The 133,304-nt window shown below is 39.9% G+C and overlaps 1 protein-coding gene and 1 long non-coding RNA gene across 10 annotated transcripts; both read right to left on the reverse strand.

Annotated features, from left to right (window-relative positions):
- Positions 1 to 10,813: 10,813 nt before the first annotated feature.
- On the reverse strand, positions 10,814 to 95,837 carry EMSY (EMSY transcriptional repressor, BRCA2 interacting). Of its 9 annotated transcripts, none has more exons than XM_036324907.1 (22): positions 95,543 to 95,837; positions 93,704 to 93,812; positions 84,684 to 84,783; positions 82,738 to 82,812; positions 81,567 to 81,608; positions 77,733 to 77,908; positions 75,966 to 76,115; positions 73,339 to 73,598; positions 64,823 to 65,099; positions 58,211 to 58,465; positions 50,937 to 51,086; positions 47,902 to 48,072; positions 39,022 to 39,158; positions 35,454 to 35,627; positions 33,661 to 33,856; positions 26,356 to 26,520; positions 24,468 to 24,623; positions 23,427 to 23,468; positions 20,181 to 20,332; positions 17,663 to 18,226; positions 16,226 to 16,726; positions 10,814 to 12,790 (listed from the first exon to the last, which is right to left on the reverse strand). In XM_036324907.1, the coding sequence occupies exons 2-22, from the start codon at positions 93,771 to 93,773 to the stop codon at positions 12,596 to 12,598; spliced, it is 4,008 nt and encodes a 1,335-aa protein (XP_036180800.1). In that variant the 5' UTR covers positions 93,774 to 93,812; positions 95,543 to 95,837; the 3' UTR covers positions 10,814 to 12,595. The 9 variants fall into 9 exon arrangements, with proteins under 9 accessions (XP_036180800.1, XP_036180799.1, XP_036180803.1 ...); XM_036324906.1 differs by having other exon boundaries at positions 75,966 to 76,118; positions 95,543 to 95,836; XM_036324910.1 differs by lacking the exon at positions 81,567 to 81,608.
- LOC118664616 lies at positions 26,532 to 33,637 on the reverse strand. Its single transcript, XR_004970372.1, has 3 exons — positions 33,291 to 33,637; positions 28,223 to 28,292; positions 26,532 to 27,847 (listed from the first exon to the last, which is right to left on the reverse strand). It is a non-coding gene; the product is annotated as an uncharacterized LOC118664616 (long non-coding RNA).
- Positions 95,838 to 133,304: the final 37,467 nt, after the last annotated feature.

Genomic DNA, 133,304 nt, shown 5'->3' on the forward strand with positions numbered 1-133,304 from the left:
TCAGTTAGTTGGAGCATCGTCCTGTGCACCAAAAGGTTGTGGGTTAGATTCCAGATCAGGGCCCACACCTAGGTTGCTAGTTCGATCCCTGGTTGGGGTGGGTATGAGAGGCAACCAATCACAAGAAAGCCTCCAGGAGGTCAACGAAGACTTGATATTACAAATAGGGTCTGTGGTCCAGCAGCACCAGCATCTTCTGGGATCTTGTTAAAAATGCAAAACTCAAATCCCAGCTCAAAACTGAATCCAAATCTACTGAATTGGTGGTGTGAAGCACACTGAAGCTAGAGACCCACTGGTCCTGTCAGTGGGGACAGGGCCTGCCTCTTCTCCCTCACTTGCCCCTGGAGCAGCTCTGCTGCCTCCATTTTAGATTTTGGACTCTTACCAAGATCTATTCTGGGGAGAAACTGAGCATGAATTACCCTGTTCTTATTCCTTTAGCAAGGTATCTGTACTTTCATTCCTGAGCTGGGAAATTATCATAACTATGCCCATAATAATCCTAAAGAAATAAGAAATGGTAGAATCATGGTCAGAAAAGCATGATAATGAATTTCTGAAGTTTATCATCTAAAATGATTCAAATTAACAATAACAACAATATCCTATTGCTTAATTGATTTGCACTGTGTTAATCCGGAAAGTTGTTAGTGCAAAATGACTCATTCCCTAAAGGTCTTAAATAAGATTCTAATCATCTCCCATGGCTTTCCTGCACTTTGAAGTGACAGAATGACAGCAGAGATGGGCACTGCCCCCTAAGTCTAGAATGGCTGATACACAAACATCTCACAACAATAACATCCTCATCCAAAAATAACCTGCAATAAGGAGGCTATTTCTGGGATTTGCTTGTGCATTTTAGTTAACAAGCATCTGTGCACCTGTGGGCAGAGCCCCAGGACCAGGATGGTCTGCGGGGAGGGGGGAGGGGTTGTACAGTCGATCAGCAAACTTGTTAATGCTGCCTCCATAGGAAGTCCTGTTCTAAAAACATGGAGATGAATCCAGCTCTCAGGGCAAAACCCTCATGGAGAAAAAAATTGGGAGCCATAACGAAGATATAGAGATAAGGAGGATAAGGAAGAAAGCATCTCAGGAGGTGACTTTGGAGATGAAGGGAAAAGGGGGTTTGGTCAATAAACAGAGGTATGAGAACAACCTGTGCAAGGCTTGGAAACAGAAAGGGCTTGTGAGTGTTTTTCTTCCAGCAGGACAACAATCTAATGCTATGGAAGAACTCAAGATAAGTAGCCCTTTGGATCATGTTGAAAACTATGGGTGACTCATGGACCTGCCAGAATGCTTTGTTGGCTCTGGGTGTGTAACAGCCTTCAGGTGACTGCTCTGAGCTCATTGCTCCCTACGTCACCCCACACCCAAGCCCAGTTTCCCACCCCATCTCTGGGCACTCCAATTCATTCTTCTGCCCCCTTGCTCATGGAAGAGATCTACTGGTCTTCCAGTTTAAGCTCTGGGATTGCCTTTTTTTGAGGCCTCCACACCACTCAAAAACCTGACTCTTCCTCTCCTCACCATGAGCAGGTAGTAATAGAGCAGAAAGCATGAATTAGGAGAAAAGGAGTTGATCTTGGTTTGGGACAACTTGAAGCTGAAGTACTTGTAGGAAATCCAGTATTTGTAAGATGTCCCAGGCAGTGGGTTTTGGGTCAGGGAAGAGATAATGATTATACATATGGATTTGAGACGCATCATAAAATTGAAGCAAATGTTCTACCTCCTACCTGCTTCTGCCCCTGCATATCTTCTTTCTCTTCTGTTGTAGTGGATGAACCCAGCGCTTCCACAATCTTGTGCTCCCCGCCCCCCTCCACACACACATACCACTACTCAAAAACAGTGCACCAGCATTCTCCTGTCTTGTGTTGTAAAATTTATTCTCTCCTTTGGATCAATGCCTCTGGGCATCCCATTTCTTTAAATGATTTTTTAAAGAGCCAGAAACATCTTGATCTCACTTGCCTTTCCAGCAACTATTCCATATCTCTGCCCCTCTTTACAGCCACTCATTGGATTATCTGTATTCGGTCTCTAATTCCCGCCTCACATTCTCCTCTAGATTTGTCCCCAACTCCACCAAAACTGCTCTTCCCAAGGTCACTAATGACTTCACTTGACTAACTCCATAGTCTTCATCTTACTGACGTAGCAGCTTTCTTTATGTATTTCCAAGACACTACAATCTTAATCTCTAGCTTCACCTCCCATCCTTCTGGCCACTCCTTCTTGGTATCTTTTCTGGTTCTGCTTCATCTTCCTGACTCCTGCCCAGGAATGAGACCTGTCCTCTTTTCTTTTCTACCTACTTGACTTTTCCACCTGATGTCTAATAGGCATCTTGAATTTACCCCAAACTGAGCCCTTGATATCCTCCTTCAGAATTACATTTTTACCACAGTTTTCCCACCTCAGTTAATGGCCACTCTAATCTTCTAAGTTGCTCAGGACAAAACCTTGGTGTTGAGAGTGATGTCAACAAATTGCAGTGGAGGCAGCTCCAAGCTCCTATCCTCCCACAGAACTATTGAAAACAAGCAGAAATTGTCAGAATCCACTTTGTCAGAATTCTGGAACATTGTCAAATGTTTACAGTAACAACCAAATGTTGAATCAAGAAAATGGAAACTTCCAAAGTGTAAGGTGGTTAATAGGGGCTGGGGGAGATGGAAGTGGGAGACTATTTACAGCAGGTACAGAGTTTCAGTTTGGAATGACGAAAAGTTTTGGAGATGGATAGTGTTGATAGTTGCACAACAACATGAATGTACATAATGCCACTGAACTGTATACTTAAAATGATAAAAATGGTAAATCTTATGCTATGTATCGTTTATCACAATAAAAAATGAGACGGAAAAAACTAGGAAAGCTTTGTGGCAGTTTTTACTAGCCTTTGTCCTATCCTGCTTGTCAGCAGTCTTGAACATGTTAGCCCACGTCACCAGTGTGAGGTCTTAGTCCCTGGTTCTGGAAGACACATAGCAGACCTTATTTGCAAATTATTGTGTACATCTGCTCTAACCTGTCTCAGGGCCATTTGAAGAACTAATGCAAGGCACTTGTCTGTGCTTTACCTATATCAGAACTCACCCAGGTTGGAGAAGCAGCAGACATTGCTTGAAAACATACCCTCAGACACCTGAGGTAAAAGATTATGGTTAAGATATGAAAAAGGAGGAGGAGGGGGAGGAGGGGGAGGAGGAGGAGGAGGAGGGGAGGAGGAGGAGGAGGAGGAGGAGGAGGAGGAGGAGGAGGAGGAGGAGGAGGAGATATATAATAGATCACCTAAGGCCTAGGAGGCGAATCTGAGGAGAGAGTTTCTTTGGGAAGCTGGGGAATTCAAAAGGACCTACTATAAATATAAGGAGGAATTTTGAAAGCCACATACTAATACATGCTTAGAAAAGAACTAAGATAACCTCAAGCTTTCAGCTTAGGTTGGTCCCTAGGTTTAGTGGAAGTCTGGGTAAGTGTTGAAGAAGAGCCATAGCACAAAGCAAATCTGTAAAGATGAGAAGTGTGTTTGTTCATTTGTTTGGTTAACTTATGAGGTTCAAGAAAATCTCTGTCAAAACAATAGCTGAAAGCATGCTGAGGAACAGAGACTTCAGTGACCACACACGAAAAGTAATATAGTCTCTGGAAAAATATAAGAGAAGTCACTAGACAAATAAACCACTATACCCTTAAACAATATAAAAAAACAAAAGACACCAAGCCAAACAAACAAAACCTAACCCCAGAAAACACTGAGGGGAAGGGAAAATCTAATTTTCAGAGTTACCACATCATAATATTCAAATGTTTCACTTTTCAACAACAAAAAAATCATAAACAAACAGAAAAGTATGGCCCATTCAAAGGATCAAAATTAATTGACTGAAACAGTCCCCAAGAAAACCCAGACATTGGACTTACTACACAAAGATTTTAAAGTAACTCTTAAATATGCATAAAGAACTAAAGGATAACATGGGCAAAGAACTATAGGAATAAGGAAAGTGATGTATGAACTAAATGAGAATGTCATGAAAGATAAAATATAAGAAGGAACCAAATGGCAATTCTGGAGATGAAAAGTAAAATTATTGAAATAAAAACTTCTTGGTAAACCAGTATAGGATTGCCTCAAAAAATTAAAAATAGAATGCCATAGGATCCAGCAATCCCACTTCTGGGTATATCCAAAGAAAATTAGATCAATATCTCAAAGAAATATCTGCACTCCCATGTTCATTGCAGCAATATTCACAATAGCTAAGATATGGAGACAACCTAAGTGTCTGTCAAAAGATGAATGGATAAAGAAAATGTGAAACACACACACACACACACACACACACACACACACACACACACACATTCAGCCTTTTAAAAAAAGTAAATCCTGTCATTTGCAACAACGTGGATGAACCTGGAGGACATCATAAGAAGTAAAATAAGCTAGACACAGAAAGACAAATATTGCATGATGTCACATGTAGGTGAAAACTAAGAAAGTTGAACTCATAGAAGCAAAGAATAAAATGGTAGTTGCCAGAGGCTGGGAAATGAGAAATATTGATAAATAAAAATTTTAAAAACCTCATGAGGGGTTTAATTAAAATTTGAGCATGCAGAAGACAGAATCAGTGATCTTGAAGATAGGACAACTGAAATTATCCAGTCTAAGAAGCAGAAAAAAAAAAAAAGAATTAAGAAACATGAACAGAGCCTGTGGGACATCATCAAAGATATATTTTAATAATAACTGAAAATTTCCCAAGTTTGAGACATGACTCTTCACATTCAAGATGTCCAAAAAATTCCAACTAAGATAAACTCAAAGATCCACAGTAAGATACATTATAATTAAACTGTCAAGACAAGACAGAGAATCTTGAAAGAAGCAAGAGGGCAGCAACTTGTCATGTACAAGCACTCCTCAAAAAGATTAACAGCTGATCTCTCACCAGAATCCATAAAGCCCAAAAAGCAGTGGGGTGACATATTTAAAGTGTTGAAAGAAATAAAAATTGTCAATCAGTAATCCAATACCTGGGAAAACTGTCCTTTGAAAATGAGGGAGAAATTAAGACATTCCCAGATAAACAAAAACTCAGGAAGTTCTCTACCAGTAGATAGTGCCTAAAATAAGAGCTAAAGTGAGCCCTCGAAGAAAAGTATAAAGCTACATGAAGAAATAAAGATCTCCAGGTAAAGGCTGCTACATGGACAAATATGAAAGTCCGTATCATTGGTTTGTAACTCCACTTTTTATTTCCTATGTCATTAAAAGACAACTGCATAAAATAATTATAAATCTATATAACTGGACACATAATCTTTAAATATGCAATTTGTGATGACAACAACATAAAGACAGGACAAAGAAGTATAAAAGCAGAGTTCTGTATGTTATTGAAGTTAAGTTGGTATCATTCAACTAGATTGATATAAATTTAAGATGTTCAATGTAATCTCTATGGTAACCACAAAGAAAATATCTAAATATCTAAAAAATGTACACTAAGAAAATGTGAAGGGGATCAAAACATTTCACTACAAAAAATAAAAAATAAACTAAACACACAAAAATGTTGTAATGGGGATTAAAAAAATTTATAAGCCGTATGGAAAACAAATACCAAATGGCAGAAGTAATCCTTTCTTATTAGTAATTACATTCAATGTAAACAAATTAAACTCTTTCATAAAAAAGCAGAGATTAGCAGGCTGAATTCTAAAAATATAATGCAAAATACAATATCTATTCATGAGATTTTAGATGTAAAGACATAAACAGGTTGCAAGTAAAAATATGAAAAAATACATTCGATGCAAATGGTAACCAAAAGAGAGCTGAGGTAACTGTATTGATATCTGGCAAAATATACTTAAAGTCAAAAATTATTACTGTAGATAAAGAAGGACAATAAAAAAAAGGAATTGAATCATCAAGAAATGTAACAATTATAAACATATATGCACCAAAATAGACTCCCAAAACATCTGGGGCAAATATTAACAGAATTGAAGGGAGAAATATAGTGGAGACTTATGAAGATTTTAGTTTACCACTTTCAATTATAGATAGAATATCCACAATGGAATAAAGATAGAAATTACTAATAGAAGTACAACTGGAAATTCACAAATATGTGGAAATTAAGTAATACACTCTTAACCAAAGATTAAAGAAATCACAAGACAAACTAGAAAATACCTTAGAAGAAAAAAAACACACAACATACTTAAATTTATAGAATGCAGGAAAAGCAGTGCTCAGAGGGAAATTTATAGTCATAAATGCCTACAGAGGGGAAGAAAGATCTCAAATTGAAAACTTAATTTTATACTTTGAGGAACTGTAGAAAAACTAAACCCAAAACTAGCAAAAGGAAGAAAATAAATAATAGAATGGAGATAGATTAAGTAGAGAAGAGAAAAACAATAGAACATCAATGAAACAAAAAAATCAGTTCTTGGAAAAGATCAATAAAATTGACAATCCTTTAGCTACTGATAAAGAAAACAGAGAAAAGATGCAAATAACTAAAATCAGAAATCATAGCAGAGATATGACTGTTTCCTTAAGAAATAAAATTATAAGAACACTATACACAATTATACACCAAGAAATCAGATCATGGAGACTAAATGGACAAATTCCTAGAAATATACCTATTACCTAAACTGGCTTAAAAAGAAATAGAAAATCTCAACAGACTTATAGCAAGAAAAAAGATTGAACCACTAATCCAAAACCTCCCAACAAAGAAAATTACCAGGACCAGATAGTTTTACTGGTGAATCCCACCATTTAAAGAATTAATACCAATCCTTCACAAATGCTTTCAAAAAATAAAACACTTCTTAACTCATTTGATGAGACCAGAATAACCGATACAAAAAACATAACAAGAAAATTATAGACCAATATCCTTCATAAATATAGATACAAAAATGCTCAACGAAATACTAGCAAATTGAATCCAACGGCATATTAAGAGGATTATACACCAAAACCATATGGGATTTACCTGGTATAACAGGAATGCAAGAATAGTTCAACATAAGAAAATCAATCCATTTACTTACTGTTCTTTAAACATGCCAGATACACATCTCAGGGCCTTTGCACTTGCTGTTCCTCCACCTCGAACACTCTTCCTAGAGACATCAGCCTGGCTAACTTGCTCATTTCCTTCAGATATTTTTCAAGTCACCTTCATGTGAGTTCTTCCCTATTTATCCTATCTAAAACTTCACACACACCCATAGATAGACCCTGGAATTCCATATTCTCCTCTATTTTTTCTCATTATCACTAAGATACTATATATTTTTAAATATATATTTATAGCCATTTTGGAATGTAAACTACATAGAGCAGAAGTCTCTCCCCGCCACCACCCCAACCCCGATTTTGTTTGCTGCTGGCTATCCTAGTGGCTAGAACAGTCCCTCGAACAGAATAACTGCTGAACAAATATACAGTCAATGATTTAACCCATATACAGTTGGGTTAAATCATGATAGCTTCAGGAATACTGCAGAGAGTAAGAGGGATGTAGGTTGAGTACAAACCCTGGTGAACTGTACCATCAGGGGAAAGCAGCTGATCCATGAAGAGCCAAATATAATGTTATTGACTGAATGAGAGTGAATCCTACCTACCAAGATCATCAATGATCTCACTAAATTCTAACCACCTTGAATATTAAACCTTAAGATGCAAGGTCATAAAAAAATAGAGAAACTCAGCACCTCTCACTTTAGACTGATTTTTTAAAAATATATTTTATTGTTGTTTTTTTTACAGGAGGAAGGGAGAGGGATAGAGAGTCAGAAACTTCAATGAGAGAGAAACATCGATCAGCTGCCTCCCGCACACTCCCCACTGGGGATGTGCCCGCAACCAAGGTACATGTCCTTGACCGGAATCGAACCTGGGACCCTTCAGTCCACAGGCCGACGCTCCATCCACTGAGCCAAACTGGTTAGGGCCTGAAAGAATTTTTTAGAGTAACTCCCTAGCATGTTGAATTTCAGGACTCACTGACAGGCACATTATGGGGAATTGCAAAGGAACCCTCACATTGTGACAGTGTACATAAGGAATTCCTACCAGATATCTATAATAATAAAAGCATAATATGCTAACTAGACTGGACAGCCGAACTTCCTTCTGGACGACCTTCCGGACTAAGCTGGGACTGCGAGGGAAGCCGCCACGGCTGCGAGGGTCGAGGCAAGCTGCTGTAGCTGCGAGGGCTGAGCCCCTTGCATGAATTTTGTGCATCAGGCCTCTAGTTTATATATATAAAAGCCTAAGTGACTGAATGACGGGTCAACCAGTCGCTATGATGCACACTGACCACCAGGGGGCAGATGCTCAAAGCAGGATCTGTCCCCTGGTGGTCAGTGCGCTCCCACAACGGGAGCGCCACTCACCTGACTGACTCGTCCCGGTGGCCCACCAGCCTGGAGGCAGCCATTTGCTCCCTCAGTAGTCCTGCAGGTCCAATCTCTGGAGAATGGGCCAGGCACTGAAGGACCAGCACTGCTGGCACGATCCCAACAGTGCTGCCAGCCTCCTGGAAGGCAGCCTTGGGCACCGCGGCCACTTCCTCTCCCTAGATGCACCACAAGGAAGAAATGATATAAAAGTGGTAGCCAGATGGCTCCCGGCAACCAGCGCGAACATCAGTGGGACGGATCCAGATCCCAGATCAGCAAGGGCATCCCACTGCCTGCCCAGAGGACTGACTGCATCCCAGTCCCCCTGCCCTTCCTGCTTGAGATGGGCACCAGATGCAGGGCTCATGGCTGGTGAGCGCCGCTATGGGGGCATGAGCCTCTTCCTATCGGAATTGACTGGATGCAGGCCCGCGGCAGGCACAGCAGGTTCAGGATGAGTGGGAGCACAGGCAGGAGCGGCAAGAGCGGCAGGCGGCATTGAACTGAGGATTTTGGACCAATCCCTGCAGGCCACCCTGAGGGACCCCACCTGTGCATGAATTCATGCACCAGGCCTCTAGTCACATATATATATGTGACTGTTCGACCGGTAGCTATGATGCGCACTGACCATCAGGGGGCAGACACTTAACACACAAGCATGGAAACATGGAACAGTCTGACGAATCTCAGAGGAAAGTGGGGAGGGTGGGAAGAGATTAACCAAAGATCTTACATGCATATTAGAGGCCTGGTGCATGGATTCGTACACTGCTGGGGTCCTTTGGCCTGTCCTGTGGGGATCCGGTCAAAGCTGGCAGTCCAACATCCCCTGAGGAGTCCCAGACTGTGAGAGGGTGCAGGCCAGGCCAAGGGATCCCATCAGTGCACGAATCCGTGCACTGGGCCTCTAGTTATACAAGAAATTGGGTGACTTAAAAAGTGAATCCTTGCCTACACAGAGCACCGTTACGCAATGCAAATAATTTGCAGTAGGTTATTAATGGTGAGTGCTAAGTAAATACGTTTATCCCCAAATGCTAGAGGAACCCAGCAGTGGGTGGGATGTCCTCATTGAAGAGACCTGGGAAATCTTGGAGGAGGGGAAATTCAAGCTGGGCTTTGAGGAATGAGACTTTTAAATGCAGAGCAATAAAATGTGTGTGTGGTGAAGGAGACAGGCAATAGATCAGGGACGTGAAATGGTTTTGAATCTAGAAACAAAGGTTGAAGCTTTGGCTGAGGCCCTGGTATGTCTGATTCATCGTACAGTATTGGGGAAACCACTGAAGATGTTTGAGAAAAGGACAAAAGGAGTTGAGGCTGGCATCAACAAGATATGTCAAACAAACCAACGGAACTCCAAACAATTTGTAACTTTGGTAATTCATTTTGCAAACTCCACTGCCTGAAAACTTTTCAATGATGTCTCATTGTTCTTAGAATAAAGACCCAACCCTTTATCATAACCCACAGGATCCATATAATTCAGCCTGTACTTTCTGCTCCCACCACACTGGTTTACTCTCCATGCTGCTGCCACACTAGCTTATTCAAAGTTCTCCTCCCACCACAGGGCTTTTGTACCTGCTGTCCATATGCCTGGACAAGTGTCTCCCCCCGCCCCCACTTTGCCTAGTTAAAACCTCTTCCTTCAGATCACAGGTTAGGCATTCCATCCGGAGGGAAACTCTCCAATCTCCCATTTCTATCATGGCACTGCAAATTTCTCCATCACAGCACTTAGTTCCGGGCTCAGTCTCCAGCAGGGGGTGTGCAGGAGGCAGCCGATCAATGATTCTCATTGATATTTCTCTTTCCCTCTCCCTTCCTCTCTGAAATCAATAAAAATATATTTTAAAAAATAAAAATGAAAGAACGCCTGCAGATCCACATATAGTGTCACCATCCACTTAATCAAGAAACCTATTTCTTGTCTCCTCCTTCCTTTAGCACTCACATTCACTTCATCAGCAGGAAGTCCTGTTCGTAAACTCCATGAGGGTAGAATTTTCTGTTTATTCAGTATAGTATCCCTGGTGGCTTAGAATAGTACCTGGCACACATTAGATGCTTAATTGATATTTTTTTGAATAAAAGAATTCATGTTGCCCTTGAAATTAACACCTTTAAGATAAAACAATTTTAAAACTCTTATTTGAGAATTTGTTAATTGTGCACTAATTTTTAAAAAATGTAGACTATGGAAGTTTCATTTGCCATTCCAGTTGCTGAAACACATTAAGGTTAAATTCTCAAAGGGAGATAGGTATGCTATGCTGCCAGAATATATATAGAAGAACGCAATAATTTTATTCAAGTTTGCTCTTGTTACCTGATCCACAAATATTTAAAAGATATTTTATTTTATAAAAACTTACACCTGCAAGTAATGAAGTGACCATAAGAGAGGGCTTAACCTGGAATACAGGATATAATGAGGGGCCTATAAACCCCTAAAATTATATGCAAAATCTAACATGTATATTGGCATGTGTATCTTTTTGGTGAGAGAGTTCATAGTGTAATCAGATTTTCAAAGAAGTCTATAACCCGAGAGGTTAAAAAAATTACTTAACTATAAACAGTCACAAAGTCTTTTAAACATGAATTTGTACAATAAAATAACATCCAACAGCTCCATCTATCGGTAGGTCATCATCACTTAACAGAAATAATGACAACTACCAAAGATCAGTGCATCTTATGAATGCTTGTGTTTAAATCATGTCACTCTATTGGGAATTTATTAACTATAGTATCACAGTTTTTCTTTCCAGATATAGATGCAAAAATTAGGAGACTGTTGATGAATTCTACTTACAGTACTTCAGCACCAAAAATTGGGCAGTTATGCTGATATATGTATATACAGTTCAACATCTGTCAGTCTTAAAACACTTATAGTGAAATCTATATAAAACCGTTAAAAACATTTCTATTTACATTTTTTAAAAATGAAAAGTATAATTTCCTTTGCCACAACTTGTCAAAACTGCCTTATCCTCCCACCCTCTTACCCCTCACTCTACTTGTGACAGTGGTCACAGACCCAAACATATTGCTTAAACAAACTATGTCCTAAAAAGGTAGAATGCTTAAAAACATTACATTTAGAACTGTAAATGAACCTTTTATACATTTCAAAGGGGGTTAAACAAAAGTATGTAAAAGATTTTTCAAAGTCTCAGTCCAACATGAATGTGCAATTTCAATGTAAAGATAGCAACATACGAATAATTTGTTTTCCTGAACATAACTGAACATTTCCTTTGGGTCAGAAAATGTTTCTTTTTCCTCTGCTTCACAATGAAACATTTTCTTATAAGTTTTCTTAAAGTGGGGAGGGGGGGAGGTGGAAATGTAGGCAATCCTGGTTTACAGGAAATTTGTCAGAAGGAATATAGTCTGCTTTAAAATGTTTACATTTAAATAAATAGAAGGCAAGTGTGCTGGCCTGGAGCACAAAGGAACAACAACACAATAAATTAGCATACAATTGGTGAGAATGTACAAACCACCAAAAAAAGCACTTCCCACTGGTTAGGGATCTGATTTTTCATCATCCAACAAGGACTCTTTAATGCCAGTATTTTTCTAGTTATTTTAAAAACTATGATCTGAGCAAATGTAAAATGTTGAATTGGTTAATTCAACCCTTCCAGGGATTTGCAAAAATATACAAGATTAAAGGGGAAAAAACTGTTCCTGACACACTGTTTCAAAGTACAAACTATTCACATTCTCCTTTTTTGATGGTGTTTTGCTCAGTAAAAACCAGCTGAGGAACATTCACAGAAAAAGTCTCTTTCTACTGCAAGGCAAACTTTTCCATCAGCCACGGTCCAACAGAGGAAGAATATCAGGTCTCCTGCCCTGTAGATGTGCATCTTTTTTTCTTTTTCTTTTTTTTCCTTTTTTCTTTCTTTTCACTTTTTTAAAAGTACATTCCCTGTTTTATTTTGCTTTAAAATGCTTCTCCTGCAGCAATTCTTGTTGAAACACTGCTGCTGCAGGATGTACAGTCTAAGCATGGGCAAAGTGCTCTCTTTACACATCAAAATACAAGGGCTTCCCTGGACACTTGGTAACCAAGTAGGTTTTAAAGTGCACTCCTGCGTCCAAAACACTAGGATCGTTCAGCAGAACTCTGAGAGGGACTGGGCTCAGTTCCATCCTCTGTGCTACTGTCTATGTCCTGCTCCATTGCTGTTTCGTCGTCATCCAACTGCTGACTGGTGAAGTTGTTTAGCTCAAGGAGCCCGCTGGGCTCTACTACCACATTGGAGCTGGAGTGACAGGGAATAGCATACTGGGGAATGGCCTGGAAGAGAAGACACAGGAGAGAAGCTTTATGGTAAGAAAAGGTAACAGAAAGATTCTCCAACAACTCTAAAGAAGGAAAAAGGAATCTGACATTAGACAATTACTACACACTAGACACTGTGCTAGGTACTTTCACATGATTCTACTAAATCCCCATAATAACACTAAAGGAAAACACTATTCCCATTTTACAAATGAGGAAACTAAGAGGGTCAGTGACTTAATCAGAGTCACACAGTTGGTCAGGGTTAATGTCAGGATTCAAAGCCACATCCTATTAAACTCAAAGTAATCTTTCTACTCCTTGATGGTTCCTCTTCTAACAAGGGAGGTGAAAGTTGTGCCTATTCAAGAGACAGACTTTGAAGGACATTTTCATTTGATCATTAAGCACATTTTAAATGTGTATGTAGTCAGATTTTTTGTTTGTCTGCCCCGTCCTTCTCCCCATCCCCTCTCACATAGCTAATCCTTGTGAAAAAGTCTCAGAGTCAGGAAACCAGGATTTTTGTTCAGCTTTGGCTCTAACTATGGACCTCTGAAAAAGTCACTTCACTTCCTTGAGCTTTAGTTTGCTTTTGTGTAAAATAAGATAGTTGAAGAAGATATATTCTAAAAATCCTCACAGTTTTAAAATTCTACGAATTCCATATATATAGACTCTTTCAGGAGAGTAGATATAGTCTATCTTGTTTACTACTCTAATCTCAGCACCTAGCACAGTGCCTGGAACATAGAGTTAAATAATACATGTGGAATGAATGAACAAACGAATGAACGAATGAGTAAACGAACTATACATTACCTCTGTCTACAAAGAATCATGCTTTTTATTCAAAGCATTTACTATCAAAGCACTTCTGCAGACTTCCTTCACTCATCCCCATAGGTATTTTTCTGAATCAGCAAAATCAGTATGTACTTCAGGTCAAAGCTAAGTATAACTAATAAGATCTGAAAATGTTCTAGCAATGTATTAATGATAATTATAATAACATGAGCTATTTTTATTGAATCTCTCAGACACTTGACCAGTTGCTTTATATACATCTTCTGACCTAATCCCCAAAACAACACTGTGAGGCAAATGTCATTGTTTCCATTTTATAGATGATAAAACTGAGGTACAGAGATTAACTTTGTTGCTCAAAACCAAAATGCTGATAAGGAGTACAGGTGAGATTCAAATCTAGGTATTTCTGACTCCAAAAGCTTGATTCTTAATCACTATGCTGCTCGTCCCTTTAACATAGCAATCTAGCACATGGTACATGCTAAAAGTTAGCTGAGTATTCTTAAGAGAAACTATTAAACAGCTATTATCCTGATACACGCAATATATTGCATTTTCATCCCTGTTCAGAAAGTGCAGAAAATAATTTCCAATTAAGCTATCCAAAATTATTTTCAATTTAGTGAGTATACCAATTTAACCCCCCAGGAGCCAAAGTAAATTTTAGTAAAAATAGTATTAGCTACAATTTATTGGGCAATCACTTTGAGCCAGGTACTGTGCCAGGTGCTTCATCGCAATTTTATGTAATCCTTACATCAATCATGTAAAGTAGGCACACCTTATTCCTGCTTTACTGATGAATAGACTAAGGTACAGTGAGGTTAAGTAAGTAGCCTTGCCCAAAGTCACACAGTGAATGGCAAAGCCTGGAAACCATTCATTTTTTACGACACCTCTTCAGAGGAAAACAACAAATCCCTTTGTCAAAGATTATTTAATTCACTAACATTTGTTTTTAATAGGGGGAGAAACAAATTATTTAAATAATTCAATGGCCAGTTCTATTTGCCTTTAAGCATTTCCCCCATACTTAATTATATTGTACTAGAGGCCTGGTGCACGAAATTCATGCACTGGGGGGGGGGGGGCCTTTAGCCCGTCCTACACCCTCTCACAGTCTGGGAGCCCTCGGGGGATGTCCGACTGATGGCTTAGGCCTGCTCCCCGGGGGTGCGGGCCTAAGCCATCAGTTGGATATCCTTAGCGTTGCCGCGGAGGTGGGAGAGGCTCCCACCACTGCCGCTGTGCTCGTGAGCCATGAGCCTGGCTTCTGGCTGAGCAGTGCTCTGCCTGTGGGAGTGCACTGACCACTAGGGGGCAGCTTCTGTGTTGAGCGTCTGACCCCTGGTGGTCAGTGCGCATCATAGCGACTGGTAGTTTCACCATTTGGTCGATTTGCATATTAGCCTTTTATTATATAGGAGGATTTGGATTAATATTGGTTAATTTGCATTCTCTCAGAGCTTGGCATCATGGAAAAGGAACTTTACCACAGGAACTGCCAAGTGTGAATCTATGGTAAATCCTAGACTATTCACATTTCATAAATCTAAAAATTCTCAATTAACTAAAATTGTTGCTCTGACACCTTCTGAGACAAGTATCAGTTTATCAAAAAATGACAATTGTCAAACAGCCTGGTACTCTGCAAGGGGAAAGGGAATAAAACACAACTTCTAAGGACTAGTCTGAACTAAATCTTGATCTATTATGCATGATGAAAGATGAGTTTAGAATGAAGAGAATGTGAGATTTTTGTTCACTAGCTTGTACTTACCAAGACAGGACAGTAACCATAATAAGATTTTTCAATTATAATGATTGAAATAAAAAGCAAAGCTTTGAGGTTAATCCCAAGTTAGATATAAAGTTAAATTACTGAGAAAATTTTGTTTCTCCAGACATTTCAGTTAGTTAAATTTTTTAAAATATATCTTTATTGATTTTTTTACAGAGAGGAAGGGAGAGGGATAGAGAGGTAGAAACATCGATGAGAGAGAAACATCGATCAGCTACCTCCTGCACATTCCCTACTGGGGATGTGTCCGCAACCAAGGTACATGCCCTTGACCAGAATTGAACCTAGGACCCTTCAGTTTGCAGGCCGATGCTCTGTCCACTGAGCCAAACTGGCAAGGGCTAGTTAAATTTTTATTATCCTAAAAACCATAAATTTGGATCAAGTTCAAACACTGTGTTTTTCCAAGGAAAGGATCCCTAAAATGTACTTGAAATAGAAGTACAATCCAATTATATCCCAGGAGAGTTTGAGCAAAGATTAGGGAGCCCAAAATTGACCCTAGGAAGTTACCAATCTTCAAGGGTGACCTATTGAATTTAACACTGGGAAGTGTGACTTGCATAAACCAAGCTGACATATAGGCTCAGGACCCATGACTGTCTCTAAGGTGTGCTGTGTGACAATGTCCATCAATTTTCTGGGATTCACTTCCAAAAAATAAGTATAAAATTGTATATCTGAATAAGTATTAAACCAAATTTGTCAATCACCATCTCAAGGTAATCTGCCTTTTCTCCATATCAGTTTGACTTTTCCTATGACATCCCAAAAACCACCAAACCGCCGCCCCCCGCCCAAAGATGCCCAAGAGTTCTCATGTTCTTTCCAATTCTTACCTGGATGATAATTTCTGCTGGGCTCTCTTCAGCTTTCTGTTGGCCTACATTCTGAATATGCATGAACTGGCCTGTTGTAGGCATTCCTGCTGCATCGATTTTCCTTGTTGTTAGGGGAGGGCCAGCAGCAGATGGACTTGAACAGGACTCTCTACACTTCTGTTGCTGGGGAGTGCAATTTGCCATCCCTGTCACCACCACGTGGGTGGAGGATGATGATCCTGCTTCACCAGGGAGCATACTAGTGGCAAGAGCCTTCTTTGGGGGATCCACTACCATATGCTCTACATTTGTATCAATCTGAGCTTCCATCAAAGACATTTTCAAAATGTCTGACACTGCTGTCTTCTCAGAGGTCTGAATGGGAGATATGCTTGTAACTGGTGATGTCAGCTTAGGCACAGAACTGCCACCAGTTATCTTTGTAACTGTGGGTGGCTGGCGCCCCTCAAAAGTTATCTTTGTAACAGAGGATCCTTGGGTTATAATTGGCTGCTCCACCTGAAAACAAATTGGGGTTGTGTGTGTTACAGCTACATCTCTTTGAAAATCTACCAAACACCCCAGACAATATGGCAAAAGAAACATTTGTGCGGTATATACTAGGAAGACATTTTGAAGCGTGGTGTTTCAATAAGAGGGCTACTTGTAAGGAATCTAGGGAAAGAGGGGTCAAAAGTTCAGCCAGCCAAAGTTCATACAAATTAAGGGGGGAAAAAGTCACAGCAGTCTTGTTTTCCATGGGGATTCATATTCCCACACAGTATACCTTCAACCTGTCTCAAATTATTTTATATAATCTTCGGCTGTTTAAAATAATGTTTCAAAAAATCTTTTGCTTCAAAATACATTTACACAAACATATTCTATATATTTATGTATTTATAATTTACACATACACACATCATTCCATAGCCAATGACTTTCCCGAAAATAGCTTTTCTTTCAACTATCCACAAATAATTTCTCTGCAATCTAGAAGATAAATCTAGGAGATAATTTATTAACTAGATGGTGATCATGTAAACTACAAAGGAAGATGTTCAATGAAGCGCCTTAAAAGACTAGTTTACTTCGCATTACTGCCACAGAGATAAGAGTTTACAGGCATGGAAATAAATATTTTATACCTAAGAATATTGAAATAATTTAGGGATATCGCTTCTATGCACTGTTGATCAATGCTGAAGTGATTTCATTAAAAAATGCCTGGAAAATCAACTTCTGAGTGCTATGCTTTTCCCCCTTCCTATATTAATGATGTGCATTTCTTCCCTAATGCCAACCTTCTGATGGGTAAACTAACACCAGCATAATGAGGCTTTCGAGTTTCCTCTTGCCAGGAGAAAGCACTGCTAATCAGGATAGGGTCGTGATGGTTTCATTTTTTCCGTGAACAGAGAAGTTTAACTTTGCATGCTATCAATATTCCGTTACCTGGCTTGCCGGCTGTTTCTCTGACGAGGCTGGGAGCGCCATTTGGCTCTGGGGGGTTTGGGGTTGCACGTAGATTTTTGGTTGGTTCGGAGCCTGCTGCAGTTTAGGGAGCTGCTGTGTGGTTTTCACGGCAAGCACCTGTACTACAGTTTGCGGGGGCTGTGCCATTAAGGTAGGAAGCTGCCTGTCTTTGGCCACGATAGGATGCTGTGTGTGCTGTACATCTGGCTTGGGCTGTGCTTGTTCTTGCTGGAGAGGGGTGAGTTTTTGATGCCTGATGGAAAGCTGGGGCATTTGCGGGAGTTTGTGCTGGAGCTGGTCTGCCTGCAGGTGGATGGTCTGCTTCTGTTTAGTCTGGAAGCACTGCAGAGTTTTCACTTGCAGCTGAGTCTGTTCCAGCTGGGGCTGGCTAAGTTTCTGCTGTTTAGCGGACTGTGACTGAGTCAGGGCAGATCGATAAAACAGACCTGTCTGAGGGTCTAAAGTGTCCATCTCTTCAACCTCGCCCTCCTCAGTTCCAAGTTCCTCGCTGTGTTTGGTAAAAGCAGTGTGGCTGCTTAATGCCTAAGTAAAAAAGGCACAAAGTAAGAATGAAATAAGAAAAACACCTATAATGCTACATTTTCCTCAAACTGGAAAAGACTTGGTTATGAGATTCATGCAAAAATTATCAGAGGGAAGAGTCTAAAAAGACCAAAAACCTCAAGATTTCCAAATCTAAAGGGGGCTTTACATTGAGACTCCTGTAATTTCAACTCTCAGACATTAAGTACTGTCAAAACTAGTCTACTCACTTCTATAAGAAATGTGTGAGGGCCCGAACTTATAGGTAAGAAGAATAAGGTTGCTCTGCAAGCACACCCCAACACAGAAAAAGAAGAAAAGGCTGCCTGTCTAAAGAAACAGCTCTCAAGACCGGTGATCAGAGATGCTAACCATACAAAGACGTAGCAAACCAGCAATGAAGCGTCCAGAGAAAAGCCAAGGTTCAGAGAAGCCGACTTTGGCCGTGCGCATGCCCAACACTGTCCAGAACAGCGGTCACCAACCGGTGGTCCGCAGAACACTGGTGGTCCGTGAGGTCTGAAAAGTTGGCAACTGCTGGTCCAGAAGGTAAGAATTGTTGTCTGAGGGACATGCCCATCCCTGTCCCCACAGAGGGCCTCTCTGCTCAGAGTGGAGATGGTTTATCGGACTTCACAAAGGTCTGTGGAAACAACCCTCTGCACTAGCCCTCCTTCACCCCTTTGCTCAGATTCTAGGCCCACTAGGCAACAGCTTCCCAGACCCGGCTCCCTGGAGAGAAGGGGCGGTGGGGGGGGGGGGGGGCGGACAACGACAAGAGCACTTCTATCAGTGGAAAGGGAGACTGTCTGGTGTTGGTTCTAATAGTGTTGGGAGGAGCATCGATCTTGAGTGACATGATTTGGGCCAGCGTGTCTGACCTCTCTGGCTGTCTTGAGAAAGGTCAATGTCAGGACTGGCCAGAAGAGGGTCAGACTCCAGACACCTAACAAAACCTCTGGCCATCTGACTTCCCTCAGTGACACCAATCCATCCTGTCATATGCTGTACCTCTATAAGATTCAATTAAAACCCTCCCCCCATCTCTTAACAGACTTACACATACAGGTTTTTCAACATTTTCTTCATTGCCTTTCAGGTAGTTTGCCTACTATTAGGGTCAACTGCTACCGGTAGTGGAGAGATGGTGATTTATGTAAATATGTATATGTGATATCTATGATATCACTTTATAATAAAGTCAGGCTACTTTGAGTTTAAATCCTGGCTCTGCCACCTAGGATAAGTTACTTAACTTCTGTGAGCATGAGTTTCCTCATTTGTAAGAGGGATAATATACCCATCTTACAGGATCATATAATTAAACAAGTTAGTGCATTTAAAGCTCAAAGCACAGTATCTGACCAAAAAAAATCAACTTATCAACATGTTTTTCTTTCTCCCATTATCCTTGGTACCAGATTTTCTGTTTTAATGAATTCATTCTCCCTGTTGAGTTTTTTCCTTCTTCATTGGTCATATATAATAATTTTAAAAAGTCAAATATTTATTTACCTACTTATTCATAATGTTTCCATGAGGACTCATTATAAAAGCAAAAAGTAAAACAAGTAAGAAAAAAACAAAACAACCTTAGTAACAAAAACCGAAACAAGCCAACTTTGGTTTCATTTGAAACTTACCTCAGTGATAAATTCTTTCATAACAATAAAAATCACAGAAGCAGCGGCCAATTCTGATGTCATAGATTCATCTAGATAGCCCCACCCTTTCAAAATAGTAAGAGTTCACAGAAAATCCAAGAATATTATTTCTTAGTTACTTTCTGTTAAGACTTTCAATTCATTTCCTCTATTCACTCCTCACAGATGAAAGAAGTACACAAACACTCTCTGATTCAGTTATTTCTCCTCTTACAAGAGATGATGAAACTGAACCTCATTTCAGGCAAAATGCTGTTACAGAAGGTAGGAAGAAAAAGAAGAGGTACAACCTGCTGCATAATGTGGGTAATTGCTCCTGGGGAAGATGCTGGAATGGACTTCACCACCACTGAAGTCTGTGTTGCAGTCTGTGACTGAGCCACATGCTGGAGTAGTGTCCGCTGGGGCTGGGAGGGCTGTTGGGGCTGGGAGCGATGGCTGACTGAAAATAGAGGAGGTGATGATATTTCTCCAGAAATCACTACAGCATATGTAGCTAGTAGTCATTTTAAACAAATATATGTGACACTGCCTCACAGAGAAAGTGTGATACTGTGAACTAGGAGGTAGAAGACCAGAGTCTGCCCATTTATGAACTGTGTGACTCTGAGAAAGTCACACCCTCCTATGAGTTGTACTCACTTTCTCCAGTGATCTTTATCCCACTAAATAAAATAATAACCAGTTTCTGTAATGGAATCCCAGATTAATTTCTTTAGGGATCGAAAGACAATACAAGTTTATTTAATCTCTTGACCCCAAATCCAAATGGAACAAAAACCAGAAGCACCTACTCCTTTATGCTTATACTAAAGGCCCAGTGTACGAAAATCGTGCAGGGGGCGGGGGATCCCCTCAGCCTGTCCTGCACCCTCTCGCAGTCCGGGACCCTTCGCTCCTTACTGCCCACCACCGCTTGGCTTGCTGCTCCTTAGCATTGCGGAGGAGGAGGGAGAGGCTCCCGCCACTGCTGCTGCACTCGCCAGCCGTGAACCTGGCTTCTGATGAGTGACGCTCCCCCTGGGGGAGCACACTGATGACCAGGGGGCAGCTCCTGTGTTGAGTGTCTGCCCCCTGGTGGTCAATGCGCATCATAGCAGTCTTTCTGGTTGTTCTGCTGCAGTGGTCACTTAGGCTTTTATTATATAGACTAGAGGCCCGGTGCACAAAAATTTGTGCACTGGAGGGGGGGGTCCCTCAGCCCAGCCTGTGCCCTCTTGCAGTCTGGGACCCCTTGGGGGATGTCCACTCCCTGGGGGATCGGGCCTAAGCTGGCAATCAGACATCCCTCTAGCAGCCCAGGAGCCCTCAGAGGATGTCCACTTGCCAGCGGGGACCAGGCCTAAGCTGCAGTCGGACATCCTTATCGCTGCTGAGGAGGCAGGAGAGGCTCCCGCCATCACTGCTGTGCTGGCAGCCATCAGCCTGGCTTGTGGCTGAGCAGAGCTCCCCCTGTGGGAGCACACTGACCACCAGGGGGCAGCTCCTGCATTGAGCGTCTGCCCCCCGGTGGTCAGTGTGTGTCATAGTGACCAGTCATTCCCAGTTGTTCTGCTGTTAGGGTCTATTTGCATATTACCCTTTTATTATATGCCTGGTGCATGGGTGGGGGCTGGCTGGTTTGCCCTGAAGGGTGTCCCGGATCAGGGTGGGAGTCCCACTGGGGTGCCTGGCCAGCCTGGGTGAGGGGCTGAGGGCCGTTTTCAGACTGGCCACACCCCCTTCAGGGTGAGGGGTCCTGCTAGGGTGCCTGGCCAGTCTGGGTGAGTGGCTGATGGCTGTTTGCAGGCTGGCCACAGCCCCTTCAGGGTGGGGGTCCCCGCTGGGGTGCCTGGCCAGCCTGGGTGAGGGGCTGATGGCTGTTTGCAGGCTGGCCACGGCCCCCAGCTACCCAAGCTCCCAGTGGAGGCTGGCTGGAAGCAGGTGTCTGGGATTTATTTATCTTCTATAATTGAAACTTTGTTGCCTTTAGCGGAGGCCACAGCTGGCCAGGGCAGGCGGGAAGCTTGGCTTCCTCCATCGCCGGGGCAACCAAGCCTCCTGCTTGCTCCAGCTCCATGGCTGCGGCCACCATCTTGATTGGGTTAATTTGCTCTGATTGGCTGGTGGGTGTGGCTTGGGACATAGCAAAGGTACAGTCAATTTGCATGTTTCTCTTTTATTAGATTAGATAGCCTTACAGTTCCTAAAGCTGTAAGAGATCAAGATGATACTGCAGAGAGTGTCATCAGTAAGAGTCACATCTGGATTCTGCCCCACGCTGCCACCAACCAGCTATGGGAATTTGAAGAGGTCATGTAAACTTTATTTAACCTCTAAAACTTAAGAGATTTTGTTGGTTTGTTTGATTTTTGTTTTTTAATGGGATAATAATAATTTGTTTCTACCTAGAAGGGGACCAAATGAAGTAATGGATTGAAAACATTCCTTAAGTTGTTAAGTACTAAAATATAAAGTTAACAAAATAATACATCTTCTCTTAGCTCATCTGACCCAAATAAGAGTATACATTGAAATAACCCCACTTTTTTTTTTGCTACAAAGATCCCATGTAGTAAACTATCTATATTGATGCCAATCGATCATATTTTACCAGCCTGAATTTCAACATTTTAAACAGTACAAACATTCACTGCTTCTTATTCTACACAGCTTTAAAAATGCTTATATTTACTGAGAAACCAACTTTCTGAATCAGGAACAGAGTAAAGAATTCTAGAAAATAAGCTAAGAATTTGAGAATATGAAAACTCCATAATCCATGATTCTAATGCTCATATATGTATATTTTTATTTATTTCAGAGAGGAAAGGAGAGGGAGAGATAGAAACATCAATGATGAGAGGGACTCATTGATCAGCTGCCTCCTGAAAGCCCCCTACCCGGGATCAAGCCCGCAACCTGGGCGTGTGCCTTTGACTGGAATCAAACCTGGGACCCTTCAGTCCACAGGCTGACGCTCTATCCACTGAGCCAAACTGGCGAGGGCTAATGCTCATATATCTTGATCTGCAATTTCAAGTAGTAGTGGTTTCATACTTAGAAAAGTCATCAGTGGGGTATCCAAGTGTAAGATGATCACTACAGAAATCAATGTAAAAATGCCATTTATGTGTTATAAGTACAGAACTTTAAAACTATCCAGTGAAATATAAACAAGCTTTATTTCTATAATACTTTCTATCTATACTCAAAAATGCATTTTTCTATTGTTGCTGTATGTACATACTAGTATGCCTACATCTGGAAGGAGGCCACAGGGTGAACACTGGAAAACAGCTTAACTGGGCCAAATAAATACCATAAACTCACTTATTTCTTTAAAGAACTCTTTTCCCCCCCAATATCAAATTGTTTATTTCTGAGAAAAAATCCCACTATTCTGCAAAAAGAAAATCTCTCTTCCTTTCTTTCATTGATTGGAGCTTTCCTTTCCTCTACCAGATCAGAGTAGAGCGTATACATTGAAGTGGTTCTCCCCCAAACAATCATCTTTTTACCTTTGGTTATACAACAAATGGATGCACACCACTCACCTAGAAGGGGAAAAGCAACCTCTGTCCCCTCATCACTGCATTCTGAAAAGGATAAGTATGGGAAGAAATCATGGGTCTTTTCATCTATTTATGATAATCTAGTCTATACCGAGGTCAATACTGATTCCCTAACATATTGCCCTCTGCTTTATTTAGCTTTCTGCTAAATATCTCTGAAGTAAATGCTAGATGGCTTTCCATAATCTTTAAATGGATTTTCCATTTGGCAATTTTAACCCATTAGTCTTAATATCTTCTAAAATGAAGCCAAAGAATTCCCTTTCTGCTTCAGTATTTACATCCTTCAAATATTTTTAACTTTATGTTCTCTTTTAATCACTGCTAAGGAATACTTAAGACAGGTGTTCTTTACATAGTGCCTCATAAGTCCTCTCTCCTAACCCTGAATTATGCACATTACTACTCTCTGAACTATTTCAAATCTCAAGGTAATGAAGTGTCCAAAACAGAAAGCAGTATTCCAGGTGTGATTTCACCAGCATCTGAAAGAATCTATTATCCTTCCTGCTCCATTCTCTATATACAACATCCAAAAACCTCATTAGTATTTTGCTTCCAGGCTGTATTTTAAACAAATACCTAATTCACTTTCCACCAGAACTCATAAGTATTTATAATAACTTAAAAATTTCCACATTTTTTTCCTTTACATTAGAAAAGGATTGGATTTTTTACCTTCTTTCTCCCTTGATCCATCTCTCCCCCTCCTCCAAAATTAAAAAGTTCGGATGCATAAAAAATGTTTATCTCTAGATAAAAAAATATTTATCCTCTCTCTAAAAGTGTTACCCTATAGTCACAGATATTATTTATGGCCAACTTGCAGTTTTATATTACTTGCAAACTGTAGCAACCTATTACCCGCCTCTCCCCAACCCCTAGTCATAAAAGAGTAATCCCAAGGACAAAGTGAAAAAGATCTGGAAATGTAAAAAATATATTCTCCCCCAAACAACCACCCTATGAAATGCAGAAAGGTAGCTCTCCTACCTTAATACTACTTTTTAAAAGGATACCTACCTGTAGTGATGTATTCAGCAACGAGTTCTGACTCTACTACAGCAATTGATGGACTCTCCGGAGAATGTCTTTTTTCCTGGGTCATCTGAATAGGCACTGCCATTTGACTCAAGTCAATAGTATGTTGTCTTGGTTTAGATTCCAATTTTTCCTTTACTGCATAAAAAAGTCAGGGGAAAAGTTAACTTTTATTACAAACAAGTACCCAAACCAGAGTTGTCCATGGGAATAACGAACCAGACCTCTGGGGTGCCACACTGGCAGTGACTAAGGAGACAATGATGTGAAAAGGAAAAATCAGACTGCTATGCAAGGGTATAGAGTCCACAACTTGTGCAATCATACCCAAAAGCCTAGCAAAAAGGACTCAAATGCAATCAGAGTAAAATCCCCCCCCTAATATCATTAGGCCAGACAACTGGTTCTGTTTCCCTTATACACATTTCCCTTCCAACATTTTCTTTACCCTTCTTCAAGGGAGTCCCTGGTATCCTTGAGTTCACCAACCTGAAAACAAAGGGTGAATAAGCAGTACATAGCATGATTTCCACTCAGGCACATCTACCCTGAATTACACAACTCAGTGATCAGTTTAATTTGTTCTATTAAAATTTTAAGGTAATCTCTAAAGAAATATTATAGTATTTTTAATGACTTTTAAAAAATAAAAATTTTCAACATTAGAAAAAATGGCTTCTGTGTTCCTGCAAAAAAAAAAAAAAAAAAAAAAGTCTTCTGGAATAGTCTAGAATCAGGAATGGTTTCTGTGGACAGATTTATTTTTTTATCTTATCACTTTTTCCACAGAATCTACTCATTCAGTTTCTACCTTCTTATAAGGCATTAATGAAAATGGCTGAGTATGTAAAAAACAAGGAGCTGAGGAAATGACTAAGGCTAAAAATAATATCAATATTTTAAAATGTTAACCAAAGACTTACATTAAATACTAGTATTCTTGGGGTAGTGTAGAGTGGATGTCACAACAAAGAGTAGTAACCAAAAATCAAGTCCACTGAATGATCATTTAGATTTTTCGCACAAAGCATATAATGTGACAAAATCAAGATAATCATTTAAACAAAGAAAGCAAAACAAAGCCAAAAGAATACAGAAGTCGCTCTATAAGTAGAGAGGACATTGAACTAGGAATCAAGACATTGAATCTCACTCTGCCACTAACCTACTGGGTAACCTCTCTAGTTTCAGTTTACTTATCCATAAAATGAAAGGGTTGGATGAGATCATTGCTAAGGTCCCTTAAATACTCTGACAATCTTTGACCTATTATAATAGAGAGGTCAGTATTTATAACACAGGTTTTGCCTAGTTCGTTGAAGATATTTAGTAACTAGAAATACTGACAGAATCTTGTGAGGATAGTTTTGCATGGAAGTTCAAGTAAGTAAATTATATAAAGAAATATGAAGATAAAATTAAAACAAATCAGAATGCTAGAAAGGGCCATTAATGGTGTTTTATGAACATAAAACTGTCCCACCAATATCAAGGAGGATGACGGGCCCTTCAATCTGCCTCCTACTATTTTTGAATAGAGCTGGTGTCCTGTATCTATCTTTCCACTTAGAAGTAACAGACCTACTCCTTTCTGGTGACAAGAGCAACAGGATTGTCCACTTAAGTCAGTAGACAGAGAAGAAAGCTCTGCCATTTTTTTCTACCTTCCTACTGACTATATCTATCCTTCAGTGCTCCTGTGCACATCTTAATGAACTGATAAGTAAGAAGACTGCACCAATGATTATAGACAAGTCCAGAGGGGGGAAATGTGCTCAAATAACAAAGAAAATAGAACAGTGGTAGTAGTTTAGCACAACCCATCTCTAGAGAAAACATGCTTCATTCAATTGAGCATGTGAGTTCATACCTGTTGTCTGTTGGAGTTCTAACAGAGCTTTGATTGTTGAAGTAGCTGATTGTGATTCACTGGATACATCCTGATAAATTATGGTGGGGCTAGTCTCCATTGCAATCTCATGTTCTGACCAATCCTGACGCCGGGAAGCAATTACATGAACTACAGGCTGGGAATCTGTTTTATATTAGTTAAAAAAAAACAAACCCTATAAACAAAGTTTCTCTTAAAAAAAAAAAAACAATTTGCTTTTTAAAAATCTTTGTATTTATTGTAAACTTCATGCTTTATCTCCCCAAGAAGACTTGTAAGCCCCCAGAGGGCAAATGTCTTTCATGTCTGTATTCACAGAATTATTCATTCATTAACTGAACAAACTAGGCACCTATGTGCCAGAGTCTGTATTTGGCATTGAGGATACAAAGGAGCTCACAGAATAATCAGAGGATTCTCAAGAAGCACACAATCTGGTTGGGGAGACAGACATGTAAAAAAGACAAGTTACAATTCAATGTGATAACTGTTATAATAAATAGGTGAGTACTTGTGTAAGTGGGTATATATTTGTGTAAGAACAAATGCTATAGGAGTCTTATTTTCCCAAATGCAGCTGAAAATGTGCTCTGTATTACAACCCCAGCATTCAGTCAACACTTATTGAATGACTGATTTATTGAAAGGAAATCTTGTCCACTAACAACAGGACTGGATAGATAATCTAGAAGCAACCTGATATAATAGGACACATACAACACTTGGAATTCAAAGTCTTAGGTTACAGCCTCAGCTCTATCAATTATTAGCAAGTTGGTTCTTTGGGTCTTAGTATCATTATTTAATTATGGCAACAATAAAATCACCTCTCTACCTCAAAGAATTTCTGAGGATCTGAGGATATAACAAAATCATATATGTAAAAGAGCTCTGTAAACTATGAAGGGCAATAGAAATATTGTTGTGGTAGTGGTGGCCTGAAAGTCCTCCATTCTAAGACTTTTTGTTAGTTTCAAATGAAATTACACCCTAATTCAAGGTTTATTATATTCATGCTATACTGGTATGCATGTAAATACTAAATGTGCATCAAATCGAGCAACAAACTATGAGTTTTCTATCTACAGAATAAGCAGATTGGACTAGACTACTGTTAAGTTCCTAAACTCCTTTGTCCAAAACACCACACAGAAAATTATGCAAGATATATAAAGGCAAGATCCCTACTCCCAAGTTTGGATTATATAATGAAAGAGACATAAAATAAAGATATAAATATAGCTTTGTATTTTGGGGTAAAACCAAATGATTAGGGCAAATAAGATGAATACATAGAAAGAAAAAGTCTGCTTTGAATTGGAATGGTCAGTGAAAGCATCACAGAATAATAAAAAGAATTCATGTAGTTCCCCAAACAAGAATAAATGCAACATAAGTTTGACCTTCTATGAATATTATATTTTTGAAATCCACAAATTCGTCCCAAAAGGTTGGGGCAGGGGAAACAACTCTTAAAAAAAAGAGAGAGATAAAAATAAACTAATAGTCTTCTCAAAGAAAACAAAATCAGTTTACAATAAATCTGGAATTTTTAATTAACATTAATAAGTTGTTATACACACACACACACACACACACACCCAAATGGGTAGGACATAAGGTATATGAAGGATGTATAACTTCCATTAAACTTCCTCCAAAATCTACAAAATTAAAGGATACTATCCCGGAATACCAAATGCTATGTGAAGCATATAACCATTTTTCTTTACTCATTCTAAGTAGATATATAGAACTTAAACTTAAGAGAATTATATTAGGGAATTATTCTTTTTATATAACCTAAGTTCTCAAATTTAAAAAATTCCATTGATGATATAAGTACCCCTTGGTTGGATGAGAGGACTTATAGGCAAAGAATGACTTGGCAACTCCACTCCATATACATCGATTATCTAGAAGAAAACAAGGACTTCATTTGTAGAGGGATATGGTAGAGACTAGAAAAGGAATACAAATTTCCACATGGGAACACCTATCAGGGACATCATCACAAATAACATCATCCCATAGAGACTGGGGAGATTGCTCACTCTCTGTCCATACTCAAAAAGAGTAGCTGACCATCACAAAGTATTACCAAAACAATCCCAACATCTATGACAGAATGAGAGAGTGAACCTCGATATGAAAACCATTTCTTGAGTGATTTTCCTCTCTACCTTTGGCTTATGTTTAGTCTGATAAATCTACTGCCTATCAAGTCTGATGCTGGGGTCAGAAAGTAATGACTGAGGTACCAGGAATCTGATTTCATAGTACCATTTGATTATGTGATGTGCATCCATCTTGTAGAATTTTTTGAAGGTTTAATGGAAATTATGCATCCCTGGTGTTGTACATATTCTACCCAGTATTGTTGTTATTTTTTTTTTTGAAGGGGTGTAGGGTGTAGGGGAGGAATGCAGTTTTTAAATGGTAATTAAAAATTCCAGATCTATTATATGTTGATTTTGTTTTCTTTGGGAAGGCTATTTTTTTAAATGACCCTATATCTCTTGAAGATGGTGGCCTGCTAACCCTCAGATATCTTTCCCGACAAATTACTTAGCAAGTATTTATTAAATAACTACCACATGTTTTGTACTAGAGATACACACTGTATCCAAAGGCAGACTCAGACATCTCTATGAAAGAATGTCTCTATGTCTTTACTATAAAATGCCTATATCACATTTTCATAATATCATAAGACCTGTCAGCCAGAAAAGATTTAAAAGTTCATTTAATGCTCTCAGCAATTGTATGCTATAATCTTCACAAAGTACCACCGCCAGTCCAGGAACTCCACCACCAGAGAACTCACTACTTTCTAAAACAGTTTCCTTCTGAACTCTGTACAATATAACAATTAGAAAATTTTCTTTAATGGAATGGAAGCAGGTTTTTCTGTTACTTCTACCCAATGGTTCTAGTTTCCACCCATGTATCTACACAGACCTATTCTTTTTCCTCTTCCTCAAGATAACTGATGATATCTCCATGCTCCCCCAACCCAACTCAATCTTCATCATCTCTTCTCCATGATAAATGGTCTGTCTTCACTAACCATTCCTCATATAAAATGATTCCCAGATGCCTTACCCAACTAAACCATCTCTTCTAAACTAAACCCAAGATGTCTACATCCTTTTTATGATGTAACATGTACCTTCCCTCTGAAGTATTGTCATAAAGCCTAAGGCCTTCATAGTATTTAATTGTCTAGACAGCATCACCCAAAATGTTCCAGAGAACATTAATTTCTCAAGATGTTCTACAAAAAAAGGGTCCCATGGTCAAAAAAGTTGGGGAGCATTTTACATTATATACTACACTCCTCATATTAGCACATAACAGCTCTGAAAAGTTATGCAGTAAGTATGCTTTGCTTAACTTTGATTTATTCCTCACCTCCTTGGGGGTGGGTGGGAGATAATGGGAAAAGTTAGAAACTATAAGTAGAATAAAAAAATTCCCCTGGCATAAGAAATATCCTTATTTCCAGGACTTGTGTAAGACAAATCATCAGAAAAACATCTGAAATAAAAAGTAGGTTGATTTATTTTTACAGTAGAATGCCAACTATCAAATATACAAATAATGAACTTTAGAAAATCATCAATGGATGCTAAAACTAGAAGATAAATGTTTAACGAGGAACATAATATTTATATAGTTTCAAAGTATCTCCTCACAAATGGGGAAGATATCACCTCAGCCAATTGATCAACATTAAATTAACATCAATATAGGGACAAACTAACATCATGTGCCTACTAATGAGATAAAACTAAGCACACAATATCATATCTGTGGAATTCTTGCTGAATTTAATCAAGAGCAAACATCAGACAAAACAACAGAAGAATATTCTACAAAGTAACTGCTCTATACTCTTCAAAAATGTCAAGATCAAGAAACACAAAGAAAGGCTGAAGGATCGACTAAAGTTAAAGGAAAATGAAGAGCCATGATAATTAAATGCAACTAAATGCAATGCAGTCTTGAATTAGATTGTGGACTGAAGAAAAAAGTATAAAGAATATTATTAGACAATTGATGACATTTGAATGGATTATAGATTATAAAATCATAGCTTTAAATTTCTTGATTTTGGTAACTGCATTTTAGTTATGAATAGACTAACCCTTAAGAAATATGAACCTACAAATGTAAGTATTTAGGGGTAAAGGACATGATATCTATAACTTGTTCTCAAATGGGGGGGGGGGGGCGGGGTGGAGGGGTTTAGTTAGAGAAGCAACAACAAAGCTAACAGGGCAAAATGTAAACTAGTGGTGAATCTAGATAAAGAGTATACACAGGAGTTCTTTTTACTCTTCCTGCTACTTTCTCCTATCTTAAATTACATTAAAAAATGTTGCTACTTGCGGGGTGGGGAGGAGGTGGCGCTAAAAACCACAAAAGCAATATAAAAGAAAAATGGACATCTAACTAGTGCTTAGATTCCTAGCAGTTATAACACTCAAATACTCAAAACAGCACAATTTTAGACTGCTCAATCGTTTATCCCTTTCTCTTTATTTTTTATTTTTATTTTTTTAAAAATATATTTAATTCATTTTTTACAGAGAGGAAGGAGAGGGAGAGAGTTAGAAACATTGATGAGAGAGAAACATTGATCAGCTGCCTCCTGCACACCTCCCACTGGGGATGTGCCCGCAACCAAGGTACATGCCCTTGACCAGAATCGAACCCGGGACCTTTCAGTCTGCAGGCCAACGCTCTATCCACTGCGCCAAACCAGTTAGGGCTATCCCTTTCTCTTTAAATCACAGCATATATATTCCCAACACCTTGTCTTTGTGACTATGTACTAAAGAGCTATACAAGGATATGGGAAGAAGGGTAAATGCAGATTATAAAAACTGGCTTCATATTCAATTACATTAGATATGCTTAGTCTTGAACTATAAAGTATGTCTGTATTACAGAATATTTTTTAAAATACAAAATGAAAGAAAATAAATAAAAACAGATGATGATGCTTATATTATAATAGATCAGAGCAGGAAAACCTTATAGTCAGTCACATCTAGAAATAGCCAAACTCTTGCACCATTCTTAGAATGACAACTGAAGACTCACTAATGAAGTGACATGTTTGGAAAGTCCTGATTGATTTAGGGCTCCCTTAGGAAAAGAAGAACAATTTTAAAAGATCATCTGAGATTATCCTATATAATAAGGAAGTAATATGCAAATGGTCGTTATGCTGTGACATGTAATGACCAACAGCAGGAGGGCGGGGCAGTGAGCTATGAGCGGCAGAGAGCTATGAGCGGCAGTGGGCCAGGCAGCCAGCTGAGGCAAGCAGCAGCGAGCTACTTGCGCATGGATTTGTGCGCAGGGCTACTAGTATATATATAATCTCAGATACAGATGCGCGCGCATGCGCGCGCACACGCACACACACGCACACACACACACTCTAGAGCAGCGGTTCTCAACCTGTGGGTCGCGACCCCTTTGGCGATCAAACGACCCTTTCACAGGGGTCACCTAAGACCATCCTGCATATCAGATATTTACATTATGATTCATAACAGTAGCAACATTACAGTTATGAAGTAGCAACGAAAAAAATTTTATGGTTGGGTCACAACATGAGGAACTGTATTTAAAGGGCCAGAAGGTTGAGAATCACTGCTCTAGAGACCCAGTGCACAAATTTGTGCACAAGTGGGGTCCCATTCCTGCCCCCCACCTCCTGGGCCTGGCCAGCGATGGGGCCGACTGGGGCCAGCTCACCCAGTTCCCATCAGGGCCCATGGGGGTTGGCCAGCTGGGGAGGGACCACAGGAGGTTGGCCGGCCAGGGAGGGACTGTGGGACGGCTCCAGGGCATGTCCAGCCCTCTCGCCCAGTCCCAATCGGCCAAACCCCAGCAGCAAGCTAACCTACCGGTCGGAGCGTCTGCCCCCTGGTGGTCAGTGCATGCCATAGCGACTGGTCGAGGTCGACCAATAGATCAGACACTTAGCATATTACACTTTTATTATATAGAATATATATATTCATGTCCCCCTTTTAGAACCAATGCATAAGCTAAATACTTTATGTATTTTATAAAATGAGTGACATAGTTTTCATTTGTTAAAATCGACTTTTTTATTTACTTTGAATTGATGAGTTTTCAAAGACCATTTCAAATGCTACTTCTTAATGAGGCTTTCTCATCTGCTCCTCACTGGAGTATGAACTTTTAGCATTTGGTATTTTTATTAGTAATAACATTTTGTTACTAATAAAATTCTTACACTGAAGTTGTACATTTAATTTTTTTTAATCCCCTACTCTAGAGTTTAAGCTCCTAACGAGCAAGAACTACTATATTTTACTCAGCCTTTCTAGGGTCTAGCATAATGCTTAGTACATAGTATAAACTAACAAATAATGAAGTGTTTGCACAATATGAAGAATCTATATTAGAAAGGTGCTAACAAAGCACTGCAGAAAGGATAATGGGAAGGCAGGGAGAGAAATAGAGTGACTAGGAATGACCGAGGGAATATAAACAGCTTTGCTTAGATGCATCAGAGTGCATAAGCATGGGCATAACATACTGCCTGACAGTAAGAGTGATTTAAGGTAACTGAGTATTAGATTTGTAGAAGGTCTCAAAGATTATGATCATGATCTTTCAAGTGATTTCCTAGAAGAACATAATTAAAACAGCACTGAAAACAAAAAGCTTCCCTACTATGAATTATGGCTTCATAGCCCCTTCCTTATAATTAGGAGAGTCATATAATTATTATCTAAACTGGGATACCTTTGAGAATGAAAGGGAATGCTATTAATAATAATGCTAGAACAGACATAAACTAGGACTTGTCCCATGCAAACTGCAATGCATGATAGCCTACTTACAGCCCACTTGTAGCCTACCTCTGGCCACCTTGACTCTTTCTCAAGATTCGGCAACAACCATTTCAAAAGGTATATTCACTTTCTTGCATACTTCTACCTACCCAAAGAAAACAGGAGGGAGGAATCATAGCTCTAAGCAGTTTGTAATACCTACCTGTCAAAATCATTATCCTAAGTTTACCAATTATTTGATGAACATATGCCATGCAGTAAAGAATGGTAGGCCTTACCAAAAACAAAACTTCAGCTCACTAATTACATATCAAACAAAAGAAAATAAAATCAAAAGAAGTGACAAATCAAACCATATTTATTTAAAATTTCTAGATGCAACTATTCTGGAACTAGGGCACTATTGTCAGCAGTAATTGTATAAAATGAATCTCACCTTGGGAACTTTGGGAGGACTCTGTAGAAGAGGAACTATCTGTATAACTTTGTGGTTCTTCTTTTCCCTCCTGAATAGAAGAATTACTGGCCTCTGCCACCCTGGATGCTTGCTGTAATGTTTCTGTGACCAGCTGCCTTGTTTGTTCACTAACAACTGTGGCTTGAAATGTCACTGGTTTGGGTTTAATAAGAACCTAGGAGAAAAGCAGAAATATACCAAGTTCAAATTTTAGAGCACTATTTAAAATGTTAAACTTCTATGTCATGAACAATAATATTTCTTTGGTGTACAAAACAGTATTTGGTACATTTACTATGTTTTGGGCACAACATTGTTCATCAAAGACTAATTCAATCTATGAGCAAATTATAGTCAAGCTACATAAAACATTTTAAGTGGTACATGCCATATAACAGCCATGATTCTGACAAGAGCATCTGCCCCTCTTTTTCCTTGCCTATGATGTATTCAGGAGTCATTTTACAATCTAGGCTATATAGTAGAAATGAGTCACAAGAAAGATACAAAAAGCCTAGATTCCCAGTGGAATTTTTGTGTCACAATAACAGTTCCAGATTTCACCAGTCTGAACATTAATTAACATAGTAAAAATAAAACCTTACTTTGTTTAAGTCACTGTTCTTTGGTTTTCCTATCATTAGTAACCAAATGAAATTCCTGACACATGTATACAAAGTAAACTTGCTTGGGACTGAAATCATCTTTGAAAAAATCCCACGAGGGGCAATGATGTAGTCAACTATTAGAAGCAATATGGACTATGTGGTAGATCAACCCTTGGCAAAGGTGAAAACCACAGACACCAAAGCAAGTGAAATGAAGAAAGCTTTTCAAAGTGAACCATTTTACTTCAAAATTTGGACTCTTGGAGTTGACTTCAATTGGGTACATGGAATAATGTTAACTCACCACATTTATGTTTTATTTCTCCCACATATAAGATTTTAAACCTTTTCAGACTCTATTAAGTAACCCATTTCTAAGAATTCAAGAATGAAAACATAATACAACTTAGATAATGGAACAAATAAAATTGTTCCAGTTGAATCTTAAAGGCAATTTGGACTTACTTCTAATCATCAAACTTACTTGTTTAGATAGTAAACTATTTAGCTATAACTCTAAGGAATCATTCTAAACGCAAATTATTATTTTATAGGTAAATTACTACTTTTTACAAAAATTCTAGAATAGCATTTCTCAACCAAAGCTACCTTGCTTCCTTTGATATTCTCAGACATCATGTAAAATACACAGCAGCCCAGCAACATAAGATTAATTCCTGAGCCTCAATTTCCCAAGCAAATTTCCAGAAAAGCTCCCTTAGTAGTAGAAAAAATGAACAGATCACTAGCTTCTCTACTATTTAAGTTTCAAGTAAAGCAAATTTTTTAAGTAAATAAAGTGCTTTCAAAGGCCCTATTAGCTTATTAAAAGTAAATAATTTTCTCTGAGAGTTGCTAAATAACTACCATTCTTCCTCAACATTATACTCCTCAAATAACAATACATAACTTCAACAAATTTTATTCCAAGGGGATTTTCTCCAATCTTTGCTCTTAATAAGATACAAATATTTAGATATTTTTAAAAGTGTGAGGAGTGAAACAAAGGGTTTGAAAACAGATGGATAATTATACACATGTAGTCATAACTTTTAATAATTTTTAAAAAATATTACTGATCTTTTCATTCAAATTTCTACTTTGGAATTTTAGGAATTTAAAATATACCTGAGCCATGAAAAATCACCATATCTTACAGCATACCTGTGTTTTCCCTTGCTGCCCATAAACAATTTTTGTTGGGATGATTTTAGCTGCTGGTTGAACTGTGGAACCTATTCCTTTTGGTTGCGTTACAATCATTTTGGTGATGGGTCTTGTAGCAGTGATGATAGCTGGCTTTGCTCCCGTTGGCACTGTCTGAATAGTCTTTTCTCCCTAAATTGAAGTCAGTAACATATGAGATTTATAAGCATTTAAATGATAAAAACTGTGCTTTTACTGAAAAATCACAGAAAAGATTTTATCAGGATAATGGGAAAAAGAACTATAAATTGTGCAATAAAGTACAATGTTTCAAGGTGATCAAAAATCCTAGACTTAGTTGAAATGATCTTAGAAGTCATCTGACTTTCTATCCAAAGATGGCATTAATTATTTCCTGATGAGTAAATTAAAAGAATTACTGAATAAGAATACCTATTATACTGCCTCATTCATAGACTACATATATTAGAAGTCAGAAAATTAAAGAAATACAAGAGGCCCAGTGCACGGGATTTGTGCACTGGTGGGGGGTGTGGCCTGCGGTGATTGGCCCGCTGTGGGAGCGCTGCTCATCCTGGTCAGCCAAGTGGCTATGGACTTGCCCTCTGAGCGGCTAGTCCTGCTGTGGTAAGCCGAGCAGCGCTCCCACTGTGGGAGTGTACTGACCACCAGGGGGCAGCTCCTGTGTTGAGCATCTGCCCCCTGGTGGTCAGTGTGCATCATAACAACTGGTCAACCAGTCATTCTGCCGCTGGGCTTTTGTTATATAGGACTAGAGGCCCATTGCAGGAAGATTCCTGCAAGAATAGGGCTTCCTGAGACCGCAGCGAAGCAGTGAAGGGAGCGAAGCCCACCGAGGCAGGCTTTGCTCCCTTCTCCGCTGCCTCGCTCCCTCCCTTCGCTGCTTAGCCCTCAGCTCCCTCCCTTCTCTGCCACCTGGGCTCTCTCCCTTCTCCGCCGCTTTGCTCTCGCCAGGTCACGGATCCAAGGTCCGGATCTCCCGGGCAGCATCGGGCGCTACCGGCCCCGCCTCACCGGGTTAGGGGTCCGGGGCCCAGGTCCCACAGGCAGCGTCGTGTGCTGCCGGCCCCGCCTGCAGTATGCAAATTAGCCGCCATGTTTGTTGGTGGTTAATTTTTTTTTTTTTAATATATTTTATTGATTTTTTACAGAGAGGAAGGGAGAGAGATAGAGAGTTAGAAACATCGATGAGAGAGAAACATCGATCAGCTGCCTCCTGCACACCTCCCACTGGGGATATGCCCACAACCCAGGTACATGCCCTTGACCGGAATCGAACCTGGGACCTTTCAGTCCGCAGGCCGACACTCTATCCACTGAGCCAAACCGGTTTCGGCTGTTGGTGGTTAATTTGTATATCACACTGATTAGCCAATGGGAGGCGTAGTGAAGGTATGGTCAATTACCATGTTTGTCTATTATTAGATAGGACATGGAAATGTTAACAATGATAGAGTTGGAATTATATGTCTTACCCCACCCCATGTTCATCTTTATTTTCTAATTTATCTAAAATGAACATTCATGTAGTAAAATAACTGTGCATTATACCAATAGCTAAAGGCACATATATAAAATAAACTGCCTAAGTCCCCAAATATAAATTACAAGGATAAATAGCATAATGTCTATGTGAAAAAACATGGGCAAGAGATAAAATCAGCAAAGATTTAACATTCTTTCTGAGGCTATATGGGAAAATACAAAGGAAAAACTCAAGGCATTTCCCATGTTTTGTTACTAGTATGTTACTAATATCACTTTAGTTTATTGACTGGATAGCATAAGCCCATTAACTTTTCACCATTTTCTACATTTTCATCTGCTTTATTCTTAAGTTCCATTTTCTAGTAATTTATGAAATCAATACTTAAACTTAACTAAATTTAATTCAAATATAGTGATTTTACTAAATTAGTAAAATTTTAAAAATTAAAGTCCATAAATAAAAAGGAAAGGATCTGAATTTTTTCACCTTATTGGTTTTTCTTAATTTTTAGTCATTAAATGTGTCCGTCTAAACTTAACAGCCAGTAAAAACAAAGCACCCAGCTGAGCTGGCAAAAAGGTAATCACTATGAACGTAAGAGCCAAAATTATTACAAAAATCACAAGATTAACTATCTGCTATAATTACCTAGAGGACAGATGAAGTATCTGCCAATTGTGCACTTACTTATTTTAACACACACATACTCTTCACAGCTGCATTCTCTGGAAAGAGCTTTAGTTCATTTGCCAAGAACTGATGGTTTACAAGTGGGCATGCCTATCTATTTAAATAGCTTGACGGGCCTTGTCCAAGTATAATGACCCATTCAAAATCAACTAGCAGGCTATTTTTTTAAAAAGCTTTTCCGGTGTGTGGGTGAGCATGTATAGGAGAGCAAGTGGTTAAGTACAGGTGCGTGTACACATGTGGTAAAGAGGATTGGTCTTACACTCTTTTCTTCTTGTAACTATCATGCCCTGTGCCAAACATATATCTAGCAACTACAAGTCACAAATAACTCTTAGATCTATATGACCATAGGACCTAGGTTACATGGCAACCCCTCTTATATATTAAGTTCTATGAAACTGCAAATCAGACTATAAAGGGTTCTGAAAATCTAAATTCTAACTGTGGCTTTACTTTTGGCTTACTATGTGAACTCAGGCTAGGAACAAACTATGTCTTCCCACATGATGAAAAACTCTAATGCTGGACCCGTCAACACTGTGAAGACTGTGCTGCCTAGGAAGCTAAAAGAGATCTATTATAATGAAGTACAGCATTCTTTTTCAAGCAAAGTAGGGACATCACCAAGCCTAAACAGTTAAGTACTAAGAGTAATAACAATAAAGAACAAAACAAAACAAAAACACTTATTAGGGACTTCCTATGTGCGAGGCACTGTTCTAAGCACTTTCCAAAAACAGCTACCAGTTAATGAAAAAACTCACTGATAAGAGATTATCATCCCCAACACACAAATGAGGAAATTAAGGATAAGAGAAGTTGAATAAATTAGCCAAGGTCAAACTATGACACTGAGAGACTTCTAGTTATCTAACTCCAAACCTCTTAACCACTGCCTATATAAATAAACAAAACTATAACTGAATATGTTATTTAAATTTTTTTACTAGCTCCAAGGTAAAAATGAAAGTAACAAATCCCTGTCAATTAATTTAGTCTTAATCCCAAATATTTCTCTTTTCCCAGCCTAATACTGGGTCGCTCTCTATTGGCCACATGCAGGAATAACATATCCTCTAACAGATGTCCCCCAGGAGTTAAGTCAGCGGAATCCTCCGTCAGGACCAAGCTAAGTATCTAAATTATGGTCATAAGCAACCTGGCTATAAGCAACATGTTTTAGAAATTACTATGAAAAATGGCATCAGTAGATGGTGTTTTAACAGTTATTACATCACAGTGATGGTAAATCAAGCCATTCTGGCCATTGTGAGGTTCTGAAGTTCTTAAGCAAATATTTGTATAGCTGGTCTTTCAAGTCCTCAATGTATTGCTGAGTCTGCAGTTCAAGCTCTTACTTACTCCAGCATTTAGCAATGTTGTGACAACATTTTTGCCCGGGAGGCCTTGAATGGTCGTTCCTTTTCCTGTAGTCTTTTGCACAACAATCACATTGGGCTTGGAAGTCATTGGGATTGTAGTGATTTTGGTAGTCGTTCCTTAGAGAAGGGGGGAGAAAAGGAGGCCTGAGTTAAGAACTAGTGACATTTGACTATTTATGTTGTACATAATTAATACATGTAATCAATGTCATCTTAAGATGACATGTAGGCTGTCATGAGAATGAAAATAAAGGATTGGAATAGTAAACTACAAGTTGTCCTAGAATGACAGAATATTAAGAATTGACTCTTATAGCAGATATCTTTTTAGAATCTGAGGACCTGTGTACCAAACCCAGAACCTAAATATATCACTATCAATTTCTCCATCAATATTCCTCTCCCAACTAGTTAACTGAGACAAATCAGAATCTCTATTCCCCCAAACATAGTATCATATATATTTCCCCCAAACATAGTATCATATATCTATGTAACTAGTGTGATGGAAAAACTCATCAAAAACATAAAAAAGAGGTAGTTAAATGCTCATCAAAATTCACATAACCCTAGACTCTAGAGAAAATTTATGGGGAAAAAAGTCACGTATTTTTATGTGATCAAAAAAGACAAACTAAATACTGACTCAAAGACTAAACACAGGTTAAACATGTGCTCTTATAATCTGCAGCATTGTAAACAGTCAGGATGAAACTCTATTTTTTATTTTTATATACATAAACTTGTATTTCCATCTATTAAGATCTAGTTAGTAGAGCTATATCTAACGACCCAAACATTGTATTATCTTGCCCTGTCCCCTACATCTGCTCTCCTTACCTATGAACTCTATCTACCTATCAAATTTGTACCCTATATTCTCCTAATTGTCCAAGTTGGAAATCCTGGTGCAAATCTTTGATTCATGCCTTGTCTTCACTCTAACAAAATCAAAGTTTCTTGAGGTCCACACTGTATCTTTACACATCACTGATTCCTCAACGCTTAGCACACAGTGTATGGCAATTACTCAGTCATGAGTATGTGAATGAACTCAATTTGTCACCAACATGTTTTCTTTCAAAATATTATCAATATCAGTTCAATAGACAACCCTCATCTCTTTTGGCTTCCCATTATTTTCTCCCTATTTCAACTTTCTCTATTACACAAATAGTTCTGATGGTACCTGTAGCAAATATCCTAAAAAACAAACAAACAAAAAAACACAAATAAATAAACCACCTAATTTCATCATGCCAAGAACCCAGAACACGTGAAACTGGTTAAAACCTTCCTAATCCCTCTTGTATCTAGTTCCAACTTCCCAGTTTGATTTTCAATTTCCTACATGATTTGCCCTTAATCTACCAATTTGATCTTATTTGTTCTGTGAGAAAAACAATCTTTTCAGTCAAAGAAGGGAGTTCAGGCAGCTGACATTTTGGCCCGTGACTTGCAGCTCCCGTGGGGGCTGCCATTTTGAAACAGCAAAGGTCAACCCCTCCCTTTCCCCTCTAGACAATCGCGCAAGACTGTGAGCCTAAGCTCTTCCAATCAAGAGTGAGGGACAGATTACCTGCGTCAGGAATAAAAACTGAGTGACCACTGCTCAGTGTACATGTGGCCAGGCTCTGTTGGTACACACCCTTCTGCAGAAGTAAAGACATGTGCCTTGCTGCTGGCTCCCGAGGGTGCTTCGTGTTCTACCAGGACCCCTGGTTTTGGGGGCTTGCCTCATTTCTAACAGTTCCTACTCCAAGATACACAATGTAATTCTAATCTAGTCTAACAAGTAACTTCTTGACTATGGCTTCCTATTACCTACCACACAAAGCCAAACTCCTCTGCTTAGCTTTCCAGGTTCCATCAGACTTTAATTTTCAAAATTACCTAGTATATACCTTTCCTTCAGTGTTGGTTTCCAAATGGGTCCTTGAGCATAACAGTCCCAATGCGACTTTTGCACCTGTAATTTCCTTTGCCTATGAAAACAGGCAAACCATATTTTTCTTCCACAGCTTACATGTCATTTATTAAATGATTAAGCAAAGGACAGGTACTCATAAAAATATAACGGATTAATATATTCTCAAAAAGAAAAGTTAAACAAAATTTTTTTTCTACTGAAAACCTTAGCATTTTGTACAAAAGATTTAGAAATAAGATTGTACTAAGAGTAAGAATATTATAGTTAGGTAAAAGACCTCTACTCAGAAAACTACAGGACGTTGAAAAAAGAGATAGAGGGAGACATAAACAGATGGAAGAACATACCAAGTTCTTGGATTGGTAGAATCAACATCATTAAAACGTTCATACTACCCAAAGCAATCTATAAATTCAACGCACTTCCCATTAAAATACCAGCAGCATATTTCACAGATCTAGAACGAACTCTCCAAAAATTCATCTGGAATAAAAAAAAGACCCCAAATAGCTGCAGCGATCCTGAGAAAGAACAAAGTAGGCGGGATCTCAATACCAGATATCAAGCTGTATTACAAAGCCACTGTTCTCAAAACTGCCTGGTACTGGCACAAGAACAGACATATAGATCAATGGAATAGAATAGAGAGCCCAGAAATCGACCCAAACCAATATGCTCAATTAATATTTGACAAAGGAGGCAAGAACATACAACGGAGTCAAGATAGTCTCTTCAATAAATGGTGCTGGGAAAATTGGACAGATACATGCAAAGAAATGAAACTAGACCACCAACTTACACCATACACAAAAATAAACTCAAAATGGATAAAGTACTTAAATGTACGATGGGAAACCATAAAAATACTAGAAGAATCCAAAGGCAACAAAATCTCAGACATATGCCGAAGCAATCTCTTCACCGATACAGCTCCTAGGGCATTGGAAACTAAAGAGAAAATAAACAAATGGGACTACATCAAAATAAAAAGCTTCTGCACAGCAAAAGAAACCATCAACAAAACAACAAGAAAGCCCACTGCATGGGAAAACATATTTGCCATTGTTATCACCGATAAGGGTTTAATCTCCAACATTTATAGGGAACTCATACAACTTAACAAAAGGATGATAAACAATCCAATCAAAAAATGGGCAAAAGACCTAAATAGACACCTTTCAAAAGAGGACATTCAGAAAGCCAAGAGACATATGAAAACATGCTCAAAGTCACTAATCATCCGAGAAATGCAAATCAAAACAACAATGAGGTACCATCTCACACCTGTCAGACTGGCTATCATCAACAAATCAACAAACGACAAGTGCTGGAGAGGATGTGGAGAAAAAGGAACACTCGTGCACTACTGGTGGGAATGCAGACTGGTGCAGCCACTATGGAAGACAGTATGGAGTTTCCTCAAAAAACTACAAATGGAACTCCCATTTGACCCTGTGATCCCACTTCTAGGAATATATCCCAAGAAAACAGAAACACCAATCAGAAAGGATATATGCACCCCTATGTTCATAGCAGCACAATTCACCATAGCTAAGATCTGGAAACAGCCTAAGTGCCCATCAGCAGATGAATGGATTAGAAAACCGTGGTACATCTACACGATGGAATACTATGCTGCTGTAAAAAAGATGGAACTCTTACCATCTGCAACGGCATGGATGGAACTGGAGAGCATTATGCTAAGTGAAATAAACCAGTCCATGAAGGAAAAATACCACATGATCTCACTCATTTATGGATAATAAAGACCATTATAAACTTATGAACAAAAATAGATACAGAGGCAGAGCAGATTGGAACAGACTATCAAACTACAGTGGGAAGGCCAGGGAGGTTTGGGGGGCAGGAGGAGGGGGTAAGAGATCAACTGAAGGACTTGTATGTATGCATATAAGCATAACCAATGGACATAAGACACTGGGGTGTAGGGGAGGCCAGGGGATTGTCAAGGGTGGGGGGAAAAAAAGGAGACATATGTAATACCCTTTGTAATACTTTAAGCAATAAAACAATTTTAAAAAAAGAATATTCTAGTTATATGTCAATTTCTGATAATCTTGCTCCAATATCTTTGTAATATACTTGCCATCATCTAATATCTCATCAGTCCAAAGTAACACTCAGGTTACTCAAAAAAAGCACTTTTATCTATGGACCCCAGCTTCACAAATGTTTCTTCCTTTATTTGTAGTATCTAAGCAGTAAGCTAAGAGCCACAAAAACCAGGCTGCCCATTATTCACTTATATCAACTTTAACTCTTAATTAACTCCAGTCCCTCATGTGTGACTGATTGATGCCTCCTTTGGCAATGCAGCCTCACCCAATTTTGGCTAAGAAAAACTTTTTAGAAAGTAAGCATGAAAAGCTGTCTCAAGGATATGTAAACCAAGCTTTAACTACACCAAAGTACAAGGACCATCAGCTTAATAAATGTGGGAGGAGGCATAGCATAAGGCAAAACAAGTACAGCATTATATTGAAACTAGTGCCTCGGTACACGGATTTGTGCACATTGTAAGGAAATTAGAAGGTGGGCAGTGGGGCGGGACTGGGCAAGACAGGCCGGATACGCCCCTGGAGCCAACCTCCCACAGTTCCTCCCTGGCCTACCGCACCTGGGGCACCGCCACGGCTCAAAGGGCGTCTTCAGAGTGAGCAGGGTCCCTCCGGCAGATGGGGTCCCTTAGCCTGGCCTGCGGAGATCGGGCCAAAATCGGCTAACATCCCGAGAGGTCCCGGGTTGTGAGAGGGTGGCTCTCGGGTGACGCACCCTGGAATCGGGCTCCCTCCTCTCTGGTTCCGGGGTGTGTCACCCGAGAACCACCACTGCCAAGTCACTGCAGCTCAGCAGCTCCTGCTTTGAGCGTCTGCCCCCTGGTGGTCAGTGCAGTTGGATGGTCACTTAGCCTTTTATATATATAGATAGAATACAATTTATAATTGATTAGAATGGTCAACTTATAAAACTCTAAAATTCCAGTGAGCATGTTGCTATATCTCAGGTGATACCTATGTTATATTGAAGAAAGTAGTACTACTTGTTTTTTTAAAATACTCAACTATGTACATGTACCACAGCTTTGTTTAAATCACAGATTCTTAGGTCACCCTAACAATCTTGGTCTCTTGGGTAATGTTTTGTTTTTGATTTTTCAACCACAGTTTACATTCAATACCATTCTGAGCCAGTTCCAGATGTACCACAAAGTGGCCAGAAAACCATGCACTCTACAGAGTGGTTCCCCACTGCCCTGAGTATCCACCTGGCCCTATGCCCAGTTATCTCAACATTATTGACTATAATGTCTTAGGTAATGTTTTATGTTGTTTTGCTCAAAGATAAGCAAACTAATAAATGAATTAAAAAGAATATATTCCCTGGCCAGGTGGCTCAGTTGATTGGAGCGCTGTTCCATGCACCAAAAGGTTGCAGGTTTGATTCCCAGTCAGGGCACATACCTAGATTGTTATGGGGCGGAGGGGTGGAATGTACGGGAGGCAACCAGTTTGTATTTTTCTCTCACATCTATCTTTCTCTCCCCTTTCCTCTCTCTCTAAAAAAAAAAAGAAAAAGAAAAAGAAAAAAAGATAATAATAATAATCATTATCATTCTTGGGTGAGAATTAAAAAAAAAAGTACTTAAACATTTGTTCCTTGTTTGGACATTGTACTAAAAATTAAGACAATCAGCCCTGGCCTGGTGGTTCAGTTGGATGGAGCATTATCCCATACCAAAGGCTGCAGGTTCCATTCCTGGTCAGGGCACATATCTAGGCTGTAGGGTTGATCCCTGGTCAGAGCACAAATGAGAGGCAACAGATCAATGTTTCTCTCTCACATCGATGTTTCTCTTTCCCTACCTCTCTAAAAAATCAATGAAAACATGTCCTCGGGTGAGGAAAGAAAAAAAAAAAGTGTATCAAAATCAAGTTTTGCTATTGTCATGGCTTTTAATAATGTCCTCAGAGTCAAGATAATGAGTTCACCCATGAGCATAAAATCATGGACCCCCAGCTTCACAAATGTTTCTTTTATGAAGGATCCAATCATCTCCATAAAATATGCATAATTCTTCAACCAACCCACAAAAAACCTTACATATCTTAGTTCTCTCTATGTATACATATGTAAGTAAATATTTGACTCTATTAACATATGACTTAAATAACTGCAAAAATGTCATGCCTTCCATTTAATTGCTTATTCCAATAAAAGGAAAAACTTGACATTTATAGAACGCACTTTGGAAGCATGAACTTGCTTTCTAGGATATTATACAAAGAAAGTAAGGCCTTCACATAATAATATATGTATAATGTTCATCACAGGATTGATAATGAACACAAAAAATTGTAAGCAACCTAAAACACTATGTAGCCATTAAGCAGAGTGGAAGGGATATCAAAATACATTTAATGGAATAGAAAAAGAATATTATATAAAAAAAGAGAAAAACTGATTATATTAGCTCTCAAATTAAATACACACACACATAAACACACTTATACAAAGAAATGAATAGAAAAAGGAATGGACTGCAACATATACACTTAAATGTCAACACATTTCTCTGGATAATAAAAATTCTAAGTTTTTAATTTTCTTTGTACCTTTCTATATTTTCCAAATTCCCCACAATGAGGAAAAATGTCTCGCTTTTTAAAGTCTTCTATTCTTACAGCTAGATTTTTTAGTGTATTTTAAGAAAAGTATTCTTTCTTTGTTGGGAAATAGTGGTATGGGGTTGGGGTGTGTACAGACTCTAGAATCCAGCATCTATCTGCTCATGGGTGAAAGCAGAAACTGTCTAAATTCATCCAACCAGGCTTACCAGTTTACTATAAATAGACAGCTTAGAAGTGAAAACTAGTAATAAACTAATCTATAATCCTGATGTCACAGAGAACAAAAATAAAATAGGAGAACTACCTTTATAAAGGAAATTGATATGTAACATAAGGATCAGTTTAGAACAGTCAGAAATGAGGTAAATTCTTTAGAATAAAAGTGTCAAACAGTGAGGCAGAGGTCCAGACAAAATGAGCTCCATGCAATAGAACTGTTTCAACTGTGTGCCAAATGTATCCTATAGTGCTGAAAATTTAAGAACTCTTCTCATGTATACCCATATATTTGAAACAGCAACTATGAGCTGCTTTATAGTTAAACAGAAAGGTGGGTAAAATGTATACATGATAAAATCTATAAATGTTATATCTGACCACCTCTTTGCTTCTAGAAAACTGTGCTTGCTTTGCATTGCTCTAACCTAGTACAAAAGCAGCTAAATCATAAACGTCTGAAAACAGAGGCCTTATAACATCTAAACATACCTTCCAGCTATATAGTACCATAAATTCATATATAAGTAAAGAAAAACACTTAAGAGTCATAAAAAGCTACATTTTTAAGAAATGTTTAACTGACTATGTATTCTATACTATTTAAAGATATTGTCAGGTAATACATTATAACGAGTTTTAACTGTGTTATTTAAAATAGCCTCTTAAAATCTGGAGTATGATAATTCTTTCCCTACTAGTTTCACCCTCCTCAGTGTAGCAAATGTTAGATTTTCCCACTTATACTTAAAAGTAGAGTCAAAATTAACAGCTTTAAATATAGTACTTTATGCCAATACCATGCCCTGCTTTGCTTTTTTTTTTTCACTCCCTGGGTTATCAGCTACATCATATGACTGCCAGGAATGTCAATCCCTTCATTTTTAAAATGTTAGAACAATTCATCTCGGGCATACAAAATATGGCTAGTCTACAAAAATGGTGGACAGTTAAAGTCCACAGGGCTTGCTTGATCAAAGATTTTTTACATCATTTTAATTAAAAAAATAATAATTGAAGAGGTCAATGGGGGGGAAGAAGACATATGTAATATTTTAAATAATAAAGAATTTAAAATAAAATAAAAAACATTTATCGGTAAAAAAAATCCTATATAATAAAAGGCTAATATGCAAATTGTCCCCTTGACCGGGAGTTTGATCAGGGAGTGGGCTGGCCAACCGCCCATGGCCCCTCCCCCCAGCTGGCCTCACCCCCAATTGGGCCCTCGACCCCAATCAGGGGCAGGGCCAGGCAGCCTACCTCCCACAGCCCCTCCCCCCCAGCCAGGCCCACCCCGCCCCAATTGGGGCAGGCCAGCCAGAACCCACCCATGCACAAATATGTGCAGCAGGCCTCTAGTAATAATAATAATCATTGAAAACAAAAACCATATTAACATTGCACTTCAGAACCCACAACGCAAATTACTTCAGGAATTAATGAGCTCATAAAAATCCAGGTAAGAATCCAAAATATCAACAATTAGCCTTCACTATCTAAGTAAAATATTTTTTAAAAGTAAGCAGTCTTTATAAGTGGTGAAAAGCAAAGATATTCAAATATTTTTATTTTTAATAAGCTAAAGTGACATTAGTAATTGAAATTATGAGTTATGGTTCCTCAAACACATTTAGATAAATAAATACTAGTTCTTCCAGTATTTAGAATGTGTGATCTTGGAAGGTCAATTTCATCTCTGTAACCTTAAATCTGTATCTCTAAACTGGAGATGATGCCAACTATCTCAGAGTTATGAGGTCTAAATAGATCAACAAACAGAAGAATATTTTATAATGAAAAAATCTCTATGCAAATGTAAGCCATAATCTTTCTACTCTGATTAAAAGCAATATTACTTTCTTTCTATTTTAAAATGATCAAAAACTTAATATGTGAAGATTTAATACTAGAACTAAAAAACTGATCGCTAAACATCAAGACTAAATAAAAGCTCTAGATTTCTATCAGAAAACTGAGACCAAACAGAATCTTTCAACAGCTGAAATATGTTTCTTCCTCTTACTAATCACCTATATCTTGTACATGTTTCAGAGATACCTACCAGAAACTATATTACTGCTAATTATCTTTCCCCCCAAGGTAGCTAATGATTTGGGTACTACTGTAATGATGCTACCACTCGTAGTTTTCACATAGGTTGCAGCTCCAGGGGTTGCAGCCATTCGACCTATGGATGGGCTCACTGTGGGCCGGGTATAGGTTGCCTGTGTGCCTGTAAAAAGGGAAAAGCCAAAAGAAAAACTTGTCAATGCTTACAGAAGAATGACAATTTATACAATTATTACTATAATTCAATGTAATCTACATTGCTTTAACTTGAAAATTGAATTTCAAGGTGTCAAGACGTAAGTAACAATTTACAGCCAGTTTTCACAGTACCATACAACTATAGCCAAGTCAATTTGAAACAATTTTACACATGAAATATTGTGATGTGTTGCATCAAATTACTAACCCCAGAAAAAGTTAACTAACTCTGTTCCTTCTCCTACTACCTTTCTTCCATTAGTTTTAAGCCCAAAAGAAACTTAATTGTCTTTCTTGCCAGAGCATTTTAGCTATTTCTGTTATAGATTTTAAGGTGCATCTGTTTTATGCTGTCTCTGTGCCAAACCCAATGTCAGCACTCAGCAAATAAGGCAGTATTGTTTGCCTAAAATGTTATAAACTTTTACTGTTTTGTACTCTGCTACCCTGTAAATATATTTCCATCTTTTAAAGAATTATGCCATCATTTTACTAGAGATTAAAGATGCTGCTGCCAAGAATATTTCTTTTTAGCCTAAAAAGTTCACTATTTCCGTATTTCCTTAACTTTAACTGACCTATAAAGATATTTTTCTCAAAGGATCTTACACTCTTCCCCACTATTTCTATAATTTTTTCCTTTTCCTAAAGAGGAATTAAATACTAACCAAATGAGCCTGTTATAGTTTCCTACAAATCTGGTAACTCAGAAATCCCATTCCTAAACTAAGAACTATTTGTCTTGGAGAATGAAAATGACTAAAATAACACCTTCTTCAACTGAAAAAAAATGTTTCATGATAATTAGATTCAGAGGTCACTGTGATAACCATTTTCAACAACCCCCTTCCCAAATAAATGATTTTAGCAAGTTATTCACCACTTAAAAATACAATCCCTATCCAAAAGAGGGAGGAACAGTAAGTAGAGTTAGTTTAAATTTACAAACATACATCTGAATCAGAAAAAAAATTTAGTGCAAGGTAAATGTTATACAGATAGTTTGAATCAGTTAAATTATAACCAGAAAAAATTTCAAATTAAAGTGTTTGTCTTTTAAAAAAAGAAACACTCTAATATAGATACATAAGTATAGACATATTACTTTTTGCTACCTTTCCATAACATAAGGAATCATATATACATAACATTAATATCTTTGTACCAAGTGGTAAAAGTTTTGGGGGAAGTATGATAGATTTAATACAAGAATAATGGTATCTCTAAAGCACAGGCTTTGCATAGAGACAGAAAGTAGAATGGCAGTTACCAAATCCTGGAAGAAGGGGAGACTAGTTACTATTTAATGCGTACAGAGTTTCAGTTTGGGAAGATGAAAAAGTTCTGGAGCTAGAGTGGTGATGGCTGCAAAATAATGTGAATGTACTCAATACTAACAAACTGCACACTTAAAAATGGTGAAAATAGAAAGCTTCATGTTATGTATATTTTACCAAAATTTTTGTTTGTAAAGCACTGGGTTTGGAATCAAACAGATCTGGATTCAAATTCCAGTTCTGCCTTTTATTGACTATATGAACTTGGGCAAGTTGCTTAATATAAGTCTCTTTTCGTCACTGAAAATGGAAATAATAGAGCCTAAGGGAGATTAGTGCAATGTTTGTACAGACCTTTACATATTGGCCAATAGCTGATAGCTTATAAACTTCAGACAGGTATCATTTTACACTATCTAGATTCTATCATCTAAATACTGTCCATCCTCAAAAAAATTGGTAACAGTTATGCAAATTTAAAATATCAATGAATAATTCTAATATTAATTAATAGTAATAGCTACTGAGCACTCTGCTGGAGACTTTACACACTTGATTTCATTTAATACTTATAATAACCTTAGGGCATAGGTATTATTATCCCATTTAAATAGACAAGGGAAAAGACTGAGGATGATATTACTAAAATGTTCTACACACTTGTCCTGGCCAACATGCTCAATGGTTAGTGTCAGCCCACGCACCAAAAGGTCCCAGATTTGATTCTGTTAAGGGCACATACCTGGGTTGCAGGTTCACTCCCTGACCCTGGTCAGGGCGCATGTGGAAGGCAACTGATCGATATGTCTCTCTCACTTTGATGTTTCTCTCTCTCTCCTCCCCTCCCTTCTACTCTCTCTAAAAAATCAATAGAAAAAATATCTTTCGGTAAGGATTAACAAAACTAAATAAATAAATAAATAAAATAAATAAATGTTCTGCGCTACTTCCTTGAGCGTAGCCTGGTTGCTCTCCTATCTAGGCATAATGTCATCCTGTGCCTCCCTCAGTCTGAGGAATGCTTACTACACTATAATGTAATACAGACTCTCAACCTCATCAAAGTGAGATCCTTGTGAACTGGGACTGCACTTTCATTTACTCAACAAATCCTTACTAATCACTTACAGAACAGAACAGAGCGTGCTCTCTCTCTTTCTCTTTATATAAATACGTGTGTGTGTGTGTGTGTGTGTGTGTATACACACACACACATACACACAAATGTAAATATATATAATAAAATAGACATGGTCCCTTTATTTCCCTTATCCTTATGGGAGCTTATGGTCTAATAAGGTGAACAATGTTAAATAAATCAACAAACAGTAGCTGAGTAAATAGAAATTGTAGTATGTGCTATGAAGGAAAAGTATAGATGACCATACCACAAAAATAGAAAGAACATTTTTTAGTTGGAGGAAAGTGGGAAGTCAAGAAAGGCCTCTTTGAAGAATTGTCTCAATAATATCTGTAACCCCAGTGTCAAACACAGAGAAATTACTCAATGAATATATAATGAATAAATAAACTAATGCTCAAGAAAACTTACCAGTAGGAGTGGTTACCAGTTTAGTTGTCATTATTGCACCATTACTACTAACCACCATAATAGGGGAATTGCTACTGGTAGGCAGAGTTGCTGTCACTGGTTTGGGTAAGATTTTACTTGGTTGAACTTGTTGTGTGATGATTTTAACACCTTTGAAAGAAGAAAGATAAATATCAGTACAAATTCTTCTTTAAAATACATGTGTCTTATACCAACCCAAGAGGGCAGTAGTTATAAACATTTACTTCATTTACTCCATCTTGACTAAAGAGAAGCTTTAAAGTTCATGTGGATAAAAATTCTTCACCAACTTCTGTTTCTCAAATTCCCAATTTCTCATTCAAGAATACAATTAAAACATTATAAAAGCTATTGAATTCTTAAAGAAAAACAATTGTTTTTCTTTTGTCTATGATATATAAGAGCTTTCAAACCAAACAGCCATTGGCCTGAACTTTTATAGACAAATAAACAATGCTTCATGCAGATGGACATGAAAGATTAGGATAAGAAGTCAAAAACAAATGTTAATGTAGCTTTTATATATTCCCAACTGCACCAAGTAGTTTTCTAACCTATTAAGCTATAAAGTCTGTTGAAAACTATAAAGAAGCAAGAACATTTTCTTTTTGAACATTTATTTTTAAATTGGTTGCTTTTTAAAAGTATTTTTAATAGCACACTTTGTCAAACACGAAATAAAGGATACATTATTATTGTACCTATAAAATATGCATTTGGACAAGAAGTTAAAGGCAATATACAGAAATAAAATAAAAATATTAGGGTGGTGAGGTTATGATTCTTTTTTACATTTTTCAAAAATTTTACTTAAATGTTATAATTGTTGTATTGCCTTTCCAAATGTAAAATGTAAATATTTCATGATAACTACAACTTTAAATAACAATTGTTAACTGAGGAAGAAAAATTTTGGTAACATTGTTTCCTCCATAACTTTACTGAAATAATTCTGGAGTTGAATGTATTACACCAGGACTTTAATTTCATGGAATTTAATATACTGCCATAGACAACTAAAAATTGTATTACTTATTTGGATGGCAATTAGATTGAGACATTAGAAAACAAACAAATCTACTTATTTAATATCATTAAATAAATTTAATGATAATTAAGTAATAATTATCATAATAATAATTTCTTACAGCCAACAAAGAAGTTAAAATTATGACATCTAAGCATAATTAGGCAAATTACTTAATCTCTCTGACTCAGTTTGCTCATTTGAAATAAATATACTGCTACTATATACCTTCTAGGGCTATTGTAAAGATTAAATAAATCAAAATTGTAAAGTGCCTCGTACATAACAAGAATTCAATAAATAAAGTATTATTATCAGAGAAATAAAGAAATCCTAATTATAGTAAATCATAAACAGTGAAGTTGGAGGGGAAAATTATTTTTAGTATTATCTCATTGGTGAATTACAATAACAATGCTTAAGGCACATAAAAAGAAGTTTCCAAAGAAATAACCACAGAGGAAAATTTAAAAAGATCATAAGAGACTACTTTGCTCAGTCTTACAGATAAGCTGAAAATTTGGATGAAATAAATAATTTTCTAAAAAAATATTATTTATCAAAATTGACCTCAGAAAAGAGGTGTCTAAATAGGCAAATTTCCTTAAAATAAATATTTAAGAGCTCTTCCTCCATCACCAAATAATAGCAGGCCCATAGCCACACAAGATAATTCTACAGTCCTTTAAAAAGAAGATAATTACAATGTCACAGATATGTATAGTATAGTATAGGGAATACAGTCCGTAATATTGTAATAACTATATATGGTGCCACATGGATACTGGAAATATTGAGGGGAACACTTCATAAAGTATATGATTATCTAACCACTAATCTGTACACCTGAAACTAACACAAAATAATACTGAATGTAAACTACAATTGAAAAAAATCATTCTGACATGGGATTTTGGCAAGAGATTATTAAATATGACACTGAAAAAAATGAGCAACAAAAGAAAATAATATGTATGAATTGGACATCATTAAGATTAACCACTTTTGTGCTTCAAAAGACATAATCAAGAAAGTGAAAAGACAACCCACAGAATGGGATAAAATACTTGCGAATCATACATTTGATAAGAGCTTAATATCCAAAATACATATATTAAAAAAAACTCATACAACTCAATGATAAAAAGACAGCCCAATTAAAAAGTGGGCAAAAGATATAAATAGACATTTCTCCAAGGAAGATATATAAAGGGCCAAGAAGCACATGGAAAGATGCTCAACATCATTAGTTATCAGAGAAATGCAAATCAAATCCAAAATGAAATACCATTTCACACAAACTAGGATAGTTAGAATCAAAAAGTCAGAGAATGACAAGTATTGGGAAGGATGTAAAGAAATTGCTGATGGGAATGCAAAATGATGTAATCACTTTGGAAGACAGTTTAGCCGTTTCTCAAAGAATTAAACATAGAATTACCATATAACTCAACAATTCCACTCCTAGGAATACCCCGAAACTTACACATGAATACTTTCCACAGAATTATTCATAGCAGCCTTCATTAGAAATAATCCAAATGTATATCAATGGACAAATGGATAAACAAAATGTGAAATAAAATTTACCTATAGAAAAGAATGAAGTACTAATACCTGATATAACATGTATGAACCTTGAAAACATTAAGTGAAAAAAGCCAGTCACAAGAAAACCACACATTATATTATTACATTCATATGAAAATCCAGAAGAGTCTGCATGGTCTATAACATGTATAAAACTCTAACACATGTATCAACTGCATATGCACAAGCAAGAGGGGATAATAGGATGGCTTCCTTTGGTGGCTTTGTTGCATTATCGGATATAAATGATGTCCCTATGCCCTAGCCGGTTTGGCTCAATGGATAGAACGTCGGCCTGCGGACTGAGGGGTCCCAGGTTAGATTCTGGTCAAGGGCATGTACCTTGGTTGCGGGCACATCCCCAGTAGGGGGTGTGCAAGAGGCAACTGAGCGATATTTCTCACTCAGGGATGTTTCTAACTCTCTATCCCTCTCCCTTCCTCTCTGTAAAAAATCAATAAAATATACTTTAAAAAAAGAAAAAAAAAGAAAATGACGTTCAAATTCTCTTTGGTCTTTGTTAAGCCGGAGAAATAATGGTGTCATTATTTAGCAATGACTTTACCAAGAATAAAGATTTGCCGGAATGTGTGCTCACAGACCTCTGCATGGCCACCATTGCTGTGAAATATATACTCAGTCTAACACCGTGTATCAGGTTACTGGCATTGAAGCACAGGACAGCAGTCTCGGACACACTGCACATGCCTTGAAGGAGATAAGGCGAATGAATGTTCTCAATGAAGTTTAACACCAGAGTGAAGAGAGGAGAAATCTCTAATGCCATCGATCAATATGTTACTGGAACCATTAGCAAGGATAAGACTTAGTAACATGGAAAGCACTGTGAGGAAGTCCCTGAATTATTAACCAAGGCAGAGAAGAACGAAATGATTTAACAAACTTGGTGAAGTTTCTATCAGCTCTGAGCCTTCCTGCCTTTCAGGGAGCCGTGTGGCATATATTACTGCTCCCTCTGGTTCTGTCGCTGATAAGGTTGTGATTGAGGCCTGTGATGAACTGGTAATAATCCTCACTCACGAGTTGTTTCCTTCATCACTATGTCATCACACACTACTTTAAGGTTTGCTTATATGTGGGTGAAAAATAATGTGGGAAATTTTGAAAATACTTAAAACATTAATTCTGCATAATTTTTAAAAAAATACTTTATAAAAGAAATGTGGTATATAGATACCATAAAATATTATTCAGCCATGAGAAAGAAGGAAATCTTGTCATTTACAACATGAATGGCATTATGCTAAGTGAAATAAGTCAGAGAAACATAAACACTGTATTACCTCACTTATATATAGAATCTAAAACAAAACAAAACAAAAACTAACAGAGCTCACAGATACAAGAGAACAAGCAAGAGGTGAGAGGCTGGCTAAAATGGGTGAAGGTGGTAAAAGGAACAAACTTCCAGTTATAACATAAACTAGAAGCCGGGTGCACGACATTTGTTCACTGGAGCGGGGGAGAAGGGGTCCCTCAGCCTGGCCTGCGCCCTCTAGTGGTCTTGGACCCCTTGGGGGATGTCTGCCAAGGGGTCCTTAGTGCTGCCTCAGAGGTGGGAGAGACTCCCGCCACCGCTGCTGCGCTCGCCAGCAGTGAACCCAGCTTCTGGCTGAGCAGCGCTCCACCTGTGGGAGCACACTGACCACCAGGGGGCAGCTCCTACACTGAGTGTCTGCCCCTGGTGGTCAGTGCATGTCATAGCGACCGCTTGTTCAGCTGTTTGGTCAATTTGCATATTAGCATTTTATTATATAGGACTAGAGGCCCAGTGCACAAAAATTTGTGCACTCGGGGGGGGGGGGGGTCCCTTAGCCCAGCCTGTGCCCTCTCGCAGTCTGGGACCCCTCGGGAGATAACGACCTGCTGGCTTAGGCCTGCTCCCAGGTGGCAGAGGGCAGGCCCAATCCCTAGGTGCAGCCCCTGGTCGGGCTCAGAGCAGGGCCGATTGGGGAGCTGGGGCGCCGCCCCCTGTCATGCACAGAGCAGGGCGGATTGGGAGGTTGCGATGCCACCCTCAGTCACGCTCAGGGTAGGACCGATTGGGGGGTTGGGGCACCGCCCCCTGTCACGCACAGAGCAGGGCCCATCAGGGGGTTGAGGAGCTCCCCCGTCACTCACAGAGTAGGGCCGATAGGGGAGTTGGCGCACCGCCCCCTGTCACACACAGAGCAGGGCGGATCAGGTGGTTGGGGAACCGCCCTCTATCACCCACAGAGCAGGGCCGATCAGGGGGTTGGGGCGCCACCACTGTCACACTCAGGGCAGGGCCGATGGGGAGGTTATGGCTCTACCCCATCACACACACAGCAGGGCACCTGGGGTGGGGGGGTTGGGGGCGCCGCACCCTGTCACACACACAGCAGGGCCGATCAGGGGGTTGGGGTGCCGCACCCTGTCACACACAGAGCAGGGCCCGTGTGTGTGTGTGTGTGTGGGGGGGGGGGTTGGAGCGCCTTCCCCTGTCACAAACAGAGCAGGGCGGATAGGGAGGTTGTGGCCCCGCCCCCTGTCACACACAGAGCCGCAGGGCGATCAGGGGGTTTGGGCGCTGCCCCGTCAGGCTGATCCTGGTGCCAGGAGGCCTCGCGGCTCCGCTGATCCCGGTGCTGGGAGGCATATTACCCTTTTACTATATAGAATAGAGGCCTGGTGCATGGGTGGGGGCTGGCTGGTTTGCCCTGAAGGGTGTCCTGGATCAGGGTGGGGGTCTCCACTGGGGTGCCTGGCCAGCCTGGATGAGGGGATGATGGCTGTTTGCAGCTGGTCACACACCCTTCAGGGTGGGGGTCCCCACTGGGGTGCCTGGCCAGTCTGGGTGAGGGCTAAGGGCTGTTTTCAGGCCAACTGAAGCTCCCAACTGCTCCTTTTTTTCTTTTTTTTTTATTTTGGGCCAGCTGTAGCTCTGAGGCTTGGCTCCAGCTCTGAGGCCTCAGCTGCTGAAAGAAGGTATCTGGTTTGTTTAGGTTCTATAATCGAAACTCTGTATCAACTCCACCTCTGAGATCCCAGCCTGCTGAAAGCTGGTTTCTGGGGTTTTGTTTAGCTTCTATTTTTGTAACTATGTATCAAACTGCAGGCTCAGAGGCCTGCAGCGGCAGGCGGGGAACGTTGCAATCCTCTGTCACTGAAGCAAGCAAGCCTCATGTTAGTTTCAAGCTGCCTGACTGCCGGCCGCCATCTTGGCTGGCAGTTAATTTGCATATCTCGTTGATTAGCCAATGGGAAGGGTAGCGGTCGTAAGCCAATTACCATGTTTCTCTTTTATTAGATAGGATAAGTCCTGGGGATGTAATGTGCAGCATTGTGACCATAGCAAACAATACTGTACTGTATATTTGAAAGTTGCTAAGAAAGTAGATATCAAAAGTTATCATAAAAAAATAAGTTTGTAACTATGTGTGGTGATAGATATTAACTAAGCACTTTGCAGTATTCAGGGATAGGAAAAAGGAGGTCTACAGTTGTTCAAATGGAAAATAATACAAGAATAAACTGTTTTGCACACTCACAATTGTAAATCTACTTTTGCCTACCCTTTTACTAGTATACATAATCAAATCATTATGTTGTACACCTAAAACTAATACAATGTTATACAGCAATTATCTCAAAAAAATAAATGTTCCGATCAAAAAAAAATAAAATAGAAAATGTCAGATCCTCCAACTTACTGTTCTATCACCAAAGAAAGTCCAGATTCATTTGAGAAAAAACACCCATTTTCCTTTCTTTTAAAGATATTAAGTATGTTAAGAGGCCTTTTAATTTCCCTGTGACTCAGCCTCCATCCTACCTGCCCTTCTATTCAATACTTTTATGATTTGACAACTTATAGTAATTGACTCCTACCTCTGAGTTCCCATTGTGCTGGAGATGCTCTCAAAAAACTACTAAATTGTTATCCTACAAACCACAAACTTCTTCATTGTGCACAATCCTCCTATATAATAAAAGGCTAATATGCAAATTGTCCCCTGGGAGTTCAACCAGGAGTTCGACCAGGGGGTGGGGCTGGCCAGCCAACCGCCCACAGCCTCGCCCCCCTACCCCAATTGGGGGCGGGGCCAGCTGGCCATCCACCTGCGGCCCCTCCCCCCAGCTGGCCCCAGGCCCTGATCAGGGCAGGCCGGCTGGACCTCACCCGTGCACGAATTCGTGCACCGGGCCTCTAGTAGTCTATAATCTTAGCACCTCTTCTGCTCTTAAAAATTTTGTCTTATTATTCATAAATATGAACTGCCCTCTAACACACAACTCCCCCAGACTAATTTTTCAAGTGTTCACTTCCCATGACCCCAACAGGTCCCAGAGTATAATTCTAAAATATGGGTTTATTTCCTCAGCATTCTTTCTCTCTCTTGAGAGTTCATTGAAAAAATAACAAAAGCCTCTTCCTGCTGTGCAAACTGCTTTTTATTCCTTTTCTATTTCCAAGCTCCAGTTCTTTCTATATAGGTATTTCCAACAGGAGGGTCTCAAAATACATTTTGAAATTTAAAAATCTGGTAATTGAGGAAACTATATATGGAAGTAAATCCATATATATTAGTGGTATTCTGAGAGATGGTGATAAGAGAAGGATTACAGTATCTTGTAAACATTTCCCAGTTACCTGACTCCTGTTTGATTTGAATTGTAGGCTTAATACCAGGTGGCAAAGGAGACTGCTGAGGCTGCTGTTGATGAGATACTGAAGAAGGCTGAGCCACCTGTTGCTGTGTCTGTTGCTGCACTTGATGTAACTGTTGCTTAGGAGACTGTTGATGCTGTTTAGGAAACTGTGCAAGAATCTGAGTTGGGGTACCCACTAAGTTTTTGGGGGAAGGAAGTCTGGTTGATGCCATTTTGATTGCTGATGTAGATACACCTGTAGAAGAGTGAGAAAAAAGAAAACTCAATAGTAAAGCATAATTAAGGTTACTTCTAGTTGTTGTAGTAGATATCACAAACTAGGTAAATCAATAAGAGCAATAATTTATTAAGCACCATTGTATGTCAGATATAATGTGTGATACTTTACATATTAGATATTTAATCTCCAAACACTGCAAGGGAGGAGGCATCATTGCTTTCACACTAAAAAAAACAGATTTCCCTTGGTGAAGAGTTAACACAAAAGAAACAAAAATATCAAGCAGGATATTCTCAAACGTGTTTCTCAATAGATTTTCCATTAGAAAATATAAGTTCTTAATGTAATATAAAAGCAAAGTAAACTAAGTTTTAAATCTTATTTCTATTATATTTTTTAGGTTCTAGTGAGCCAATTTAAACATGGCATGAAATAAAATAACTGCCCTGGCTGGTGTGGCTCAGTTAGTTGGATATCATTCCATGCACCAAAAGGTTGTTGGTTTGATTCCCAGTCAGGGCACATGCCCGGGTTGTGGGCTCGATTCCCCGCCCAGTACGGGGTCTGCAGGAGGCAGCCAACTGATGTTCTGCTCTTACATCCATGTTTTTCTTTCTCACTCCCTCTCCCTGCTTCTCTCTCTAAAAAAATCAGTAAAAATATTTATAACTAAAATAATTCACAATGAAACATTTATCTTTTGAATTATTTAGCAAGGCAAAGTAGCTTTTCTTTATTTCGCTTCCAATAATCTATAAATTAAAGTCATTTCTTCAGAACTCTAACTGGGTCATTAAATAATAATATGAAGTTACAAGTGAGCATACTCAATATATCCAGAGCAAAATGAAAATTCTGATGACTAAAGGTTGTAAGACATTTCTTTTCAGTGCAACACTAGCATTAGCAAATGTGCATAGGTAAGGAGTACCAGTAACTTCAACTAAAGATCTATGAGTTTCAAAGAAATTTTTCCCTGTCCCAGATTTTTCATCAGTAATTTTATAATTAATCAACAATACAATAGGATTACTATTTGTAAATGAATTAATATTCCTAACAAAGAATCTTGAATATAACTCACCGTATCAACTTTTTGAGCACTGCTGAAACAATGAAAAGAAACTGATAAATTAATAGCCTGATTATCAAGTACTTAGCCTATATCCCATGTTCCTCCACATCCCCACCATGCCATTGCATTACAGCAAATTTATTTTTTCTCTGTTAAATTACAGAAAAAATTTAAAATAATATCACATCCTTATGTAAAATGTTTCTGAGGAATAATAAAGATGGAGAAGAAATCTTAAGAAGTCACTCTGACTCTCTGGGACTTAGCTTCCAGATTTGTTGAATTTCTTTGCACTACAATTCTAAGGGTTGCTGTGTGGATCAAGTAAAATCACAGAATGAGAAGTGCTTGAGCCCAGGTGGTATTGCTCAGTGGTTGAGTGTCAACCTATGAACCAGGAGGTCAAGGTTTGATTCCTGGTCAGGGCACATGTCTGGCTTGAGGGCTCAATCCCCAGCATAGGACATGCAGAAGGCAGCTGATCAATGATTCTCTCTCATCATTGATGTTTCTATCTTTCTCTCCCTCTCCCTTACTCTCTGAAATCAATAAAAATACATTTTTAAAAATTAAAGAAAAAAAAAATTACCTATCAGGAAAGAACAAAACAGGGCATATGAATTGTAAATCAAAGGTAGACTTCTCAGAACACACATTGTTTGTGGATTTGACTTTGAAACTTTATAAATATTTTATGTAATTATAAGTAAAATTAAGTTGAAAAATTTTAAATTACAATCCATAAAAACAAAACACATTAACCTAATTGTATACTAAATTAGAGCTTCACCACAGAGAAAAAAATTTCAAGTAATTTTAAAATACAGTAATTCAACTATATATCCATAATGAGAATACTCTTAAAAGCCAAAAGAACCATAATAAAATCTTAAGTTCTACTCAGTAATCATATTGTCAGTTATCATTTGGTTTTGTTATTCTGTAATACATATTATAGGATAAGTCAAATACATATAGTTTTATTAATCATTAGGAACCAAGATTTTTAGTGTAAGTGGAGAAAAAGATACAATTATACAAATAGAAAAAAACACACTCATAATTCTAAATTGGAATTGGTAATTTCAGTATAAACTCACAATGTTTTTTCCTCCCTGAAAGAAAAAAAGGATTCTAGCTCTGTCTACAGAAAAGATCCAGAAACAATGACCATCCCCTTAGTGCTCAGACTGTGGTGTCTAAGCACCATTTCTCACTAAGAAACCAGGGCTCCTTGAAGAAATGTCTAATTCCAAATATGGGGGGGAAATGTACAAGATGAACCTATCTTGTCATACCACAAAACAAGGAAGCTATTAAGGACTAATGTGGTTGTGTCAAAACAATTGAGGAGCCAACTTGAAGAGGCTCCCACTGAAAAGGATAGGACTAGTTGAGCACCAAAGAAATCTTAAGAAGTCACTCTGACTCTCTGGGCCTTAGCTTCCAGATTTGTTTAATTTCTTTGCACTACAATTCTAAGGGGCAGCTGGTGGAAGAGGGAAAGAGTCTTATAGCAATAACCATATCAATCAATGCAATGTAGATCTTATTTAGATCTTAATTCAAACACATAATCAAAGAAATTTAGATGCTAACTTGATATTTTACTATATCAATAAATTATTATTACAAAAAGGAATTATTGTTAAAAATTCTAGGTGTGGCATTGTGATTTTTAAAAAAATATATATGATACCTTTAAAAACATTCCTGGTCAAGACAAGAGTATGTGGAAGGAAATAGCAGATATAAGTGAAACAGGACTGACCAAGTACTGTACATCCCTGAAGCTGGGTAATGGGTACCTAAGGTTTCATTTTACTATTCTACTTATATGTTTGGAATTTTTCATAATAAGTTTTTTAATCATCCTTTCTTCTAGATGACCAACTCAGAACTACCATTCTAATCAGAATGTTAAGCACTCCCATATTCCTAATATTAATGAGTTCCTTTCACTTCCCACAGCATGAGCCAACCATATACAATTCCCCTATTCTCTACATTTGGAACCATCTCTACATTTATAAACATGGAGTCACCCACCAAGTTATTGCTATAAGACTCTTTCCCTCTTCCACCAGTTGGCCCTACAAGAATAACCATATATAGGTATATGAGCTCGAAAACAGCCTGTCTTTAATCTCCAAAAAAAGCAGACACTGGTACTCACAGAGGGGCTACAGAAGACCTGTAGTCAGAATCACAACTACAGTCTGTATATTACCATCCCATTAAATTTTACCTTTTGAAAAAGAAGATGCCTTCATTTCTTAGGATAATATGAAAATTAAGTATCTCAAACAGCAACTCAAATAATCATAGTTTCCTTCACTATCTACATTCAGATACTTTTACATTCCTCATGCTCTACTGAATTCCAATGAATTTATGAGAAATCTCTGAGATGTCTTGTCCAGCTCCCCTATAAATAACTACTTAAGGCTCACAGAGAGATACAGGATGCAAAAAGAAAATAGGAAAGTCCTAAATTCCCAAGAGCTTCAAAGGGTAGCTGGAGAAAATTAAGAATGAAAACAGAAGCATGGAATATTCATTTGTCTAAAGATATTTCATTTGTAACCAAGAAGAATGGCCCTCTTATCTCAAATAAATACTTGGAAGAACAGTAACCTTTCTAATATAGTAAAACTTTAGCAAACTGTGTAATGAGGACTGGAAGGGAAAAACAACTGTCAATGGATAATGGTTTTGATATAAGGTCAGGTGAGCAGACAAATGGCCTTTGCTTCTCTCACCTTCAAATTTTGAAATGATGAATTTAGATCATGTTTACAACCAGCATTTTAAACAGACTTTCTATATAAAATCATTTATATTTTTAATAATGCTATATTATAGTTTACTACTGCACAAATAGAAAAGTTGGAACGATTTTTTAAAAAATCAGTTAAGGTAACAAATAAAAGAAAATTTCAAGCCTGCTATTTATTGTTATTGATTAAGACATTAAATGAGTATTAGAGCCAGAAAATAATAACAGATGCTCACATTCTATCATTAGGGCTATAGAAAAGGAATATTGACCACATTGCATCTATGTAATCTCTTCCTTACTAACAGAGTTATATAGAATACACTAAACATGATTAAAGCAATTATGAAAAACACTATTTTCCTAATCAACTGCTTACATTTGCTACTAGTTCATAAACTATATTTCCCAGTTTCAGTCTACCTTGAGCTATATATTATTCAAGTAAAATCCAATAAAAACTAATATTAAGTTCTGTTCTATGTTGCTTCTATGTTCCTTTACACCATGGGTATGAATACTGTATAATACTTCTCTCTGATCCCCATCTTAAGACTTACCAACCCCGCAAAATAAAAATTTCTTAACTGTGCTATTCACCTTTCCTCTGGGAGGAACATAAAAATATAGAAGATATCTAAACTGATTTAAGCTAACAGAAAATTAATGTTTCCACATTTCCTTTCTTCTGCTATAAAGAAGCAATTGTCCTTCAGTTTAGCCTCAATTCCTCTCAATATCTCCCATTACCACCCACACAGAAAAATGTAGGAGATTGAAAAAAGGCAAATGGCATGTCCTTGAAATCATATTCTTCCCCCTACTTTTTATCACTGGGTAACTTACTTTGAAGAGGTTACATACTTGATATCTCTGAGTACATAATTATAAACTGAGTGCCTAAGAAGAACCTATAGTAAAGTAATTTCAAGTTCCTCATTTGAAAATCCCACTATATTAAAGACTAGAGGCCCGGTGCACAAAATTCGTGCACGGGGGTGGGTCCCCACAGCCCAGCCTACACCCTCTCCAATCCAGGACCTGGGCCTAAACTGGCAGTCGGACATCCCTCTCACAATCCTGGACCGCTGGCTCCTAATCGCTCACCTGCCTGCCTGCCTGGTTGTCCCTAACTGCCCCCCCCGCCCCCGCTGGCCTGATTGCCCCACTGCCCCCACTGCCGGCCTGGTCGCCCCTCACAGCCCCCCCCCCCCCAGCCCCCGCTAGCCTGGTCGCCCCAAGCAGCCTGCTGTTCAGTCGTTTGGTCGTCCCTCACTAACTCACACAGCCTGCTTGTTCAGTCATTTGGTCGTACCTCACTAACCCCCTGCCAGCCTAGTCACCCCACACAACCTGCTTGTTCAGTCATTTGGTCTTCCCTCACTAACCCCCCCTGCTGGCCTGGTCATAGGCAGCCATCTTGTGAGGGCATGCATATTACCTCTTTGTTATATAGGATATTTGTATACGCCTTTGAAATTTGTTGGGACAAGATTTAGCTTATATTTGGGGAATGTTAATTACCTGCTCTGTGGGTGATAGAGGGCGGTTCCCCAACCACCTGATCCGCCCTGCTCTGTGTGTGACAGGGGGCGGTGCGCCAACTCCCCTATCGGCCCTACTCTGTGAGTGACGGGGGAGCTCCTCAACCCCCTGATGGGCCCTGCTCTGTGCGTGACAGGGGGCGGTGCCCCAACCCCCCAATCGGTCCTACCCTGAGCGTGACTGAGGGTGGCATCGCAACCTCCCAATCCGCCCTGCTCTGTGCATGACAGGGGGCGGCGCCCCAGCTCCCCAATCGGCCCTGCTCTGAGCCCGACCAGGGGCTGCACCTAGGGATTGGGCCTGCCCTCTGCCACCTGGGAGCAGGCCTAAGCCAGCAGGTCGTTATCTCCCGAGGGGTCCCAGACTGCGAGAGGGCACAGGCTGGGCTAAGGGACCCCCCCCCCCCCGAGTGCACAAATTTTTGTGCACTGGGCCTCTAGTCCTATATAATAAAATGCTAATATGCAAATCGACCAAACGGTGGGAACTACAGGTTGCTATGACACACACCGACCACCAAGGGGCAGGTGCTCAATGCAGGAGCTGCCCCCTGGTGGTCAGTGTGCTCCCACAGGGGGAGCACTGCTCAGCCAGAAGCCGGGATCACGCTGGCAAGTGCAGCGGCGGTGGTGGGAGCCTCTCCTGCCTCCACAACAGTGCTAAGGATGTTCGACTGCCAGAGCAGGCCTAAGCCATCAGTTGGACATCCCCCGAGGGCTCCTGAACTGTGAAAGAGCACAGGCCGGGCTGAGGGAACACCCCCCGAGTGCAGGAATTTCGTGCACCAGGTCTCTAGTATTAATATAAGAAAACTGAGTAACCTACTACCTTGACATTCTCAGACTGGGAGAGGGAAAGTTGTAATCTGTGATGAAACAGGAGAGACCTTCAGACCCAAAGCAGAAAAATAAGAGTTCTCTTCAAAATTCCCATATACCACAGGAATAGAATTACATGTTGAATTACCACTCACCTTGTGCTACTGTTGACATGACCACAGATGGTGTGGAAGATACCACGGCTGTTACTGCAACTGTATTAGGGATAGGTGAAGGTGTAGAACTGCTGCTGCCACTGCTGCTACTACTGACCAGAGAGGACTGTGAAGCAGTTATAACCACCGGTGGCTTCTGGGTTGTGGAAGCAATTACTGATGTTGGTACAAGCTTAGTGACTGCTGCATAGTTATGGGATTTGGAGAGAATATTGGGCACGAAGGTTGAACTTGGTGATGTGGTCACTATAATAACCTAAGAAACGAAAAATAAGTTATTTTCATATACCTGCTATACTAATGTATTTAGAATTGCCGTTATATATAATTCAAAAATAGCTTATGAAACAAAATATGAAGAAACAATTTAACGGAGATAAATACATAACTAAAAATATTTAAATGAAAAATTTTTACCAACCAAATATTTTTAAAGACAACATGCAATGCTGCTGTTCAAGACACAGCAAAGTAAGAATGTTAACATAATGCTTAGGAAATATAATGTTAACATAATGCTTAGGAAAGATTGGCACAATCTTTCTAGAAAGTAATTTGAATAGTCATTCATTTGTAAATATTTGTTGAGCATCTACTATGTGCCAGGCATGATTCTAGATGCTAGGGATAGTGGAATAAACAAAACAAAGTTTGTACTTCATGGAATTACATTCTAGTGGGGGGGGGGGGAGAATAATAATAAACAAATAAAAAATTCATGTCATGTTGGAAGAGCCAATAAAGCAAGGTAGGACATAAAAGATAATGGAGTGCTTTATGACTTTTTCTATAGTATTTAATGATGATCTCTATGATAAAGTAACATTTGAACAGAAACTAGAAGTAAGCAACGAAGGGGTGAGAAGCATGTTGCTACCTAGAGGAAGAGTATCCAACGGCACAGGGAGCAGTAAACACAGGGGCCCTGAAGCAGAAGCAAACTTGATATGTTCAAGAAACTTCAAGGACCTAATAAACAGGATTGGAATTTATAAGGTAGAGCATAGTAGGAGACAGATTCAGAGAAGTAATGGAGGACTAGATGATGTAAGATCATGTTGACAGTAAATACCCTTGATCTGATATGATGAAAATGGCACTTTCTATCTGTGGCCTTCCTTCTGAAAATCCATAACCCTCGACTAATCATGAGGAAACATTAGACAAATTGCAATAGTGGGACATCCTACAAAGCACTTGACTACTCCTCCTCAAAACTGTCAAGGTCATCAGACATAAGGAAAGTCTGAGAAACTTTCACAGCCAAGAGGAGCCTAAGAAGACATGCAATAAGATATCCTGAAACAGAAAATGACAATAGGTAAAAACTCCAAAAAAATGTGAATAAACCATGGACTTTAGTTAATATCAGTGCATCGATACTGGCTCATTAATTTTAACAAATGTACCACACTAAAATAAAATCTTAAAAATAATGGAAACTTAGTGCAAGGTATATGAGAACTCTCTGTACTATTTTCTCTAAATATAAAACTATTTAAAAACTAAAGTCCTTTTTATTTTTAGTTTACTTTTAATCCTCACCCGAGGTTATGTTCTATTGATTTTTAGAGAGAGAGGAAGAGGGGAGACGGGGGAGAGAAAGAGAGAGAGAGAGAGAGAGAGAGAGGTGAGAAACATCGACAGGCTACCTCCTGTACATACTCCACAACCTAGGTATGTGCCCTGACCAGGAATCGAACCCACAATCATTTGGTGTATGGGATGATGCTCCAACCAACTGAGCCACCTGGCCCAGGCAAAAAATAAAGTTGTGTGTGTGTTTTTTTAAAAGAAAACATTACTCTATCTACTAGGTGAAAAGTATAGTAGAGCAGAAATAGTAGAAACATAGGAACAGGGAGAAAAATTAAGAGCCTCCTGCAATAAACAGAGGTGATGGTGACCAAAGTGTTCATGGTAAAAATAGTGAAAAGTGAACAGATTCTGAATATATTTAAAGAAGAAAAAACAGGATTTGCTCATAGGTTGATACAGAGAACAGAGAAAAAAAAGGGGAGGAGGGCAGGGAGCAAGAAAGAGACTTCAAGTTTAGCCAATATAGCTAAGAAACTCTAAATGATATAGGGACAAGGCATTTCAAAGAGAACAGGATAGCAAAGGTCCTAAGGTGGGAATTAGCTCAATGTAGTTATAAACAGAAAGCAAGCCAGTGTAGCAAAACCACATAGAGCAAGGAGGGGGTGGAAAAATTAAGCAAAGGTCAGATCAAATTTGTAAGCCAGAGTAAAGAATTTAAATTGTATACTAACTATAATGGGAAACCATGGGATGGTTTTACAACAAAACTTGATTTTTATTTTAAAAGATTACTCTAGCAGTTATGTAATAAGATGCAAGAGTAGAAGCAGTGAAACTTGGTAAAGAAGCTATTGCAGTAGACCAGGCAATAATAGAGGCTGCTTGAACTGGGGTGTTAGTGGAAATAAAGAGAAGTGAGCAGTTTCAGATTATTTTGAGAGGTAAAGTCAATAGGACTTGATGTATGGAAATGATCAGGTTAAAGGAAAAAAATCAAGATTAGCTCCTAGAGCTAATATGCATTGGCTTATTTAAATCTCTCAACAATCCTATGATGCAGATACTATTATTATCCCTATTTTACAGTTGAGAACACAAAAATCATTTACAAATCTGTAGTATCACAGTTTTATCGTTGGTGTCATGGTGGTATAGTGATACCCAAAACAGAGCTGAATGTCTTTTTCCTCTTTTACCAAAATTTCTTGTACCAAGGGCAGAAAAAATGTTTTGAAAAATCCAAAGAATTTAAGGGAGAGATTCTTTTTCATTTTTATATCAATCCTACAGAAGGCCTGAAGTTAAATCAGTCAAAATTTACTGAGTATGTCTATACTCAATATCTACATCTCAAAGAGGCTTTAGCTAAATCTCTATTATATATATATTTCAAGTGTTATAGAGAATTAGTACATGTCCATTACTTTAAGGACTCAAGAGACAAATACACATCATGACCAGCATACTTCTATATAGACTTGATCAGCAAATATCTATATAGTTATTATTACAAAAACAACCATCAGCCATTATGTAAACTGAGAAGAAGTAGACCAATATAATAAGAAGACCAGAAACTTAAGAGTCAAAAGAACCTGAGCTTAATCCTGCACTGCCACTGACAAATAGTGACCCCTGGACACATTTCAAATCTCTGTGCTCCAACTTTCATCTATAAAATAGGGATAATAATACCTACCTTGCAAATCATTACAAGGATTAAATGAGATAATGATGTGAAGCATCTAACATAGTGCTAGGCACATAGCAGATGGTCAATATTTGGCAGTCAACAAATGGTACTTATTAGTAGCTTATTATTACTACTTAATAAGTGTTAACGGGATATCAGCAAAGGTATTATATAAACCAAATCAATCTGGAAATATAATGTACTCTATTTTTGTTACATTAAAAAATTTTAGATAGGTTTTTCCAAAATTCTGATAGCCCTGTGTATTCAAAGAATTCACATAGCTACTAACACAGCCAAACCAATTAGTGTAGTAATGGCAATTAGGTTTCACATTTGCCAATTCTGAACTAATAGTAGTAGCTTTCTCTAGCACAGTGTTTATAAGGACTCTGTGGCACAGATGAGGATTCGCCAAGGTTTGGCAAGAAAGTATGACACAGTTAATTTGCAATGTCTGTCATGGGCAAGGGAAGGGGAAGCATTCACACTTGTGTCAAATATTTGCAATTTCAGAACTGGAATATGAATGCAGGCTTCTAACATTAAGACAACATAATTTCAGCAAAATAAATCTGGAGTCTTTAAGAGCATGTTTTAGGTTATAGATACAAAGATATAACATATTTGAAATTTCAGTCTGCGGGTTGATTTTTTTATCTGAAAAGGGATTATTCAAAATTAGAGATCCACCTTGAAGAAAATTTACTTGTACTTTAAAGTTACTTATTACAACAGGGAAATAAAGGGATTTTGAAACCAAGTGAACCAAACAGTGTTTATTGAGGCCATAATCCAAATTACTGACCTTCTAGCACTCACAAAAACTCCTTAAGAGTGCTGGGACTTGCACCCTAAGGATAAAATGAAAAATATAAATCAAGCACATGAAAGCATAAAGCTATATTCTGTTGCTTTTTTTATATAAGTGCTATACAATGTTATACTTAAAATGATGGCACCACATTAACATAGGTGGAGTTTGTCTACCCTGAAAATATATAACCTATTAGAATTTGAATCAAGTCCACAAAATCATAATTAATTATATTTAATGTAAAAGTCACTTTACCTAAAATAATTCCTAAGTTGACTTACATAGGATTTGTGAGAAATCCAAGGTGAATACAATAATGTCAACAGCCTTACAAAGATTTCAAAAAAATCCATCTACCCAGCAAAATGAAAACAAACAATATCTATTAGTCCTACCCATACTCAGCTTGTCCAAGAAATAACAATACTAATAGTACTGAGTGTACATGAAGTAAGAGTAGTTTTGTATCTGGAACACAGTAAATAATAAATATTTGAGAAATCAATGAATTTTATTTTTAACATAATTTGTTTTAAATGTTTATTTTTTAAACACAATAGAACAAATCTAAAGTTCTGAGCCTAAAATTTCATGTATGGCTCATTTATGACTTTGGAGATAAATATACCCTCTTATAAACATCACAAGTGTGACAACCTCAACTATCTATTTTCATAAGTCAGAAAGAAAAAAATAAAGTCACTAAATTTAAAAAAAAAAAAAGTTCACCAACTTACTTACAAGTAAACCTCCATCTATTACAAGTATATTTATATAGGTCTACCAAAGAAGATTGAACGGTTAATAATGTTAGGTGACATTTACTGAAAATTCAACATATGCACTGTGTAAAGCACTTTCCATGAATCATCTCATTTAATTATCCTGATAACTCTAGGAAGTAAGTACTGTCATTAACTTTGTTTTATAGCAAACTGAGGTTCAAGAATAGTGATAGGGCCAGTACTGGAACCAAATCTATTCATTCATTCATTCACTCATTCAACAAATATTACACCTACTACATGCCAGACACTATTCTAACCACTGAAGAATACAGTGATGAGTAAGACAAAGTCTCTACCCTTAGCAATTTCTACTCTAGTAGGAAATAAACAAATATGTAATATGATGTCAACTAGTTGTAAGCATAACAAATAAAAATAAAACAGTAAGGGAATAGAAAGGCATGGATAGGAGGTGGGTGCTTTTTTAGCTATAACTTTGCTACACTATTTCTCAAATACCAAATTTAGACAGTAGGAGAGAAGGTAGGGGAGAGAAGAATTACTGACAAAATAAGATCCAGCAAAGAAGTCAGTAAAAAAGTTACAATACGTTGACTTAAAAACTTATAGAATATAGTATGTGATGCCACCTAATATAGGGCTAGCCCAGAAAGCAATAATTATATTATAATAATATATAAAAAGTGATATTCAGAAAGACTACCTTGGAGACATCAAATTACAAATGCAAAATTTATGTTCAGTGTAACTTTTAAGAAGTCATCAAAAATAGTCAATTTCTATATATTAAGGGGTAAGCTTCAGTTAATTGATGAGTTCAGTTACTTGAAACAGCTCACTCACAATGGTGCAAATAAATAAAACATTGCTTTCCATAAAATAACTGCATTGGAAAGGAGCTAACATTTTTGAGTACACACATGATGTTTTACTTTAAAATACCCAATCTCATTTAATCCTCACAATAATCTCTTAAGATTGGAATTATTCTCAACTCACAAATGGGTAAACAGATTTAAAAAGACTAATTTATCTTAGATCAAACTTGAAAGAACTGGGGTTCCATCCCAGGCCTCTTTACCTAGAAATATTCTTGTTTGATTATAACACTATACCATAATGCCTCATTCTAAGATGGAAAATAGAATTATAATTCCACAGATCAACTCATTATCATTTCTACTTTATTAAGAAAATGATTTTTTTTTCCATATTATGTAATGGTATCCTTCTAGACAACTCAAGGAGATTCTTTAAATGAAAGTTATAATGTATCTGAAGATTAAAAGGTGGGAAGATCACACATTGAACACAAAAATTTACCTCCACTCTCTCCCAAATTCCTCTAACAGTATGAACAGATTTTTTTTAAAGGAAAGAGCCACATAAACCTGGAAGGTCAAAATGGAAAGGAGACAACAGCTATAAAACTTTTGGAAACTGGAAAAAAAACAGACAAACAATAATTGATCAAGCATTCCTAAGAAAGTGAAAACATAAGATAACAAACAGAAGAACAAAAAACAAGACAACTTGCATCAGAGAACCCCTGAAAGACTCAGCAACTGAGAGTACCAAATACTTCTGAAGTGGGGATAAAAGTAGAACTAGAGAGAAAAAATTAGCTGAAAGTCTGTTTAAATAGCATTTAGATCCCCAGTTATCCTCCCCCATACTAAAGAAAGACTAAATCCAAGGGAATTTGATGACACCAGGCTGAGTGGAGTGGGTGCTATGTTGAAAACAGAGAGGTAAAGTTTATATACTTAATGATGGGGTTATCCAGCCCTCTCTCTCCATTTACTTGCAAAATAAGGACAGAAAGATTTACTGCTCTAGGTAGGAAACTGGAAAATTCTCCTCTGAGGAAACTAACCAGTCCATGAAAAAGCCCCAAATGAGTGACAGCTTAATGGAAGTAAAGCGATAGTCAACCAGCTAGGTCAACCTACAAAGCCAGTCACCAGCCAACATATCTCACCCTATACACAGAATTTTCTGTTAGCTTTATAATACCCACTTTCACATATAAGCAGATAGCCAGCATGTAAGAAAACTCTGATATGAGAGAGAGATCAAAACAAATAGATAAAAGGAACTTACAGGTAAAAGAGAAAACATCAAAAGTTATCCTTAGCTATCATCAGATAAGAGAATATAGTGATTATATGAAAGAGCAGGATGCTGTATTTTTTTAACAAGGAATTTTCAGAGAATAAAAAGGAATTACTAGAAATTTAAAGTATGAGAGCAAAAATAAAAAGTTCCATAAAGTAGTGAAGGATAAAGTTAAAGAATAAAGAAAAATAATACTTATAAAACATTAATTATGTTCTAGACTCTATTCTAACAGTTTTACATTTATCATCTCACTTATTCATACCCCCAAAATCCTATAAAATGGATATATTATTTTCACTATTCTACAAATGAGAAAATTTAGGTCTAGAGTTTAGTTTTCCCACAGTCACAGATATTAAGTGGCAAATACAATACTGAAATTTGAATTCAGAAAGTCTAATTCCAAAATCCAGGCTTTTAACCATTATACTAAAGCAGAAAGAAAAAGCAAACAAATGGAAAATGTGAGTGAGAAAGGATAAGAACAACGAAAGAATCAATCCAGGCAGTTCAACATCATGAATAATAGGTGATCCAAAAGGAGAACAGAAAAAAATCAAAGAAATAAATGAAAGAGGCCATTGAGTAGGCAACCCAATGGATAAAAAACAACAACAACAACAAAAAAAAACTCACACAAAAAAAATTACCTTGAAATTTCAGAACTCCGAAAGTTACTGAGTTTTCAAAAAGAAGAAGAGGATCTGAAATTAGAACAGCAGTGGGCTTCTCAAAAGTAATACTGGAAGCCAACGGCAAGTGGAGCAATATCTTCAAAATTCTTAAGAAAAATGACTGCCATTCTAGAATAATTCCCCATCAAGAAAGTGGGAAGGTAGAATAAAGAAATTTTCAGTCCACCATGCAAGGTCTCAAAAATATACTCTCCATCAACTTATATACCAAGAAGTTACTGCAGGATATACTCTAGCAAATGAGTAAATAAACCATGAAAGAGGAATATCAGGATGTAGTGAACGAAGATCCCAGAAATGCAGGTATGCAACAAGCCTAAGATGCCATCAACATCCAGATTAGTGTGGGAAGTTAGAGGATTCTAGTCAGATGAAATTGACAGAATACTGTTCATTCGAACATAAGGAGAGAAGCGTTTAGGAATAAATTGATGACAGCAAACAAAATAAAAAGGTAATTATTCATTTAATCATATGCTTCCTTCTTATATGAAACACCTAACTCTGACAACTCTGTTACTCTAGCAAAGTAAAAAGTGAGCGCCTAAAGTAAAGTCATCCTATCTCGGGTAAAAATAATCTTTCATATTTAATTTTTTTCCAAATAGCATTACAATAATAAAATAGAATAGAAGTCTAGAAGCATGGGATCTGCTAACTGTGGCATATCAGGCACGTCATTTGGCATCTCTGAGCCTCATCTAGAAAAAGTGAACTAATACCTATCCCAAAGCTGTATGTGCAGAATTAAAGAGATGTGAATATTCCCAGCATAATGCCAAGCACATAGTAAGTACTCAGTGCGTTTGTTAAATCTGAACTGTACTGAAAGAAACGGAAATAGCAACTGGCAAGCAGAGACTCCCACCACTACATACCTTCTGTGTTGTTGTGTTCGTCGTCTGTGTTGATGGTTTGGTGAAGGTTATTTTCACAGGAGACATGTGAGGTGGTAAGGAGTTGGCAATGCTCTGCATGATATTGCTCATCTTAGGACTTCCACTCACAGGCACAGTGATCGTCTTTGAGACGGGAACAACAGCTTTTGGAACTTCCTTTAGGACAACAGGGGAGGAACTAGAAGAGTTTGTTCGCCTGCGTTTTCTGGGTTTTTCATCTTCATCTGAACAGCTAACACCTGAAAGACAAGGACAATATTGCTATATTTATATTTACAGCAATTTAGCATTGCATTTTATACCTTATTTTAGTATCTTTGTATCATCAAATTATCCTTGACCTCTTTGTTACACCCAATCAGTCAATCCTCCTTCAGAGAAGTTGTCTCTGAATGCCTTCTTTCCTTCTTTAATCCTATGGTGATGGCAAGACCCTCTTATTGCCTGCCTGTATTTTAGTAACACCCTCCTAAAAGGTTTTCATACTTTTAATCTCAACTTCTTTTCCACCCTCCAACCTACTTCCAATTATAAAATCTCATGGGAATGCCCTGCTTCAAATTCTTTAACAGTTTTTATCTTCCTACAAGATAAGGCACAAAATTATTACTATATCAAAGTCCCATATTTTTACAAGAACACAATACCCTGTTCCACTCAACCCTGTGTACCTCTATAATCCTGGTACGCTGAACTGCTCACCATTCCTCAAAGCCTTACCACATTCTATCCATCTGAAGTCTCTCTATACTGTTGTTCTTTGGGAAATACTATCTCCCATCAATGACCACTTCACCATTCTACAATCATCATCCTGCGAGCCATCTCTTCAGTGAATCCATGTTTCCTCTGAGCTTATAAAGCACCTTGTATAGTCTCTTCTTATCACTTGCTCCATGACAATGTGACTGTCATTCTGCATATCTCCCAGAATTAAGGGGTACCAGAGGAAAATGACTAAGTCTTTATGTGACTAAGTCTTATTGTTTCCCTGGCATCGTGCCTTGCACATATAAAGTTAAGTGAATGAATTATTCTGTCCCAAACTAATGTTGCCTGTGTAACTTCTGAGAATTAAGCAATATACTTCCAAAATATACTTCCTGTTACTTCAAACTATACCTTATGTTTGGAATTCACTTTCAAGGTTTTAAAAAACAATTAAAAAGTAGATCTCTAAAGTTATTTTAAAAGACCATCTTGGATAAATCCACAGAAATCAGACATAAATTTAATAGTCCCAAATTCTCAGTTTTTATGTACTAAAGCCTCAACTGTTTGTTTGTTTTTTAAATCAAGTGAGAAACATAAAACCTTGCAACACACATACAAAATCTCTACAGAGAAGATATTTTAAAAGTATACAGCATGATATAAAATATAAGTTGTAATAAAATATAACTCCTTACATGTTTAATTTTTAGACTCTAATTTATTTTTTTTTAAAATATATTTTATTGATTTTTTACAGAGAGGAGGGGAGAGGGATAGAGAGAGTTAGAAACATCGATGAGAGAGAAACATCGATCAGCTGCCTCCCGCACACCCCCCACTGGGTATGTGCCTGCAACCAAGGTACATGCCCTTGACCGGAATAGAACCTGGGACCCTTCAGTCTGCAGGCCGACGCTCTATCCGCTGAGCCAAACCGGTTAGGGCTAGACTCTAATTTAAACAACACTGACAATGACCTAAAATCATTCCTGTCTAAAACAGCTAATTCCACCTCTAAAAGTTACAAAGAAATCAAGTTTATAACTACATTGACAAAAATTAAAATCAAATATTAATGGTCTCTAGTTAACATCAAAAGCAGAAAAACAGACATAGATATTTTTTAAAAAATGATCAACCTAGCTGGTTTGGCTCAGTGGTTAGAGAGTAGGCCCACAGACTGAAGGGTCCCAGGTTCCATTCCAGTCAAGGGCCCATACCTCGATTGCAGGGTCAATCCCCTGGCCCCGATCTGGGCATGTGCAGGAGGCAACCCATCGATGTTTCTCTCTTTTGCTCTCTCTTTCTCTCCTTCCCTTCTTTCCCTCCCTCCCTCCACTCTAAAAATCAATGGAGAAAAAAAACAAAAAAATGAATTAGATATTAAACTGCTTTACAGGGTAGAATCAAGGGTTTAAAAACTGCAAATAAAAACTTCAAAAAATTATAGTCAATTAGAAATATAAAAGATGGACCTTCTAGAATGCTTCACTGAATCTAACAGATAATGTCCATAATTTTTTAAAACACTACAAAGATTACAATTGTAGGAGTAAACACTGAATGACTCACATAAGCACATTCCTTCATTTCTACTCCCATTTCTATTCCATGACAATCAAAACAAGTAAATACTTGAAGGATATCACTGGTCAAGGCATATTCCCTACAGAGAACAAAAGAAAAGTAATTTCTCAACCCCAGAACTAATTAAAAAGCAATAGGTAGCTAATCACACGTAAAAAAAAGAATTCTTTAGAACCTCCAAAATCTAACCACTGCTAATAGCCAGTGGATCAATGATTTAACCCAAAAAGGCAAATCTAATCAGAGCCTGTGCTGCAGCATTTAGCCAAGAAGATCCTAATAACAACACTGAGAATATCACTTACTTTTGACATAAACAGTACTTCCACTTGGCAAGACAACTACATTGGAGGCAGGACTGGCAGGTCTTGGAGACTTAACCGTTGCTATGCTGCCACTTGGAACAGGGGTAGAGGTTGGGGTTGACGTGGTACTTGTGTAGGAATAGCAAACCACTACTGAAGGAACGATAAAAAAAGTCTGCTGTTAACTTTCACGAAAACTGTCCACTCATAGAAAAATTAGTTTTTACCGCAGGCTAATTTTAACGTTTTCATGCGATCAGAAGTTAGAGGCCAGTGCTAGGTATTAGGTTTACAAGTTAAAAGGTTTAATAACCTTTCCTGAAAATCATCACTTAACTGGGTTTCCCCCAAGTATTTAAAAGCTGTTTACTAGTGACTCTGCCAATAAAGAAAAGTGCAGTTACAAAGAAATCAAGTCTAAAACTAAGAAAAATTAAAATCATTTTTCACTCATGGCAGGAGTTATTTAAACAGTACTTGCATTCTCTTTTAATATTAATAGCAGCACCAATGATGGATGGATAATTTTTTCCTAACAATAGCAATTTCCAACTTGGCTACTAGGGGGAAACCAAGGCAAGGTTCCTTTATTATAAACCAACTCACTAGTCACTTGCCATCCAAGCAGTGCAACAATAACTAAAGTAATGACAACATCATATTTCAATATCTTAAATAACAACAAGAAACAAAAATAGCTCATAGGCACCATTTACTGAGTACCATGTACTACACTAAATCTTTGTCTTCTATTATTACTAATTGTTATAATACCACACCTACATTTCAAAGATGAGGAATCCAAGGTTGACAGAAGCTAAAAAACTTGCTGGAGGTCACACAGCTAGGAAATGGCAAAACTAGTATTCAAACATAGATTTGACTATTGGAAATCCTATATTCTTTCCACTCTCCCAGAGTTGTGGATAGAAACGGTTAAGTGGGAAGAAAAGATTCACTTAACTACAACAAACAAATCAGAAACTCAATGGAGGTAAAGTTTGCATACTGGTAACTGTCTCTGAATACCTGTATAGCTTTCTTCAACTTAAAAAGAGAACCTAACCTGGCATGCACAAAAAGGGTATCTCACTTTGCTCCACAGCCCACTACTATTTCAAAAAGACAATTCCCCCAAGTCAGCTGACAACTGCATTATTTTCAGGGTCATTTTCATGCAACACCAAAGTAAGCTACTAAAAGTCAATCCAATGTGCACTCTCAAATTTAATATTACTCTTGGCAACCTCAGGAGAATTCAAAGATTTTTAAAGTATTTGTCAACTACTAGATTAAGTAAAAGAAAGCTTTCTTCATCTGCCAGGTAATCCCTAATGGATTTGGCACATTGAGTGGAATAGAGAAGCAGCATATACCACTGATTCCAGAAGACAAAAACAGAGCTTTATATTCTAAAGTATAAGTTCAGCATCTTTCCCCAGCAGCTAAGTGACTTCTATCATCTTACTTATTTCCCAAGTCACCATTAAAACCTTTTATTCACTCCTAACAAAACACACAAATCTCAAAAATTCATTCCAAGAAGGCTTTTTGCATTTTTGTGATTAATATAATTCACACTTTGCATAAAAGGGGGACTTAATTCTGGCTGAGACTAAAAACTTAGCAGTTTCTAGTTTCAGAATAAAAATTGGTCACTGATTTGCAACCTTTAAACACTGACATATAAACAGATAAATAATAAGACAACTTTTCTTGAAGAATTTAAGAAAAGTCATCTCTATACACAAATATTTTTCTACTCACCTTCCTTGCTTCCTGTTTCTGCAGGCACTGGAAGAGATGCATTGTGCTGGATAGCTGCATTGGCAACAGCATTAGCTGTTACAGTGAAGGCAGTTTGAGGAACCAGCCGGGGCATCAGTGGTACCAATCGACGACCTTCAATGGACCATTCTGAAGAGCTATTAGGTCCAGACATACTGAACAAAAAAGAAAACGCTGCTACAAGAGTTCTCAATCAATGAAAGTGAATCAAATATGTTTGCTCAAATAAATATAACTTTTTACATTTAAAAAGTACCCTAGGTGAATAGGAGAGGCTTCATTTTAAGCAAGTAAGATCAAACTTATGAATAATTAGAATTCAAGGAATTTCACATATACTTAGTTTCTTACATATCTTATTCTATAATCTGAATATTATAATGAACATAACTGAAAATATAAAATATTTTCCTATGCTTTCTAAATAAATATTGCTATTATTTTCATTAGTTTAAATCCAGTGGTATGAATGAAATCCGGTTTTCTACTACCTTTTAGAACTTAATTTTATAATTAAACTAGAAAGGTAAAAAGAACTATATTTTAAAAATCAGATTTTCCTCAATAATTAAGGATGGAATTCAGTGAACCTTTGCAAAATTATCTAACTGCCTGCATGACCAGAGGTTCGAAGGCTTTCAAAGATGGACAACTGAGGCAGTAAACGAGGGAAACTTGAGGGGTAGAAGAAGGCTGTATATATCACTGCATATTTCACTGGCAATGTATTACATTATCATCCTTATATTATTTTTTAAAAGACTAGATCTGAGGACACTGGGAGAAATCTGCCACTATTTTAATTTTATTTATTTATACCACTCTTCACTGTTAAGGATTTTGAGGCTGCTGAATGAACTCAATCCTTAAGCAGACACTATTCTGTTTCTCTACTCAACTTCTTGAGCAAAAATTTTTTCGTTTGTTAGTCCTCACCTGAGGATATTTTTTCCATTGATTTTTTTTAAAAAGTGTAAAGGAGTGGGAAAGACAAGAGAGAAACATCCATGTGAGAGAGACACATTGACTGGTTGCCTCCTGCACGTGCCCCGACTGCAACCAAGGTACGTGCCCTAGACCAGAATTGAACCTGAGACCCTTCAGTCTGCGGGCCGATGCTCTAAACACTGCGCAAAACTGGCTAAGCTCTTGAGCAAATTTTATCCCAGGAATCCAAACAGAGGTTGAAATATGAAAAGATGGTTGCATCTCCTCTCTTTACTTGGCTCTGTAAAAGGTAGTTATGTCACTTCTGATTAATGATTAGGGTTGAAGTTTAAAATTCACTTAGAGTCAATCAATCAATCTCTTCACTAAATCAGAAATATGTCTGTACCTTTTGCAAAACCAAAGATTCTACAACCCAACCTAGAGTTTAAGACTCTCTCTGTCCACTGATTCTTCATATTCAGAGTACAGAAAAGCCCTTATTAGGGGATAGTGGAATAATGATAATGATGATGGTAATTATGATAGCTAACATCAATTAAACACTTACTATATCTGTACTTTAGTACTAAACATTCTACATGTAATTACATTGAGTTAATGTAATTCTTTAAAAAATCCTATGAAATTAGTAATACTATCTTCATTTTGTAGATGTGGAAACAGAGTTTAACTAACTTGCCTAAGGTCACACAGCTAATAAATGCCTCCTTTAACAAGCATATATCATGCTATTGAAATTATTCACCACATTACAAGTAGAGTATATAAAGATTTTCAAATGTGTTTTATGTCTAACTTTTGCTTTTGATTTATACTAATCAAGCACTGCTATCTAATTACTACCAACCTTCACTAAATAGAACAAATAAATTACAACTTGAGAAGGATTTACATTCTGTTCAGAAAGGAATTTCTAGGAGTTAATGAATTCAATTGGGTTACTGTGGGAAATATGCAAATTTCCTCATCATTTAACACAGTCCTACCCAAGACAAGAGAAAGAGGATTTCCCAAGACCCTCTCACAGATCTATTAACAAACACATTATCTCCACATTGATGCTAGTTCTGAAACAGAGTGGTATAAACAAGAGAGGCAGGAAACAGCTATAGCTAATTGTCAAAAGACAAAATTCTAAAAGATATTCAGCATTTTCTTGGCTAACTCCTATTTTGCTACCATTTTGTTAGAATATCACTAATAAATGTGCTTACTGAGAGTTTACCACACAAATAAAGTGTTATCTACACTTACCTGGTGCATTGTTTAAATGGTGGCAGAAATTATGGAAGATTAATAATTTCAAACACATGAATATATGCTATTGAAAAGACAAAATTTGCAGCGCAAAAGACACACTGCAGCTTTTAATCTATAAATCTTCCAAATTTCTACTCATGCAAACATGCTCAAACCTTTTTTAAGTTAGGAAAAATTAAACATCGTTATAATTAGATAAAAAATTCCTCTCTGCTTAGCAATGAGGGTATAAATATGCATTTGTTGCTCAAATCATCTAAACTAAATTTTAGAAATTTTTGTAAACATCTTACTCCAGGGCTTCTCTGGCACACCTAAGTTATATTAAGATGGCAAAGGAGGGTGGAAACCTTGTTCCAGCCCCTTTTCTGAGAGATCTAACATGATGCTAATAAAACTACCTTGGCCCTCATATCCTTTGGTGTGCAGGGCACCAGCAAGAAATCCTCATCCTCACATAGAAACTCACACAGTCTCCTATAATGTTGGGCTGATGAAAAAGGGGTTAAGAGAACAATAATTCCAGATTACCACTTTCTTTGAACTCTAGAGACAATGCTGGCAAGAGTGGACAAATTAAAGACTCTGAAGCCCCTTGACATTCCAGGCTTTAATACTATAATATTCTGATATGTTTCAAAACTGAATTAGAGAATCAAACTTAATAAATGGCCTGGTACCAAATAATAAGTAAGTGTTATGCTTCAAGCCACAGGCAAGGTTTTTCTTTGATCCCAGACATCCCACTCCTTTTGTTTCTACCTCCTTTGTGCTCTTCTCAGTTTTCTCTTCACCTTTCAACCACATTCCTTGGGCCTAAGCTGATGTTTTGAGTGGGGGAGGGAAGGGAGAGAAGGGGAATGCAGTCAAAATTCAGATGCATTCCTCCTTGGCTAGAGTTGCTTTTTTCAGGCTCAGAGTATGACACCCTCCTACAAATATCCTTTGAAACCAGGTTCTGTTGCTATCTCTTAAGCAAAGGCAGAGGAGATGGAGCAAATGAAGGATCTATGCCTTCTTCATCACTGCCACTCTGACTTTTGGATTCAACAAATAAATGTGACATCTGATCAAACTAAAACCACAATATAAAATATTAAAAGAAATATGGAAAAACCTAAGAAGCTTAAAATTATACACTGAAGTAAACTCTTCAAAAAATTAAATTCGTGTATTAAAGAAATCAGAAGGGGAGAGGGGAACACAGGCAGATAAAAGCCAACTCTCAATTATCCATGCTAATAGATAGAGGAGGGAAAGGGAGAGGTCAAGCAAATTAAAGAAATGCACATATTATCTAAAAATACTTTGGTAAATACTTGAAAATTATTCCACCAAACTTCTCCAGGACAACTAATAAGTAATAAAATAACTAATTAAAAATTTCACCTCCTCTCCCTTCCCACCCTCTGACTAAAGTACTCCCAAGCAACAAAATGGCTAAAGGGTGGGCAGTATTAGGTGAGGGAGAAGGGGAAGAGAAGGAAAAGCAAGGGGCAAGGTTAATTTGTAAATGGAATATGCGCCCCTGAATAATTGAGAGCTTCAATTTTGAAATAAATACAAGAAAAAGCCTGAAATAATAATAACCTATTTGCATACCTGTAACTTGGTCTTTCACCCAAATATAAGGATAAATTCATTCTTTAAAGGGGAAAAAAGGAAAAGGAGACTAAATAAATGTTATCCTTAAGTATGACACTGATGCATCAACTTACAACTATTGCCCCACAATACTGTTCCAATGGTTTTAAGGTACTAATATTGTATCTAAGTGCCTCTGTATACCAGCTATTGTTAACTACTTTATTATCTAGCACATTACTTTCCCATTACCAGTTCTCAAATTAGAATCTAGGCTCAGTTATTACTTTTTGAGCATACCAATTCAAAAATTTACAGCAAATTAAAGAAGGAACACATTAATATTTTAATGTTTCAACCATGTTGGTCTGACAACTAAATATTTAATATCTCTAATGGAAAACTGCCAGCTTTCTAGAGTGCATACATATCTACCACTGAAAGCTCTCAAAATTCAAATAGCTAAACTTTTAAACTATGAGGTTAAAAAGATAGCACTCCATTTTATGTTCCTATCATCTTGCATTAACATTTAAAGGATTAATTTCTGTTCCTTTCTATTCTTTAGGAGGCACTGTCTCCATACATACTCTACTGTTTGACCCTTGCCCTTAGTCCTCCACCACCCTCTACCCCATCAGTTGAACAGTTATAATGATTTAAAAATAATTTGATAAGAATCCTTTATAATTGTATTTTGTTGGCTTTTACAAAATATATTGTATTCATATTTCTTAAAAGCAGAACATATATTTTATAATCTTTTTGTGAATCTCAAAACATGTGACATATTAGTCAGTTATCTAAAAATTTAGAATGCCTATTTATAAAGCAATATATATATCAAATACCATTACAAAGACCCTCTAAGGGAATGTCAAATTTGGGGAGCACACTACTTTGTTACTGAACTTTGCTTCAAGTGAATCATCTGCTAAATTCTGGGGGTCTTTAGTTTTATAGAGATTACATTGTAACGGGATTTGAACTGAGTATTTAAAGCTTGCCTAACCAAATGCAAAAACATAACCGATTGAATAAACAGTAAATAGCATTATGGTCAGGATCTCTGAGTAGAGCAGTCTTAAAATAAAAGACTCAGGAATCTGCTACACAATAGGAAGACTGTTTCAAAACTATATTATACTATGTCATAAAAAAATCAGGGGTGGTATGACTAATGGCTTACTTATGTGCAATTGTTGTTAACCGTTCATCGTTTACTGCTCTCCGAACTTCAGCACGGTGGCGTTCTGTTGAGATGCTATGAAAAAAAATAGCCATTATAGAACTCTGTCAAGCAGGCAGCTCTTTTCTATACTTTTATTAATGTTTAAGCCAACATTTTGCTTGGGGTTGTGGGGCAAAGTTGATTTGTGAAAAGATATAGATGGGATCTAACATTTATCTTCAAATGCTTTATTTAATTAAATTCAAAGAAAAAGATTCAGACTGGGTCTGTGTAACTGCAGAAAGAATTAGCTGAAAATCTGAAACCAAAGGAAGACAAATTCAACTTGATCTGAAGTCATTGCCTCAAAAAACTCAGTAATGTCAGACCATGTACAAATTAGTATAGGTTCCTATTATCTAAGTATGCAAACAGCCACTGAATGACCCCTAATCACTCAGGAGAAAGTCTTCTCAAGTCCTTTCTAAAGCTCACGAGTCTGTAATTTATGTTCAATGAATATAATAAAGAAATGGAAGTGACAAGATAATCTGTTTCTAGTGGCAACTTGCTATGAAACTTAACACCAGGATATTACTCCTTTGTTACTCCACATTTCAGCTATGTGTCTTCTACAGCATGTCTTGTTACCACTATGGTAAAAATGTGCTAACATTGAACCTGGTTAAATACATGTAAAGTTAATACTAAACAACTGAAAAAAGGCTATAGCATTCCATTCAAAAGTAATAAAATAAATACCACTCTTAAAATTGTAGTGTTTACTGTGTAAGCTAAATCTACACCATGGACTAAAATAAATTTAAGGGGCTAGAAAGCAGAATTTATGAGGAATTATACACAAGAAACAAACAAAAAACATAAATTATTAAATATGAAGACAGTAAGATTAAGGTTTTGGCTTAATAATGTCCCTGTATTAATGTTAATTAAATATAGGAAAAACCTTTTCCCTACTTCCACTTTTTAAAAAATTGTTTTTAAATGCAGAAAGGAAACTTTAGTTAAAACAGAACATTTTCTGAGAAAGCTCAAGATATTAGAATGGCTTAATCAAAATATCAAAGAACCCCTTCTATAAGACTTTTTTAGCCCTGGCTGGTTTGGCTCAGTGGATAGAGCATCAGCCTGTGGACTGAAGGGTCCCAGGTTCGAATTTGGCCAAGGGCACATGCCCAGATTACAGGCTCGATCCCCAGTAGGGGGTGTGCAGGAGGCAACAGATGGATGGTTCTCTCTCATCATTTCTCTCTCTCCCTCTCCTTTCCTCTCTGAAATCAATAAGAAATTTTTTTTTTTTTTTAAAAAAGAAATTTTTAATGGATTCAAGTGCCACTCTAATGGGAAGCCGAAGGGATAAACTATCCTTAAGACTATGACTACATAATCACCACTTCTATAAATTAAGACAACTGCCTAGTATCTCCTTCTTCTCCTCAATAAAGTAGGAGCCCAGCGGGCATGCCCCAGTGGTTGAGCATCAACTCATGGACCAAGAGGTCGCAGGTTCAATTCCCAGTCAGGGCACATGCCCGGGTTGGGGGCCACGCAAGAGGCAGCTGATCAATGCTTTTATCTCTTTATCCCTCTCCCATCCTCTTTCTCTAAAATCAATAAAAACATATTTTTTTTTAAAAAGTAACTGGGCCACTCTAGATCTTCATATCCAGTTGCTGCCAACTCTTCTTTCCTTTACCCATGTCAAAAATACTTTCCTTTCGCAGCTGGCCCAAGCCTAAAATAACCTGTCTTAAACCCTTCTGATTATATTACAGAATAAATGGTAAACTGCATAATTTTCTGTAACTAAGAACACAACTGAGATGGGATCGTTAAGCACCAACAACTTGAAGACCTGTCTTCAATCTGAGTGTGAAAAGTACTGAAACCCCTCAACACGAAAATTCTAGAGTCACGTCTCACAAACTTATATGATAATTTACCTAAGAACTTTTGAGAGTTCTCCAAGAAGATCTTTCTTTTCCTTGGTGAGATCCCCCTGTGCCCGAAGTGCACTGATAACTCCAGCATATGCCTCCAATTCTAGAAGAAGAAAATTATTTTATCAAGAAAGGCCTTCAATATTTTAATACTGTGGCTACATATAGTGAAACTTCAGGGGAAGAAACCTAAAAAAAATAAATAAAAAATCAATATATAAATACTTTTTAAAATTCCTCTCAAAAATGTTATCTAATAACATAGATTAAAATGTAGCTTTTAAAATTTTATATCATTTTCTTTTTACTGCCTCAAGAAGTCATGTATTTAAAATATGGAGGTAAAAATTCTAACGGTAAATATTTTGTCTCACACATTATCACTAAAGGACATTTAACTCAGATGCTACCAACAACTGGAAACAGACTCTAAATGATATAAGACTGATAAAGAAGGTTTTAGCATTACTGAAAGGTATCTTCACCTCTAATCCTTGAAATAATTCCTTAGGCTTGCTTAAGAATCCAAACTATATTCCACATACTTCCTTGAGAGTTGAGAGTACTATGAATACTGTGCAATGAAAAATTACTGGAACAAGAGTCAAGTGACCAGATTCTGGCTCCAACACTGACACCTACAAGTCGTACGACCTTGGGCAAGTCCTTTCTCATCTCTAAGCCCCAGTTTCTTTATCTAAAAGAGACTTTGAAGGGCCTGGCCAGTGTGGCTCAGTGGTTGAGCATCAACCTATGAACCAAAAGTCTCGGTTCAATTCCCTATCAGGGCACATGCCCGAGTTATAGGCTCAATCCCCAGTGTGGGGTGTGCAGGGGACAGCCAATCAATGATTCTCTCTCCTCATTAGTATTTCTCTCTCCCCCTCTCCCTTTCTCTCTGAAATCAGAAATAAATAAATAAATAAACAAACAAATAAATAAATAAGAAAGACTCTAAAGCAGAGGTTCTCAACCTGTGGGTCACAACCCCTTTGGGGGTCGAACGGCCCTTTCACAGGGGTACCCTAAATACATCCTGCATATCAGATATTTACATTACGATTCATAACAGTAGCAAGATTACAGTTATGAAGTAGCAACAAAAAATAATTTTATGGTTGGGGGTCACCACAATATGAGGAACTGTATTAAAGGGTCGCGGCATTAGGAAGGTTGAGAACCACTGCTCTAAAGATACCTTCCAGATCTAAGAGCTTCTCCAGCTATAAAAACAATCATCAAAATGATTAAGGCAGATTAGGAAACATGAATTACTCTTACAGCAACCAGGACTTAATATACCAAACCCTAATGCCATAAAGTTTCATTTCACTACCTTTTCACAGCAACAACCATTATGAAATAAAACTGTCAATCCCTAGTACTGGTAAAACCAAAAAGTCCTCAATGGCTCCCAATGAACCATGCCTCTCCCCCTGATTTGGCATGTGACTTGCTTTAGCCCATAAAACCAGCATACGTGATGCAAGCAGACAAGCACACAGGGCCTGGCTCTCTTGGAACTCTGAAATCACCAAGCCATGAAAAAGCCCAGAATGAAAGGCCACATGGAGAGAGAGGCTCAGCCATCTCAGCTGAACCCAGTCAACCAGCTAAACTACCAACTGAAAACAGCCAAATGAAAGAGCTCAGGCAAGACCATAAATACACAGAATCTTGAGAAATAATAAAATAGTTGTTGTTTTAAATCATTAATACTAGGAGATAGGTAGCTGGGTAAAACAAAATGATGGGAAATAAGTGCCCAGGCTACAGTTATCTTCTTACTAAATTCAAGTTGCTACCAGTATTTGCCACTAGCCAATGCCTGACACAAAAGACACTCAAAGTTAGCCAAACAATGAAAGAAAGGATATTTGCATGCTAAGCACCTATATCAATAATAAACTAATAGCCTCATTCAGTTCATATTATTCACTGTTCTAATTGTAAAAAAAAAAAAAAGCTTTATATGGAAAGCTGAGCTGACTATATTAAATAGAAATCTCTGGACCAAATGAATTATCCCAGCTGTAAACATCCTGCATGTCCACTCGGTGCTGGATAATAGATCAATGTTTCACGAGGTTTCTCTGGAAGAAGAAAGCTCTGCTGCTCTGGAATAGTGAAGGAAATACTCAGCTCCAGAACACATATATTTTAGCTATTATTAGGACCCAAAGTAAAGTTCAGAAAAACTCTAGGATAACCAACTAAGAAATCACTGCACTCTAAATGTTTATGCCCCATTTAGGAAATATTTCATGCAACAAATCAATATTGATTCCTGTATATATACCAGATAGTATGCTAAATCCTGCCCTCAAGGAGTTAACTCTAGAATATAGCTACAGTGAAACAAGTCATCAGACAATTATGATACAGTTTATAATACAGTGGTAAAGGCACAGAGGAGAAACACATCATCTAGTCTGGAAGCATAGGTTTCAATCAGAAAGGTATCTGTGCTCCAAGCAAGCAGGGGAAAAAGAAGGCAAATGTGCAAAAGGAATAGAGAATAAGACAGCAGATAATGTTTTATACAGACATCAAACTTCCACTAAGTCAGTGACTACTCAGAGTGTTTTACACTGGAAGTGAAAATATGTCTGTACGTGCATAGTCACTAATTCAAACCAAACTACTAGTTGAACATTACTACTACACGGGACCATGGAGAATATTTACATAAACAAAGTCCCTATCCTCAAGGGGATTAAAATCCAACAAGGGGTGCATGTAAGGGAATAGAGAAGGATAAAAATGGAAAAGTAGTTGGGTGCCAGACTAAGAAAAGCCTCTAATTCCAGTCTAAAAAGTTCTTATTTGATAGGACTCAGTAACTGAATGTGGAAGGAATAGCAGAAAGAAAGGTTTTGCAGTTTACAAGATATTTAGGAGAATGTCAATATCATAAGAAATAGAGAGGCCAGAGAAAAGTGGTTTGAGGAAACAGAAAAAGAAGCTGACTCTGGGGCTTTGGAATTTATAGTGATCAAGGCACTATTGCAAAAAAAAAAAGTGAAATTAACTAAAGAAATGTGACAAAGATTTTTGACATATCAAGTCTCACTCCAAGTCTAACTAAAAAGTCATGCACAAAAGTAAGGTAGCAACCTCACAAAATACTGGGACTCAGAAGAGTTATCATAGCTACAAAATCAAAGTCACTTCCTCTCCTTCTCCAGAAATTCACTCATTGTAAAGAACTTTTAATAGCTTCCCAACCTCCTTCACATTTATTGATTTCCATTTTGATGGGTATCCTCAGATCCTGACAAATATCAATTTCTGACATTAATTTTGATGCCGTTCTATTATATTGTTAACTCTAATGATACATAAGTATAATGAAATAATAAACACATGCAAACACCACAAAAAAACCCAAAGGATTTACCATACCATTTTTATAAAGTCCTCAACCCATTCCCTTTAAACAAATCAATCATTAAATTATACTATAGTCCATAAAGCCCCTGCAAAATCTTTCTTTCTGCTATTCCAAGAATTTGCATTTATACATATAGTAGAGGCCCAGTGCACGATATTCATGCATTTGGGGGAGAGGGGTCCCTCAGCCCGGCCTGTGCCCTCTCTCAGTCCAGGAGCCCTCGGGGGATATCCAACTAATGGCTTAGGCCTGCTTCCCAGGGGGAGCGGGCCTAAGCCAGTAGTCGAACATCCTTAGCGCTGCCCTGGAGGCAGGAGAGGCTCCCACCACCGCCGCTGCACTCACCAGCCATGAGCCCGGCTTCTGGCTGAGCAGCACTCCCCCTGTGGGAGAGCACTGACCATCAGGGGCCAGCTCCTGCATTGAGTGGGATCGGGCCAAAACCGTCCATGAAACCATCCACTGGTGCATTGCCGGGGTCCTGCCCCAGCTGGTCCAGGGGTCCCCAAAGGTGTGGATGGAGTCGGCGAAGAAGGAAGGACACGGAGACAGCGTTCAGTTGATCAGCAGCCTAGCCAGGATCTCCAGCCAAGTTCTGGTCTGGATCTCCAGCGAAGTTCTGCTTAGGATCTCCAGCCAGGTTCTGTGTCCATGTTCTCTTGCTAGGTTCTCCAGCCAGGTTCTGTAGCCATGTTCCCTCGCTAGGTTCTCCAGCCAGGTTCAGTCATCAGGTTCTAGTCAGGTTCTCTTGCCAATTTCTGTAGTCAGGTTCAGTCCAGGATCTTTTGCCATGTTCTCTCCAGCGAAGTTCTTCTGTCTCTAGAGAACGTTCTGTGTAGGTTCTGTGCCTAGGTTCTGTCTCTCTTGGTTCCGTATTCTAAGTTCTGTGTACTAAGTTCTGGCTCTTGCTGTCTTGTTGCATCTGTATTTATACCAGTTGATTCAATCCTATCAATCTCTATTACAAAGGTTAGGGCGTTTCTTATCTTCATTCCAGGGAGTAAAGATTATGTAGCTTAAGCACGATTGTTCGTAGTTAAAGTGATTAATTACCCGCCTGGCACTTAGTTAAGAGGTTTTATTCCCTCCCTAACTTCAAGGGAAAATCCCTACCTGGGGAAACAACCTTTCTCAGAGAGGAGACCTTGGTTAAAACACATAGTGCCAAGAAGGTGAGCAAACATATTAAGAACAGTATGCCATATATGCCAGGACCCTTGAAACAGCAATGATGGACCAGCTCCCGGCAGTGCATGATCGGGGCCAGGGAGGGACGCGGGATATTGGCCAGCCGGGTAGGGACTGCAGGAGGGCTCCAGGGCTTGTCCAGCCTGTCTCGCTCAGTCCCGATCTGTTGGACCCCAGCAGCAAGTTAACTTACTGGTTGGAACGTCTACCCCCTGGTGGTCAGTGCACGTTATAGCAAGCGGTTGAGTGGACTTAGCATATCATTAGCATATATGCTTTGACTGGTTGAATGGCTGACTAGACAACTGGACACTTAGCATATTAGGCTTTTATTATATAGGATTATATAGGATGGCAAGGGAGAGGCAGGATAAAAGAAAGGAAGCATTTAACTATCAATAGTATGTTCAGTACACCATAGAAAAATTATCTGCCGTAACCGGTTTGGCTCAGTGGATAAAGCGTCGGCCTGCGGACTGAAAGGTCCCAGGTTCAATTCCGGTCAAGGGCATGTACCTTGGTTGTGGGCACATCCCCAGTAGGGGGTGTGCAGGAGGCAGCTGATCGATGTTTCTCTCTCATCGATGTTTCTAACTCTCTATCCCTCTCCCTTCCTCTCTGTAAAAAATCAATAAAATATATATATATTTTTAAAAAATTATGTATCCCAATCCTATATAATAAAAACCTAATATGCTAAGTGTCCGGTCATCCATTCAACCAATCAAAACGTAATATGCTAATGATATGTTAAGGCCGCTTAACTGCTCGCTATGACATGCTCTGACTACCAGGAGGCAGACAGTTGACCAGCCGCTATGACATGCACTGACCACCAGGGGGCAGACAGTCAACCGATCGACCAGTTGCTATGATGTGCACTGACCGCCAGGGGGCAGAGGCTCCGACCAGGTTAGCTTGCTGCTGGGGTCCGGCCAATCAGGACTGAGGGAGATGGGCTGGATATGCCCTGGAGCCCTCCTACGGTCCCTCCCTGGCTGGTCAACCTCCTGCGTCCCTCCCCTGCCCCCATCGTGCACCGCTGGGGTCCCTCAGCCTGGCCTGCGCCCTCTCGCAATCTGGGACCCCATGGGGGATGTCAGAGAACCGGTTTTGGCAGATGCCGCAGGCCAGGCCAGACCCCACTGGTGCACGAATTTGTGCACTGGGCCTCTAGTTTCTTTATATTTAAGTAAAATCTAAATGTTTAGCATCTTACCTAACTAAAATTTATAACTATTTTTAAAAGGACAAAGCAAATTCTTAAAATATTTTCAACTAATTCTTAAATATTAAGAATTAATTCTCTAAACTTTGAACTGGGAGCTAGTGTTTGAAGGAAAGGTTGCATTATTATAAGCAACCAATGGGTGGGAAAGAAGTCTCTGCAAATCACTATCAAGGCTCACTGAAGATGACATTACCCTGTAGGAAGGCTGTTTTTTTGTATAGAGCAGCTCTCCAGTAGCATTACCCACATAGCACTGACTAAAATTAAGCATAAATTTATACTTAAAGGTTACCATTTTTATACTTAAACATAAAGTCTTGATTCAAGGCCACAAAAGCCCAAAAATCTTAATCAATCTACTGTAGTTGTGAACTGTTCCTCTTAATTATTTCAGCTATGAAACAAATACAAACCCTATTTTATAGCTGGTAGCTAGAAATTATAGCAACTGCTTGTAAGTGTGTAGAAAACCATCCTTAAATTAGTACTAAAAGTTTGGATATAAGGTTAAAGGGAAAAAAAAGATACAGGAATGACTGACAAAGACAAAAACAAACCAACTGCCTAGTTGTACTAAAATATAATGCTAAGTTTTTAAAATAAAGAAATCTTCATAGTGGTCTGACGGGAAATAAAAACAGCCAAAGTTATTAAAAGGCAGAGGAAGAGCAGCTATGACCAGATTTACACACAGGAATTCCTAACAAACATTTATTTTAAAGAAAAGATTCTGCCCTAGCTGGTTTGGCTCAGTGGGTAGAGCATAGGCCTGCGGACTGAAGGGTCCCAGGTTTGATTCCGGTAAGGGAAACATGCCTGGGTTGCGGGTTCGATCCCCAGTGGTGGGTGTGCAGGAGGCAGCAGAAACAATGATTCTCTCTCATCACTGATGTTTCTATCTCTCTCTCCCTCTCACTTTTGCTGTGAAATCAATAAAAATATATTAAAAAAAAAATCATAGATTCATCTGCCAAAAACAAATGTCTAGCCCTAACCGGTTTGGCTCAGTGGATAGAGTGTCAGCCTGCAGACTGAAGGGTCCCAGGTTCGATCCCAGTCAAGGGCCTGTACCTTGGTTGTGGGCACATCCCCAGTGGGGGGTGTGCAGGAGGCAGCTGATCGATGTTTCTCTCTCATCGATGTTTCTAACCCCCTATCCCTCTCCCTTCCTCTCTGTAAAAAATCAATAAAATATATTTTAAAAAAATGTCTAAAAGTTGCTTTAAAATACTGTATGCTCAGATGTTAAGCCCTGTAACAGGTCCTTTTTATATACAGTTAATCCACATAACAAACTTATGTAGCAGATATTGTTATCCTTCCTTTACAAAAGTGCTAGCAGATTTAGGGAGAATAAATAACTTGTCCTTGATCATGTGGATCATTAGTAACAGAACCAAGCCCCCAAGCCTGTTGGAATTCAAGGTCCACACTTTCCCCTTCAAAATCATCTATACTAATAAAAGGGTAATATGCTAATTAGACTGGACATCTTCCGGATGACCCTCCGGACATCCTTCCGGACAAAGCCATGGTGGCGAGGCAGAGGCAGTTAGAGGTGATCAGGCTGGCAGGGGAGAGCAGTTAGGGATCAGGCCGGCAGGGGAGAGCAGTTAGGGGGATCAGTCCCACAGGCAGGTGAGTGGTTAGGAGCCAGCGGTCCCGGATTATGAGAGGGATATCCGACTGCTGGTTTAGGATTGGGCCTAAACTGGCAGTTGGACATCCCCCGAGGGGTCCCGGATTAGAGAGGGTATAGGCCGGACTGAGGGACCACCCCCACCCTGTGCACAAATTTCATGCACCAGGCCTCTAGTAGATATCTAAATAATTCATATCTACTGCCAAAACATTTAATGTTCTTTTCAAATAATTTTTCATTTATTGAGCACCTACTATGTGCTAGCCTGAGACTACAGTGATAAATGAGACCACAAGGTCCTTCTTCTACCTTGCAGTCTAAAGCAGCATTTCTCAACCAAGAATCATTTGAACCACAGAATACAGAAAATTATTTGAATTACTTTTTATCAATTTCCCCATAACTAATACCATTTTAAATGCATAAGAAGTTAGTTCATTACATACAACAGATACTTTAGTATTAGGGCTTAAGTCCCTAAATGCTAGTTGAGAAAGGCTGTGCTAAAGGAAAATATAATAAACGAGAGGCCTGGTGCATGAAAATTTGTGAATTGGGGGAGGGGGTGTCCCTCAGCCCAGTCTGCGCCCTCTCGCAGTCTGGGACCCTTCGGGGGATGTCTATCTGCCAGCGTAAGCCCACTCCACGGGGGATCGGGCCTAAGCTGGCAGTCAGGCAGCCCGAGAACCCTCGGGGAATGTCCAACCAACGGCTTAGGAGCGGGCCTAAGCCGGCAAGTGGACATCCTTAGCACTGCCGTGGAGGTGGGAGCGGCTCCCGCCACCGCCACCACTGCCGCCACCACCACCACCACCACCACCACGCTGGCCAGCCACGAGTGGGCTTCCGGCGGAGCGGAGCTCCCCCTGTGGAAGTGCACTGACCACCAGGGGGCAGCTCCTGCATTAAGCGTCTGCTCCCTGGTGGTTCGGTGCGTGTCATAGCAACTAGTTGTTCCCAGTCATTCCACCATTAGGGTCAGTTTGCATATTACCCTTTTATTATATAGGATTGCTATATAATTCATTACAACCACAAAGGGTATTTTATTACTGATAGTACTGTGAAATATAATTTGGAAAAGAGAGCATAGCTTACATTAACTTACAATTCAGAAACAATATGTAATTCACATATACATTCATGAAGGTTAAAACTATGTTAAAGTGAGACAGGAATCATATTCCCCGGTTGAAATACTGACTCCAGGACTTACTATCAACATTATCTTGAGTTCTAAGCTTCAGTTATATCATCTGTAAAATGGGGACAAATAAAGAAAAATACCTACTCTTTTAGTTTGAGGATTAAATTAGAATGTAAAGAACTCAGAATAACCCAGTATTCCTCAAGAATTCTTAGTTGCTATGATTATTATGCTTCATGCACATACTATGTACAAAGCACTATGGTAGGCACTGGGGAAATAGCAATGAGTAAGACAAGAACAATACCTTTAAGGAATTTCTAATGTAGCAAGAAATATGTCATCCCTGCAAACAGCCATGATCCAAACAAAAAGAGAAAAGTATCACGGAGGCAAAAAACACAGAAAAAGAAAAACATACCCAATTTTCGAAGAATCCTTTTGCATTCATCCCTGCTGAGATCCAAAAGGGTTGGCCACACAACAGGCATTGCTGCTTCTTTTTGGGAGCCCCAAAGAGCTTGTCTTCTCTACCAAAACAAAAAATCAAGTCGTCAAGTACATTCAAAAGGCCACTCACCTGGAGATCCACAGGCTAAGAAGTAAAACCAACAATAAGAATATCTCACCGCCCTATTTCACCACCACTTTCCTACTTCTGACAAATGAACTACTACACAATCATCTGGGAGCATACTATTCCAGCCTATAACTGGAAAAAGCACAGACTACAGAGGCAGACACCTCTAAACTCTAGTTCCATGTTTCAACTTTACTGTGTGATCCTGGGAAAATTGGCCCTTCTGAGCATACCTTTTACACATTTTTAAAGCAGAGGGTATCATCACCCAGTTTGTGATGAGGATTAGAGAACTGTGTATGTGAAGTTACCACCGTGGCTGGTACATTGTTTAATTAACAGGCACTACTACCTTTGTGTAACCTTGGACAAGTTACTTGATTTCTGTCGGCTTTTCCAGAGTTACATGAGATAAAATATGTCAAAACTCCTAGCACCATACATGGGTTAACGGAACTTAAGAACTTTCTCCTCAATCCTAACAATGACAGAGGAATGCACACCCTGTAGTCTTTGGCCATTTACCAAAAGTGTAGACGCCAGGAACTTACTTGGCAATGGGAATTCCCTAATCTGGAAGATAAAAAGACAACGGAGCTGGGCACTTGTGCAATACCTGCTTCGCACACAGTGGGTCCGCTGTAAATATGTGTTAAATAGATAAATGGCTGAGAAGAGTAAACTGAATGAATGAGTGAATTAATGAATAAACGAATGAATGAATGAACGAATGAATGAATGCAAGAAGGAACGAGCGAGCTCCCAGTCCGGTCGAGGAGTCAGGCGCGGAACCCGAAGAACAGTTACACCCCGTTCCAGGCGCCCAGACTGCTGACTCCCCGCTCCCCGCCTGGAGGGGAGCCCCCTCCCCCTACTTCCCATCGTCCGCTCGGCTCAGAACCTGCCCAGAGCAGGGAGAAACGGAGTGCGCGCCCCGGCCGCCAGGGTGACATAAAGAAAAGGGGTGGGGAGGAGGGAGAAGGGGCAGAGCTAAAAGAATCCGCTCCCTCCGCAAGCCAGTCCCCGCCTCCCGACGGGATCTTGGAGGCGGCCGGCGACCCACCGCCGGGATCGAGCACCACGTCACGGCATCCCGGCGCGTCCCCCCGCCGGCGGTCCCCACCGCGGGGCCGCGTCGCGCTGGAACCCTGGGCAGCGGTGGCCGGAGCCGGATCCCGGAACCGGGATCTCGTACAATCCTTCCCTGACTCAAGTGTCAAGGAGACAAGCCCGCCCCGCCCCCTCCCCACACAGGCGCTCTCGCAGCGCCACCAGCGAGGCCAGCCCACCCTCCGCACCGCGGCCCGGCGGCGCCGACCCCGCCACCGAGCCCGCGACCCAAGCCCTTCGGCGCCAGCAGCGCTGTCAGGGGCCCCCGCCAACCTCAGCGCTTCGCTCCCTCCTCTGCGGAGAGGACAACGGAGAGAGAGGAGGCGCGTGGACAGCCAGGCAGATGACCGAGCCTCACCAGGAGGCTCCCTGGGCTGAAACCCCAGATCCCCCAGCACGAGGCCTGCCAGAGTCCCCCTCAGCCCACCTCGGGAACCCAACGATCCCGTTAGGAGACAACGGAGGATGGGGCTGGGCGCCCCAAGCCGGGCTCTGCCTGCTCAGCCCAGGGCTCCTCCAGCCTGGCTAATCTGCCAGCTCTTCCCGGCACCCTGTCTGAGAGTCACCCACCTGCCCGGCCTTTCGGGGCTCATCTAAAAGGCTCCTCCGCCAAGACTAGGGGACACCAGGAATTGGGTTTGTTTGCGGTGCCTCAGAAGGGGCAAGATGGCGACAGGTATCAGGGCGCAGGCGCAGCTGCGCGCTGCCAGTCGGGAAATGTAGTTCGCCTTTCCCGCCTTTGGGAGAAAAGCCCACAGAAGGTCTCCTTTCTCCCCGTTCCTCTTTTCCTCCGCGTTTTGAAAGGAAACGAGAGACATCGCGAGGGGCGTTGGGAGTTGTGGTCCGAACCCAAACTCTTGGTCGGCTGCCGCACGCGCAAGGGGGACTGGGATTGTAGTTTCCTTGGCTTCTCCTCCGTCCCCTCCGCTCCGGTTCGCGCGCCTGGCCTCCGGCTGCCATCTCCCAGCCAATCAGCTGCGCTCTCTGCTACGTGCTGCGTCACACGTAGCGGCCAAAATGGCGTAGGTAGCTGGAGTCGTGGTGTGTCCGCGACCTTTACTCCAAGCGAGGTTAGGGCTGGAAGGGGAGCAGCGACGTCCCTGAAATGACGTGGAGGATTAGGATCAGATTCTTGGGAGTCTTGGGAGCAATTATCAGTTGCTTTTAACCCTGACCCCTCCCCCGACGCAACTCGGGAGAGTTAACCTGCGCTATGAGAATCGATGTATCGATGTAGTGGACCGCACAGGTGGCTTGTACCTGTTCAGGGGGTTGCGAGGTTGCGGAGAAGGGGACCCTAAGCGTCCTGGAATTCGGGTTTCTCCGCCTGTGCAGTGGGAGTGATAGTGCTGTCTCGTGCCGTATCTGTCAGAGGCGAGAAGGAGACGGGGTTTATTTGAGGCCCGTTGAGCTGGTAGGTTCACCCTTTAGCTTTTGTTCTTACAGGACAGTTTGTGAAGAAGGGGTCGTTGTCCCTGTTTTACAGATGAGAAAAGAGGCCCAGTATCCGATGATTCGCGGCCATAAAATCAAAGTCAGTCCCTGGTATTGAAGATTCCGTCAAATGTTGTGATTGCCTTCCCTCTACATTTTGTACTTGTGGAAACATAGGAACTGGTAACAACAAGAAAACAAAACAAAATGCTCAAGTCAAAGAGGTTTTTAATATGCTTTCTGGTATTAAAGTTTCCTTGAAAAAAAAAAATGGGGTCAGTACTACCCTGCGGGGATGTTGTGATATAACACGGAGAAAAACAGTTAATTTGTAAATTGTGGACACTGCAAATGTGTGCGACTGTTCATGTTCTATATATATATATATATATATATATATATATATATATATATATATATATATTTTTTTTTTTTAATTGATTTCAGAGAGGAAGGAAGAGGGAGAGAGAGATAGAAACATCCATGATGAGAGAGAATCATAGATCGGCCGCATCCTGACATTCCCCCTTTGGGATCGAGCCCACAACCCCCGCACGTGCCCTTGACCGGAATGGAACCTGGGACCTTTCAGCCCGCAGGCTGACGCTCTATCCACTGAGCCAAACCGGCCAGGGCTGTTCATGTTCTTGAATGGTGCTGTAGGTTAGAAAGAGAACGAGGAACCCCATTTAAGTGTCCTACTATTTTCCGTTAGCTACAGATGCCCTGCGGTCCAGGAAAATGGTTACCGTAAAACCCACGCCTGCCCTGCGGGAAGTCATCAAGTGGGACACACAGTCCCCAGCTCCCCCCCTGTCCCTCTGATCTTTCAACGCGTCCTCTTCCATCTATTTCCCACTCATTTGAAGGACCTCCTGTTTCCAGTCCAATTCCTTAAGACTCTTGGAAAGGTGGTGAATGAAACCTTCATGGGTTTTTTGGTTTAAAGTACACTCTTTGAATTGAGCCTCACAGCATCTCAGTGAGGCAGGTATAATTAAGATTCCTCCCTACCATGAAGGAGAAGAACACAGATATTCAAGAACGTACCCAGTGTCACAAAGCTGGGATTTGAAGGGGGCTGGGCTTTATAACCCCAGGTCTTCTGGTTGCCAGGTGTCTTCCTCTACAACCAACGTCAAGGTGACCGGTGCTGGAGGAGAAAGGGAAAGACGGGCTGCTTATCAAATCAACCCTGATCATGATAAGTAGCCTATTAGTCAAGAATTATAGCTGATGAGGTGCCAGGACTGTCCTAAACATTTCACATGTTAATTCATTTAGTCCTTAATTTTATGAGGTAGGGACTTTGAAGGAGGAAATGGAGGCATAGGAAGGAGATGAAATAGCTTGTCTAAAGTCGCCCATGGTAAGTAGAGGGGAAAGCCAGGATTTAAACCTCAGAAGCTTGGCTCCAGAACCTGCTCTAGACCAGTGGTTCTCAAACCTTAATGTTCAACAGGAACCATTTGAGGATCTTGCTAAAATGCAAATTTAGATTGAGTGGGTCTGGATAGAGCCTAAGATTCTATATTTCTAACAAGCTTTCAAGCGATGTTGATGCTCTGGCATCAAGTACCTATAATCTACCACTTAGCCTCCCTCTCCTCCTAGCCATATTTGTCTTTTGTAGCCATGGCCTTCCCCACGCTGCCCCTGGCTGCTCCGTATTTCCCAAATTAAATTATCTTCCTTAAGGATCAGACTTCACCCTCCAGAAGCTAATCCTGCCCCTACCTTTCTTTCAAGGATGAGACAGGCATTCCCACCTCTGCTCCTATATCACTGACTACACATCTGGTTACAGAACTCAAAATATTGAGTTACAGTCATTTGAATGATTTAAGGAGAGAGACCAGATCTATGCACACTAGTGCCCAGCACAAGAATAATAGCTAATACTTATCCAGGGCCTTCTCTATTCCAAATGCTATTGCATATATTAACTTGTTTAATCTCCACAATATGCGATACAGTATTACCCCCATTTTATGGATGAAGAAACATAGAGGTTAAGCACTTTGCCCAAGATAACAAGCTGTTAAGTAGCAGAGCCGTGACTTCAAGTGAAGGCACTTTTACTTCAGGAGATGTGTGGTAACGCAAATGAGAGCCACCCTCCACTTCCAAAGGAGGAAAAGTAGGACTTATCCTATTAAACATAACTATTCTAGTCTGGGAAAACGTGTGGGAGTACAATACCTGTCCAAACTTTATTACTCTATTTATTAAGCAGGTTTCTTAAAACAGGCTTCTTCAAAATGTGTATGCACCATTCTAATTTTGTAGTGCTACATTAGACAAGGTAATTTCACTGTTGTCATGAAAATATGTTAACCTATAGTATTGTACAGGTATGCAAATCGAAATGGATAATACCTTAGAGCAGTGATGGCGAACCTATGACCTGCATGTCAGAGGTGGCACGCGAACTCATTTTTTGGGTTGATTTTTCTTTGTTAAATGACATTTAAATATATAAAATAAATATCAAAAATATAAATCTTTGTTTTACTATGGTTGCAAATATCAAAAAATTTCTATATGTGACACGGCACCAGAGTTAAGTTAGGGTTTTTCAAAATGCTGACACGCCGAGCTCAAAAGGTTCGCCGTCACTGCCTTAGAGATTTATTTTCTAAATTAAAAAAACTGAGTTCCGAACAAGTCAAATAAGTTAACCAAAATCATACGGGAATTTCATGGCAGGCCTAGGACTAGAAACCAGCCCATTCAAGTTACAGGATGCTGCACATTTCACTGTACCACACTGCCCTTAGATTTTTACCTTCAGAAAGTTTTATTACCACACTGGTTTAGCCACAGTGTGTACTAAAAATGGGAATAGCAAGACCAAAAAAATATATTAAAAAAACAAAACAAGTAGAGCCAGGCCAGCACAGCTCAGTGGTTAAGCATTGATCTATGAACCAGGAGGTAACGGTTTGATTCCCAGTCAGGGTATAGGCCTGGACTGTGGGCTCAATCCCCAGTAGGGTGTATTGGAGGCAGCCAATCAATGATTTTCTCTCATCATTGATGTTTCTATCTCTCCCTCTCTTTTCCTCTCTGAAATCAATAAAAATATTTCTTAAAAGTAATAAAATAAGCAAGTAGAATATTAAATAGAGCAAGATGAGTGGATTTGGGGGACAGAAGAGAAAGAAGGAAGTAAACTGGGGATAACTGGCAATTACATATCCAGGTTCAATGGAGGATCAAAAGTGCTTTGAACAATGCAGGATCAGGTGTGCTAGGACAGCTTCAGAAAGGAGGTGAAAGTCTGGCCACTGCCTTTACTCTTTTCCTTCACTGTAGTCTCTCTACTTCCTACACAGCTGACCCCATTGTTTTGGTGAGCTAATGATAAGACCTCATCACCTATGTGGAATGGACCTTTTTACCAACCCTTTCTTCCAAAGGAATCTCTGTACTCCTTGTGCAGTGCATCCACCATACTACAGTGCTGTCAGGTGAGCTTTCTAAATTCAAAGCTCATCATGTCACTCCCTTACATAAAACTTTCCGGTGGCTCCCAGTTGCCAACAGAATAAAGTTCCAGCTTTTCTATAAGCAAACTGATGCCAATGCAGAGAATCTTTCTCCCCCCATCTTCAATATCGTGAGCCAAAAGGAAAGGCTGGCATTCTCCTAACTTGTCAGTACAACTTCCAGACCAGCAATCATTGCATTGGGGCTTTCACCATCAAGCCATGCAAACTTCATTCAACCTTCATTCCATCACTAGAGATGAAGGGATCTTAGGGAGAAAGTTTTTTAAGTCTGCTGTCATCAGCTTAGGTTTCCCCATTCTCCTCTCTGCCAGTGTACTCAAAGGAGGTGTATAAACCTTTCCCCAGCACTGCCATTCGAGGATCCACTTATGTGACTATCTCCTGTACTTTTTCTCCAGAATTGTTCCACCTCTGAAACCAACAACCAAGGTATTCCACATTCTAAACAAAATTTTCTTTTATTCCGGATTTCTTACTCCTTTACCCTCACCAAACCTGCTCTTCAACTTCAGTGAAATCTGCAGTTGAAATTTACAGTCTCAGTTCCAGGTCTGTTGTCCTCCCCGGCTTTACTTTACTTTCTACTCTGAACCCTATTATTTAATTCAAACTCAGTCTCATCAGCACTTTCAAATTCATTCAACCACCTCTGTTCTTCCACATAGACCCTAAAACAGTCCTCAACCTTGGATCAGTTTCTCTCCTACATCCCTTCCCATGTTGATATATCTATTAGTTAACTATTATTATATAATAAATTATTCCAAACCATAGTGGCTTAAAAGAACAATGAAATGTTTCAAACAGTTTTTGCAGTTTCTGTTGGAATCAAGAGTAGCTTGGTTGGGTGATTCTGGCTTGGGATCTTTAAGAGGTTGCTGTCACAATGTAAGTGGGGGCTGCAGTCTAAAGGCTGGCTGGGGCTGAGGGTCAGCTTCCAAGGTAGCTCACTCACATGGTTGGCAAGTTAGTGAGGCAAGAGATCTGTTTCTGACTATGTGGATCTCCCTGTAAGGCTGCCTGAGCATCTTCACTACTACCGGGTAGCTGACTTCCTTCAAAGTGAGTGATCTGAGAGAGCATATAGAAGCTACACTGTTGCAGTGTGCGTGCGTGTGTGTGTGTGTGTGTGTGTGTGTGTGTGTACACAAAATCGGGTTTTATATTTGTGTGTATAAAAAAGTAAATCTAGCCCTAGCCGGTTTGACTCACTGGATAGAGTGTCGGCCTGGAGACTGAAGGGTCCCAGGTTCGATTCTGGTCAAGGGCATGTACCTTGGTTGCGGGCATATCCCCAGTCAGGGGATGTGCAGGAGGCAGCTGATCGATGTTTCTCTCTCATCGATGTTTCTAATTCTCTATCCCTCTCTCTTCCTCTCTGTAAAAAATCAATGAAATATATTTTCTTTAAAAAAGTAAATCTAAAAGGCATCCAAATTGGAAAGAAGAAGTAAAACTGTCCTTATTCGCAGATGACATGTTATTGTACATAAAAAATCCTAAAGACTCCATCAAAAAACAGACTAGATAAATGAATTCGGCAATGTAGCAGCATACAAAATTAACACCAAGAAATCTATGGCATTTCTATATACCAATAGTGAACTTACAGAAAAAGAGACTAAAAAAGCGATCCCATTTACCATCACACCAAAAAAATTAAGATACCTAGGAATAAACTTAACTAAAGAGGTAAAAGACCTCTACTTAGAAAACTACAGGATGTTGAAAAAAGAGATAGAGAAAGATATAAACAGATGGAAGAACATACCATGTTCATGGATTGGTAGAATCAACACCATTAAAATGTTCATACTACCCAAAGCAATCTATAAATTCAACACACTTCCCATTAAAATACCAACAGCATATTTCACAGACCCAGAAGGAACTCTCCAAAAATTCATTCTGGAATAAAAAAAGACCCCGAATAGCTGCAGCGATCCTGAGAAAGAAGAACAAAGTAGGTGGGATCTCAATACCAGATATCAAGCTGTATTTCAAAGCCACTGTTCTCAAAACTGCCTGGTACTGGCACAAGAACAGACATATAGATCAATGGAATAGAATAGAGAACCCAGAAATCGACCCGAACCAATATGCTCAATTAATATCTGACAAAGGAGGCAAGAACATACAATGGAGTCAATACAGTCTCTTCAATAAATGGTGTTGGGAAAATTGGACAGATACATGCAAAAAAATGAAACTAGACCACCAACTTACACCATACACAAAAATAAAATCAAGTGGATAAAGGACTTAAATGTAAGATGGGAAACTATAAAAATACTAAAGGAATCCAAAGGCAACAAAATCTCAGACACATGCCGAAGCAATTTCTTCACTGATACTACTCCTTAGGGCAGTGATGGTGAACCTTTTGAGCTTGGCGTGTCAGCATTTTGAAAAACCCTAACTTAACTCTGGTGCCGTGTCACATATAGAAATTTTTTGATATTTGCAACCATAGTAAAACAAAGATTTATATTTTTGATATTTATTTTATATATTTAAATGTCATTTAACAAAGAAAAAATCAACCAAAAAAATGAGTTCGTGTGTCACCTCTGACACGCGTGTCATAGGTTCGCCATAACTGTCCTAGGGCATTGGAAACTAAAGAGAAAATAAACAAATGGGACTACATCAAAAAAAAAGCTTCTGTACATCTAAAGAAACCATCAACAGAACAACAAGAAAGCCACTGCATGGGAGAATATATTTGCCAATGTTATCACCAATAAGGGTTTAATCTCCAACATTTATAGAGAACTCATGCAACTTAACAAAAGGAAGATAATCCAATCAAAAAATGGGCAAATGACCTAAATAGACACTTTTCAAAAGAAGACATTCAGAAAGCCAAGGAATATATGAAAACATGCTTAAAGTCACTAATCATCCAAGAGATACAAATCAAAACAACAATAAGGTTTCATCTGACACCTGTCAGAATGGCTATCATCAACAAATCAACAAATGACAAGTGCTGGTGAGAATGCGAAGAAAAGGGAACACTCATGCACTGCTGGTGGGAATGCAGACTGGTGCAGCCACTATGGAAGACAGTATGGAGTTTCCTCAAAAAAAAGTGGAACTCCCATGTGACCCAGTGATCCCACTTCTAGGAATATATCCCAAGAAACCAGAAACACCAATCAGAAAGGATATATGCATCCCTATGTTCATAGCAGCACAATTTACCATAGCGAAGATCTGGAAACAGCCTAAGTGCCCATCAGCAGGTGAATGGATTAGAAAACTGTGGTACATCTATACCAGCCGTGGGCGAACTACGGCCCGCGGGCTGGATCCGGCCCGTTTGAAATGAATAAAACTAAAAAAAAAAAAAAAGACCGTACCCTTTTATGAAATGATGTTTACTTTGAATTTATATTAGTTCACACAAACACTCCATCCGTGCTTTTGTTCTGGCCCTCCGGTCCAGTTTAAGAACCCATTGTGGCCCTTGAGTCAAAAAGTTTGCCCACCCCTGATCTACACAATTGAATACTATGCTGCTGTAAAAAAGAAGGAATTCTTACCATTCGCAACAGCATGGATGGAACTGGAGAGCATTATGCTAAATGAAATAAGCCAGTCTATGAAAGAAAAATACCACATGATCTCACTCATTTATGGATAATAAAGACCATTATAAACTTATGAACAAAAATAGATACAGAGGCAGAGCAGCATTGAACAGACTGTCAAACTACAGCAGGAAGACCGGGGAGGGTTTGGGGGCACGAGGGGGAAAGTAAGAGATCAACCGAAGGATTTGTATGCATGCATATGAGCATAACCAATGGACACAAGACACTGGGGGGTAGGGGAGGCCAGGGGAATGTCAAGGGCGGGGAAAAAAGGAGACATATGTAATACTCTTTGTAATACTTTAAGCAATAAAACAAAATATCCTATCTAATAAAAGACAAAAAGGGTAATTAACCGTACCTCTGCTATACTTCCCATTGGCTAATCAGGGCGATATGCAAATTAACTGCCAACAAAGATGGCGGCCAGCAGCCATGCAGCTGAAGCGAGCAGGAGGTTTGTTTGCTCCAGTGATGGAGCAAGCCAAGGTTCCCCACCTGCCAGGGCTCGGCTCTGAGCTCCGGAAGCAACAATGTTTCAATTATAGAAGCCAAACAAACCACAGATAACTGCTTTCAGCCCGCGGTGGCCACAGAGCTGGGAGCGCCAGTGATGGCAACAATGTTTCAATTATAGAGGTAAATAAATCCCAGAATAAAAAAGAAAAAAAGGAGAGGCTGGGAGCTTCATTCGCCCGCCAGCCTGAAAATGGCCCTCAGCCCCTCACCCAGACTGGCTAGGCACCCCAGTGGGGAACCCCACCCTAAAGGGGGTGTGGCCAGCCTGCAAACAGCCATCAGCCCCTCATCCAGGCTGGCCAGGCACCCCAGTGAGGACCCCCACCCTGAAGGGGGTGTGACCAGCTGCAGACAGCCATCAGCCCCTCACCCAGGCTGGCCAGGCACCCAAGCGGGACCCCTACCCTGATCTGGAACACCCTTCAAGGCAAACCAGCCGGCCCCCACCTGTGCACCAGGCCTCCATTCTGTATAGTAAAAGGGTAATATGCAAACTGACCCTAACAGCAGAAAGACTGGGAATGACTGGTCACTATGACACACACTGACCACCAGGGGGCAGACGCTCAATGCAGGAGCTGCCCTCTGGTGGTCAGGGGGCACTCACATGGGAGGAGCTCTGCTCAGCCACAAGCCAGGCTGACTGCTGCCAGTACAGCGGTGGTGGTGGGAGCCTCTCCTGCCTCCTCAGCAGCACTAAAGATGTCCAACTGCAGCTTAGGTCTGCTCCCCACTGGCAAGTGGACATCCCCCAAGGGCTGTCGGGCTGCCAGAGGGATGTCTGATTTCCACCTTCGGCCCAATCTCCCGGGGAGCAGGCCTAAGCCAGCAAGTGGTCATCCCCCGAGGGGTCCCAGACTGCAAGAGGGCACAGGCCAGGCTGAGGGGACCCCCCTCCCCCCCCCGAATGCACAAATTTTTGTGCACCGGGCCTCTAGTATATATATAAAAAAGTAAATCTAGAACAACTTGATGGAAATAAATTTAAGTAATATTAGGTAGCATTTATTGAAGTCCAATTATAAAAAGAACATCTTATGTGTATTATTATCTCATTTAAATTTCACAACATTCCCAATGACATAGTAATTATTGTTTTATTTTACAATGAAAACAAGGCCTACAGAGAAGAAGAATTTTTCCAAAGTCAAAAATCACCAGAAGCCTCCTTCCAAGAACACACAGATATTACGGAGTTCTGGTTATCTGGTTGCATAATAAACCTTTACAGTGGCTTAAACAATTTATTTTGCTCATGAATCTCCATGTTGGTAGGGCTTAGTGGGGACAGCTCATTTCTACTCCTCCAGGCATTAGCCAGGGCAGCTTGAAGGCTCAGATCAGGAATCATGAGAGGGCTCATTAATTCATATGACCAGCAGTCAATGCTGGCCAATTCTTGGAATCTTTGCTGAGATTATCAGTGGGAACATCTGTATGTGACAGCTCCATGTGGCCTGGGCTTCGTTACAACATGTAGCCACATTCCACGGACAAGTGACTAGAGAGAAAGAGACAAGAGAAAACTATATTATTTTTATGATCAAGCTATAGGAGTCATCGCATTATTTCTGCCATACTCTTGATTAGAACAGTTAGGCCCATCCAGGTTCAAGGGAAAGGAGAATAGATCCCATTTCTTGATGGAAGAGTGGTAGAGAGACCAGAAATATTGTGGCCATTTTTTAAAAACATTATCTGCCACAGTCAATCCTCTGTCTACAACAATGTCCCTCTCACTTGCAAAACACACTCATTCCTTCCCTGAAAATCCCCCAAAGTCTCTTATGACAATGGGCTTGGGTTGCTAAGAGGCTAAGAGGTTGCAGTCATACTATGAGATTTCATTTATATAAAGTTCAAAGCAGTCAAAAATTATAGCAATAACCCTGGTGGGTATGGCTCGATTGGAGCGTCGTCCGCTGCACCGAAAAGTTGTCAGTTTGATTCTCGGTCAGGGCACATACCTAAGTTGCAGGTTCGATCCCCGGTGGAGGCATGTATGGAAGGCTGCTGATGAATGTTTCTCTCATACATTGATCCCGATCCTTCTCCCTCTCCCTCTCTCTCTCCCTCTTCCTGTCCCTCCTCCTCCCCCTCTTCCTCAAGTCAGTAAAACATATCTTCAGGTAAGGATTTTAAAAAACTATTTAGGATAGAAACCTGAATAGTAAATACCTTTAAGGGAGCAACTATTTGGATGGAGCATGTAGGTACTTACTAGGTGCTTGAAATGTTCTACATTGTGTAGTGATTATATAAATAGATGTGTATATGTAAAAGTTTATCAATCTGTACATATAAGATTGTGTCCTTTATGTAAGTTACACCTCAGTAAAAAGGCACTAGCTATAGTGGTGAATACAAGTAGCACACGTGTCAAAACCCATAGAATGTACAACATCAAGAGAACCCTAATGTAAATTATAGACTTTGGGTGATAATGTTGTCATGTAGGTTCATCAGTTGTAACAAATGTACCTGTGGTGTGAGATGTTGGTAGTGGGGTGGGAACTTTCCACTCATTTTGCTGTGAACCTAAAACTGCTCTAAAAAAATAAAGTGTATTTTTTTAAAGGGATTAAAACAAAAACCTATCTGTACTAGTTAGGGGTGTGTGTGTGAAAGAGGTGGGGCAGGGGAGGGAAAGAGAAAGAAAGAGAGAGAGAGAAATTATAGATGAATGAATAAGTTTAAGGAACATTGGAAAATTTTTGTTCAGTTTACTTAAAAGTAAGTCCTGGGGTGGTCTGGCTTCAGGCATTACTGAATCCAGGGATTTAAACAGGGCCAGTCTTAGTATCTCTCCATCCCTCAACTCTGTCTTCTACTGTATTGGCTTCATTCTCAGGTTCCATGTGTTGGCTCCTAGCAGTTCTAGGCTTGTATCATCCTCCCTACTCATAGCCTCAGCAGAAAAGAGCACTTGCCATCTCTTTCAACCGTCTTTTTTAAAAAAACAAAACAAAACATGTTTTTATTGATTTCAGAGAGAGGAAGGGAGAGGGAGAGAAAGATAGAAACATCAATGATGAGAGAGAATCATTGATCAGCTGCTTTCTGCACACCCCCTACTGAGGATCAAGCCCACAACCTGGGCATGTGCCCCACCAAGGAATCAAATCATAACCTCCTGGTTCATGGGTCAACGTTCAACCGCTGAGCCAGACCAGCTGGGCTCTCCCAACAGTCTTATCAAAAGCCTTCTTAGGGTAAGAAGGGAGTCCTAATATATGGTGACAGGAGAAGATTTGACTTTGGGTCATGGGCAGATGGTGCAACACACAGATCTTGTAAGATAGAAACTCACACCTGAAACCTTTATGTTCATGTTGATCAAAGTCACCCCAATAAATTTAATATTTTTAAAGTCTTCTTGCTCTGTTGCTGTTGGTTCCCTCTGAGTCACATACCCATGCCTGAACTGTGGGCAGAGAAACATAATGCCCTGATTTGCCAGACCTGACCACATGTTGGTCTCTGGGAACGGGGGAAAGGGTGTGGGTAAAGTCAATTATTTCCAAAGCACATGGAGTGGGTGTGAGGATGGGCTTGGTTTCCACTAGGAAAATTAGTATACAATTTATCAGAGGAAGGTGAAATAACGCTGCACAGGAAAATCACAGATGCTTACTAAAATAAACCATGGCACTATGTGATGAGTCATAAAAAATGTTCATACCCCTTGATACAGGATTCCCATTTGTGGGAATAATCTGAAATATGGGGAAAATATTTATAGAGATTTTAATTTCAGTACTATCAAGAAATTGCAACCTAATTATCTTATAATAGAAGAGTATTACATATCCTACTCATGACATAGTCATTTAAATTAATAGTTACAAATAATTAACATCAAGGATGCATAGGATACCTGGAAAAAAAGCATATACATGTAAATATTAAAAAAAAATGGAAGAAAACATGCCAAAACAATAACATATTACAGTGATAGAACTACAAATGATTCTTTTTCCTTTACTCTTTTACAAGTTTTCTTTTAGTTATTCATATTATTATGACGATTTTATAAAATGCCTTGGTCTCTTATTGAGAATACTGCATTCTCCTAAGTATGGAGTAGAGCCAAATAAAGAAACTGCTGTATCACTTGACTAATGATTCTGGTTAAGGTAATAGAATCTCAGATAAATAGTTTAACCTCCCATTTTACAGAAGCGGAATCTGAGATCCAGAAAGGTGAAATAATTTGTACAAAGGCACACAGGAACCAGAGGGCAGTTCTGATTTTTAAGCTAACATTGCCTACACTGATTTAAACATCAATTAAGGGTTGGATTTTTGTGAGACTGATTTATTTGAAAACATTTCCTCAAGTTCAAGTTGATATCGAGCCTTCCATCACCAATTCAGATTAAATCAGCTGTTACTGCTTTTGTTGGGAAAGTGATTATTTTTAAAAGAGTATTAAAAGCTAATAACATGACCCTTTAAGTTCTTCCTTTTCACATCCTTGCACATCTTTCTTTGTAAGTAACAGTGAATAAATGCAGAAGAAGCTCAAACCTTGGCTACATTAAATGGACCAAAGTAAAGTTACTTTACTTCTTTTGGGTATCAACCTCTTCATTCATTCAGTGAGGGAGTGTCAGGCCACATACCAGGCCCTGAAGATAGGAAGATGAATAAAATACAACCATTATCCTCCTGGAACTCATAGTTAGTGGAGAAGTTAGACACATGCGGGTAACTCTATATACCATAGGAGAACCTGGTAACACAGAATGTTCATAAAGGTGTTTAAGAAGTGCTCTGGGGTCAGGGAGGAAGGGTTATTTCCATCACAGAAGGCTTCACAGCAGAGGTAGTATTTGGGATGAGTCTCATAGGGTGACCAGGATTTGACCAGGCAGAAAAGTGAGGAGAGGATGGGGTATCATGGCAGAGGAAATAGAAAAAGCAAAAGGGTGGAAGCATAAAAGAATGCATAGAATGGCAACCCCAGGAAGCAAAATGAGGGATGTTGGACTCTTAGTGGTTCTCAATTGGGAGTACTTGTCAGAATAACTTGGGGAGGTCTATCAAATTTCAAAAAATGGTGATGCACACCCGTAGCTAAAAACTATAGATGGCCACTGATATCTTGATTTGTGATTGCCAGAGTAACTCACAAGAGAGCACCGACTTAATCGCATGTTATTGCCATTTAATCCATGTTGGAACCCAAGTGGCAAAATACTGTCTGTGCTCTAGAAGGTGATTTGACACTGATTAATGATTCAATCATTAAAAAGCCAAAGGGAATTGCAGATGAAAATAGAAATACATAATCTCACACATTGTGCTTTCCCTAAATTCATTTTTTATTTTTATTTTTTTTAGGTTCACCCAAGTGCTAAGCCACCTCAGGTGAAGAGCTGATGATAATCAGTAATTATCCAAGGTGAGATCCAAGATATTTCATAAAGATGGAAATAATAACCCTGTCGGAAATGGAAATCAACTATCATGGGGGAGGGGGCTATAAATTCAAACATAATATCCAGCTTGTCTTCACCTCAGAGAGTTTCCAGCTGTTTATGACGTTCTGCTGTGATTTGTCAGAGCCAAAATGCATTTTTAAAACTGCTCCAGCCATCTGAACCAAAGGCTGGAGCCATATTATCTTTCAAGACGTGTTGAGCACATGTAAAGTCTGCAGAGAAATGTTAGAAGGTGTCCACTTGCGTGTCAGTTCCAATGACGATCTTTTCCTTGCAACCCTAGGGTTGATTATTATTTTTCAAGTGAGCTAGTGGAAGATCATGTTAAGTCTCTCTTGGGTTGAAAGGACACTTGTTGAGATGCTATGGTCTTTCAACTTATCACATCAAGGCCAAGCCTTGCTAAAGGCAGAGGCTATACAAGAATACACACTTATGGAGAGCCCAGGGAATTTATGTGTTGAGAAATGGCTGTGGGGAGGAAATGGAGCAAACAACACTTGTGTAAGTATGCACTCAAACACACCACACACTCATACCCACACAACACCCTGAGCTGAAGTGTACAAAATAATCGGTGACACCAATTACCTCAGCAGACTCTAACTAGATTGGAGATTCCTTGAGAACAAGGACTAAAGTTTTCAAGCTCAGAATCCCCTGCACTGTTGAGTGAATTACTGAATGGCACGTTGAAGCCAAGAAGACAGTGGTGTAGGCCAGTGGTCGGCAAACCGTGGCTCGCGAGCCACATGCGGCTCTTTGGCCCCTTGAGTGTGGCTCTTCCACAAAATACCACGTGCGGGTGTGCACGTACAGTGCGATTGAAACTTCATGGCCCATGTGCAGAAGCTGGTTTTCAGCCTGGGTGAGTCTATTTGAAGAAGTGGCGTTAGAAGAAGTGGGGGGTGTCGGACTGTCGGGCGACAGGAGATGTGGCACAGGCGGGCCGAGTGATATGCAGCGCAGGGGAGGCGAGTTGAGTGAGCCAGGCAATCAGCAGTCTCATGTGCGTGGTTAGTGCTAGTGGCATCCGCAAATCGCGCGTGGGTGACAAAAGGACCTACTCGAAGCATAAAGTTACCTGTATTTTTCCAACCAGCTGCAAATCCTACAGGTATTTTTGTCATCAATTTAAGAATTGTAATTATTTTGTGTTGGTGGCTTTATTATTATAAAATGAGGACGTTTTTAGCAAAGGCCAGCTTAGGAGTACCCTAATTAAGTTAATACAATGTACTTACCTATATAGTTTAAGTTTAAAAAATTTAGCTCTCAAAAGAAATTTCAATCGTTGTACAGTTGATATTTGGCTCTGTTGACTAATGAGTTTGCCGACCACTGGTGTAGGCTCATGGCATAGTCTTCCCACAGTCACCCCAGACTGCCTACGATGCCCCAGATCAGCCTTGTACTTTCATACCTGGCCTGGGGCTGTTCTCCTCCCAGAATACTTTACCCCATCCCTTCCACTCCCTTGTCTTTTGAAGCCTGTCAGAATCCTTCTCATTTTTTTATAGTCCATCGCAACTGTCTTTTTGAAAATAATCCTCGAAGCACAGATGGGATCAGGACATGTTCTTGGAAGTCAGAGAGATCTGGGTTTGAATCCCAGTTCTACCACTTTCAAGTTCTTGAACAAGTTACCTCACTTCTTTGTGCTTCAGTTTCCTCCAAATGGGTTTTGGGGATAATGTATGTACAGCACCCACCTCAGTGGCTGGCATAGGATAGATGATCAGCAAGTAATTATTAGCTCTCTCCCCTGATTAACCTTCCTCTGTTAAACCCAGCTTGGTGCTTAATAAATATTATTTATTTATAAATATCTGCCTAAATATTATTTAACACTTCTCTTAGACTTCTTTTCCCCACCTCACCACTCTCTTAACAGGTATAATTGCTGCCTCTGTTCCATGGTGCTTTGTTTATGCCTCTTTTCCAGCACTTATTATTGGCTGACTTGTGCTATAACTCATTGTTTACCACCCTTTTTAGCTGAAAATGCTTCAAGGTAATGTCTCTAGCAACTAGCCTAGGAACTACTTTAGGACAGACATTCCATAAATGATTGTCTAATTGAAACAATTTAATCCAGCCTTCCAGGAGGCAAAGTGAACATGCCACACGTCTTCTCCCAAGAAGTGTTGAATGGTAATAAGGAGGAAATTTCCTGGCAATTAAGTGGTTCAGAGTTGATTGCTGTCTGTCCAGCCCCAGTGAGCAGAGCCTCCACTTCCAGATGTCTTTGTTTCTCCCTCTTCCAACCCAGCCCAGCCAGAGGCACATTCCCATAAGGGTAACCCAATATGTCTTTTTTTTTTTTTTTCCAGATCTGATTAGAATGTGAAATACTTCCTTTGGAGAAAATGCACAAGAGAGAGGCTTTTCTCTGTTTTTGCAAGGGATGGAAGGGGAGGGAGAGATAGGAACATGGAAGCCAGAGGAAAATCTATCATACCCCCAGGAGATGAAGAATACATGTAGCCAGCACAACGGTCCTGAGCCAGAACTTCAGACTCTGAGCCATAAAGGATTCCATACCCTTGTATTGATCCTAGGAAAAGAATTAAACAGAAGCAAAAACAAAAAAGCACCTCTTCCCTGGAAACTATTCTTTGCAATGATATCTTTACCAATGAAGAACTGGAAGCAATGTAAAAATTTAATGAAATTCAACAAATATTTACTAAACTAAATGTGCAGAGGCACTAGAGTTATGGTGAAGCTTTTAACTTTAGTCGGTTCTATCCACTCAGTTATTTTCATTTTTGGGAAAAGCACAGCATTTCATTCATTGTTCAACTAAGGAGGCAGAACTACTGTGAGTTATGGGATAAGGGATTTTCTATAAGAATTAGGACTTACACAGTTGTAGGAGGAGCTGGGACAGTACAGCTCTGAAAGTGGAGGGGTAGGGATCAGTGGAGTGACCAACCAATCAATCACAGAAGAAGCCAATCACACCAGCTTCTATGAAGGGGAGGCTGGGGGAGAGTATGGGAGAAGTCTGTGGGTCCACAGCCAAATGTCTGGTGGAGCTACTATTGGCCAGGAGAGTCAGCAGTTGGGAAGAGCTGCATGTGGAATGCAGGAGAGCTGGAATCTACTGGCACCTCCATGTATGTTGTTGCTGTAACTAATCCCATGGTCTTCAGAGAGCAATGGCTGCTGATTCACTCCTGCTTCCCAAATCTCAAGCAACTATCATTTTTCACCAACTTTAATCTACGTCCATACAGTTGCAGCTTAACCAAGCTGACACACATAAATTCCCTCCATCACCATAAAGTCATTTCTGTCTTCTCCCAATTTTCTACAATGGAAAAAGAGTAGTCTGAGAGGCCTGTGTTCTCATCCTGGTTCTCCTCCCTAGCTCTATGACCTCAAGTAAATTACCATCTCTGGGCTTTAATAGATCCGGAGTCCTTCCTCTGTGCTATCATAGCCCTTTGGGCTTCTCTCTGTTGTAGCATTTATTTCATTTTCTTGTCATTATATGTTCATTTCCTTCACTGAAGCACAGGAATCATATCTGATTCCTCTCTATAGTTAATGGTGCCTAACAATGTCTGGCGTAGACTAGATGCCCAATATATGTTTGTTGAAATAATAAATCCTTGAAATGGCAAACACAAACTCATCCCACTATCAAGCTGATAGTGGAGCCCAGTACTAAGACATTAAGGCAGTGAGACCTATCTCTGTCCCTATCACATCTCAGCATCCCGTAAAAACAGGCTCCAGACACCCTTAACTCATCTGTAGCTTCTATCTTACATCATTCCTCTTTCCAACCTGTTTTAATCATCCTGCTTCCTGACTCCTGGCCTTGTCTTGTGTTTATCATGTGGTATCACCTCTTGGACATATTACTTGAAATGTTTAAGCCTCTGGCTCTCCATCTTGTTTGAATTTTCATTGTTCCCTGTGATGAAACTATTTTTACTTTGTGTATTTATTATTCTCCTACTCTAGGTTCTCAGGCTAGTGCACAACAGACAAGAAAGCCAGAAATTTCAGGGGTGTGTGGTAGGAGGTCTGGTTGAATTATGTTCAGGGTACTGTGGGAGCATAGAAAGAATGAAGAGCACCTAATCTTACAAAGAAAAGGGTAGCTTTCAGAGGAAAGTATAATTTGATCTGAATCTTGAGAAATTGCTTAAAAGATTCCCAAGCAGAGAAAGGAGGGTGTGCCTTGCAGACAGAGACCAGCAGAGGTGTGGAGACAGAAGATCAGTGTTTAGGGCACTGCGTGTGGGTTGGTGTGGTGGGAACAGCATGGAAGCACAGTTGGGAAATGGAAGGAAATGAGCAAAAGTCAGGTCATAAATGGCTTGAGTTCCAAGCTACAGAGCTTAGACTAGACCCTGTTGTTTGGTCAACATTTTAAAATTGGGAGATTTCACATAAAATTCTGGATCTCCTGCTTCTGTTGAAAGATCAGAAGATCTAGCCACACTAGGCTCTCTTTCCCACATGAGCTAAGTATTGTTTATCCCTTCCAGATGCCATATGTGTTTTGTAACTTGCTCATCTCCACCACACCCTTTTGTCATCACACTTGCATTCTTGTTTTTCTTTAAGGAGAGAAATATTTCTAAGTACCTGTGTCTCTGTGGAAACTGGGGAAATGGAGGTTAGACCACAAGAACCAGGCATTCAAAAAAAATGGGGAATAGCATATTTCTTTGTGAAAGTGAAGAAACCAGTGTATTTGTTGGAGAACTTCAAATTTCTCTTAAACCTATCCCCTACCCTTACTTATGTTACCTGCAGGATTTGCTTTATAGAGTGATGACTTCATGGGGTGACCTTTTCATAAAACGTAATGGCAATGTACACAGACCATCAAGAAGGAATGTGCCAGGAATGCTAGTCTTAAAGAAGGTGTGGGAAAGAAACATGTACATGTCTGGCCAGAGTTTGTCAGAGAGGAGCCAACACTGATTCTCAGAGCCTCCCATAGGTGATGAATCAGGTAGAAAGAAATAAAGAGGACTCATAAAAGGGCTCATCCATGGCTCAGAGGCAGCTAATGGCCTGAATGCTCTGTAGCCAATGACAATGCAGAGGAAATGCAGTGCAATCCCCACTTCTAGATCCAGGGCCAGAAGACTGAGCTCCCAGAAATGATGCCGCACTTGCCCATCTTCTCAATAAGAGTGTTACTGGATCCTTCAGGAGGGTCAATCCTCAATCCTCAATCCTCACATCCTGGGACTACACTACACTTCCAAGTATCTAAGACCTCCAGCCCTCCCAGAGCCTGGAACTCCTGCTCTGAGCTCCTTGCAGCTGGCTGAGAAGAAGCTGCCTTGGGTTCCTTCGGGGCTTTCTGTCTTTAGTGATGATTCTCTGCACTCAGCTTTGGCAGTCTTACCTCCTCTCCATGTGTAGCAAATCCCAGTCCACTGGTCTGTCAGCACCTCTGCAGCGTGCGCCATGACATGCGTGAGCCTTGAGCCGGCAGGAATCTTGAGAGTGAGGTGTGAGTTTCTTCCAGGGCCACTGATGCTGCTTTTCTGCAGTACTCCGGATACTTGGGCTCTGCTGATTGGACAGCAGTGCCTTCACTAGGTGGTCAGGGAGAAGGGATGCCTTAAGTCTTCAAATTCATCTCCCTACTCTCCATCTTTTCCAACTTCAATTGTGCTTGTATCTGCTGAATTAACATACAGTAAAGCAAACTGCTAACTGTGTTATGTTTCTGATCAAAAGTCTCATTGGCTCCTCATTTCCTACCAAATCCAAACCAAGTCATCTGCACTGATATGTTGGACCTTTCAGAGGACAACCCCAAATGCCTTTTCTGGGTTTATCTTCCACTATAAACACCAAATCCTCCAACCAGAAAGACACTTGCCATTCTCTGCAGACATGGAGTTTTCTTGTCTTGGTAATTCTCTTCCTTCTCCCTGTCCATTCTCGCCTGTTCAAAGCCTACTCATTCTACAAATCACATCTCAAGGCTACCTTCAATATATCTAAGTGGCTCCAGTCACATGTCACCTCATCTTAGGTTCCTGCCACAAATTGTATTTTCCTTGTTAAACCCTGGGCATAGTCTCCTCATTATTTTGATTATGTGGTCCCATGCCTTAGACTTCTCACTGGACTGAGCTTAGACAACAGGGGTCATTATGTTCATCTGTCCCACCATGTCCTGGACACAGCCTACTAAAAGCAAGGTTCTCAGAAATACTTGAGTTGGTCATGTTCCTCGTTACTGCCATATTTTTTGGTAGATTCAGAAGAAGAGCCTTCCTGGTAACTCTCGTGTAATCCTAGACTCTTCAGCAAAGGGATGGATCTTAGCCTTCATTTTGTCCAATCCTGCATTTGATGATGGGAATCTCTCTTCCTAACACCCCTAGCAGGGGACGATGCCAAGTAATTTCCTACTGGGGCAGTTGGAAAAGTGGGACTAAATACCTGGGACAAGACAGGAATTTCATGTACAAAAGCACCAGAGTTAGTTCAGTTGTGTTTCATTGGACCAGGTTGTCCCTTTCAACAGATGTTCCCAAGCCCCAGTAGCAGGAAAGGCCCAGTCTGCTGGTATGGTGTATCAAGGCCAAGTTAACTTATGTGTCTAGCTTCCTCCCACTGGCAATCATTCTGCCCTGCCTCCTCCTCATCCCAACAGGGGCCATAAAAATCTTAAGTACCAAACATCATGGACTCAAGTTTCTGGGAATTTCATTCCGGAAATCGGGAAGCAGTAAAATATGGAAGAAATAGCATGGTCTTTGGAGCCAGCCAGATGAGGTTCAATTTTCATTGTCTTAGTATGAAGTGGTTGAGTACACTGGCTCTGGACTTAGGCAGAACTAGGTTCAAATACTATTCTGCCATTTCCAATCTCTGTGACTTGGATGAATTACCTAGCTTTCATTTTCTAATAGATAAAATAGAGATAATAACATCATCCTCATTAATTTCTGGTGACAATTAAATGAGAAAGTACATGTGTATCAGTTAGAATGTCTGCAGCTACAAGTAACAAATGAAAACTCAAAATGGATGAAACAATAAGGGAAAATTTATCTCACATAACAAAGAAGTCCAGAAATAGGGAAGTTTCAGGACTGGTTAATTCATCAAGGATTTGGGTTCTTTCTATCTTTATGCTTTTCCAAATTCAACTTGTAGGCTTTCCAAGGTTGGCTTTTCTCATGATAATAAGATGGTTCCCACAGTTCCAGGCATCACATCCAGACACTACAGTATGCAGCAGCAGCAGAGGGTCTTCTCTTTATTTGTGGTGTTTTTTTAAGAGTGAGAAAATCTTTCCCAGGTGTTCTTGCAGAACATACAATCTCTCCTCTCAAAGCCTTTGCATATGCTATTCATCACTGAAACCCCTCCCATATCTTTGGCCAGAGCTGGGTCACAAACCCGCCTTTAATCCAATCACTTACAGAAAGGAATAGGGTCACCATGACTCCTTGGCTAGTCATACTGGAGATAGAGTCCTTTTTCCTGAGGGATGGATAACTGAACAAAATTAGGGTTCTGTGAGCAGAAAAGGGGTGCGATGCTTGTTGGGTAGACAACCAACAGTGTCTGTTATTACATGGAATATGGCACATTGTAAGCATTAAATATATGCTAGCTATTGTTTTTCACTCTTACCCACTTTGTAAACTGCTGGAGCACTGATTTCTTCATCTGTAAAATGGGAATAGGATTATCTGATTTGTTGGATGGTTATAAAATTAAATGAGGTGACACATGTAAAGTCTTCGGTGCTTAGTAAATGATAGCTATTTACTATAGTTGTATATAACTATTGCCAGAGTACAATAGTTCTCTAGCAAGTGTTCCTGGAGTTGACTTCAGCCTGAAAGGCTCAAAAGCATGAGCCCTAGAAACATTTCATACTTCATGTTCTATAGTTGTCATTGTGTGCGTTATTTTCCATGCCCTAATCCTTCAAGAACAGTTGTGCATGCCCATTAGTTCTCCCTTTGTGTCAGGAGACCCAGTAAGACAATGATTCCTTCTAGGGGGCCACTGTCCTGGTGCTCTTGTCAGAAGAGGGCATCACAGGCATCTCACCTCCCCTACTGAAGGATTAGGTTGCCTAAGATCAACAATTCACCCGCCACCAAGAGTAGATCTCATTTCCTGGCCTTTGAGTCCTCAGCTTAGGATGGGAGCTGAACCATCTTGTGTCTCCTTTGTTCCTCCACAGCATCTAGGACTATAGCTGTGTCAGTTCCAGGTTCCCATCCCAGCTCTACCACTTACACTGATGGATCTTGCAGCAGCATGACCTGAAACAAAGCTCTTATCTCTCTTTGAATATAATTTTCCTCACCTGTAAAATAGAGATGATAATATGATATCATTATAGAGTTATGGTAAAGATTAAATGAGATGGTAGCTATACATAATGCTTGTCAAATTGAGTGAGTCTTAATAAACAGTGTCTGAATTCTTGTAAGCACTCAATAACTATTTGTGATTTGTTATAGAAAGTAAATCCATGCACATACACACTTGAAGCACTTGAGGACAGTGATAATTAACATAGGTCCTTACACTTTTACAATTAAGTTTTCCCTGGAGAAATAATATAAATTAGCCTTATCCCAATTTTTACATGATACTAAAGCTCAGATAATAAGACCTTGGTTAGAATTACAGTGCAAGTTAGTGGCAGAGCAGAAATTTGAACCCATGTACCTATGATGCCAAAGCCCCAGACTCTTCCACTGACCCATTTTTCTCTTTTAATCTACTCACTTAGCCTCCTCTCTGAAGGCAGAGATCCTCACTGACTACACCATCCACATCCCTGCATTGTGGTCTTGCTAGTCTCTGAGCTCCTAGAACACTTGCTTGAACCTCTCATTGGTCCACACTTTTGAGTACCTCCAGTTAGCCAGGCCAAAAGCCTGGGCTCACCCTTGATCCTTCCCTCTCCCACACTCCTCATGACTAATATGTCTGTCAATTCTACCTTTTAAATAACCCTCAAATTATGTGCTTCCGCCATCCCACTGACGACCCTGTTTCAGACCTCCAACATCTCCTGCCTGGAGTAATGCAGCAGTCCCTCAACTACTCTCTCTGCCCTCATGTCATCCTCTAGAATGACATTTTCTGACAGAGAAAATTAACCATGTCACTCGTGCACTTAAAAATCTTTCAGAACAGGTGATTCTCCTCACCTGTGGAGCTTCATCTTTCGTCACCTTTCCCTCAAATTCTAGCTACTTGGAATGACCTGCTGTTCTTGAACAGACCATCTGTCTCTATTCTACAAGCCTTTTCACATGCTAGGATCAGCCAACGCCTCTCTCATCCTTGCCTGGAAAATCCCTCCTCATCCTCCCACATGAGGCTCAGGAAGTATCTTCTTTCTCCACCTCCTCCTACCCACAGCTCAAGTGATCCTGAAGCACCTTGCACTTCTTTCTATCATTTTGCATTGATCTCCCTGGATTGTAACTGTCTTTTTCTTCCGTCTTTAGCATTAGATTATAAGAGCATGAGTTGAGGTCAGACTTCCCCAAATTATTCATTGCTCCACCCTCAGATGCATAGTGTTGAGTGTTATCACTGCATTGAAATCTTAATCAGTGAAGGGAACTCTGCAGTTTCCAGTGAAGTTACCATGAATGTTCTGTAGAGCCCCAAATAGCACCACAGAGTCATTCATCCTCCCTCCCTCTTTGCCCCCAGAATCTCAGTGACAACAAAATAGCATGATGGAGTGCAGAATCTCAGAGAGAAGGCAGGCGGGGGGGTGGGGAGTAATCAACCAAAGACCTTGTATGCATATATGCATAACCCATGGACACAGACAGTAGGGTGCTGAAGACCTGGGGTGGGGTGGAGGGGAGAGGCAGGATGGAGGGGTCAATGGGGGATAAAAGGGGACATATGTAATACTTTAAACAATAAAGAATTTTTTTAAAAAAAATAGCAAGATGACTTACTTCTTTGGGAGACTTCCAGCAATTGGAGTCCTGTTACTCCTTGCCATCTTCCATGGGGTTGGGTTCTTCCATGACACACTAACCCATTTTCCACTGTCAATGGTGTCATCACTGAATTCAAGACTAATCAGGTCACATAACAATCCCAGATTCCCATCTTTGAGTGTCATTTTCCCATGACCACTTTCCTTATCAACTACCCTATCAGCTAGTGTCCTGTCACTAAAACAGATCATTCTATATCTGTGCTGCCCAATACAGCAGTCATTAACCACATTTACATGTAATTGTTAAAATTAGACAAAATTAAAAATTCATGTCCTCAGTCCCACTAGCCAAGAGCTCAGTAGTCACATCCAGCTGGTAGACATGTATTGGCCAGCTCTGTTCCTATCATCACAGAGCATTCTATGGGGCAGCATACTCTAGATTACATCAAGCAGAAAGGTATTTAAAGCAAGAAATTGTTTACAGAGATGTTGGGCAAATGGGAGTAGCCCAAGGAAGAAAGGGCTTAGAAGGGTTAGAGAGGGAAAAGGGAAATCAGGAAGGTGCTGCCACCACTGGGTGAAACCAGCACACAGCAGGTACTGACTTAGGGGTTCTGCTGCTGAGGAGGAACCCAAGACCCTGCCTTTACAGCTGCTGCTGCTGGAGGCACCACCAAAAAGCAGATGAAATAATGATTTCTCCCCTCCACATGCCTTTCAGTCTCCTGTCAACACCTTCCCTCTGGCAAGGGAGTCTACAAACATGGAACTTGCACATTTCCACACTTCCTGGCCAGTGTGGCTTGGTGATTGAGCATTGACCCATGAACCAGGAGGTCATGATTCCATTCCCTATCAGGACACATGCTCAGTTTGCCAGCTCGATCCTCAGTGGGAGGCTTGCAGGAGACAGCCAATTGATGATTCTTATATTGATGTTTCTATCTCTCCCTCTCCCTCTCTCTCAAATAAATAAAAAACAGATTTAAAAAATACTAAATAGAGGGAAAAGAGACCAGGACTGTATCTTATAACAAACAGGCAAATAACTGCAGAGTAGGGATTTTATCGATAATTAGAGGCCCTGTGCATGAATTTGTGCATGGGTGGGATCTGCTTGGCCCCGGCCCCAATGGGAGCCCATTGAGGGTGGGGCCGGCTGGGGGGAGGGGTCGTGGGAGGGTTCCAGGGCGTATCCGGCTCATCTCTCTCAGCCCTGATCAGCCAGACCCCAGCAGCAAGCTAGCCTACCAGTTGGAACATCTGCCCCCTGGTGGTCAGTGCACGTCATAGCAAGCGGTTGAGCTGCCTTAGTATATCATTAGCATATTATGCTTTGATTGGTTGAATGGACAACTGGACGACCAGACATTAGCATATTAGGCTTTTATTATATAGGTTACTGGAGGTCTGGTGCATGGATTCGTGCACCAGTGGGGTCCCTTGGCCTGGCCTGTGGGGATCAGGCCGAAACTGGCTCTTCAACATTGCCCAACTGGTTCCAGATTGTGAGAGGGCAGTTCTCAGGTGATGCACCCCGGAATCGGGCTCCTTCCTATCTGGTTCCGGGTGCATCACCTGAGAACCGTAACTGCCAAGTCACTGCAGCTTGGCAGCTCCTGCGTTGAGCATATGCCCCCTGGTGGTCATTGCATGCCATAGCTACTGGCTGATCAGCCAGTCACTTAGGCTTTCATATATATAGATTATAAGGAGGTGCCAAGGCTTCCAATCTGTAGCTTACAACCATTCCCTTATCTGTAGGAATTGCCCTCTACCCTTTATGTTCCAGCCATATAGAATTGTTTTCAGTTCCTCTCTAAAGCCTTATAATCTTCCTCCTCCTCAGATTTGGCACATAATGTTTCCTCTGCTTGGAACAGTCTTTCCTTTGCTCGTCACATAGCTGGCTATTCTCATCCTTCAGATATCAAGTCAGATGTCACCTCTTCAGAAACACCTTCTGTGATCTTACCAACGTGCCTAAAATAGCCCACCCCTACCACCACCTCCTTCCCTGGCCATCACCATCATGCCACCCTGTTTATTTTTTTCTATTGAAAATTATCTTCTCTGTTTATTATCTGCCTCTATTCCTAGAATGTAAGCTCCACGAAGGCAGAGACCTTGTCTAGTTTGTCCAGTACTGTGTTCTCAGCATTTAGGACAGTTCCCAGCAAGTAAAAGGCACTCAGTAAGTATATTTTGTCTGAATGAATAGTTTCTATCCATCCTTCAGGTCTGAAATATTTCCTGTCTCTCCAGTTGGGTGAGGTACTGGTATTTCTGCTATGTGTTCCAATAGAAGCCATACTTCTCTCCTTGTAGCATCTAAAGCAATTATATTTACTTGTATCTGACCCCTTGCTAAACTACAAACTTATTGAAAGCAAGGACATATCTACCTTGTTCACGGTTGAGTCCCCATGGCTTGTCACAGTACCTAGTATATAGCTGGAAGTGAGAAATTACCTGATTTGGTCATGATATTGTTCTATCAAAGAGTTTGGAAGAAGATTTAGCGATGGGTATATAGAAACTAAGCCAAAGAAAACAGCAATTGTTAATTCTAGAAAAAAACTAAAAACTTACCAAGAATTTAAATATAATCACAAAACCCTACAACAGCTTAGCTGTGAATGATTATTTAGTCATAATCAGGGCCATCATGGCTGTATTCATTCTCTTAGACTGTATTAGTTGTTAAAATGTTGAAATTTTTTTGTAGTAGTTAGTAAATAGTAGCTACCCCTAAGCTCCCTGAATATCAATGCTCCAGCTGCCCCAGCTTCCTATCTTAGCACTTTAACTGTCTCAGAATCCATCCACTAAAGAGTTAATACCTGGCATACCAGAGGCTCCAGAACCCTGCTAGAAAAGACTGCACCTATTTGGCTCAGTCACTGCCTGTTCCAATCAGCAGCCTCCAGCTCCTCCTGGGCACTGCCTTTAGCTCCTCCAGAAAGCTTATCTCAGTCTTGCTTGCTACACCTACCTTGGCCCAGGGACCCCTGCATAGGAACCATTCCGAGACTATTCTGGTGCCCACTACCTGCCAGCCAATAGACGGCCTGCCCCACCTCCCACACATAAGCCCCTGTCCCTCAGTGTTCCACCCTCTGCCAGCAGGCTCAGACCTCACCAGGAAGGGCAGCAGTCCCGGAGTGGATGCTGGCAACTCAGAGGCAAATATTTTTAATGGTACTCATCATTATAATATATAAATGCCACATAACAATTTAATCAAAAACTGTGGTATAATTATATTGAAGGATGGGGCAGAGAAGTGGCATTAGAGAAATCCTCTATTGTTCAAAGTCAGTAGATAATTTCTGAACTTAAAAATCAAGAACAACGGTATAGGTATATTATTTGGAAAACAGAAGTAAATAACAAAACAACAACAAAACACACACATGCACACAATGGAAAGAGATGAAAGTGTCTAATTGTCTCTAAGGAGCAGGGCTTGGGGTAGGGACATGAGGGAAAGAAATCTATTGTTATTTATTAAAAGTCTTAGAGAAAAATTTGACTTCTGAACCATGTACATATTACTCTTTTTTTTTTTTTCTTTAGGAAACTATTGCTGGAATCCTAATGAGAGGTGATGATGGTCAATGATGATGGCAATGAGACAGAGATAAGTGGGTCTAAGAATATTTAGGATATGAATTGGTATAAATTGATAATTGCCCAGTGCTAAGTGGGAGGGGGGAAAGAGGGAGGAAAATCATACAGATTTGGGCATGTAGCTCAGGTTAGGGGATGACTATTTCTGGGTGACCGCTTGGATGCCAAGGGTCCCTTCTGGCACCACACAAAACAAGAGTGACTAACTCTGCCTGAGAGAATTGGAACTAGTTCATAGAGAAAGGGTATCTGAGCCGGATCTTGAAAAGAACATAGAAGTTCCCAGTTTCACAAAGGGTGAGCTCTAAGCTGAGAGGGTGTGTTAAAAGAAGGATATTCTCACGCAAAGGTGATGGAGAATAATAGGAGGTACAAAGGCACAAAAGCATGGAAGCATCATTTTGAGGGGAAAACAGTGAGTTGTCTCATGTGGCTGCAGAGTGGGAGGAATGGGGGGAAGATAATGGTGGGAACAAAGTAAGAGGGGAATTTGTGGCCAGAGTCCAAGAGCCTATATAATGTGGTCCAAGTGATCTTCTCCCTGCAGCTGGTGGCAGATTAGCAGGTACAAACCTCATCAGAAGTCATAAGATGTTTCTAGACTTTGTCCTAGTGATTCTATTATTTGGGATTGTTCCTAAGGAAATGCGTGTGTGTTTTTAATATATTTTCATTGATTTCAGAGAGGCCAGGAGAGGGAGAGAGAGATAGAAACATCAATGAAGAGAGAGAACCATTGATTGGCTGCCTCCTGCCCATCCCGTCAAGCCTGCAACCCAGGCATATGCCTTGACCAGAATCAAACCCGGGACCCTTCAATCCACAGGCTGACACTCTATCCACTGAGCCAAACCAGCTAGGGCAGGAAATGGCATTTTTTAAAGGATGGAATGAGCAATATACATTAAGATATTTATTGCATCATTATTAGAAATAGTGAAAAATTGGAAAACAACCAACATTTCCATCAGAGGAGAATACTTAAGTAAAAGGGTGCATTCATCCAATGAATAATAAATATGCAGATTGGTGTGCCTATCAGAATTTAGATGGGCTCACCCAGGAGGCCTCCTGGGCCCCATGGGAGAGAAGGTCCAAGATGGGCAAGAAAGGAAGGGTAGAAGCAGAGTGCACCGTAGGTTGTCTCAGCAAGGGCACAGGAAGGGGAACTACCATTTATTTATTGGGCATTTCCCTTCCGGTATCTGATTTCATCCTCACAGCAATCCCATGAGGGTGGTATTAATACTATACCCATTTTACAGACAAGGACCTGAGGCTCAAAGAGATCGAGTGGGATAGGCAGTGGTCGGCAAACTGCGGCTCGAGAGCCACATGCGGCTCTTTGGCCCCTTGACTGTGGCTCTTCCTAAGCCTTAGGAGTACCCTAATTAAGTTAATAACAATGTACCTACCTATATAGTTTAAGTTTAAAAAATTTGGCTCTCAAAAGAAATTTCAATCGTTGTACTGTTGATATTTGGCTCTGTTGACTAATGAGTTTGCCGACCACTGGTCTAGGGCAATCTAGATTTGAACCAGAGGAGTTGAGATTCCAACCCTGGTCTATGTGAAGGCAAAGCAGTCAGTGGATGCCAATTGTCAATGACAACCATGTTATCTATGAGGTACCACTTTTACATGGCCCTGGCATCTTTCTTCAGTGATGGGGAAGCAGGGCCATGTCTGTGCGGAGACCAGGGGTTGGCAGCAGCTAAATGGAGAAAGCTGTATGATATACTTCTCAGCAATAAAAATAGAATATATAATTGTATCAATGATGAAAGCAGCCAACAAAATAATAATTATGCTCATAGTCAACAGCAGGAAGAGGCAAGGGGGAATGGAAACAGATAATGTGTGAGTAGGTGTTCTCTTTCCTTTCTCTTAATTTTGGGGTTTATGTACTTTTCACTGTATTCTTTGCGCAATAAAAAACAATTTATAGTGAAAAATGGGAAGACAGAAATATGAGCCCCTGGGTGCCCCATGGCCATTCCTTGAGTCTAGCTGCAGCTCCCAGCCCTCCAAAGCTACTCTGACAGCAGTACTCAGAAAGAAGTTGGCTTCTCTAGACCAGTGGTTCTCAACCTTCCTAACGCCACGACCCTTTAATACAGTTCCTCATGTTGTGGTGACCCCCGATTTCATTGTTACAAATGGAACATAATTAAAGCATAGTGATTAATCACAAAAACAATATGTAATTGTATATGTGTTTTCCGATGGTCTTAGGCGACCCCTGTGAAAGGGTCCTTGGACCCCCAAAGGGGTCGAGACCCACAGGTTGAGAACCGCTGTTCTAGACAAAGCAGGAAAGGAGAGAAACAGCCCGCGTGACCCATGGCAAGAGGCTTCAGGTCTTTGTCATCCTGCTCCAGATAATGGTGTCATTGCTGCATTCATGTGAAGCGCTCACCTGGGCTGGGGAGGTATGGCTGTGACTGGCACTTCTCAGCCCAGCTGCTTTGCATCTAATGGTTGTTGCTGTTCCCTGTTCATTCACTGATGGCTCTCCTGCCTGGGGCTTGATTCAGCATTGCTGGAGGAAGGACCAATATGGGATTCTCTCTGATTAGGACAGAAAGGCCAAGGTGACCCCAGCCAGCCAAGGGAACAATGAAACAGCAGCATCCATGCCTGGGCTGGGACCCAGTGATTTTCCTTTGTTCATGCTCACACCCCATACCTCACTGGATTATATTCTGACCATTCCTTTCAGGATTCAACACATTTGCCCAGGCTGTTACCTCAGTCTGGAGCGCCCTTTCCCTTGCTTCCCGACAGAGCTAAACCTGCCCATCCTTTAATACCACTTCCTTGAGGAAACATTTCCCAATCTCCTGGCTCCCACAGCACTTGATTTGTATCTTTCCCATGGCAATTGTTTTTTCTGCAGTATGCTATAGTTATTTATGTCCCTGTCTGTTTCTTCCACTAACTGGTGAGCTTCTCAAAGTGGCCAAGGAACATGCCTTATCCAACTCTGATTCCCTACACAGTGTGGCCAACATCTGGCATATGGTAGGTGCTCAATCAATGTGTGGAAAGACGTTATATTACAATGGCTGAATTCTTCCTCTTTCTGTGTCATGGACTGTCTGGGGAAACTGTTAAAACTGTAGGCAGATCTGACCAGTTGGTTTTATACTCATTTCTTTCCTGTGCATTTTGAAGGGGCAGGAAGAGGAAGAGAGTTAAATCTAGCTGTGGATCCTTATTCCAGAGCTTTCAGCCAGGAGCTCTTCGAGGCTGTAATGATATGAATAATAACTAACATGTGCAGAGACTCTTGCTTACACTTCCACACACCTGAACTGTGCTGGGCCTCACCAGGACTCTAGGAAGTAGGGTGGGTGGGCAGTAGTAATTGGCTTGTCCCAGTGTTGCAGCTGAGGAAACCAAGGCTCAGAAAAATGAAGTGATTTGCTCAAGATTACATCAACTGAAAGTAGAGCTGGGACGCAAACCTGGGTCTGTTGACTCCAGATCTCATGCTTTGGGGATTGCAGAGGTGACAAGAACACACTCTCCTCCCATTAATAAACATTTGCAGAATGAAGGAAGGAAACCCATGATTTAACCCTTGGTAAGGAGTACTTGCCTCAGGTTCTAGTTGTTACTTTTCTAAGCATCTATAATTTAACTCTTCAAGGATAGGGACCATCCCTTCTCCTTTATTTCTCTCCCCAACGCTCAGGTGTCTAGCAAGCCCCACATATTTGCTGGGTCTTGGTTTCCATGTCTATAGAATGAGGAGGCTGAGCTAGAAGTTTAAATTGGTTCACATTTCCTCCAGTGCCCAGCATAGAGTTTAGTCCACAGTTTCCATCACCCTCTCAGTGGATGACTCCCAGCTCCAACACTAGAGGCCTCCAGGACTCCAGCTGACATGATGGAGTGTGTACCATGCACGTTGCAGCCTCTTCCGAGGCTGGCTGTGGAAACTGAGCCTCCTCCAGACAGCAGGGCTGCTCTGCTCACGCGGATCAAGTTGGGTGCCTCATTAGTCATGTCAGATGACATAGTTAACACTTGGGCCAGTACAGCCAGTTCATCAAAAGCTCCTATGTGCCTGGCTCCATGGCTGCAGCTGAGGAACTACTGTATGTGGAGCAGGCAGCACATCAGAGGAGCAGCGCCAGCGTGCTTCCAAATTGGTTTTGATTAATTGCATAGACATGTCTTTAATTGGTGCCAGGGTAGCGGCCAGAGAACTTATGGGAAAGCAGGATGTTATGCTTTCATTCCCTGAAGTCCCATAAAGCGTGAAAGATGAGGAACAGAATCACTGCTCATTGAAAATTTATCGACCGTGCAGACCCAGAAAACACAAATAACTATCTGAATTGAAACCTAACCTCATTTTCCCAACTCACTGGAAGCCATGCATGTTCCCCTCTGTGCCCCTGCCTGCCTGCTGAGATGTACAACTGAGCAAAAGGTGTGATTTCTAAGAAACAAGTGCTCTACTACTGAGACGGAGATGGCACGCTCACTTTCCCAGATGAGTGCCGAGGTATCTGGGAAGGGCCCTCCCCTCAAAAACATCTCTTCCTCCAGCCCATCACCATCCTATGAACTGATATCAGAGGCTGGTTCCTTTACACACTCATACTTTCTTTTCCACTCCTTGGATGTTTAAGACTCGTGTACTGAATATGTACAAACACAGAGCACTGTGCGGGTGTCATGCAAAATACAGAATGGAGTCAGGTACAGATCCTTCCTTCAGGGAAATGGCTATCTAGGAGAAAAGAGAGGACAGGTTCACATATTAACTAATGCATGACCGGTTCATCACATAGAAGGTGAAGCATTGGGTTTTGGTGTTAAAAAACCTGGGTTCAAATCTCAGCTCTGACTCTTTTCTTTTTTTCCTCTTCTTTTTAATTAATAAATCTTGATTGTTCAGATTATTACAGATGTTCCTCTTTATTTCCCCCATAGCGCCCCTCCACCTGGTTCCCATCCCACCCAATGCCTTTACCCCCTGCCACTGTCCTCATCCATAGGTGTAAGATTTTTGTCCAATCTCTTCCCGCACCCCCTCCCACCCAAGAATTGTCAGTTCACTCCCTTTCTATGCCCCTGCTTCTATTATATTCACCAGTTTATTCTGACTTAATTTTTAGGTTCACTTGTTGATAGGTATTTATTTGTTGTCACTTTATTGTTCATAGATTTTATCTTTACCTTTTTCTTCTTCTTCCTCTTCTTAAAGAATATCCTTCAGCATTTCATATAATACTGGTTTGGTGGTGATGAACTCCTTTAGCTTTTTCTTGTCTGTGAAGCTCTTTATCTGACCTTCAATTCTACATGATAGCTTTGCTGGGTAGAGTAATCTTGCTTGTAGGTTCTTGCTATTCATCACTTTGAATATTTCTTGCCACTCCCTTCTGGCCTGCATGGTTTCTGTTGAGAAATCAACTGACAACCTTATGGGTACTCCCTTGTAGGTAACTGACTGTTTTTCTCTTGCTGCTTTTAAGATTCTCTCTTTTTCTTTAGCCCTTGGAATTTTAATTATGATGTGTCTTGGTGTGGTCCTCTTTGAATTCCTCTTGTTTGGGGTTCTCTTCGCTTCCTGGACTGGTAAGTCTATTTCTTTCATCAGGTAGGGGAAGTTTTCTGTCATGATTTCGTCTAATAGGCTTTCAGTATCTTGTTCTCTCTCTTCTTCTGGCACCCTGATAATTCAGATGTTGGTACATCTGAAGTTGTCCCAGAGGCTCCTTACACTATCTTCATATTTTTGGATTCTTTTTTCGTTTTGCTTTTCCAGATGGGTGTTTTTTGCTTCTTCATATTTCAAATCTTTGACTTGATTCTTGGGGTCCTCTCGTCTGCTGTTGGATCTCTGTACATTATTCTTTATTTCAGTCAATGTATGTTTAATTTCTGACTGGTCCTTTTCCATTTTTTTGGCATTCTCATTAAGATCCTTGAAGGTCTCACTAAGTTCCTCGGAGGTTCGTAGAAGATTCTTGAGTAATCTTATAACTGTGGTTCTGAACTCTATGTCCTCCATTAGTTTGCTTTCCTCCATTTCTTTCATTTGTGACATGTTTCTTTGTCTTTGCATTTTTGGCTGACTGTGAGGACCTACTGTGTCTATAAGAAGAACTGCTGTGCTGGAGACACCCTTATGGGGCAGGACTTGCTTCAGTGGGGCTTTGGTGCTCACTGAGTCTGCCTCTTGAGTGTGTCCCTTATGGATGTGAGGAGTTGAAATCTGGTATCTGACCAGAGGTACCCTAGCTCCTGGATCTCCAAGTCAACCACTGTGTGAGTCCACCCAGCAGGAGCTACAGTGATATCAGCAGGTTTCTCCTCTTTGTTTGGGATTTGGAAGTTTTGGAGCTCTCTGACCCAGCTGCAGTTAGATTAGGCTGCAAAAGCTGAGGTGATTCCTTTGCGCCGCTGAACACAGCTTGGGAGGGGATGTAATTTGAGTGGGGCGGGGTCTCAGAGAATCACCAGGGCAGAGAAAACAGCAATGGCTGCCATCAGCATCTCAGCGACTCCTCGCGTCTCCGTGACTTTGCGTCTCCACGACTCCGCGTCTCCACGACTCCACGTCTCCACGACTCCGCGTCTCTGCAGTCCCGTGCCCCCACAGCAACAATGATCCCTGCAAGCAGCTCTGTGAGAAAGCCACCCTTACTTTCCAAACCGCTGCAAGACAGTCCAGTTTCTCCCCGTAGGAGCCTGGGACCCCAGAATCTCTCCTTAAACGAGCTCAGTGCATTCGAGAGCTTGTATCTCCTTCCAATTGAAAAAAAAACCACGCATCCAGGTGCAACCCACCTCGTGCGTGCCTTTGTACCTCTGTTCTTGGCGCCTCTGCACCTCCTACCTGGTCTCAATGCACTTCTTTCTTTCCTTTTAGTTGTAGAACTTCCACTCGGCCAGCTTTCCCGTGGTTCGGGATGATAGCCGTTTTGTCTTATAGTTGTAGTTTTGATGTTGTTGTGGGGGGCAGCACGCACAGGTTTATACCTTATGCTGCCATCTTGGTTCTCCTCAGCTCTGATTCTTGTTATTGAGTTGCCTCAGAAGTCACTTTGATTCTCTGAGTTTCAACTACAAAATAGTATAACACTACACATGATGGTCATGAGGTAGGCGGGGGAGGGTGGGTGGGTGGAAAGAGATCAACAAAAGAACTTGTATGCATATATGCATAACCCATGGACACAGACAATAGGGTGGTGAAGGCCTGGGTCAGGGGACAGGAGCGGGCTAAAAGGGATCAATGGGGGGCGGGAAGGGGACAGATGTAACACTTTCAACAATAAAGATTTAATTACAAAAAACGCATTAGCAGAGTTGAAAGTACTCTACATAGAACCTGGCTCTGATCAATAAATAGTTGCTAATTCTGAATAAGTGTCACCAAGGAGATATGTGAGAGTTCATATATTCAAGGAACAAATGTTTACTGATCACAGACTCTGTGCCAGGCTCTGTACTGGGCATTAGGGGTTGAGTTAGGAAGCTCTGCCTTGAGGTCCACTAGGGAGGAGCGATGCTATACTATGGTAAGAATGTGCCTACAGAAGCATCTTCAGAATCAATGGTGAGGAAAGGGGACAGTGGTCACTTCTACTTGGGGAAAGCAGGAGAGGTTTGCCTAAAGATGCAATGCTTAAGCCAAGTCCTAAAACATGAGAAGATTTTCATTTGCAGATAAAGTGCACACTGCCAGGTTCCTTGTTTTTGTTCCTAGAGCAAACAAAGGTTAGGATCTTGGAATTAGCTGCTCTCTTTGTATAGAAAGTTCTTCCTAAAGCTGGCTCCTTGACATTTATAACCTGCTATTTTCTTTTTTCTTAAATATATTTTTATTGATTTCAGAGAGGAAAGGAAAGGGAAAGAGATAGAAACATCAATGATAAGAGAGAATCATTGATTGGCCGCCTCCTGCACGCCTCCTACTGGGATTGAGCCCACAACCCAGGCATGTGCCCTTGACCGAAATCGAACCTGGGACCCTTCAGTCTGCAGGCCAACGCTCTATCCACTGAGCCAAACCAGCTAGGGCAAACCTGCTATTTTCTTATTTGTTCCTTTGTTTATTGTATGTCTTTCCACTACAATGAATGGTCCATGAGAACCATGGATCAAATGACAGGTCCATGAGCCCCTGAGACCTTGGCTTTTTCTTCACTCTATTACAACATCTAGAGCATTGCAGGGCATAGTATAGATGTTCAATATATGTTTGTTGCCTGAATAAATAAATAAACAAGAGGAGATACAGAAGGACATACTCATTATTTTTTCTCATATAATTGAACAATGAGGAATGACTGAAACACAGGAATTGAGGTGGGAGGTAATAGAAGAGGTGGCCTTTGAGCTTCACCATGAAGGCAGAGAAGGATGGCAACATGATAAGAATGTTGAGAAGGGGATCGGGAGGATTAAATCAGATAACTTTTAAATCCCTTCCAACCTTGAGCTTCTAACGATTTCACCCAAACAAATCATCTCTTGCCAGTCTTCCTAGTCCCCTCACTCACCCCCCTCCTTTCATCTCCACCCTGTCTGGAGGCTACAAGTACATCGGACACACCGTTTCCTGCCAATGTAAATCATGGACTGATGTGTGATGCTCGCTCTCAGTTTTTACCATCCCCCAGGTGGAGATGGCCCCATAACTCAGGGTGGAGGCCCCAAGCAAAGCCAGCCTTTCCACAGGATGGCAAATAAAGGGGAATTGTTTACCCACCAGCACCTTCCTGGCCCTGCTCCCAGATAATTTTATGTCCTCGGGTCCTGAATCTGCTCCTTAGTTGGATGCACCTCAGTTCACTTGCTAGAGCACTGATGTGTGACTGTTTAACAGATGCTGCTTCCTGTTCCAGGGATCCTGGGCTTTAGGAAGCATGGGAAAGAGACAAGAAAGAGAGCTTTATAGGAGCTAGACTTTGATAGTAATAATAAAGGCCCCAAACTAACTTATGCTTACCTAGTGCTATACAATTTACAAAGCCCTAGAGAACTCCTATTCATCCTTCAAGACCCTCCATAAATGTTACCTGTTTTCACCAACCCTCAACTCTCCCAGGAAGAGCTGATCTTTCTTTCACTTTGTAAAACTTCCATTAGAGCTCTTATTACCTTTTAGTACATTTATTTGTGAATGTGTCACTTCCTCCATTAAGCCATCAGCTTCCTGGGGGCAGATCTCCTCTCTCCAGTAAAATATGTTTATTTCTTAAAAAGTAATTTTCATTATACATATTTTTCTAATTACAAAGTAATATTTATAGTTATGATCAAAATTGTATATATAAAATTATACTGAAGAAAATTTAAGATTACCTATAATTTCATCATCCAGATAAAACTATTGGTAATATTTTGAGTCTATCTTGAGCCTTTTTTGGCATAAAGAAAGTAAAAATGGGACCTATAATTCATGTAGTTTAATAGTCTATTTTATCACCTATTCTATTGTAAATATATTCAAAGATCATTGACAGTTCTTCAAAAATATCATTTTAAATGACTGCATTATTTCATTTCATGAATACACTAAAAATTTACCTGACAGTTTCCCCATTGTGGTATTTGGGTTATTTACTTCTTTTTACTATTTTACAAATAAAATGAGTAACTGTATACATAAATCTTTGCCTCTTTGACTATTTCCCTAAGAAAGATTCGAAGGAGTGGAATTTCTAGGTCAATTGATGTAAAATCTTTAAAGGTTCTTGATGCTTATTGCTCTAAGGAAGGGATACCAATTTACAATGCATGAGTGGTCCCATTGCAGTGCCCTGACCCTCATTAAACATTATCCCATTGGAATGTTTACCAAGTCCAGTGTTCTTTTCACAATGCCCCTCGTGGTGAGTAATTTTTCTTATAGCAGAAATTATACGACCAAATTTAGAAATGTATTCTTCCAAGATATCGACATGGGAAGGTATATTTATTTCAATAGTGCTTCTGCTACTTTAAATTGTTCTATCATCTTGATTTTAAAATTGCCTGCAGAGCATTCAACTTGTTCTTTTGCATCTAAATTACAATACAGTTCTGTCTCCGGGGAATGACTTTTTATTTTTGGCAACAGTCAAAAGCCATTTGGAACTCGTGGTAAATGAGATGAGGAGCTGCAGCTGGGTTTGGGATCAGACATGAGGTGTAATTTTATAGTAATGGGATTGAGGTCTTTTCATGACTTGCAAAGGAAAAGTCCCACAGGAATTCTGGGCAGTAGTG

This window comes from Myotis myotis, unplaced genomic scaffold (assembly GCF_014108235.1).
Source record: "Myotis myotis isolate mMyoMyo1 unplaced genomic scaffold, mMyoMyo1.p scaffold_m19_p_10, whole genome shotgun sequence".
In the NCBI taxonomy this organism is placed as follows: domain Eukaryota; kingdom Metazoa; phylum Chordata; class Mammalia; order Chiroptera; family Vespertilionidae; genus Myotis; species Myotis myotis.

What these genes read in the sequence shown, in the direction of transcription:
- EMSY (XM_036324906.1), bottom strand. Translation starts at nt 93,773, where the DNA reads ATGCCTGTTGTGTGGCCAACCCTTTTGGATCTCAGCAGGGATGAATGC. An exon ending in TTAACAACAATTGCACATAA is followed by an intron (nt 81,609 to 82,737) that starts GTAAGCCATTAG and finishes TCCCCTTTAAAG; the next exon opens with AATGAATTTATCCTTATATT. An exon ending in CAGCAGAAATTATCATCCAG is followed by an intron (nt 12,791 to 16,225) that starts GTAAGAATTGGA and finishes CTTCTCTTCCAG; the next exon opens with GCCATTCCCCAGTATGCTAT.